At 43.6% G+C, this 144,179-nt stretch overlaps 3 protein-coding genes across 14 annotated transcripts in view; 1 reads left to right on the forward strand and 2 right to left on the reverse strand.

The window, feature by feature from the left end:
* Nucleotides 1-3,648: 3,648 nt before the first annotated feature.
* Nucleotides 3,649-70,093, reverse strand: LOC143288453 (A-kinase anchor protein 10, mitochondrial-like). Its single transcript, XM_076596954.1, has 14 exons — nucleotides 69,936-70,093; nucleotides 64,399-64,503; nucleotides 63,423-63,518; nucleotides 44,974-45,951; nucleotides 44,292-44,390; nucleotides 41,187-41,271; nucleotides 40,417-40,546; nucleotides 23,611-23,747; nucleotides 17,603-17,747; nucleotides 13,705-13,816; nucleotides 13,149-13,377; nucleotides 11,280-11,362; nucleotides 10,275-10,312; nucleotides 3,649-9,288 (listed from the first exon to the last, which is right to left on the reverse strand). Exons 1-14 carry the CDS (start codon nucleotides 69,958-69,960, stop codon nucleotides 9,082-9,084), a joined length of 2,469 nt encoding a protein of 822 aa, XP_076453069.1. The 5' UTR covers nucleotides 69,961-70,093; the 3' UTR covers nucleotides 3,649-9,081.
* A 59-nt stretch (nucleotides 70,094-70,152) lies between these two features.
* LOC143288454 (uncharacterized) lies at nucleotides 70,153-112,421 on the forward strand. Its single transcript, XM_076596955.1, has 2 exons — nucleotides 70,153-70,293; nucleotides 89,912-112,421. The coding sequence occupies exon 2, from the start codon at nucleotides 89,957-89,959 to the stop codon at nucleotides 91,082-91,084; it is 1,128 nt and encodes a 375-aa protein (XP_076453070.1). The 5' UTR covers nucleotides 70,153-70,293; nucleotides 89,912-89,956; the 3' UTR covers nucleotides 91,085-112,421.
* Nucleotides 112,422-127,906: 15,485 nt separating this feature from the next.
* The window catches only part of LOC143288455 (neurofibromin-like), a 278,699-nt gene continuing 262,426 nt past the window's right edge, over nucleotides 127,907-144,179 (reverse strand). For all 12 annotated transcript variants that reach the window (XM_076596958.1, XM_076596964.1, XM_076596968.1 and 9 more), the window contains one exon: nucleotides 127,907-144,179. This exon is cut by the window's right edge and continues 2,120 nt beyond it. The gene's annotated coding sequence lies outside the window, so the exon portion shown is untranslated.

The raw sequence follows: 144,179 nt of genomic DNA on the forward strand, positions 1-144,179 counted from the left end.
CATGTGCCTCCAGGTCACTGAGTCTCATTCTGTGGTGGAATTCCTAATGGAAGAGGGTTTCCATGGGAATATTTTTGCTGAAGGTTCTTTAGTGAGAAAGGGGACCGGATCCATGACAGGCCTCCTGGCTGTGTGTGGTGCGCACTAAGTCTGGGATGGAGCGGGGCGGGGCAGGGAGGAAAGTGGCTCTGGATGTGTTGTACTGGCCATTTACATCAAATCACTGATCTGACATACGTTTTCAGTATGGCCAACAGCAAAATGAGAGCTGTATTATCAGTGGTTTCTGAATTGCAAAGGGAAATCATTTGCAGCTTAGTCTTTCATGAAGGACTATGTCTCTCAGACTAGAAGTCAATTGCACTGGGACTTAGTGCTGTAGCCTTGGGGGCTAACTAGCCTTTGGGATCCGTCCCAATGGTGAGACCTAAGGCCCTCTTGATCAAGGGACTGGGGATGCAACTTGGGCAAAACACTCTCTACTATAAATTGTATAATCATATTCCAGCCCGAATAGTCAGGACAGCAGTTGCCTGCTCTGCTGATCTGATGGTCACTGTCGTACACGACTGATTATCATATACTGGTCCTAGGAGAACACCAGTCAGCATGGGTAAATCAGGAAACAGCTGCTGTGTGCTTGAGGGATGAAGGTGTCCACCATGCAGGTTATGTTGAAATGTAAGGAAGCCGGAGGAAGTTGACGGGGCCTTGTGGTGCAACCGTGTGTCTGAAAGACATGGTGCTTGCTTCCGAAGTGACAACAAAGTCATCCTCTGACAGGCCCTTGACTGAAGGCTGGGGCTCCATGATGGGATAGCCTGCCTATGCTAGAAACCCCTGGAAGTGTCTCACTGGAAAGACAGTGCTTGAGAAGGAATGCCCATCTGTAACCACAGCAGTGGTTGTGTGTTGAGGCTGAAAGGATCGGGCAGAGAAGACCAAGTGCAGAAATTGCTTTCAAACACCAATTGTTTGAGACGTTGATGCCGGATCTCTGTTCAAGCAAGGTGATGGGGCGAACTAATGTGCTTGAATGCAGCATCTGCCATGCTGGTATGAGTGGGCAGAAAGGTATGCCCTTGTGGCTAATGAACGGTTCGTTGTGCTTTGTGAGACGCATCCATCCTCGTCAATATGCCTTTCTGCCGAGTGCAGAGGAAAATTATTACCCAGGCCTTCTGCTACTAGTGAGGAGTGGAAGAGATGGGCTTAGGGTGATTGTCTCCTGCCCAGTAGGCAGCTTTTGGGCCCACTAAAACTTGGAAGACAAAGACAGACACCCCTACATGGGAGGGCCGGCTAGGATGTAGGGCCCGTGTGGAGCTGTTGTCACAACCACAGTGGTGCAAACCAAGGGTTGTTGTAGGCAAGGGGGGGAAGAAGGGATGCCTTACAAACTTGGAAGGAATGAAGGGCATGTGTGTCCGGAGTGGCACCTCGAAGTTGGACTGCATCATCCCTCCTTGTGCCAGGTTAGGGCATCTCTAGCCCTGTGGGTGATTGTTGCAGGCAAATGAGTTGGGTTGCCTTGTCCCTCCTTGTACTAAGAGAGGGCATCCTTAGTCCTGTGGGTGGGAAGGGGGTGTGTGTGGGTCCCTAAGGACCAGCCACTACTGATATGTGAAGGAGCATACATTCAGGTGTGAATGAGGCAGTTTTGTCTGTGAGTGCAGTCGTACTCTGAAAGCAAGGTAGAGATGAATTTATGAAAATGAATACATATATGTGCAAAGGGATTATAAACTTCCATCAACTCAAGTGATGATGTCAGGAATATGCCAATGACAAGAGATCGAGTCACAAGAAATAAGCGGCTGTATAAGCATACGTGTAGCGTGCACAGATATACCCAAGTAAATGGGTAAGTGTGAAAAATCAGTAATGGAAAGGAATCTGTGTATGCACCTATATATAAGAGATGTACATACACATATGAATAAAGTGCCAGTATGTAGACACACAGAGAGACCTGGGCATGTGAACAGAATGACGCAAATGCAAGTGTGCCTATATTGCTATGTAGGGAATCTCAATGAACAGATGTCAATGAATAGAGATAGAAATAAAATTGTACATGTTAATATGAAAGTCGTATGAACCTCTCCCGTAAGCGCACACACATGTGTATACTGAGGGATAAGTATATATCTATAAGTGTAAATAGAAATGTGTATAAATGTAGCAAGATATCATACATATATATATATATATATATATATAATATTTTAATTTTTATTATTATTATTATTATATTTTAAAAAAATTATTATTAATATATATATTTTTTTTATATTATGTTATACATATATATATATATTTTTTTTTTTTTTTAGTTGGTCATTGTTGCTGATTTTGATAATAAATAAAAAGGAATAGAAGGGGAAATATGTGATTTATTTCCTGTTATTGTGTATAACCAGAAGAGAATAGTAACAGGGATGGTTGCCTGCAGAGGACTGTGTGCAAGTGTGGGGGGATGAAGAACCCAAAAGTTCAGTGGCCAATAGCCTGAGAAACAGCAAGAAAGGTGCAGTTGCTATGCAAAGTTGTGTAAAGTCCATGAATGGGCATCAGGGCTCAATGAGAAACTGAAAAAAACATCGTTGGTGACAGCACGGGGGGCAGGAGTGACGTGCTGTGTCGGCGAAAGTAACTACAGCGTCAACCGCCTAGGTTACAAATGTGGAGTTGCCTTCCTTGGCGCCAATAATCAGCGAAAAGGATGGTGTCTTTAAAGCACATATCCCCTGGTGTGACGTGTCCTCGCTGTAGAGGGAGGAGTGTCATGCTGTGTGTGAGAGTCTGTGGTTCGATGCCACCGTAATCGACACAGGCGAATACGGCCACAAGGGGAATAATTATAATGTCCCTTAGTGCCATGGGCATCCCAACCCGAATCGGTTGCCATCAGACGTGAGACAGTCGGGGCATGCGGCATGACGGCGCCATAATCCAGTGTTATGGGCGTCATGACAAGGGGGTGGCAAGTCCGTCGGCCTGCCGTGGGATGTGCATCCCCATGTAGCTGAACGGCGGTCCAACCTCGTGAATAGCTCCTGCGAGAGGACCAACATTCAGTTGTTGTGTGTTGACGGATAACGGGATAGACAAGATCGGCCCGAGCACTGCCGAGTGGCAGGATCGAGTTATCAAGAGGCACTCTGACGTGGAAGTGCCGATATTAGTCTGGATAACAGCAGAGTCAGGCGATGGGGCAGAAGAAACCAGCACTGCCGAAGTTCAATGGGCCATGCACGTACCTGCTCTGTGGGCAAGGGGTGGTGCAGGCGCAAGGTGTGGCACCGGGAAGCAGAGTGGTGCATAACTGCTGCAGCAAGTTAGCAATGAGTTGCTGGTTGTTTGGTTGAGCAGCGTGTTGAGACGCCATTAGTGGATGGGAAACAGCAGCAACCGGCAGTGTGGCAGATAGGGTCATCACAGCATAGCTTGGAGGGACTGTGCATGCACCCGCACTGTAGGTGAGGAGCAGTGCCGGTGCAAGGGAAATAACTGCGGTGGTCACCGGCAAGGGTGCCGAAGCAGGGGTTGCCTCCCTTGGATCAGGCGCTCCGGACAAGGGGGAGGGTGCACGCGTATGGGTGAGCGTGTCCCCTAGTGGTCCACCTTCCTCCCTACGTATGGGGAGGGCATCCCTACTCGCCTCGGTCGCCATTGGATCTGAGACGGTCGAGGCATGCCACATGGGGGGTCACGTGATCCGATGTCACGGCCGCCACCACAGACGCATCGCACATAGGGCCCAGTCTAGCGTGCGGATCCAAAGCAAGCATAATCTGTTGGTTTTTTTTGGTTTTTATTTTTTTAGTGTTATTTCCCCAAAGGGATTGTGGCACATTCCATTGGTGCAACTGTGGGTATGGGCAAAGAGATAGAGGAGGTCGACTCGTGCACTGCTGACTGGCAGGGCCGAGAAAATGCGGATCGCGTTCGCGGATCGATAAAAATGACATTAAAGGCAGCACTGACCTTAGTGTGGGGCAACTAACCTCTAAAAGTCACCAGAGGAGGTGGTGGAGGTGTGGCGGCGGGTTGGCGTTGTTGAGAGGGCCAGGAGTAGAGGGCCCAGAGTGTCAGCGAATCAATTGCGATCGCGCCTTAATTTTAGCGCGATTGCCCAATTGAGCTATATAATTATGTGACCTGGTTGGAGACATAATTAGACAGAAGACAAGAACGCCAGAGAATCGATAGACAGACAGAAAATATGAAAAAACTTAGCCATATGAAGAGCACAGGGACAGGAGTCATGATGGCTGCCGGAAAAAGGGGGCGCTAGCCAGGGGGGCAAAGGGGAGGTTACCTATTTCCAGGAGGTTATCGGCCGTAGCTACTTTCGTTTTCTCCGCATAGGCGGATAGTAGTTTGCACAGGACAGGAATGTCAGACCCCTGTCGGAATCTGCACTAGTGGGTCACGGTTAAGTATGTGTAATTAAATGTGCGTTTTTTATCTCCTGTATGCATACACACAGGAAGGCTTTTCAGGCACTAGCAGGTCTGCACATCTGTTGATCTGGCAGATTGGAAAATTCTCCAAGCACCAGGCTGAGATTAGAACCCGGTACCCTCAGATTGAGAGTCCAATGCTTTAACCACTCAGCCGTTGTGCCTGTCATCACCCCATTCAGATGTGAAAGAAAAAGAGAATATTACAAGACCAGTGAAGAATACAATAAGGTAACAATCCTTTTTAAGTTTAAATGTCTAGAATAAAACAGTACCCACAATTCACTCAAAAGAACATTCTGTCATGGCAAAATGACAGACAGAACAAACTGTTGGTACAGAGAAAGGTGGAGAGGAAACCACAGAAACTCCATCATCTTTGAGGCACCGCAAGTAAAGGCAAAGGAGAAAGCGTAGGAACTAAAATGACTGGGTCACAACAACAACAAAGTTAAAGGGAAGATGTAACAAATTATGTCATTAAGGTGACATAATCATCATGACAAAAACCAGTCTGATTTCATATCAACTGCACTGATGACAGAAGCAGCAACAGCAACTACACTTAAAGCAGCCACACAAAAGAGAATGAGGCGGCAATTATGAAATTTGTTGAAACAACTCAAATAGTCATGCAGACACACACAGTGCAGACAGTCTCTTCCCCCAGTGGTAGTCATCATGGGAAGAAAAGATGGGAGTGTAACTCTGTTACTTCACCTGAAATACATCTTGTAACCTTTTCAGGAGCAGTTTATCCACCTTCACAAGACAGATAATGATTATGTTTGATTCTAGACTATTTTTCTTCTTTTTCCTATGTGGACTGCAATAGTTATTCAGCCACTTCTGCAAGTAGTTCATTTTTATGTGTTGCCCGTTTTCAACCCACTTTTGACAGACACAACCCATTTTTCGGCAAAGTGTGTATTGGCTTCTTTCATGTTTCCACAACCCCCCTAAAACACATCTGAACAACAGATCTTTAACTGGTGTATTTAATCTTCAGCATGCATGAACTTAAACTGAATTATGAAATTAGGGCACTGTCAGATCTGAACATGAGCAGCCCTCAGAGATTTAAAAACAACAACAACAAAAGATCAACTGAATATAAACCAGACATGCTGTCAGGATTCGAACCACAGACCCCATGTGCTACTGGGGTGGGAAACAGCTATACCTCCTGCTAGCTGTCTGCACCATCTGCATCAGTCAGCCTGGTTTCATTCTTTTTGTGTTTGTGTCTGTCTGTTCCTGCTTCATGTTTTTTGTTTTTTTTTGTTTGTTTTTTATCAGCACTATATTCCCACCGTGTCCTGTCTTTGCTGTGAACTGATCAACAGGTGTTTACAGGGGTTCACACGATTCCAACACTCTTTCGTAACCAACAGTAATAAGATCAACATTACACCTTTTCCAACTGTGTTATATACATAAAACCAAGAAAATATTAATAACAAATAAAATCAAAAATGCAGCTTTTCTGAAGTCTGCTGTATATGTTAAATCAACAAAACAGATCTACAAAATAATAAACATAGGGTTATATTTCCGGACTCTGCCAAACAAAAAAAAAAGAAAGTAAACTTGTTTCTTGCACATTCTGTTCCACAAATCCTTAGGGGCTGTCAACTCAAGAGTTTTTTCCATCATCTGAGTACCAAGGAGTGATAATGAAGAAGCAGTGTGAGAGTTTTAGAACTGAACTGAAGTCCAACAGAAGGGAAACAACACTATCTGAGTGACTCCAAATGGTTCTCAGCGACTCTGAACCTCCCTTGGACCTAGAGAGAAGCCGAGCACATTACAACTGTTCAGTGTTTTTCTCTTGTGTCACACTTCCGTTTCACTGCACATAAAACCTTTTCCTGCCACAGAACCTTTTATTTTCATTCATTTCTGCTGTCTGAAAGGTCTCTGAGATGAAGTTGACAGCCGGGGAGACTTTCCAGAACTGACACTGAATGAAACAGTTTATACACTTTCCTGCTGTTTGTGCTACACTTTAAACCAAGCATTTCCCCTTCTTCATAAACACACACACACACACACACACACACACACATACAGCCACACAATTAGTAAACACAAACATGACAAAATCACAAGAATGCTTAAATACAGGATATGAACAGAGTGTATAAATTCAATCTGGCAAAATGTGGCATTTCTTCATTTCAATCACAATAAGCATTGTTATTCAGTTTCAATACATACACATCAGAAAAAATACTAAATCCTCTGAAAGAGCTCAAACTGTTGTACAGATTTGCCTTAGACTGCACATAACAGAATAAACTTTACCTGACCATAAACCGCAGTCCTTTTCTTACATGGCAAAACTAGACTGTGGAATAACTTCATGTTTCACCTCATAGCAACCCATTCTTGACTTATCTATTCAGGTTCGGTTCAGTCTGTTTAGCTTCATATTCAAAATCAGCAACTGAAAGCTTTCCTTCATAAGCTGTGCTAACACATACTATTACAAAAACACTCTGTCACCCTATCAATAACAATAATCAATTTACCTGCAAAAATCAGTGAGTGTTTGCTGTAGGGGCTTTCCATCTCCCCAGAGTCCTTCCCCAGACGACTGATTTTACGATTGTGTGTTCTCTGATGGACAGTCATCAGTGTAAGAACCAGCCCCTGAACCAAGAAACTCAATCCTGGCTAACATTATGCAGCATCCCTTACAGCATTTGATCCCCAACTCAAGTCTTTCCTCTGTTCTAAAACTAACCATGTCTTCAATTACTCCAGCATTGCCTTTTTATCAAACTCAAAGCAAACAGAGTGAAATACTGACGATTCTGCAGGGATGACTATTTTTGTTTAATGATGTGATGTTCCTACCATGAGCTTCCCTTATACACATGCTGCACCCCCAAAATCTGGTGTAGCTGAAGCAAGAAAAAAAATCTGGTGAAGGGAAACACATCTCATGCTGAATTGTAAGGCAGAAGTGGTTCTCTGTGGAAAATGCATTTTTCAGTGTCCATGTAACTGTAAGCCACATAATGGATCCACTGCATGGGAAGTGTCATCCACTGCATGGGAAGTGTCATCCATTGCACGGGAAGTGTCATCCACTGCATGGGAAGTGTCATCCACTGCATGGGAAGTGTCGTTCATTGCAGAGGAAGTGTTATCCATTGTATGGGAAGTGTCGTCCATTGCACAGGATGTGTCCCATGCAGTGTCGTCCATTGCACGGGAAGTGTCATCCATTGCACGGGAAGTGTCATCCACTGCATGAGAAGTGTCGTCCATTGCATGGGAAGTGTCATCCATTGCACAGGAAGTGTCATCCATTGCATGGGAAGTGTCATCTACTACAGGGGAACATCCACTGCATGGGAAGTGTCATCCACTGCATGGGAAGTGTCATCCACTGCATGGGAAGTGTAATCTACGACAGGGGAAGTGTCATCCACTACAGGGGAACATCCACTGCATGGGAAGTGTCATCCACTGCATGGGAAGTGTCATCCACTACAGGGGAACATCCACTGCATGGGAAGTGTCATCCACTGCATGGGAAGTGTCATCCACTACAGGGGAACATCCACTGCATGGGAAGTGTCATCCACTGCATGGGAAGTGTCATCCACTGCATGGGAAGTGTCATCCACTGCATGGGAAGTGTCGTCCACTGCATGGGAAGTGTCATCTACTACAGAGGAACATCCACTGCATGGGAAGTGTCATCCACTGCATGGGAAGTGTCATCTACTACAGGGGAACATCCACTGCATGGGAAGTGTCATCCACTACAGGGGAACATCCACTGCATGGGAAGTGTCATCCACTGCATGGGAAGTGTCATCCACTACAGGGGAACATCCACTGCATGGGAAGTGTCATCCACTGCATGGGAAGTGTCATCCATTGCAGGGGAAGTTTCATTCCCAGCAAACCTGTGGCAAAGATCTGCCTATGGCCAAAGTATTCTAAACCTTCCTTGTGCTTGTTTTAACTTCAGTATCTGTAGCTACATCTGAGACACATTAAACTGGTAAATATGCAGACAATATCCACATGCTCATACATGCACACACACTGTGCAAGTACAAAGGCTACACAACTTGTGACAGAACATGTAAGAAGCTCGCAATATTCATGTTATAAAGCAATTTGCTAAATATCACATTTTCAAAGGTTAGGCCGTAATGTCTGAATGATTTCAATGTTTCATTCTTTTGGATTGCTGTGATGAAACCACCCACCCAATCACTCCCCCCCACCCCACCCCTCCACCCTACACACACCGACCAGATAAATAACCAACTACTGAAACTCACACTCAACAAATTCAATTTAATGCTAGAACCTCTCTTTGTTCCTGAAACCCCCCCCCCAAAGTCACACAAAACCGTATCACATACACCTTAGGTTGATGACAGTCCACACACACACACACACACACACACACACACAAGAAGAGTTCTGTGGGAAGTGAGAACAACACCAAGGCAGAGCGGATGGAAGGATGAAGAAAGGGAGGGAGGAGGAAGGGGTGAGGGCATGGGAAGGGGAGAGAAGGAGGGGCAGGCCAGGGGCTGTATGGAGGGCAGATGAGGTAAAGCACCACCTCCCACTGCCGTCATGACGGGGGAGGCTCAAAGAAGGAAGCAGAATTGAAAGAAGTGGACAGAGACTGTGACGACGACAGGGTGTTGGGTCTGGTGAGGGTGGGGGTGATGGTGGTGGAGGGATCGTCGATCCTGGCACAGGCGTCCCCCATCTGCGTCATGTTGGCCACATCGCTGAGGATCATCTGCGCCACCTGTACTGCCATCTGCTCCTGTTCCTGAAACATCAAAGCCATCTGCAATGATGTGCACTGATGTGTGTGTGTCTCTCTCTAACACACAATGCACCACAAGCGTGAGTTGTTTGTGTGCCTATGCTTGCATGCGTGTGTGTGTGTGTGAATGAGAATCAAAATCAGAATCAAATCTTTTTGTCAATTAAACTATAACAATGTTTATAAGACATATATACACAGTTACACATATCACACACATAAAATCAAGTCAAGTGGGTCATGGTTAAGTATGTGTAATTAAAATCAAGTTTACAACAGATTCAATAAAATTGACTTGATTCTCAGTGCAATGGTGTTTCTGGCAGCAGCAATAATCAAATTTTCCAAACATTTACAAGTTTGTCTTCATGTATGAGCTAACTGGGTTTAACAATACTAGGAAGGCGTTTTTGCTGAATTTTTTTTGTATGAATTCTTCTCTAATTTCTTTGTTCACAATTATCTAAGAAATAATACTCATCTTAATTTGTTTGACAATGTAAGTCTCATTTCTTTTGGGATGTTTATGTATGTACCCTTTTCTCTTACAAGATCATGATAGGATATTCTTAGTTTGCACAGTGACTGTTTTTGATTATAATTGCCTCTCTGTCTTCATCCATTGTACCATACCTTTTGTGGCTGGCCTTTTGGTATCCACTGACTGACTGAAGTAAAGATTCTGACCTTTCTACCACTGGCCATGGCACATACTTTTTTTTCCTTGTTTTTGTTTTTTGTTTTTTTTGGTTCATCGCATGAAATCATGCATCTTTTGTCGTTAGTATACATTGTTTGCTAATTTCTCTGCCACTGAGTAACTGATGTCTGTATTGTCTGCTATTACACAAACTGTGTGTATGGGTGTGTGTCTGTGTGAGCGCCTGTGTGTGCAAGCATGCACATGTGCAAAAGTGTGTGTGTACCTGCAAGCATACACATGTGCTTATATCTTAACCAGAAAAACAAAAGAAAATGTTTCTACCCACCTTTTCCTTGCTCCTGTTTTTCTTGAAGAAACTTCCACCTGCAACACATGTAGCGTTCACATGCCACAGGTGGAGAGTAAGGCAGCAAGCAATCAGTGAACAAACAACAACAAAATGACAAAGAATTAAACAAAGGTTGTCAGGGTAATTGTTAACTGCTTTTTGAATTTAAATAAAAATAAGAAGCCCCAACCCCTCAACCCTCCTTCAAAGACCACATTTCTTGGAATGTGCATGTGTTTGTGTCAAAGTACCTGTGCGTTCACATCTATATTCATTCACAGATTTATGTAATACAAGTAAATTCTAATATCCTTTTATTCATAATTCTTCTTTCTTCCTCTTGCTGTCTCCTTTCTTCACCAGCAGGAAGATGAAGGGCATCTTACCCATATACTCCAAAATCAACAGTAGCAAAGTGATAAAGTCCAGTTCAATTCCACAGAACTTCTTTCCCACTCAGCTGTGCTCCCCCATCCCCACCTCCCACCACCCTTTCCCCCCAAAACAAATCCTGCACAGCCTTTACACTTGCACGATGTCTCATAGCCAAGGAGCACCACATGTTTAAGAAAATAGGAAATATCTCCTTCACAGTCCACTGCACTAATTACCATCCGTTAATAGTTGTGTCTTTCCAACCAGCACAGTTCAAGCAGTGAAAACCATACCACCCCTTCCAAGGGCAAGACCTACAGCAGCAGACTGCACAGGACACTGCTTTCTTTCTGTTCTGGTCTTTGAGCTGTCCACATGCATCCTGCTTTTTTTTCTTTTTCTTTTCTTGCTTTTTTTCTATAAATTGCAGGTTTCTTTCATAAGGATCTTGTACATGCCTTCACAGGATCAGGAACGTCACACAGACAGTTGAATAAGAACAAAATTGGTATTTAAAAACTATTATCAACAGAGTTTTCTTCCCATAAAAGAGAAACAAAAAGCTAAAAAGCATTCCTTGCAAACTGTGCTAGCAGTAGGTCCAACCCAACACCAGTAGCATCTCACCTTTCTTTTTGCTGTTGTCGGGGTCCGGGTCAAATTCAGACACAAACTGACCCAGTGCATTGACTGAGCCCAACCTCAAAGGTCTGCAACACACACACAACACATACATAGGAGAAACACTCATCAATGCTTGTACTTCAAAACCAAATCCCAAACACTGTCTCTCCATCCATTTACTCTCCAATTTCCTCAATAAAATCAGACTCATCTATTCTCTATTCTGTCCTTTACTTTTTTCTGAACAAAATGAACAACAGAAAGTTCTGCCTGCCTGAAAATGACAGCAAAGATGGAGGAAGACCCTACCACTTAAAGACCTGGGACACTATCACTGACCAGTCCTTCTACAGTCCAGTCCAATCATGTTGTTCTGAAGCAAACTTTTTTTTAACCATTTGCGTATAGGATGATGTCATGTAAAAAAAGTTGCGATAGTGCCTATAAGATGTCCACTGACGTCCTGCATGTTCTGATATTTCCTTCATTGGAGTTTGGTTCAATTCACATAAACAGACTCTGAACGGATAGTTTGATATGTCTGGATTATAAAAATACTATCAAAATGAGCATACACTAGGTAGAAGTCCATTTCTTCTCAATAATGATTTGCTAACTGGATAACATGGAACGCTTAAGGAAAGAAAGTTGCATCATATGCAAAAAAGGGCACTGAAAACTTTGTCCAGTAAAGAAAGAGGTCCCAGTCAGCAGATTTACACAATTCTGCAAGCTGTGCTTGATAATGGACAGTTACAACAATGGAGAAGGATCTCTCTCATCTGATGATTGGTTTGAACACAAAGTTGAATGACAATGACAGTGATGAAAGTGACAACTCATCTGATGCTAATTCAGTCTGTCTATCCAATCAGACAGCGTTTTTGAGCAGGTGACTACGACTGACAGAGTACATGCAGTGAGCGTTGGGAGAGGGAGAGGAGAGGGAGAGGAGTAATGTAAGACAACAGGCCGAATTCCAGCCAGAGGGTGTAGAATTGGGTGTGGCAGTTGTCAGTGAACTGTTATTTCAATGCATACTGCCGGAAATAGGCAACCGCCAATGCTCCATGATTTTCATGAGACGCACGGTTGAAAGTGCACTGGATGTGAAACACATGCTTTTAGTTTTAATGCTTTTTGTCACTGAATCAGATGGTTGACTTGTTTGAAGAGGTGGAAGGCCGGATGTACAGCAGACACATGAATCAGCCCAGGTACAACCTGAGGGGAGTGAATGTTATCAAAGAACTTCACCCTCTAACTGGGGAAAGCTCTTTGCTGTCAAAAAGCTTGCCTGCCCAGTTTCTGAGAATATGACTGACTTTCTATATTGACTGTACCATTTGTTTTTGTTAGGACAGTTATTCATTTACATGTCTACATGAGTTGTTATTTATTTTTATAAGCTTATAGCCTGTTTTCATTTATTTCCAGCTGCATTTTGTTTTCTTCTGTATGTAGAGGTGGAAAAAGACTTTTTGTTACACAAAAATTATCATCTTGCCTGAACAGTTATCTACAATCAAACTAATTGGGGGGAAGCCCAGATTCAGAATCTACATTCATTTTCCTTCACAAAAACGTTTACTTTCTTGGCACTGAACTGATTAAAGAGATTGCTATGAATCACTGAAATCCTGAAAAACACATGCTGATAAACCAGAGCACAGACCCTTCAAAATGCTCTAAAACCAATTGTGTGTCAGTGACTGGCTGGCTGAACCAGGACCGCATCTATCGAAGACTGGGGGATAAATGAACAGTTACAGTAGTCACTCACTCACTCTCTCACACACACACAAATACATACACACATTCACACACACACACACACACACACACACACAAACAGTGAACACCCCTTCTCACCCCTTGTTGGGTTGCTTCCAGAGGTTCTCAGGATTGAGGAAGTCACAGTCCATGGTGCCCAGGTGCTCCTCTATCCTGCCGGCCACTGAGGACAGGGAGGAAGAGGAGGAGGGGGAGGGGGCTTTGCGGGTGGCCCGGGAGGCAGCGGCCAGCAGTGTGTTGCGTGTGCTGATACCCTCCCCCCCAACACTCTGACTGCCCACACTGTGCTCAGACGACGCGTCACTCGCTGCCAAGGAAACAAAACAACAACAGACAAATAAAAACAAACCACAAAAGCCATGAAATAAAAATCATTGCTGCAGGTACTGTTTGCTTCAGGTTTGAGTCAACGAACAAAGGCTGGGAGAGCAGAGAAAACAACACTGAGGACAAGAAAAAACAACAGAGAAAACAAGCAAGAGAGCAACTTAGGACACTCACAGTGGCTGGAGAGAGGGGACAGAAACCAAATGATCTAAGCACATAGTTTTACAAAACAGAAAGACAGCTTTCAGAGGCAAATAGTAATGAGGTGAGATGTGTGAGCAGCAAGAGAGCCGCTATCATTTTTTACCTTGTCGGCGATGTCTTTTAACAGGCAAGTCCTGGGCCATCTGCACTGTGCTTATCAAATCAGACAGGTAGCGGTAGTAAATTTCACTGGACATATAACGGCTAAAATACACCTGCACACAGATACACGCAATGCTCAAAATGTATATACACAACCAAGTAACAGAGCAGGGCATTTACTATGATGTAAAGAAAGACAGATCTTTTTGAGTGATCTTTTTTATTGTCATACTGATTGATAACAAGCATCAGACATTTTTCACATTTCTTCAGAAAAGTGGAATCGAAAAAAAATTCCCATAACTGCATTTTTTTTTTCAAAGAAGACAAAAAACATGCATCTTTTCACGATTAACTTTCATTTATTGACAACAATGGCACTGTGTTCTTGGTGTGTAACTGACAAGTAGCATCATAATAAATCTCAAGCAGTCTGTTCCAGAAATTCTCACCACCACAAAAGCTGAGTCATCTGTGTTTGGGTCAAAGGTATCTATGGCTTGAAAACACAACAGTTGGGGGCATCATCCTGTTGATTTAAAGGCATCCAGAAGAAAAAAAAGAAAAAAAAACCCACAAAAAACCACTCTATTATTCAATTCAATGTTGCAATGCTTCACCTGCTGTATGCATGCTTGTACATAGTTTTGTCTGTCTCCATGTGTAAGTGTACTATTACTGTCTAGCAGTGCAACATGCATGCATGTACATCTTACATGCAAAATATAATCTAATTAATGTGTGCTCTTCAGTTATGCAAAACAGGTCATTTCCATCTTTAACCCTTTTGCTGCAAGGAAAATGATTTAAGTGAAATCTATTTGCCAGGGTTTAAAAAAAAAAATTTTTTTTTAAAGGGCATATATTTTAAAAAATTCTGCGCTTTTTGTTATTGGAGAAAGACCCACAAAAGTGTTTTTTCTTTTTTTAAAAGGTAAATGAATAAAGAATGCAAAACACATGATGTTTTCCCATTTCATATATTTTCAATGACATGCTGTTGTTTTGAAATCAGCGTTTTGTTTTTTGTTGTTTTTTGTCACATTTTCAACTTGTTCATTACAAACATTAGTCAGGTAATTTGCACTAAAATATATTTTCTGGACAAATGGATAATACCTGTACACACAAATTATACTTGAACAACCACAAAAAGAGAGAGAGAGAGAGAGAGAGAGAGAGAGAGAGAGAGAGATACACAATGCACTGTGGCCTCTCCAAGTGATTATATGGATGTGGGGCCACACCCCCTCGGTCTCCACCCGTCCCTCTTCACCCCTCTCACACGGTCACTTCATCCAGTTCTCATCAGATCGCGTTGGCTGAGTGCCAAGAAAATCGCTCACGTTGTGTCCTGCTAAAAATTTGGTCACTTTCTGTCAACTGCTACTGCTGTAAAGTTGGCATCACTCACTGACAGTCGTATCTTGGCCAGTCTCTTCATTGCTCCCTTTATTTTCTATCAAATCGTCCTACAAAAGTTCATCACTGTCTTCTCCTTCGAATTTATATTTCAATTCTTTCTGAGCATCAGCTAAAGAAAGCAATCTTGGTTGATTTCATGCAATCACGATCGCATGTCTTTAGCACAGGGTCCAACATTTTGTTGAACAAGCGAGGGGAGGAGCCAGGCAAACACTGCGGCAGTAATCCAACCAAAACATTCAAATAAAGGACTGCCTCATGACACAGATGAGGTTTCTAGCTATGAATAGAATCTAGAAAGATTCCCCAAGCTAAAGCTGCCCGTACTTTTGTCAATGAACTCAATGCAAACCAGGGAAAAGTCAGAATATTTCGATGACGAGTTATCTCGTCATTGTGGCAGCGAAGCGTACATGCTTGCGCTGACGAGTTATCTCATCATATAGGCAGCTTAGGGGTTAATATGTACATTTCAATTCTTTAACTCACTCATGCCAAGAGTTTTTGCCCTTGCGAGGGTTTGTATAGGATGGGAAAAAAATTCTCAAAAAAACAAATAAGCACCCAGACAATTGAAATTTAGTATGTGTATTCAGTGAATGTTGTTCCATATTTGTGCAAAAAATTAAATTATTTACTCACCATCTTATTGTTGATCACTGTATCCATTTTTTGTGTATTTTGTAGCATTTTTGCACCCATCAGAAAGGTATACCAAGTGTCCTTGAACAGCTTACAAATGTTCCACATCACATTCTAACACTATCTGAGGAACTGAAGACCTAGTACATGCAATGAAGTATGAACAGATGGTGGAGAAAGTTGAAATTCACGCACACACAAAATATATTGTCTCTACATAAAAAAAGGAGTTCACTGTACACAAAAACCTGATGTATTATCACTGACAATAGTCTTGTCTGGAGTGAAAAAGCTCATGGCAGATGATGTTGAGTCCTTGGCACAGCTTCACACACAGTGGAAATCCACATTTTGGACACCAGTTGGCAGTTTGGTGTCTTGGTGTGTTGTGGCACTTGAACAGGTCTTCACAGACCTTGCACTTGCAGTAGCTGGTCACTCATATCCACTCCAGCCATGTTGGTGATGTAGTCTTGTACTGCAGCTGGCTTCTGTCTTTCAGGACGATGTCGTGTTATCACACTGACCATGGTAGTTGGCAGCATGACTGTAGTCAGCACATGACCACTTGAGCACAGCAACATGACCTGCAACCATACACACACACACAAATGATCATGCAGGTCTGACTCTTTCTTCTTATTGTTGTTTAAATTATTTGTTTACTTATTCCCTTGTTTATTCCAAATATTTATGTGAATGGAAGCATAATGTGGTAAGTTTTTTACATGTAGTCAAAGAAAACCACCTTAGATTTTTTTTTTTTTTTACAACATTACAAACAATAATGACAGTGTCATCAGTATTAGTACTATTATTGTCATTTCTATAGCACCTTGTTCTACAAATAAACTCCACGTTATTGTAAAACAGAAAATAAGTAAACATATGCATGCAATCACACACACACACACACACACACACACACACACACACACACACACACACACACACACAGAGTTGTATACCTGAGCATGTGACACTGTTTTCTTTCACACACACACACACACACATATATATATATATATTATATATATACACACTCACCATTTTCAGTCCAACCACTGGTAAAAATACCAGCAAAGTCGTCGGTTTCCTCAGTGATTTCATTGTCAGTGTCGGTCAGCTGGCACATGGTCAGGACTCACTTTCCTCTCCACCGTAAACACCCTCTTCAGTGGCCGAATCTATTTCTAGTTCATCGGGATATGGTTCAAAATCACTGTCCGACGAATCAACATTATCTCCTTCAACATCGGAGCCTTCAGTTTGGATCATTTCCAAAGTAGCTTCAACGCTGTGTTGCGTTTGACCTCTCCTACCGTGTCGAACACTTCGACGCGACGCCATCTTGTCAAACAACTTGCAGAGCTGACCGAGGGTATGCTTCGTTGTCGTCTGCTAACGAGCGTGTCACTACATGCACGCAGTGTGTGTGAATGAAAAGTTGGCCGGAGATAACTTAAGAATCAGTTCTGTTTTTAAGTTTCGTATCCGACACGTCACTCCAACAGCGCGACTTTTCAAAATCAAAATCCGCATATGCGGACATTGGCATCCAACGCTTTGTCCGACGACATCCGCATATGCGGACAATGGCAGCGAGTGAGTTAATGCATGCATTACAACATTTCCACTGTGTAACACATACATGTTTTCACATTTTCAAACAGGCTGTTACAGACTTCTTAACGTATGCAACGTATAGATCAAAATGTGTTATTTGCAATGCATGCTTCTGTGTGTTCTGGGTGTGTAATGCATGTTTTTATGTTTCCCCCAACAAAGTACATGTTACCATTCCATGCTGCGCAGAACAGGTGATTTCGCACCTTGTCTAATGTATGCAGAACAATGTCGCGGGGTCTGGAGAAGCAGTCAGGCAGAGGACCTCCCTCACGGCAGATGTTCCCCTCCACCTCAAAGCGAATCTTGTCGTCAAACCCTAGAGGTGTGGTGGCCTGCAGCGAGAAGAACCTGCAACCACCACCACCTACTGCCCTGCATCTCTGTTTCTAAACTGCACTGGCAGTCTGTCTCTTACTGATCACAGCATCCTAGATATACACTGACATGATACAACCATGCTCACATTAATGCATTCTTACACAACTACAAGGGATCTTTGTGCAAGCACATACACATATACATACAAATATCACAATTTTCATATGCATTTCATAAGCATCTGCTTCATAGTAAAGGTCATTTCAAACATTCTGCTTCACAGTAAAGTTAATGCTTTTTCCCCCAATACTGATCTTTGATCCAGTGTGATGCAACCTACCTGTAAATAGTGTTGAAATGAAATGAAATTATGGTGCTTAGAGCCTCGCCAACCACTAAGGCCATCTCAAGGCTATCGCCACGTTAATACCTACTAAATACCTAGACAAACAATAAAAACAAGTCACCACTTTAAGCTTTCCACTCAAAGTTTAAAAAAAACCTTCCATAATTTAAAACCTTCAAATCTGATTAGAAATGTTCACTTCTTTCAAGAAGTCCATCAGCGCCCACGGAGGGACATCACGAAACAAGGTCTTCAAAGAAACCGCCGTGTAATGTCTGTGTCTAACGTCATGCAGATCCCAACAGTCAAGGAGCACGTGTTTCACGGTGAGAGGCTCATCACAGGGAATACATCGAGGGGCCTCTTCCCCCTTAAACAAGTAAGAATGAGTAAAAAAAAGTGTGCCCCGCATGCAGTCTACACAGCACAGACTCCTTTCTGTTCTTCACCCCCGATGGGAGGGTCTCTTTTAGGTCTGGACTGATCTGGAACAGCTTGTTGTCCGTCCGGGTGTTCCACTCCTCTTGCCAAAGATCCTGAACACAAGTGTTCACCTTCTGCTTCATGTCTGTGTATGGTACAAAGGTTCTCGATAATTCTTTCTTCACAGCGTTCTTGGCCAGCTGGTCTGCCCTTTCATTACCATGAATGCCAATATGTCCAGGAACCCAGGCCAACACAACCTCGTATCCTTTCTTTGTTACAAGAGTAAAAGCTTTGTAGAATTCCAGCAGTTTGGGATGAGTGAGATTCCTGCAGGCGATCGCCTCCAGGGCTGACAAGGAGTCGGAAAAGATCATGAATCTCTTTTGTTTCGAAGAGAAAACCATTTTTACCGCCAGATCCAGTGCAGTCAGTTCCACAGTGTACACTGAGCTGTCAGATAGGATGTGTTCCATTGAGGGCTGGTCAGGAAAGGCGGGACAGAACGCAGATGCAGCGACTCCGTCCTGTGACATGGAACCATCAGTGAAGATTTTTTGGAAAGTGGGAAATTTGTGGCAGAGTTCTGAAAAGTAAGTTCTGTAGGCCAGTGAACTGGTGGAATCTTTACGGTACGAGGCCAGATCGAATTGGACTTCAGGTGTTCTAAAGGTCCACAGTGGGCTGTTGGGGAACTTGGAGAAGTCTGAGATGCCACCAACATCCAGATCAGCATTTTCTATGTGCAGCTGAATGCGGAGTCCAAGAGGAGGGATGCAGTTTGGGTTGTCTTTAAATTTCTTGTTGAAGGGGTTGTTGAATACAACGTCGTAAGCAGGGTTTCTGGGTTCAGAAAACAGTTTCAAGTAATAGTTTAGGGTCAGCTTCAATCTGCGGTTGGAGAGAGGCGGTTCCCCCACCTCTGCATACAGGCTGTGCACAGGGGTGGTGCGGAATGCACCTAAGCTTAGACGGAGCCCTTGGTGGTGTATAGGGTCCAGCAGTTTCAGGTAAGACGGTCTGGCTGAGCCGTATACTACACATCCATAATCCAGTTTGGACCAGACCAGGGCTCTGTAGAGGTGCAAGAGAGTTCTCTAATCAGCACCCCAGTCCGTGTGTGCCACAACTCGGATGATGTTCAGGGCTTTTTGACAAAATACTTTCAGCTGTTTGACATGGCTAAGGAAGTTCAGCTTCTGATCAAAATCGACCCCTAAAAATTTGGCTTCCTTGACTGCCAGGATGGTGGATTTTCCCAGACGGATTTCAGGGTCCAGATAGAATTGGCGAATGTTATGAAAATGAATACACTCAGTTTTTGAGGACGAAAAGGTGAAACCGTTCTCCTCTGCCCAACACTGAATTTCGTCCACGCAGAGCTGAAGCCGTCGCTGGATGCCGGCATATGTGCTGCCAGTTGCATACAGGGCGAAATCGTCCACAAACAGCGAGCTGTCCAATCCCTTCTGAACCGACTGGACGATGTCGTTTATTTTGATGCTGAAGAGAGCCAGCAACAGAATGCTCCCTTGCGGAACACCCAGCTCCTGCTCGTGAATGTCGGACAGGGTGGTGCCAACCCTCACCTCGAATTGTCTGTCTTGCAAGAAGTTGTTGATAAACTGGGGCAGGTGTCCTTGGAAGCCGAGCTTGTGCAGGTCTGAGAGGATTCCAGATTTCCATGTAGTATCGTAAGCTTTCTCTAAGTAAAAAAATATGGCCACCACATGCTGTTTGTTGACAAAGGCATTCCTTACTGAGGTTTCCAGATGAACCAGATGGTCAACGGTAGATCGATGCTTGTGGAAACCCCACTGTTCTTTCGCCAGAAGGCTGTCGGTCTCTAGTTTCCACATCAGCCTACTGTTGACCATCTTCTCCATCAGTTTGCAGATGCAGCTGGTCAGTGCTATTGGGTGGTAGTTGGAGGGGTTCGAGGGGTCTTTTCCTGGTTTTGGCACCGGGATTATTGGGACTTTCTGCCAGGAGGGTGGAAAAAAGCCTGTGATCCAGATGTGGTTGTAAACTTTGAGCAGCGTGTCCAGACAGGTTTTGGGAAGATGTTTCAAAAGTTTATAATGAGCCTTATCCATTCCTGGAGAGGAATCCGTGCAGGTCTGAAGGGCAGATTTTAATTCATTCATAGTGAAAAGAAGGTTGTAGCTCTCTGTGTTGCCAGAAGAGAAGTTGCAGGGTGTTTTTTCTTTCAGGTTTTTGGTTTTGAGAAACAGAGCAGATTTGTTGGCAGATCTAGAGTTCAGTTCGTTTGTGGAGGCTAGCAAATTAGCAACTGCTTTCTTCTCAGTGATCAGAGCGTCTGAGAGTGTGTGATGGTGGAAAGTTGGGCAGACGTTTTTGCCCTTAATTTTTTTTAAAACCCTCCACACTTTCTTCTTGGGTGTGTTGGAGGTTAAGAAAGAGCAAAAATCTCTCCATGATTTTTTCTGGCTCTTTTTAAAAACATATCTAGCTTTCGCCCTCAGCTGTTGATGGGTTTGAATGCTATCGGTCTCCGGTCTCCGAAAGACGCACCGTTGCGCTCTCTTCTGAGACTTACGGGCCTCCCGACATTCAGTATTGAACCAGGGCGTTCTTGGCATCTGAGGCTTGGAGGTAGACGATGGGACTGCTGCTTTGGCGCAATCTAAAATGATCTGTGTCAGAGTGTCAGCAGGATCCTTGCTTTGTAAGACTGTTTCTTCCTGCAGCTCCGCTCTTAACTTTGTGGTAAAAATTCCCCAGTCGGCTTTCTCATAGTTCAGGCGGTCAGGCAGAGAGTCACCTTCCCCATCTGTGGAACAGAAGATGACACGAAAGTGGTCACTCCTGTGCAGATCGTCGTGCACTTTCCACTCGTAGTCCAGGACCAACGATGGATCGCAGACCGACAGATCTAAACACAAGAGCTTCCCAGAAGAGAGATGAAGGTAAGTGGGTGACTTGTCGTTAAGACAACACAGGTCCATATCGGAAAGAAGGTTTTCCAAAAGAAGACTTCGGGCTGATGTCACCTCACTTCCCCAGAGCAGGGAGTGGCCACTGAAGTCGCCCAACAGTAAGAACGGTCGTGGGAGCTGGTCGACAAGGTTCATGAGGTCCTGCCTCAGAACACGGACGGAAGGAGGAAGATACAGAGAACAGACAGTGATAGTTTACTTAAGTGTGACTCTGACTGCCATCTCCTGTAAAGGGGTGTTTAAAGGAACTGTACTATATAAAAGGGACTTATGTACAAAAAGAACGACACCACCTGTCAATTCCTCTTGCTTCGGTTGAGCGGGTTTAAAAATGGAGTTAAAACCAGAGAGAGATAAAAACTTGCCATCTCTCTGCAGAGTTTCTTGCAGCGCCAGCACTGAAGGTTTCAAAGAATGACAAAGCAACTGGAGTTCCTGGAGATTGGCATAAAAACCACGGATGTTCCAATGAATGACCACCATTAAAAAGTTTAAAAATGAAACAGCAGCTTAATCCATCGCTACCTCCTGCTCCTCTGCTTGTGGTGGATCAAGGTTGGCCAAGACTGCATATCTGTTTTTTGTATACATCAAAGTCCTGTCCGATTCCGGCCAAGCCAGAATATCCACCACCTCGGCTTTCCCCAACCCCGCCGAGGTCGTAACCCTCCCCTCCTTGGGTTCTGGAGGTGCGGGGGGTTTCTGGGCACTCCCACCAGCCCGAGGGGCAGGCAGACGAGGGGCGGGACGAGGAGAGACGGGACGGGAGGTGGACACCATGCCTCCGCCCGAGGCTTCCCCCCCCCCCCCCCCCTGCCCAGCAGCTCCTGAGGACCGCCGTACAGGATGGGAAGGGGTGGATACAGCGCCTCCACCCAAGGCCAATGGTTTTACCAAGGTCGGTATGTCGTCCGTCTGCGTCCCTGTGGTCGTCGTCTGGATTGCAACATCCACCATCCTGGGTCTGACGACAGAAGCCTATGACAGTCCTGCCTTAGGCAATGTAGCCTCCACTAACTTACGGGCTTCAAAGAATGATATTTTCTTCTCTGTCTTCACCTTCTGGATTTCCTTTTCTTTTTTCCAGGTGGGGCATTCTTTAGACAAAGACGGGTGGCTGCCTCCACAGTTCACACAACGGGCTGGACTGATGCACTCGCCCTGGTGCGCCGTCTTTGAACAGGTGCCACATGCCTATTCCTCCTTGCAGCGGTCCCGCACGTGTCCAAATTTCTGGCACTTGAAGCACCGTAGAGGGGACGGCCCGTACAGACTTACGTTCACCTGCAGGTACCCAACTCTTATGTCCTTGGGGACATTCGGGCAGCAGAAGGTGAGGAAAAATGTGTTGGTCAGGACTCTGTCCGACCCCTTCCTTACTGTCACCCTGTAAACATCCGTCACTCCCTGAGAGGACAGCTCGCACTTAATCTCTGCCTCAGATACTCCTCTCAACTCAGGGCATCTGATGACCCCCTTCGAGCAGTTCAGTCCTTTGTGAGGGGAGACCTTCACCGCCCTATCCACAAAAGTGGTCGCTTTAAGCAGAAGCTGTGTCTTCCTTTTTGATGTCGTCTCCACCAGAAACGTTCCATTCCTCAGCCTCTTGATAGACTTCAATGCGCCTGCCAAACATTGGAAGCCTTTCTGGATGGCGAAGGGGCTGAGAGCCGACAAGGGCTTGTCATCATCAGTGCCCTCCACCACAAGCCACAACAGCCAATATCCAGAGGTCTCTCCGACCTCCAAATCGGAGTCCGAGTCATTATCCGTTCCCTGTCTCCTCCTTTTTGCAAGTTTAGGGGGGTGTGATTGGATGGAAGCCATGGGTTTTTTTTTATCTTTAATTCATCCCTCCCTTACCCACCCACCATGGGGTCCAACTTAGGGGCCAGGGTCAAGGGAACACCAGCTTGACCCTTTCCAGGTTTCGGGAGGGACATGCAACCTGTAAATAGTGTTAATCAAAAAAAAACAAAAAAAAACTGTTTTTCATAGATCACAATGTATAATATAAGAACAGTTTGGTTCATAACTGTCTAACACACACACACACAGACCACACACACACACATACACATACATACACCACACACACACAGACACAGACACACACACACTCACACATACACTTCCATACACACACATCCACAGAAGAGCTCACCGGTCATACAGGATCATGGCATCACTCTGTGCCTGCATGCCATCATAGTGCCCTTCCTGCTGTATCAGCTGTTGCTGGAAGTTGTCGGCTGCCATCCAGAACTGCATCAGGTGCTGTGCTCCCTCCTGCTCCATGAACTGCACACAGCCACTCACCTGTCACACCACGTCACACTCACCTGGACAACCTCTTTCCAGCAACACTGTAGGCTGGAGTCATTCTGTAATGCCTTGTATTGCACTTTGTGACTTAATTTTCATAGCACAGGATAGACACGACAGCCTTGTGATTCGAGCACTGGACTTCCATCCTGACAGTGCATAATGTAGATGGTTCAAATCCTGGCAATGTACTGGTGGGTTCACTGAAGGCTGTGGATTTTTTTTCCAATCATAAGGTGTGCAGAATTGCTGGTGCCATTATCCTCCTTCATGTGTACATAAACACAAACAAGAAATAATATGAAGATGTATTATAGTGAGCCTTTATCTCACATGTGTTGCACAGGCTCTTAGTGCAACTACACATACACACACACTACAGATGACAGGTGAATTAATAGTTGAAAGTAAGACTAAGAAAACTGCATTTGACTAATTCTGTTTTTTGTGTCAGCATTCAGCGTCTTACAGAAACTCCAACAAAATCAGTATACATCCATAATGAAAATGAGAGGATGACTGATAACAGGGTAACGGGCATAAAATCCCACTTTTTGGAATGAGTCAATGTGTCAAACAGAAGAATTCTTCATAACAGATTTCCATGAGGACAGTAAGGGGCACACCCTCCTCACTGCATCCCCAGCTTTCTACTTTTCTCAGTTCTGGTCTGAATACAGTGATGACATCACTGACGCAAGGCCAGTAGTTTTCTTTTATGGTATGGCTACCTTGCACTGTGACTGCAGGCTGCATTGTCCAATGTTCGTTCCTCTGTGGAACAAGGCAAAATCAGCAAGTTGGACCACACTATGATTGCATTTACTATTTCTTTTAAACCCCCCAACCCAATAAATTTTTAACTAATTAATGTTTATTTTCAATTGCTCTTCAATATAATAAATACTTCAGTATTCACACACAAGAGTTATTCACCTACCAAATGTCACAGTTCAGATCAACAACAATGATAGAGCACTAAAAAGAATGTCTCACAGATTCTAGCCATGTCTGTAGAAGCACTGACTGGAGTCCAATATCTATCGCAATTAACACAATCAATGACTGCAAATGTTTCCAGAATCACCAGCTGGAGTTCAGTCTATCAACTCACTTAGTACTGCCAGTTAGTTCCCCTGACTTCCCCCACAGATGACCCATTTGTATGTGTAAGAAATAAAATCACCAAAAAAGAAATGTTAGTTAACTGAAAACTTGAAAACTGATCAGTAAGATAACGAGTCAGTTGGGGCCAAAATATAAAACTTCCTCAGTTCTCATGCTATCATACAGTGGGATGATGAAAGTATCCGTATTTTTGTTCAAAATTTGCACACACTGATGACTTGGAAACAAATCCTGGGAAGCACGATGAGTTTCAAACAGATTAAATTCAGAACGTTGTGTAGGCATGGTCCCCTTCATCTAATTCTGTTGTCTGCCTTGTGGCTGAGAGGAAACTGGGTCAGACGCCATTGTTGACACGCACTGTTCATGTGAACCAGTCACCTCAAAAATAACTCTCCTACTCATGAGCACAGCAACTCACGCTGCATTTATTGGTTGCAGTGGAGAGTGGAAAGGTCAGTTAAGATATTCTTAGCTCATAACATCATAATGGAAATTAGGTGCCACTCCAAAAAATAAAAACTATCTAAGACCCTGATCGGGGGCCCTTCATCTGAAACTGTTGTAAACAGTAGGGCCCTGACTGGGGCCTTTCATCCTGAGAGAGTTAAAATAAACATTGACAATCAATGACATTACAGGATATACTTACACAGGAACTTTTCCATGATTAATATTGATAGTTCTTTCTGTCTTTCACAACACAGAATCCTCGATTTAAGTTCAGTTGAAATATCAAACAATGGATGACTTTACCTCATCTTTAATATGTTGCTTACAAATGTTGTTTGGCACTAGCCCCATCAAATAAACACCATGGAGAAACTAAGGAGTCATATGACTCAACTCATTCACATACACAAAAGTGAATCATAAAGTGTCAGTCTCCTAAATGGGGCCCTTGGTACACCAGTGAAACCAGGTTGTCTTTCTTGCCCAAATGACAACAATGCCTCCTGGGTACTAGATCTGTTAAAAGAAAGACAACTCTCCATAAGAATTATAATGGGCATAACCAATTATTGTGTGGGGTAACTTTAACCTGTTCAGTGCCAAGCATTATTTTGACTTGTGTTTCCTATTTGCCAGGAGGCTTTGGGCTGTGGAGGTTAATAATCAACAAGAAATTCTAGCACATAAACTACTGCAAGAAAGTATACATAACCCTTACTTTTCTAAAAGGAAAATGAACAGACTATCAATCTGATCTGAAGTTCATTTAACAAAATGATTGTATATATATATGTCCTTCAATTGCAACTCCTGCCTGTACCATGCACACTCACTTCATGTTCATTTTCAGACAGCATCAAAAAGGTTAACAATGACTCAGTTGGCCCACAGTGCAGGGGGTGAGGGGGTGAGCACTATTCACAAGCTCGCTTGCTGACAATAGCTGTTTGATCAATGTGAGCATGCTTTTCTATAACCATGCTGTACATGTAATTCATGATTCACACGAAACTACTCACCCCTTCATCACTCTCTCCTTCCCTGCCCTGAATAAGTGGATGGTTTGTATTTGAGGTCAACTCTTGGTCAGCCACAGAACAATACTCTACCTCCTCTTCCACCCTCTCTCCTTTGCTGGCAAGGCAAGGCAAGGCAAGGATTTTATTTGTGTGCCCCCTGAGGGCATTGGCTACTTCTAGCTCTTCAACAACTCCCACCCTACCTCCTCTCTTAGCCTTCCTTACCTTCTTCTTAGCCCATTAACAACCACATCCCCAACTCACCTTGGAACAAGACAAGGGGACAGTGACAGTGTGATCGACATCGCTCTAACATCTCCAAAATTCAGAGCAGAAATGAATGCAGAGACGCTTCCACACCAAGGCAGTGACTACCTCCCGGTAGTGTTCAGTCTACAGAAACTGTCAGATAAACCCTGTATGAAACCGCGTGATCCATTTCAGTATGAAACCAAAGAGACAACGGTCATCAAAAAATTAAGACGCAGAAGAAACAAAAGAACGGCACCGAACAGGATGCAAACTATTCAGCCCCCATGGTGGAATACTGACACAGAGAGAGCCTGGATAGAAAAACATGCAGCTGTCAAACTCTGGCAAAAAGAAAGAACAAAACCATCTCCGGACAAAGATATTGAAACAAAAATGAAAAAAAACAACTAAACAGTTTGAAATCATTGCTCAAGAGGCCAAAAATGACAAGTGGAAACAGTTTTGCGAGGCACTCAGTTATGACTCAACATTGACAGAGTTCTGGCAATTTTATCGTCGCATGGAAGGGAAAATGTGCACAACAACAACCCCAGACATGGTAGACACTGACGGAACCAAGCTTAAGACAAACGAAGAAAAAAGATCCGCCCTGCTCAAACGTTTCATACAACAGAGCGATCAAAGAAACTTAGATGAGAAAAAGAAATATGTTGAGGAGTTAAACCAAACCCTTATGCAGACTGGACCTGATGATGACTTGACAATAGATGATCTAAACGAAGCAATAGCTTAATGCAAGAAAGAATCAGCTCCTGGCCCAGACAAAGTTCGCTACTCGGACATCAAGGAACTATCGGAAGAAGACAGAAGCAACCTTTTCAATCTATATCAAAACAGTTTCCACAATGGACATGTGCCGGAGGACTGGACACACAGTTTCTTAAAACCCATACCAAAACCAGGAAAGGACCATCATCAGGTAAGCGGCTACCGGATCCTAACCATGCAAAACATTGCCGGAAAGCTCATGGAACACATGATAGCCAGGAAACTTGCAAGGGATCTTGAACACAGGCACATTCTCCCTTCAAATCAAGGTGGTTACAGAACAGGCAAGTCCACATGGGAAAACGCAGCTGCTTTTGCATATGAGGTGTATGAAGGATTTCAAAGAAAAGAAGAAACACTAGCAGCAGCAATCGATCTTGAAGATGCCTACAATAAAGTCCAGTTTGCGCACCTCATGGAGCTGCTACTAAGGTATGGAATAAGTTTGACACTGACAAGATGGATAGCAGCAGCACTTCAGGAAAGAACTGTCGTCCTACGCCTCGGAGATTGGATGTCTGCACCTTCTAAACTATCCATGGGACTGCCACAAGGGTCTCCGCTTTCTCCTGTCCTCTACAATGTCTACACGAAGGGCCTTGCAGACTTAAACAACAATGGAATAGCTCGGGTGCTTACTCTTGCGGATGATGGCCTGGTCTTCAAAACTTCGAAAGATGCTCAGGAAAGAACTAAAGCCGTCCAGAAACAACTAAACAATATTGCTCAATGGTGCAAAGACACAGGATCTTCCATCAATCCAGCGAAGGCCCAAACGTTGCTGTGCACCCTCAACAACAGAACCGTGAACAAATCACCACCTTCTGTGTCACTTGATGGGATTCAGATCGAGAAAACTGAATGCCTACGCTACCTAGGAATACACTTCGACAGGATGCTGACCTTCAGAAAACATATGGAAAATACTGTTCTCAAATGCAAAAACGGCCTTTCAGTCTTAAAAGCAATGGTATTGAACAACGCCACCTCTTCCTGCTATACCAATCACTCGTCCTCAGTGTGATCGACTACGGATTTGGGCTAACAACACCATCTCAAAGCAACCTCCTAAAATTAGAAAGAGTTCAAAATGAAGCTATCAGGCTGATCCTTGGAACAACAAAAGACACGCCCACGGAAACCATGCGATACCTGCTTGACCTTCCTTCAGTGCAGGCCAGAAACAAGTTAGAACAGGTCAAGACCTACTTCAAAGCATTAGAAAACCCTCAAAACCCACTGCATGACGCAGTCAAAGAACCAAAAGGCAGCCACCTAGGACGAGGAAGATCATGGATGGGGCAAGCAGAAGACACAATCCAGCTAGTATGCCAACTACAAGACCTGAAAGAAACAAAAGAATGGGAGAAAAACCCCGAAAACCTCAACCATCTATTCAACACAGCCATTTCACCCACTCTAGGAAGACATTGTCGGGAATGGCCAGAGGGCAAAACTAATGCAGAAGTGAAGCTACTCATAGAAGAAAACAGTAAAGAAGAGGACATCATCATATACACAGATGGCTCAGTCACCAAAGACCAATCCGGTTGGGGATTCACTGCGAAACAAAATGGAAAAACAGTTAGGGAAGAGAATGCTGCCTACAAAGTCACAACCTCCAGCCTAACGATGGAAGTTGAAGCTGTGACACATGCCCTCCAGTGGCTATCGTCCATCCATACACCCGGAAACCAACATGCCATGATTCTAACAGACTCAATGAACCTCATACAGAAAATTGAAAACGGAATGGGAAGCCCAGAGTGGCATAAGGCAATGCGCAACTTTCAGATTAAAAAACTCACATGGTCATACTGCCCGGGACAAGCAGGTGTTAAGGGAAATGAGCGAGCTGACAGACCTGCTGGTAACGCAACACCAACGAGTGGCCTACATCTAGGAAAATCGGAAATCCTCAGAAAAGTCAAAGAATATCAAAAAGAACAGGTACAAGGCCATCACACCATTGATCGCCTCAAAGAAATAAAAGCAGAGAGAGGGAGTGGCCGTAAGTCTAACACGAAAGGTAGAGCACGATGCTTTGCAAATCAAACAAATATCGGCATCATTTCCAAACCAACATTGCGCAAATTTCTTCAAAACGGAACAGAGTCTCTGTGGGCTTTTCCAAATACAATAGACTGAGCAACACACTAGACGCCACGTTCTTGGCATCAGAGATCTTTTCCCATCCCTCTTGCGGCCAATCAGTGGCAGCCTCTGTGTGTGTGTATGTGTGTGTTTGTGTGCATGTGTGGGTCTGTATTTTTGAGTGCGTTTGTGCATGCGCGTGAGTGTAAGTGTACACAAGTACAAGTGTCAGTAGAGTTCTGTGCACGTGTGTGCGCGCGCGTGTGTGAGGGGGAGGTGGGGGTGCGGGGGGAGGTGGGGTAGAGGATGAGGTATGTGAGTGTATGCATGCCTACACTGTGGGAGCAACAGGATATTGGAACGTATACATATATATATATCTGTGTGTGGAGATATGGGCATATGTGTGTGTGCTTGTACAAGTAAGTGTTCATCTGTGTGTGTGTGTGTGTGTGTGTGTGTGTGTGCCGTGGAAGCTTCGATACGTAGACTAGAAATGAGTGCGTGGAGGAGGGGGGTAGAGGAGGTGCAGGGTAATGTGTGTGTGTGTGTGTGTTGGAGCTCATGTACGTTTATATGTATTTAACTGTGCTTTCATATCTGTGAAACTGCATGTTCGGTGCATATCTGTTATGCATGTGTGGGTGTATATGTAAATGTGTGTTCATGTTTTACATCTATTTGCTTATTTATCATCATTGTTATCTTATTTATTTATTTATTTATTATTGTTATTAACTTATTATTATTATTATTATTATTACTACTACCTTTTTTCTTTTTTTTTTTTAAACATTATAGTTATTATTTATTTATTTATTTATTTGTGTAAGCTTATCTATTATTTATTCACCTTTTTTTTTCTTTTTTTTTTTTCCTCAAGGCCTGACTAAGCGCGTTGGGTTACGCTGCTGGTCAGGCATCTGCTTGGCAGATGTGGTGTAGCATATATGGATATGTCCGAACGCAGTGACGCCTCCTTGAGCTACTGAAACTGACACCTACCTCCTCTCTGCAAATCATCATTCTAACTTTCAGTCATGTCAAGCAAGGTTTTGCTTCTGACAATGTCATCTGACAAGATTTTGCCACACCTAGTACTCAATTCATTGTCATCAGTGACTTGTACAGCTTCTGCAATATCTTGGATGGCAAAATCTCAATTTTTGTTGTTGTAACACACTGCTGTTTTAAGCCACTAGGGTAAGGTTGTGGTTCATCATCTGCCATTTTGACAGCATCGTGAGAGGGGTACTGACAATAACATCGAGAAATGATCATACAGAGCACAATTGGCTGTTGCTCCTTGTGAATAACTGAAGTAGTCATATCAAGCTTTCGAATGGTGGCTATTGGGACACATAGGAGGAGTTTGTATTATACTCCATGTTTGGTGATACACATACTTACCATGTCAAACTGATGCAAACTAGGCCTATCGGTTTGCTCTGCTTGGCCAAATATCGCGCGGCTAACAGTGAAAAGATGACCCGTCTTGCCCGGTCCGCTCTTAGCCAATCAAACGCCTCTAAAAGCTATAAGCGTTGAATCATTCCGTGGCCATCGAGAAAAATGCCCCATGAGAACCACGGCAGACGCGGGGATGGAAGGGTGGGCATTCGAGTTTGACATGGTAAGTACCGTAAAGTTTGGTCTATAAACCGCGACTTTTTACTCCAGCCTCAATCTCTGCGGCTTATACAATGATGCGGCTTATTTGAGGATTTTAATGATCCCGGGAGTGTCATGTTCTCGTCTATTTTTAGCTGCCTTTCAACTCACCAAAATCATGATTTCTGTCCATGAATTTTTGGATGAGCTTCAGGATAGTGTGCTAACTGTTCATGTTTTAAAAATCAAATCCGCACACATTAAAGCCTTCAGATCAGCATTCAGTTCTACTCTGCTCAAGTATACACCCTCATCATGCCGAAAACATGACATTATGCCTATGATGCAGCCTTCAAATTGAAGGCGATCGACCTAGCAGGTGACAGTGCAAGCGACAAACCAACAGCGACCTCTACCTTCATGTTCATGAAGTGAAAGCGAGGCTGAAGTCAGTGACAAGATGGCGGAGGAAGCTGTGCTGGTTCTCTTCAACTCGGACACTGAAGACGAAGATTTCAGTGGATTCAGTGAGCAGGATGACGTTGAATAAATGTGACTGTCCCTAAATTATGGATCTTATTTTTGTTGTTTTTATTTATTATTTTTTTGTGGCACTATCAGTATTTTCGCTTGCTTTTCTTTGTGTTGTTCCCGCTTTGTTTATTTCATAACCTACAGTATTGACAGCTTTTCTGTAGTGTCAGTATGTGTTCCGGTACTGGAAATAAGTGTGGCTTATAAGCCAGTGCGGCTTATGTATGTATAAAGTTCAATTTTTTCCAAAATTTAGTGGGTGCAGCTTATATACCAGTGCACTCAACAGACCGAACTTTATGGTATATGTATCACCAAACATGGAGTATAATACAAACTCCTCCTTTTGGTGTCATATACTGTACCATGTCAAACTGACGCAGAATTTAAAGCAAATGGAGGAGGGCAACGCCTGCTGGTTCGTATGCGGAGCCCTTGTAACCGAGACAGCAGTGTTAGCCACAACAAAGGAAATCCCCTTGGAACCGGCAGCCCTGGTCATACGGAAATCCCTGAGGTAGAAGTTGCTGAAGGGATTCTCAGACCACCAGAAGGCTGCCTCCATGACATGCTGCAGTGGCAGTGAGTGCTGGAAAGCAGCCGAGTAGTTATGGCCCGCACTTCGTGAGCTCTGGGATTAAGACAACTGATATCCCTGTGAGAATGTGAGTAGGCTCTACGAATGACTTGGGAAACCCAGCGGGAAATGGTGCCTGCAGCGATGTCTTTCTTGTAATTCTCATTGAGGGAGATGAGCAGACTCCTCTGAGGAGAACGCCTATGGCGAGACCTATCCCAATAGTATTTGAGACACCGAACAGGGCAGAGATGCCTATCCTCATCATCTTGGGCAAGAATATCAAAGGTTTGACCCTCACAGAGGGGGAAGGGACCTCGGGGTCTTGGTTCTTAGCCAGAAACTCTGGAAGGAAACAAAGAGTGATGGAACCATCTCTGTGGAAGGCCAGATCTTGTGGCATTCCATTAAGACCATGAGTCTCGCTTCTACGACGGCCTGTGGCAAGCAACAGAAGGAAAGTGGTCTTGAGGGTGAGTAAGTCGAAAGGAATAGTCCCCAATGGCTTGAAGGGTTGTTTTCGAATGAAATCCAGCACCAGGAACAAGTCCCAGAGGGGCACTCTTCTGGGGTTTCTTGCTTCCTTCAGAGAGGTGCCCCTAGCCACCTCTCTGAGCAGGAAATCCGCTTCAAAGGAGGGACCACCTAGCTGTTTGACTGTGGTACAGATGGCAGACCTGTACCCTCGCACAGAACTAGCAGACAGGTTGAGAACCAAGGAGCAGTGAGCCAGAAAGTTGGCCAGCTGCATGCTCGTAGGGTTAATAGGGGAAACGTCCAGAGCCGTACACCACCGCAACCATTTCTTCCAGCGAAAGTCATACAAAGTCTCAGTTCCCTCCCTCCTTGCTTTGGTGACTATGGAGAGGAGGTCAGAGGAGGCATCCCCCTGGGTAAGCGCAGCCGACACAGAGGCCGACCGAGGGGTCGAAGACTTCAATGGTGATGCTCACAGTTCCAACCGCACAGCAGCCACGCATGCAGGTGGAGCAGTTGAGGATTGGAATGAGGAATCCCCGAATGAGGCTGCCTCAGCAGATGAGGTTTGGTTTCGAGTTTCAGGTGTGGAACATGTGTCAGGGACTGAAGGTCCGGAAACCAGGGCTGGGCTGGCCATTTTGGCGCAATGAGAATCAGCTGCGGGCATTCCAATCTGGCTTTCCGTATCACCTTGGACAGAATTGGAAAGGGAGGAAACGTGTAGGCAATCAGACTGCTCCAGTCTAGAGAGAGAGCATCCACTGCCCATGCTTCTGGGTCGGTGACCGGAGAGACATAAGTGGGAAGTCTCATGTTGAACTTTGTGGCAAAGAGGTCCACCATCTGCCAAAACCACCATTCCCACACCCCCTGAAGGGTGTCCTTGTCCAGGATCCACTCTGTCAGGATGACACTCTTGGACCTGCCAAAATGTTGGCTTTTCCTGCTATGTGTCTCGCTGAAAGTGCAATGCCCTTGCTGTGGCACCAACGGAGGAGAGCCTCGGTCCGCAGGGAGAGGTCTGCCGAGTGTGCTCCCCCCACGGCTGTGCCACTTAACTTCCAGCAGAGCTATTTAGTTCCAGAGTTCAGTGAGCGGTCAGGAGCACGGCTGCTGACCTAGATTCCACTGGGATGGGAGGGGGGGGGGGGGGGGGGGGGGGAGCGCGCCGTGCTCTTTGTGCCTATGTTTCCAGCAGAGAAAGGTGTTTTGTTTAAGTGATTTTCATTTCATCATATTCGTGCACACTGGTTTTTGTTTGCTGTCATTTTTGTGTACATGATTCCAGTGAATGTGAACTTTAAGTGTGTTGTGTGATTTACCAGATACTGTCTGCGTTTTTGTGTTACATCCAGTTATTTGACCAAAGTGTGTGTGTGTGAGTGCCGACAAAAATGGAATCTGGTGCGGTAGTGGCAGCATTGCTGACTGGGCAACACACCTTCAGTGAACACTTGAGACGCTTGGATTGTATGTTGTGTGTGTGGTGAGCGGGTTCTCGGAAGAGATAAAGCTAAGGGGTTGAATGCAAGACTTTGTGCCAAGTATTCTTCTGAACTGTTTCGTTTTTTCGGTCTAGATGTTTCGAATGATGAAGAGGGCAAACATCCCACATGCATTTGTATCAAGTGCTACAAAAAAATGATAAAAATGAATCACGGCACAAATCAAAAAGTAAAGAATAAAGAAATTTTCAGCCCTGTTCTTTTCTCCACCCTGAATCCCTCCCTCCCGCACACACACATTGTAAGGAAAAAACAAGAAAAGAAAAAAAATGTTTGAGTTTAGTCAGTGTCACACTTCAACTGAGTGGATTACCAACTGCAAACAAGGAGTTCATACGGATTTATAAGTTCAGGTAGGAATGTATTTTATTATTTAGAACTTACAAACGCATGTCAGTACGTTACATTGTGATTGTTTACTAAAAGCATGGTATCGTCAAGGTGTATCTTTTAGACTGACCAAATGCATGTCGCAAGCAAAGGCACACATACTGACACGCAAAACATCTAGTCGGCGAAAATCTCTCTCCCCCTCTCTGTGTGCGTCTCTCTCTCTCTCTCTCTCTCTCTTTGTGCGTCTCTCTCTCTCCCTCTCTCTCTGTGCCTCTCCCCTTTCTCTCTCCGTACACGTTCCTCTGTTTCTCAGTATGTCTGTCCCTGTATATATGTCTGTCTGTCTGTCTCTCTTCCCGTGATGTTGAGAGAAGTGCGAAACCTACGTGGCTGGCAGCAGTTCTCAGTGGAGCTGACCGTTAAATACTGACACTAATTCCGGGGCGTCCACCACCTCTAGGTAACAGTATCGGCTATATTTTCCTTCCAGTTGTATCGTGGAGACATGCATGTATATTATAAGTTTTATCTCCAAGTAAAACGATCTACACACACAACATGGAGTTGAATTTGAACTACGTTTCGTGTGTGTTCCGCAGTTCGAACAGAATGTTCGTGTGCTCGCTAAGTTTTGTACCGCTTGTACACTGCCTGTAGGAAATTAAACCTACTCATGTTTGGTATCGTTAAATTTGTCAGAGAATCACACATCCATTCACACACATAGCACCCTTCTTGTTGCATTCTGACATAGAGTATTATTTTTTAAAAGCACATAACCCTGTTTCTGACAGTTTATCAGCAGCAGCGAAGCTGTTCACAGCTGTACACACTGCCTGTGTAACATGCGCTCCACTGAGAATAGCGCGAAGTTAGTGGTGCGGCAGAGCGCTGCCCCATATACTGCCTGCCCGTCTGTCCAGGCTATCACCTTTCCAACGTTTTGCGCTTGCTCGCTGTTCATCCCTCTCCCCTCCGCTTCGCACCAAAACTAAAAGGGCTGTCTTGTGCCGCCGTCCCCCCTCCCTCCCCCTTTGTTCACGTAACATGCGACCGTTGTATTGTCCGTGAAAAAGTGGATGGTCTTGCCAGTGGCCTCCCCCATGAAGTGCAGGAGAGCCCTGCGAACTGCCCCCAGTTCCAGAACATTGATGTGGCATAGGCGATCCTCTGGGAACCAAGTCCCTGCTGCATGGAGTGAGTCCAAGTGGGCTCCTCAGCCCAGGGAGGAGGCATCTGTGAAGAGTGCCACCTGAAGAGTAGGTGGGGCTATGGGCACCCTGTGTGTCTGAAGAAGGGTGGTTAGCCACTCTGATGTCACCTTGAGGAACCACTCGCCCAGATATATCTGGGTATCCCACGGCTGAGTGCTCTGGGACCACCATAGCCTCAGTGCCCTCTGAAGAGGGCGCTTGAGAACACTGCCCAGGGGAATGAGAGGTGCCATGGACTCCATCATGCCCAGGAGGGAAGAAAGTGTCCGCGCTGTTGCTTGGGAGGAATGGCGCAAGTGGCTGAGGAGGCCTGCCAGACGGTCCCAGCGATCTGGCGTCGGAGAGACTATCATGGACCGTGTGTCGAATCTCACCCCTAAGAAGTCGAAGGACTGACTTGGGGACAGGTCACATTTCTCCTGGTTTGTGAGGAAGCCCAGTTGGAAGCAAAGGTCTAAAAGTCTGGCCGTATAACTCTGGCACAGGGCCTGCGACTGGGCCAGGATAAGCCAGTCGTCCAGGTACACACAGAGACAAATGGATTCCGACCGGACGATGGACACCAATTCCCGCACCACCTTGGTAAACAGGAAAGGGGCAAGGGACAGACCAAATGGGAGGGCCAAAAACTGGAACACCTTGTCCCTCCACATGAACCTCAGGTACCGACAGGATCCCGGATGGATGAGGATATGAAAATAAGCATCTTTCAGATCGATAGAGGTAGCCCAATCGCCCTGTTGAATGGTCTCCCGAATCTGTGCCTGTGTATCCATCTTGAATTTGATTTTGGGGAGGAATTTGTTGAGGGGGGACAAGTCCAAGACTCCTCTCCAACATCCCGAGACCTTTGGAATCACGAAAAATCGGCCATAAAAACCGGGGCCCGGGTCCAAGATTTCAGATATCGCCCCTATGAGGAGTAGGTGCGATATCTCTTTCTCTAAGACGCTCTCCTGCTCTGGCGAGCTGGGCATATAAGGAGGAGGAGTGGACCTTAGAGGGAAGCGGTCCTACGCCCAAGGCAGCATGTACCCTGACTCTAGCACCAACACAATCCAGTCGTTGAGTCCCAGAGCACGCCACTGATGTGCATGCTGGGACAAGTTTCCTACTTGGAGGGGCTGAATGACTGGCGGTGCTGAATCGGGGCCAAGTCATTGGGGGTGCTGCCTTCTGGCCTTGGGCATGGCTGGTCAGCTTGGACGGACATGAGGTGGTTTATTCCTCTGCCGCTGATTCTGCGCATGCCACTTCGACTTAGGTGGCGTGGTATATGGAGGGGCCCTGGTGGCCGGTCTCTTCAATGGCATAGAACCCTGGCACCCCTGGGAGGTGTGGGCTAAATATGAGGCCACCTCCCTGTTCATCTCTGCCCTGTGGCTGACAAAATGGGGCGCATACTGGCTGGGATGGACCGCAGGGCAGCCCTCTCCTCTACTGGAATGTTAGAGAGGCAGAGAACGGCATCACGCCGAGCTAGCACAGTATTGAAGTGAAGGCTGGTAGCTGTGTCTGCAGCTGCTGTGAGACCAGATGCTACCCTATTGCCAAAAGTGTTTAACCTCTGGTCGGTGAAGAGGCCCAGCAGGACAGAGGAAGGAGACCCCGTGTCCTGATTAACCGGACACTGTTCCCACAGCTCATTGGCCCAGTGGAGGAACGCGTCGAAGAAGGCATAAGCCGTGGAAACCTCAAGGAGTCAGCGGCGGGCCAATCTGTCCCACTCTGCTAACGTTTTAAAAGATAGAGTAGCTGAAGTGGGGAAGGTGGTGCGCTGCAAGACCAACATCCTGTCCTGCATGGAGGGCTCCACTTCCCTGTAGGCAGGGTGGTCCTGTGTGTACAAGGACTACACCCTGCCCTTGGAGGAATCTTTAAGGAACTTGCCTGGGGAAAAAGCGCCCAGGGCAGAGAGGGACTCCCTGCCTGGAGGCGGGATGGAAGCAGCACCCCTGACAGTGCGGGCTGGCTTATTAAGCCATTCTGCGCCATTTCTGGCACTGAGTCATCTGGTGGTTCTGGAGTTAGAGTCACATGGCCTAAGGAGGGTCAAGGGTAACAAAGTAGCCTGAGGGACTGATTCGGCATGAGTGACCCTATTGGGGAGGGTCAGTTCGAACTCAGCTAAGTCCGAGTTTGGTTCAGGCTGGTGGTCCCTAGGGAGACGTGGGCTCAATCTGTCCCCCTGGGATGGGGGCGAAGAGTGCTCATCCGCTTGTTCATCTTCATCCAAAGACAGGGGCTCCCACTCATGTTCACAGTCCATCCCCTGCTGGGTGCCATCCCAAGTGGATGTACCCGCTGGGGTGTCCTGTGAGCAGGGACCATGGCCGCAGCTGTTATGTTCTTGATGCCTGAAGCGGGTGGGGAGCGTGTGGACCGTAGGTCCAACCATGCTTGGGATGGTGGGTGCCACACCTTCTCAGTGAGGGCATCCCTGGATGCAAGAGGGACCCATGAATGCTGTGAGAGGACAAGCACCCACTCATCTCCCTGTAAGACCGAGGGCTGGGTAGGTGGGAACTGCAGGCTCCCCTGGGCCGAGCGGGGCCCCTCGGCAGCCGTCGGTCCTGACAAGGAGGCCGTTGTGACTGTGGAGGTCACCTGTGGGTTGACAGAGGCCCGATTTGTGGACTGAGTGGAATATTGGTCGAGGAGCTCGACCTGACTGACAAGAAGTCAATCCCACTTGTCGGGGCTGTGTGTGTCACCCTGTGAGATGTGCTGGGTTGGGTCCAGTGGGGAGCGGACAAGGGATTGGCCCCTGGTCCTCCTGGCAACCCAGCATGCACCATAGGCGCGCCCCAGTACGGGTAGAATGGGGGTAACCACCCGTGGGCACCAGCCATCCTGTGACCCCAACCCCAAGGGTCACTGGCGCCTTGACCTCCATGAAGAGAAAAACCTGGCCAAGTTGGAGGGAGGTCAGGTCTAACTTCGGTGTCAGTCCCGCCAGAAGACAAGTGGGCTGACTGCCCGGAACCGCCGGCAGGGGAGACCGGCCGGATAGCGGGAAGACCTGCAGAGCAGGTGGCCACGCGCCCCGAATCCCCTCACGTGGGGAGACTGGGGTGGCTTGGCCCGGGGTGGGCAAAGTAGAGGTCCCCCCCCGGAACCAAAATGTTCTCCCCCCCCAGGAGGAGGTGGGGGAGGGGGGTCGGCAGAGGAGGGAGGAGGGGGAACAGCAATGGGGCCCCTGAGGGCCGTCTCCGAGTGGGGACCCAGGTATCGGCCGGGCACGGCCTCCCCTTAGGAGTTCGCGCCTAGCCGCAAGTCCCCACCACCAAGAGAGGACTTGCCACTCCCCCCCTTCCCTGCCTCGCGCTGGGACACCTCGGGAGGCGATGCTCATACTCCTTTCCCCCCGGTCCCCTTTATGATCATTTTACTGATACGAGTGTCGTCTCTGCGATCAGCGTCTAAAGACGCATTGGTCTCTATCGGGAGGAATCATAAGCTCTGAGCCTGGGAGAGTCTCTTGCCAGGTCTCAATCCCAGCATCATGATTCTTGCCGTCGTGGGATGGCATACGAGGCATGGTACCCGCGCTTAGGCAGCCTGCGAAAATCCGATCCCCAACAGAGAAAGGAAAGACAGGATGGACTTAGAGGTAGAGAAAAACGAACGATTCGAGGGGACCCAGTCGAATCAAGTACACAGAATGTGAGAATACAATAAACACAAGACAGAGCGTAAACCTGACAAGATGGCGTGGAGAGCCTTGGCCAAAGGAATGATTCAGCGCTTACAGCTTTTAGAGGCGTTTGATTGGCTAAGAGCGGACTGGGCAAGACGGGTCGTCTTTTCACTGTTAGCCACGCGAAATTTGGCCAAGCAGAGCAAACCGATACGCCTAGTTTGCATCAGTTTGACATGGTACAGTATATGACACCAAACAACTTTAAACCAGAACTGTGAAAAGTCCTGAAATAATGCCGACATGCATATACATTATGGGGCAAATAGCGACGCATTTTTCATGACGGGAACTGAAGAGGTTAAATCATAATGCTGGTTTGTATATTACTATCATTGCTGAGTTAAAAGCACCTACAACAATTTCATAATAATCATAAATTCTTGTAATATGTGTTCTCCTGATTCTCTTCATTCATTCTCATTCACATATCATTTATAAATACAAAATATCTCAATTATTACAAATAGAATAAAAGATGTTATCTCCATAGCTGACAGAAATGACCTGGCTGGTCAAGAAAACAATCATGATTTTTAACACAACCAATTTTTTTTTCCTTTTCAATCTTTATTCTGGAATCAAAATCCTTTTTCTACTTGCTGTGTACAGTGCTACAAAAGTCCATGTGCACCCCATTGCACACAAGAACACAGGGCAATGCAGACTGCAATGGCAGCCAAACCATGAGAAAAAATACTGACACCATGACAGTCATAAACCATACTACACACACATACCGTTGTGATTACTTTCTATGAATACTCCTTCAAAATATTCACATTCAGTTGCTGGATCCAGAGTGCTTATAATTCCTCAAAGTAACAAAAATCCCAATGTCAGCGCTCTTTTTCCAGCCATGGCCCAGAGGCATGGAACAAGCTACTCTGCATCATTATTTTCATTTTTATCATGAAAACATAACAAAACTTCTAAGGGTAGCAGCAATGCCTTACCTCCATGAAGTAGCAGAGGGCATGTTCGTTGTAGAGAATATCAGCCAGGTACACCTGGCCACCAGTCTGAGTCAGGACATTCACCTGGTGTTTGCACTGAAACTCGCTATCCATAAATGGCTTGTGATACCTGTCAACAACAGTTTCACTCATTGGTTTGCTTCACAATGAAATGCTTGAATTCCTCACAATATTTGTTCAATCTTCATTTATTATCCAGTCATTTAAAGCTTATAAGAACTGAAAAATGGGTCATGATAGGGAATCCCTGTCACGCATGTGCGATGGTCTGCAGGAAAAGGAAATCCACCTTTAACATTTGAACAATTAAAGTAAAGAAGAGTATTAGGGAATGTTTCCAACTTGCTGCATAGGAGATTAGAGGTGCATTTTTTTCAGAGACCATGTGGGTAAGTGGGTGAGAGAGAAAAACATCTCAAAATATGCAGAGAAAGCAAACGTTCATCAACACATATTTGAACAAATAATGAGCACCAAAACTGGAATGATTAGTATCCCACTTTCATATTATAACAATTAATAAACATACAAACACATACATTGTATGTACACATGTACATATACACTAATACAGCTAAAAACAAAAACAAAAAACCAAAGGAAAGACCATTTTGTTCTAGATAAAAATCCATCTACATATTTCCACTTGATATTTTACCAGATAATTAGATCAATATATATATATATATATCTCCAAATGATTACAATGCATTGTTCTTAATTCAAACCAACCAACCAACCAAACATACTCTTTTTCCATGTGGGACACAACAAAGTCTTGGCAAGCCACAAAACACTCTGGATCAACCTGCTTGTCCTCTCTACAGATTTTGTCTGAAACACACCATAGCCATCCGTGAGAATAATAGGAGTTGCACAACAGTCATACACTCACCAGATATTTCCATCAAATTCAACACTTATTTCTGATAGTACCCTGTGTGAATGTGCCAAGGCTGAGCGAGACATTCATGCTTACCATTTGTCTTGTGTCTGCAACACACAACTGACATTTCAATATCACACACCAATGTACTGTTTTCTTCAACCACAAATTTGAAAGGAAATGAATGTTCACCCTCAAAACGCTCTGTCTATTACACATCCCTCTGACTGAATGCCTTCTTTCCTCATCTCCATCCAGTAGATGATCTATTCTCACTGTTAGTATCACTCTGTATGTGTTTGTGAGAGTGAGAGACAGACAGACTGAATGTATCCATCTATCAATCCATCCATCCATCAATCAAATCAGTTTTTGATATTCTCATAAAACACAATGAATATTGGCTTGTGGTTGACAAGACAGTGTGAGAGAGTACAACATTAAAATAACGTTTCACATTCATACAAATGGAAATGTATAACACACTCAAAACTAAAAAATACAATATATAAAACCAATAAATTCACATCCATTGACAGCAATTAACTGGACATGCTTCAGACTATTATAATCAGTGCTAGAAATGTCCATTATCATGTTCATCATCTCATCTATCGTTTTTGACTCACTTGTGTAAACAAGGTGAGTCTATGTTTTAACCCGGTGTTCGGTTGTCTGTGTGTGTGTGTGTGTGTGTGTGTGTGTCCGTGGTAAACTTTAACATTGACATTTTCTCTGCAAATACTTTGTTAGTTGACCTCAACCATCTATTCAACACAGCCATTTCACCCACTCTAGGAAGACATTGTCAGGAATGGCCAGAGGGCAAAACTGATGCGGAAGTGAAACTACTCATAGAAGAAAACAGTAAAGAAGAGGACAACATCATATACACAGATGGCTCAGTCACCAAAGACCAATCCGGTTGGGGATTCACTGCGAAACAAAATGGAAAAACTGTTAGGGAAGAGAATGCTGCCTACAAAGTCACAACCTCCAGCCTAACGATGGAAGTTGAAGCTGCGACACATGCCCTCCAGTGGCTATCGTCCATCCATACGCCCGGAAACCAACATGCCATGATTCTAACCGACTCAATGAACCTCATACAGAAAACTGAAAACGGAATGGGAAGCCCAGAGTGGCATAAGGCAATGCACAACTTTCAGATTAAAAAACTCACATGATCATACTGCCCAGGACATGCAAGTGTTAAGGGAAATGAGCAAGCTGACAGACTTGCTGGTAACACAACACCAACGAGCGGCCTACATCTAGGAAAATCGGAAATCCTCAGAAAAGTCAAAGAATATCAAAAAGAACAGGTACAAGGCCATCACACCATCGATCGCCTCAAAGAAATAAAAGCAGAGAGAGGGAGTGGCCGTAAGTCTAACATGAAAGGTAGAGCACGATGCTTTGCTAATCAAACAAATATCGGCATCATTTCCAAACCAACATTGCGCAAATTTCTTCAAAACGGAACAGAGTCTCTGTGGGCTTTTCCAAATACAATAGACTGAGCAACACACTAGACGCCACGTTCTTGGCATCAGAGATCTTTTCCCATCCCTCTTGCGGCCAATCAGTGGCAGCCTCTGTGCGTGTGTGTATGTGTGTGTTTGTGTGCATGTGTGGGTCTGTATTTTTGAGTGCGTTTGTGCATGCGCGAGAGTGTAAGGGTACACAAGTGTCAGTAGAGTTCTGTGCAGGCGCGCGCGCGTGTGTGTGTGTGTGTGTGTGTGTGTGAGGGCGAGGTGGGGGTGCGGGGGGAGGTGGGGGGAGGTGGGGTAGAGGATGAGGTATGTGAGTGTATGCATGCCTACACTGTGGGAGCAACAGGATATTGGAACGTATATATATATATATATCTTTGTACATATGTGTGTGGAGATATGGGCATATGTGTGTGTGCTTGTACAAGTAAGCGTTCATCTGTGTGTGTGTGTGCCGTGGAAGCTGTGATACGTAGACTAGAAATGAGTGTGTGGAGGAGGGGGGTAGAGGAGGTGCAGGGTAATGTGTGTGGTGTGTGTGTGTGTGTGTGTTGGAGCTCATGTACGTTTATATGTATTTGACTGTGCTTTCATATCTGTGAAACTGCATGTTCGGTGCATATCTGTTATGCATGTGTGGGTGTATACGTGAATGTGTGTCTTCATGTTTTACATCTATTTGCTTATTTATCTTCTTTTTTTTTTTCTTTTTTTTTTTACATTATAGTTATTATTTATTTATTTATTTGTGTAAGCTTATCTATCATTTATTCACCTTTTTTTTTTCCCTCAAGGCCTGACTAAGCGCGTTGGGTTACGCTGCTGGTCAGGCATCTGCTTGGCAGATGTGGTGTAGCGTATATGGATTTGTCCGAACGCAGTGACGCCTCCTTGAGCTACTGAAACTGAAACTGACACCAAATTAGGCATAAAAATAGGAAAAATTCAGTTCTTTCCAGTCATCTTGTTTAAAACAATATTGCACCTCTGGGATGGGCACAAAAAAAAAAAAAAAATGACACCTAATTATATGCAAACTGCATTTACTGTTATATTTATATTTTTTGTATTCTCTAAACTTGGCACTTTGATCTGATATTCTGACCCAACAACAAGAGCAGTCATTATTATCATTTTTTGTTCAAACAGGAACTTCTTTTGCTAAGCATGGAAGTTTTATTTATTTTGCAAACGTTTTGGTGCAGATAGTAAAGAGGGGAAATTACTCTGTAATTAATGCTAGGGGACTTAATTTGCTTTAAACTGATCTTTCTCATCTTAAACATTACATCTTGAAATTATACTCAATACATAAAAAGCTTGGATTTTTTTAAAAAGTGTTTCACAAGTGAGTCTTGAAGGCCTTGCCTCTCTTGTTTAATTTTATAATGAAATGCAGAAAAAGATCAGCTTCATCATTTTTCAAGCATCCCAACAGAAGTTGCTGAGGTTGGCAACACATGCTGACTTACGTATAGTTTCCCCTCTCAATGTGTTGTCTACTCCGATGGGCTGTGGTGCATCCTTTGCGATGTACTTGGAAAAAATACTAACAGCATCTCTTTCAATGCCTGCAAGCAAGAAAACCATTACCAGAAAGCCTGCAGTGCTCAAGGGATCACTGTTCTCAACAATATCATTTGATCATTTACAACAACAACAACAAAATAACCATATGGCACAGACTGAAACTTTTTTACACAAAAGATTACATGTATCATAGCAGTCCATTGGGATTCTGTTCTCAAGTTCCAGACCATCCACTGATCCACCACGAAAGTTTGACAGGGCATTGCCAAGGTGGTTTTGAACCCTAAGTTGCACTTTCACAGTTTCACCAATGGTTATATGGTTCTGGTTTTTCTCACAAATCTCAAACTCTACATAAGACTGCAGCAACTGATTCCTTTTCAAACTTGGCTGAATTATGCAAACACCATATGACACTTCTCTGTGTGTGTTTGTGTATGTGTGTGCTTTGTGTGTGTGGTGTGTGTGTGTGGGCTCGTGTGTGTGCATATGTCCATGCATGTGATGTGGGTGTGTGTCCTGGTCTTTCTGAAAACAAAAGAGCAGAATAAAAAAGGCCAATCTTTTAAGTATCTCAACTTTACTATCAATATGTATGGAAGAAATATGTGCAGTCAGCCTTACTTTTCTTGAGTTTTTCTCTCATCTCCTCCACAGACAAGGAGCGGCTTGATTTACTGGCTGTTTCTTGTCGGGCACTCTCTCCTTCCTGACGATCTATCACAGACGTTGCTTGGTGTGGATCAGCACTGGCCAGCATGGCACTGTCAGCAGTGGTGTTCCTGTCTTTGGGGTGTGACCCAGAGTCTGTGGCCACACTCTGGGCCCCCTCAACATCAGCCCCATGACTATCCTCGTCAGTCAGCGTGTCCACTGATTCCGTGTCAGCCAGGCTCTCCGACTGACTGCTGGGAGATATCACAAAGTCCCCCTCACTGGGGGTGGCAATGCCACTGTCCTGTAGAGAGTGGAGGGAATGGTCTGTGCTGCTGGATGAACTGTGATCCTGCTGGTCAGCAGATGAGTCGGACACACCAGCAGGAGTCACTGTCACTGACACAGTGCACAGAGACAAAGTGGAGGGTTTGCTGTCTTTCACAACACTGCCTGTGTCCTGAAGTGGTTTCCGATTCTCTTCGGGGTTAGCTGCACTGTTTGATAGCTGAGCTTCATGGGCACAATCACTTTCTGTCTTCAACACAAGCACAGAACTGGGCCTATCACAGCCTGGACTACCAACTGCCATTTCCTGGTGACCACCTGCCATACTGTCCACTTTCCTCAAACTGATCTCTGATGCTGGTTTCACACAGTCCCCTTCCTGACCCAGACACGCCCTTTCTCCACCCCTTTCTTCTGTGCGACGTTTCAGCAAAGCACTGCTGGCCACTGACTGCAAGGAATGGGTACGCATGCGAGTCAAAGTGGCCACACGGAAACTGTTGGCGTCCAGCCAGAAGCGTATAAATCTTTCTGCCTGGCGGGACTCCATGAACTGGAGGAAGCAGTGCAGGGCATCCTTGTCATGAAGGATTTCCTGCAGCGTCTTGGACAGGCGAGATGACGTCTTGATTGGAGACTCTGGAGACAGCCCGCCTGCCTCTGTGGAGGAAACATAGGATACACTTTACTTCCAGGTGCTTCACAAATTTCATACATCACTGCCTGTACCATCATTAACACCTGCCCTAGTCTTCAGTATTGACAAACACTCTTTGCTAGCACTATCTCTATCTTTTAATCTGAGTGTGTGTGAGTAAGAGTGTGTGTGTGTGGACGGGAGGGGATGTGTGTGGGGGGGCCTGGGGGGGAGTGCGTGTGTGTAAAGAAACTTTGACTTGTGTGTGTAAAAATAATGAGTCAAAGTAATTGTCTGTTCTCAATTATTACTTGAAAGTATGAATACATAAACATGTGTTATTACTTTTCAAACTTTCACTTCACAATTAATAAGAATGATATTGTACATTTGGATTGTGCCCTTTCTCTTTAACAGCTCTGGGCGCTTTATAGGAAAGAAAAAGTTCCAAATTAAACAGCCCACTCATGACTACTCTCTCTCCAATCACTCCCTCCCCCCTCTCTCATTCCTTGTACATGTAAAGTGAATTGGGGGTCCTGGGCAGTGTGCTTACAGATAGTGAGATACATTCTGAAAAAAATAAGTTTTTAATTAAGAGCGAAAGGCAGAGACGGAAACAGATAAATGAATATGATGTGGAAGGTTGTTCCAGATATGAGGAGTAGCAAAAAGGAAACAGCATCCACCATGGGTTCTTGTACTGATTATAAGCAATTTTTAGAAAGTAACAGTCAGAGGAAAAGCAGAGAGTTCTTGAGGGAGTTTAAACACTGGTGATATCAGAAAGATAGGTTGGTCCAGTGAAGTGGAAAGCAGAAAAGCTGAGACACACAATTTTGTAACTGATTCTCCCCTCTACAGGGAGCCAGTGCAGAGTATGGAGGTGAAGAGAAATGTGATCAGTATGTGGGAGAGCGAGACAGGCAGTACTGTCTTGAATTTTTTTAATTTGCTGAAGAAGATTATAAGGATAATCTTTCAGAAACGAACTGCAGTACTCCATTTGTGAGAGCACAAAAACAGAAATAAGTGTTTTTGTAGAAAGGTACTGATGAACAGAATCCATCCAGTAAAGTTCAGAATTGACTATGCATATCAGATTAATTGCCGGGAGCATGCATATTGAGGTTTGAGTCAAGAATAACTTTGAGGTTCCTTGTTGATTTAGAAAACTGAAGTCTGGCATCACCAACCACAAGAGAGTCAGGGAAACAAACCAAAAAAATGATCTCAACAATATCAAAAATCCAAATACAACTTTGTTCTACTGTCATAATAATGATGATGATGATGATGATGATGATATTAAAAACAAAATAATAATAATGTACATTTATATAGCGCCCTTTCTCTCAAAGAGCTCAGGGCACTTTACATGAAAGAAAAATACTACAAATTACATAAATCATTCATGACCACTCTTTCTCAAAACCCAATCCCCCCACCCCCCATACACACTCTCCCTTTCCCACTCTTCATAAATCCAAAGTGAGCTGACATGGGTGGTGTTGGAGAACAAGGAAGCTTAGAATGCTTACTGACAGGTTTTAGAAAGATGAGTTTTTAGTAATGAGCGAAAAGCAGTGACAGAATCAGATGCATGGATATGATGAGGAAGGTTGTTCCAGATTTGAGGAGCAGCAAAGAGGAAAGAATGTTCACCATAGGTTCTTGTACTGACACGAGGAAGTTTCAATAGGTAACAGTCAGAGGAAGAGTGGAGATTTCTTGTGGGAGTGTAAACACTGATAAGCCTTACCTTCTTTTAAACAGTATGTTACCTGCCACACCCGACTGGACAAGACAATCAACTTATGGGAACATTCCTAATGCCTACTGTCACATTGCCACATTCACTCAACTCAAGCTCACATGACAGATCGACTCGCACACAACGTTCATATTCTGACTTCACTCTTACCCAGGGATAAACAACAAAACAACGTAAAGACACCCCTTTCTGATTATTAATAATTCAAAGAAAAATAAACAATTACATTCACATGTTCCCTTCAGAGATAAATCATATGAAAAGTCCAATCCAGGAAAGCACAATACTTTTATATTCTCCCTTACACTTCCCATTAAAGTTTTTAAATGATTATTTTCACTGGTTTCTTTTCACGACTGTGTTGTCAGTTGGTGCTTCCCAAACATCTTTCGGTGGGCGATTTTTCAGCCAAACACCTTCATCCGAAAACAGGCCAGGTGCTGAGGATCCAGTACTTCAAAATCAGCTTCCCTGAACCTCCACAGTTCAACAAGGCTATGTCTCACATTCTCTCTCAGAATGGTAACTGTCTGTTCTATGACTCTCAGACCCCAAGGTCTATTTTTTCCCAAGTCACTCCTGTGACCAGTTTAGCTGTGCGCAGAGAGGGAAGTGGCAAAAATTTTGGTGCACTTCACAACAGTATCAGTATTCACAACAACAGTTCGTGAACACATAATCACCTCAGCGCCTAAAGACACATGCATCACGAGCCTTCCTCCAAATATCAAGTTCAAATTAATACAGTAACATAGCCATACCATACAGGAAATCGGGCCTTTACAATAAGCATATTATGACAACCAATGTTGTTACCTCTAATATTAGTTTCTGTGATGATATAATAATTCCAACAAAAACAATTAAACTTTTCCCCAACAACAAATCATGGATCTCAAAGTCTAACAAAACCTTTTTAAATGAGAAAAGGGTAGCGTTTCAGTCAAGGGAACGAGGAGGATAGAAAACTGGTACAAAGAAGCTTCAAGGGGAATTATGGAGGGGACAGAGGAAATTCAAATCAAAAGCAGAGCAGCAGTTTCAGACAGGAAAAATGGCAGATGCATGGGATGGGATAAAAATGATCACTGGAGAAACGAAAAGGAACACAATCGCTTGTGAAATGAAGAAGGATGAACAGCTTGATTTTTCAAACAAACTTAATAATTTCTACTGTCGCTTTGAAAGGAATGATCTGGGAAGGGAACTGGATAGTGTTATCTCACAGTTGCTGGAAGTGGAAAAGATCAAAGACAGAAAGCACAGCTCAGGACTTTGAGATCGATGCAAAAGTTGTTGAAAGGAAATTTTCTTCCTAAAATTGCGTTTAAGTAACATACTTACCGTGACCCACTAGTGCAGACTCCAACAGGGGTCTGATTGCTGTACTGTGCAAACTATTACCCGCCTATGCGGAGAAAACGAAAGTAGCTACGGCTGATAACCTCCCGAAGTAGGTTACCTCCCCTGTGCATCCCTGACTAACACTCTCTTTTTACGGCAATTCGCGACAACCAGTGCAGTGTGCAGGGAGAACAGAAAGCGGGGAGGAACAGGAGGGTCTTAAATGTGGGTCACGGTAAGTATGTTACTTAAACGTAATTTTAGGAAGAAAATTTCCTTTTAATTACACATACTTAACTGTGACCCACTAGTGCAGAATGGCACGACAAGGTGGAGGGCTCATCTGTTCTATTGTCAGTGCGCTGCTGTGGCCTGTTGTGCGACCACCGCAGAGGCAATGCCTCTTGAGCCATCATCCCTTAAACGATAGACATCCCTCAAGTAGAATTCAATGAAGGTAGCAGGGTTTTTTCCAGCAAGCAGCCTCCATGTCTCGTATCCATGCTGAGTGGGCAAGGACAAGGGAAGAGGACCATGCTCTGACTTCGTGAGCTCTGGCTGAGGTGCATGCGCTAAGGGGTCTGGTTTGAGTGGGTGAGCTGGCGACACCACTCGCCTGGGGCTCAGAGACAGGGTGTACTGTGTCACCTAAGGATATCGGTGCGGGCAAAGAAGACTGAGGCAGCTGTATTGTGGGAGAGGTCTGTGGACCACAGCTGTGCTGATAAATGTAGCGCAAAGAGAATCAGGTCAGTGTGTTGAATCCACACTTTATTGAGAGCCCTTCCAATCAAAGGAAGGAAAGGAAACATATACCCTATATGGTTGTCTCACTTGAGCGTGGTTGAGCGTCAATGCAAGGAGGTGCACATGTGGCTTGATCTGATGATTCCACATTGGTTGTGGGCCAATAGTGAAAGTGATATATATGTTTGAAGGAAACTGTGGCATGAGACAGAGGTAGCCCACCATGTTGGGCTTGCCTTAGGCGTGACAACCAGATCTGTAGAGCTCCTCCATGCGAGCTGACAGGTGATGGACGCTCCCCCCCCCACCCCCCACCCCACCCCCTGCCACTTTTCTGTCATTGCCAACAGCACTGGCATGTTGCCACGGAAGGCTTGGTGGCTTCTCTACCTGAGTGTGGCATGTTGGAGCAACCTTCAGAAAGTTGTTGGCAGTCAATGGCTGGGATGGATCAGGCTGTGGGAGTGCACTTCATGTGCCTCCAGGTCAATGAGTCTCTTTCCGTGGTGGAATTCCTAATGGAAGAGGGTTTCCATGAGGAAAATTTTCACTGAAGGTACTTTAGTGAGAAAGGGGACCAGATCCATGACAGGCCTCTGGCTCTGTGTGGTGCACACTAAGTCTGAGATAGAGCCAGGCGGGGGCAGTGAGAAAAGTGGCTTTAGATGTGTTGTACTGGCCATTTACATCAAATCACTGATCTGACATACGTTTACAGTATGGCCAACAGCAAAGTGAGAGCTGTATTATCAGTGTTTTCTAAACTGCAATGGGAAATCGTTTGCAGCTTAGTCTTTCATGAAGGACTATGTCTCTCACACAAGAAGTCAAGTTGCACTGGGACTTAGTACTGTAGCCTTGGGGCTAACTAGCCTTTGGGATCCGTCCAAATGGTGACAGTCCTAAGGCCCTCTTGATTGAGGGAGTGGGGATGCAACTTGGGCAAAACACTCTCTACTATAAGTTGTACAATCAAATTCCAGCCCAGACAGTCGGGACAGCAGTTGCCTCTTCCGCTGTTCTGATGGTCATTGTCGTACACGACTGATTACCATATACTGGTCCTAAGAGGACACCAATCAGCATGGGTAAATCAGGAAACAGCTGCTGTGTGCTTGAGGGATGAAGGTGTCCACCATGCAGGTTCTGCTGAAATGTTAGGAAGCCGGAAGGATGTGACGGGGTCTTGTGGGGCAACCATGTGTCTGAAAGACATGGCACTTGCTTCCAAAGTGACAACAAAGTCATCCTCTGACAGGCCCTTGACTGAAGACTGGGGCTCCATGATGGGATAGCCTGCCTAGGCTAGAAGCCCCTGGAAGTGTCTCATTGGAAAGACAGTGCTTGAGAAGGAATGCCTATCTGAACCACAGCAGTGGTTGTGTGTTGAGGCTGAAAGGGTCAGGCAGGGAAGACCAAGTGCAGAAAGTGCTTTCCAACGCCAATTGTTTGAGACGTTGATGATGGATCTCTGTTCAAACAAGGTGATGAGCCGAACTAACGCGCTTGAAAGCGGCATCTACCGTGCTGGTATGAGTGGGCGGAAAGGTACCCCCCTGTGGCTAATGAACGGTCGGTTGTGCTTTGTGAGACGCATCCATCCTCATCGATATGCCTTTCTCCCAAGTACAGAGGAAAACAATTATTACCCAGGCCTCCTGCTATTAGGGAGGAGTGGAAGAGATGGACTTAGGGTGATTGTCTCCTGCCCAGTGGGCAGTTTTTGGGCCTACTAAAACTTGGAAGGCAAAGACATACACCCCATCATGGGAGGGCCGGCTAGGATGTAGGGCCCGTGTGGAGCTGTTGTCACAACCACAGTGGTGCAAACCAAGGGTTGTTGTAGGCAAGGGGGGGAAGAAGGGATGCCTTTTAAGCTTGGAAGGAATGAAGGGCATGTGTGTCCAGAGTGGCACCCCAAAGTTGGACTGCCTCATCCCTCCTTGTACCAAGTTAGGGCATTTCTAGCCCTGTGGGTGAGGAGGGAGTGTGTGTAGGTCCCTTGGGGCCAGCTACAGCAGAGATGTGGATGTGGCCAGGAGCATATGTTCAAGCTTGCACAAGACAGATGTGTCTCTGTATGTAGTAGTCCTCCAAAATGGAGTGAGGAAGCTCTATACTAAGAAGTGACCAAATATGTACATAGGATGTTCATCGACTTCATTGAGGGAAGATATCATGGAATGTGACCATGCCTATAGATCAATGCATGAAAAAGAACACATGCACAAGCATATATGTAGCAAACATGGATATGCTCAAGTAAATGGGAATGTGAACTGAAAAAGAATGCAAAATGTCTAACTAACAGATATGTACATACACATGTAAAGATTGTGCCTGTATATAGATGCACAGTCCTGAGCCTCATGTACAAAGTGTTGAAAAAAATATGCGCATATACTGCTGAGATAGAAATTGCCAATGTATAGAGATGTAATGGTACCTGTTGATATGAAGAATGTATGAACATAACGCCGAAATGCACGCACATATGTATATATACCGAGATATGTGCAGGCATGGATTTGTGCATGGGCCCCCTTCTTTTTCTGTCTTTCTTTCTTTTTTTTTTCCTTCTTTTAATATCAATTATGTATTAATTTATTTATATATATATATATTTTTAAACATCATCAATAGTAACAAATGGAAATTTTCTTCCTAAAATTACGTTTAAATAACATACTTACCGTGACCCACCAGTGCAGACTCCAACAGGGGTCTGATTCCTGTCCTGTGCAAACTACTACCTGCCTATGCGGAGAAAACAAAAGTAGCTACGGCCGATAACCTCCCGTAGTAGGTTACCTCCCCATTGCATCCCTGACTAGCGCCCTCTTTTTATGGCAATTCACCGCAGCCAGCGCAACATGCAGGAAGAACAGAAGCGGGAGGAACGGGAGGGTCTTAAATTTGGGTCATGGTAAGTATGTTATTTAAACGTAATTTGGAAGAAAATTTCCTTTTAATTACACATACTTAACCGTGACCCACTAATGCAGAATGGCACCACAAGGTGGAGGGCTCAACTGTTCTATTGTCTGTGTGCTGCGATGGTCTGTTGTGCGACCACCGCAGTGGTGATGCCTCTTGAGCTGTCATCCCTTAGGCGAGAGACATCCCTCAAGTAGGATTTGTTGAATGTAGCAGGGTTTTTCCAGTAAGCAGCATCCATGATGTTTTGTAGCCTTGCTGAGTGGGCGAAGGCAAGGGAACAGGACCAAGCTCTGACTTTGTGAGTTCTGGCTGAGGGGGCTTCAAGTTTCAGCCCTGTGCCTGCAAATGTGCCTTTAATCGTACTGACTATCCATCGGGACAGAGATGTCTTGCTAATGTCATGAGAGTAATCCAGGTTCCAACTGATGAAGAGGCGTCGTTTGGATGACCGGAAGGGACGTGATCTTTTGAGGTAGACCCGCAGGGACCTGACGGGGCAGAGGAACCTGTCTTCATCATCAGGGGCCAGTACGGAGGAGAGCGGTTTGATGAAGAGAATGGGGGAGGGTGTGCCTGGGGTTTGATTTTTGGTGAGAAATTCGGGGAGGAATCTGAGGGAGACAGATCCATCTGACTCAAAGGCTACATCTTGTGTGATGCCGCTAAGGGTGTGTACTTCGCTACATCGTCTGCCTGAGGCAAGAGAAATGAGGAAGAGTGTTTTCATGGAGAGGAGTTTGAAGGGAGCTAGAGCCAAGGGTTCGAAGCGAGCCTTTCAGAGGTTTTGCAGAACAAGGAAAAGGTCCCAGGAAGGAGTCCTATGGGGTGTACACACCTCTTTGAGAAGCACCCCGAACGAGAACTCTGAGCAGAGGGTCATCTGAGAAAAAGGGCTCGCCTAGCTGGCGAAGGCTGGAGCTGATAGCGGCGCGATGGAGATGCACTGCAGAGGCGGAGAGGCCTCTGGTGGAGGCAATGAAGGCAAGAAAGTTCGCAAGATCCATGTCTGACGGGTGCATGGGATTGACTGAGCGGGATGTGCACCAGGAGAGCCAGCGGTTCCAGTGCACCGAGTAAACACTTTGAGTGCCTTTGCGATGGGACATGCAGACAAGTTCAGCCGTTTGGTCAGAGGCACCTAGTGTTGACAGAGATTCCCACACAGTAGCCAGGTTGAGTATGCCTGGGTTCCCGTGAGGCATGCCCGAGCAGGGCTGGACTAGAGACTGTCAGCCTATGTGGAGGTGGAGTGGGGGAACGTGAGAGACATGAAGCAGGTCGGGGAACCACAGCTGAGCTGGCCAGTGTGGTGCAATGAGGATCATTGCGGCGTGCTCTAGCCTTGCCTTTTTGAGGACTTTTCCCATGATGGGGAGTGGAGGGAAAGCGTATCCCAAAAGGTTTGACCAACTGATTGACGATGCGTCCACAGCCCAGGCCTGAGGGTCCGGGACTGGGGAGATGTATGTTGGAATGCGGAAGTTGAATCTCGTGGTGAAGAGATCCACATGTGGTTTGCGCCAATGGTCCCAGACTGGTTGGAGTGTTGACGGTGATAGGGTCCATTCTGTTTGGAGGACAGTGTGGGGTCTGCTGAGGTAGTCTGCAAGAATGTTCAGGTTGCCCGGGACATGTCGTGCAGTCAGATGGATGTTGTGCTCTTGACACCACAGGAGGACTGTCTCCATGTGCTGAGACAGCTGATGTGAGTGTGCCCCCCCCCTTGCTTGAGGTAGCACGCTACCGTCGTGTTGTCTGTGCACAGCATGACTGTCCTGTGTGAGGCATGGGGAAGGAACTGCTGGAGGGCTAGAAAGACTGCCTCTAGTTCCAGCCTGTTGATGTGCCACAACTGCTGTAGTGGTGTCCAGGTTCCCGACGCTGTATGATTGTCCATGTGGGCACCCCAGCCCGTAGTGGAGGCATCTGTGTTCAGTTCCGTGTCCGGGGCTGGACTGACAATCGGAACTCCCTCCGTGAGCCATCGCATGTCCATCCAGCGCTGAGTGGACTGTGCGAACCAAGTGGCTAGAGGTATTTGGCTGTCCCAAGCCTGTGAAGACTGGGACCACCTGGCCCTGAACTGTCGCTGGAATGGGCGTTTGTGTAGTCTCCCTAGGGGGACTAGCGCGGCTAGAGATTCCATGAGACCGAATAGAGAGGCAAGTTCCCTGGCAAAGGCTGAAGTTGCCTGTGATAGACGGGAGAGGAGGCTGTGGAGTCTGTGGAGGCAAGGCATGGCCGGGCATATGGTCATTGTGACCGTGTCGATCGCCATGCCGAGGAATTCAAACTGTTGAGTCGGTTCCAGCTCCGACTTCTCTGTGTTCATGAGAAACCCTTGTGAATGGCATTGTTGCAAGACAAGGCTGAGGTGTTCTTGGCAGAGGGCCTTGCTCTCCACCAGGATCAACTAGTCGTCTAGGTAGACCCTCAGACGTATGCCCTTGCTCCTGAGAGCTAGACATAGTTCCCTGACCACACGGGTGAAGACCCATGGGGCTGGTGCAAGACCGAATGGAAGGGCTCTGAACTGGAAGGACTTGCCTTCCCAGGAGAAGCGGAGCCACTTGCGGTCCCTGGGGTGAATCAGGACGTGGAAGTAGGCGTCCGTGAGATCTATGGAGACTGCCCAGTCTCCTTGCCTGATGGAGTCCCTGATTGATGCTGGGGTTTCCATGCGGAATGGTTTGTGCTGAAGGTATCTGTTTAGAGGGGACAGGTCTAGAACCAGCCTCCATCCACCAGATGCCTTGGGAACCACAAAGATGCGGCCGAAGAAGCCTGGTGAGAGGACAGAGGCTTCTTCTATGGCCTGTTTGCGTAGAAGAGAAAGAATTTCTTCCTGCAGGGCTGAGAGGGCTGCCCTGTCCTGTGGAGGAGGGAAGAGAGGAAGAGAAAGAGTGAGAGGTGCCTTGGAGGAGAGCCAAGACAGGCGGAACCCCGACCCTATCACCCTTAGTACCCACTCGCATGTGGGGAGAGACGACCATGCTGGTATATGCCTGGATAGGCTGCCTGCCAGCTGATGGTGTGCGAGTGGTGGGTGAAGGGCAGGGGTGAGTCACTGTGGGCTGGCTTGGTGTTGGCTGTTGGCCTGTGTTGTGGCTGAAATGTGTAAGGCTGTCGCCTATATGCCTTGGGTTGCGGTCTGACCTTGGATGGAGCTGTTGGATGTGGCCGTGGTCTGGTGGCGGTTGCAGTGCTCCGATGCATGTGCTGATGACGTCGCGGGGTGTACCGCAAGTGTGTGGGAGCATGTGAGGGGCCCACGCCCAAGGCGAGGTCCCTACTCAGTCAGTTCTGCATGGTTTTTAATGATGGCAGTGGGGATACCTTGACCGAAAAGGTATCCTTCAGTGGGGGCCAAGACCCTAAGGGAAGCTTGTTCCGGGAGAGACCGCACATAAGGGGAATGGGCAAGGAGAGCATCCCTTCTGGCCATGATAATGTTTACGTAGGCCTGTGACTGGAGAGTAGCGGAACGGTGAATGTGTTCAGCGATCAGGCGAATAAAAGGTCTAGGAATGGCGATGTCAATGCCGGGTGACTGGTCATTGGGAGGTTGTAGGAAGGACATGGTAAGGCCAGCAAGGAAGCTGTCCATGGCTGAAGTGGATTCCATGGATTTTCGAATGGTTTCTTCCAGATCCAAGAGAAATTTTTCTGGTACATGTAATGTTCTTTGAGTGGGCGCATTGTGAAAAGGAGGCGGAGGTCCTCCTGAGAAACAGGCAGGGAGCCTTGTGGGATAGGGCCCGGGGCTAGGATGGGTTGTTTGGAAGATGGGCGTGGAGTTGTCCCAAGGAATTTCCCTCGAGACAATGCAGAGGGGAAATAGGGAAGGGTGCCAGTGGGGGCATCTTGGGCATGTTTGCCCATAGCTTGCTGTAGAACACGCTGCAGGGCATCAACCACTATGGGTGACTGGGTAAGGGCCTGCTGAGGACCGCTGGGTGGTGGTTGGATGCCTAACAGTTCCATAGCCAGGCTTTTTTGAGATGTGTCAGTGTCATTAAGTAACTGAACCCGGTCAGGCGCATAGGAAGCAAGGAGGTCCACTGCTTCTAGGAAGGACAATGGCTGTAACTGTTGTGAAGTGAGATCTCCCGCATCAAAAATGTCCGCATCCGAGTCTGTATCATCCGTGGGGTAGTATGGATGATGGTCACTGTGGCCTCCATATGAGATGTGTGTGTCCGCAATGGCCGAAGAGTGGGGCTGCTGGGTAGTATCTGTAGGAGACTGAGGTGGGTGTGTGTCTGTAGAAGAGGGGTTGGTAGGAGGTGTGGTACCTGTGAGAAGGGTGAAGTCAGTGGGAGGAGAGGTTGTAGCACCAGGAAGGAGGGTGGTGCAAATTTGTTTCAGCATAGACAGTATAAGATGCTGATTGTCAGCAGGGACTTGTGTCTGAGCCCCCACTTGCTGGGTAAAAGGAGAGTCAAGTGGTGTGGCTGATGGAACAGCCGGCGCTGAGGGTGGAGAGACCATGCCTGGATCCGCGGTGTGGGTGAGGGGCAGTGGCGGTGCAGGGGAGGTAATGGCGGTGCTTACTGGCAGGGGTGCCGAAGCAGGGGTTGCCTCCCTTAAATATGAAATTCAGAGCGAGGGGAAGGGTGCACACGTGTGGGCATGTGTGTCCCCTAGTGGTCCACCTTCCTCCCTACCTAGAGGAAGGGCTTCCCTACCTGCAACAGTCGCTGTTGGACATAAGGTGGTCGGGGCATGCCGCGCGACGGGCGCGCGATCTGTGGCCGCGGCCTCCATCACGGACGTATGACATATCGGGGCCCGAGTGTGCTTAGTGGCTGACACAAGTCCGTGTTGGAATCCGTGAGAGGGAGCACACTCAGATGTTGAAGTTATGGGCATGGGGAAAGGGATAGAGGAGGGCAACTCAAGCACTGCCGACTGGCAGGGTCGAGAAAATGCGGATCGCGTTGAAAACCGAACGCGTATCGAGTGTCTGATAAGAAACGACACCACTGACATGGGAATCGTACCTCGAACCTTGAGATGCCACCGGAGTAGGCAGAGGAGGTGGTGGAGGAACGGAGTCGACCGGAGGGAGCAGAAGCAGTGGAGGAAGTGGAGGGTTCGACTTGGAGACAGGGCCACAGGTGGAGAGCCCAGAGTGACCGCCGGCCGATTGAGATCACGGATTAATTTTAGCTCTATCGCCCAATCAAGCCAAGTAATCTTGTGGCCTGTTATTAACCTCTTGACTGCGCTGTTGACGTATGGCGTACGTCATGAAATGTCGCTCACCTATGCTGTATTGACGTGCGCCATACGTCATGTTACAACGTTCTATGTTTCGAGTCCCGCATTACAGAAAATACAGTCTGCTAACCATTAAATTAGCTCCCCTGAGAGCTCTTTATCTCCTGAGTTCCATAAGCTGAAATTATTCATGGGATTGTCATATTTATGGCGAAAGTTTTGCAAGTTTGTATGAAGCTCAAGTTGTGTTTGCAAAGCCATGGCTGAATGCAGACAAACCCCAACACTTGCATTTGTATTGAAAGAATTCTTTCGCAATGCAAACAGTAGAGATGAAGATTGTGGACTGAATGAGATAGAACTGCATGAAGTTGATGCTGAAGACGCTGATTTTGACAGTGGAGGGGGGTGGGAGGTGGAGTTGCTTGACGAAACTGAATACAGACAAGCTCAGCTGATTCAAGATGCAGGTGGGTGTTTGTCAGTTTATTATTTGCTTTCTGTTTGTTTTAACAATGAATATGACTGCATTGTGTGTGTTTTGAATGTGTTAGTTGTGGTAATTAGCTTCGTCAGTCACTGATCAGTGTGTGTGAGTGAGAGAGAGTCAGTCACGTGGGTACTGTGTGTGACCATCACAGCCCAAGGGGGTGTGGCTTGCTGGCTGGCTCACTGTTGATGACAGCGTGTCGCTCGCCTAGAGCTTTCTGTGTGTTCGTTCCCGAGTGTGTATTGGTTTGTTGTTGTTGTTGTTATTATTGTTGTTGTTTTGTGTTTGTGTGTGTGTATGTGTGAGAGAGAGGGAGAGAGTGAGGGAATGGGGGGGGGGGGGGGGAGGAGATGTTTATAAAACTTAAATCAGAGAATGATATACAGAATTGTATGCCTAAATTACTTTGTAAATGCAACACTTGTAGAAGTGTGTGTGTGTATGTGTGTGTGTGTGTGTGTGTTGTCATTTTGTTTTGTATGAGAAAGAGAGAATGAAGGGGGTGTGGCATACCATGAACTAGTTTCAATGTGTGTGTGTTTTGGGGGTTTGGGCCAGGTGGGGAGGTGGGGTAGGTGTGTGTGTGTTTGTATTTCAGCTTCTGAAAACAATCAGAAATAAAATGGTACCATTTCATGATCTTTTTATATGTAAAAAAACAAAACAAAAAAACAAAAAAAAAAAAACAACACTCCAAAAAACCCAGCAGACTTAGTCTTTTATGCAATGTGTTTCAGGTATGCAGCATGATGATCATCATGATGTTCATCCTGGACCATCTGGAATTGACAACTTGCCACAAACCTACAGCTGAAGACCAGCAGCAGCAAGACCAACGGGCAGTAAACAAGCCTCCAGCAATTCTGGATTACAACAAAAACATGGACCATCATGACCAACAGCTGCAGTCCTACGATGCCACAAGGAAAACCCTGAAGTGGTACAAATAGCTGTGTGTGCATTTTCTACAAGCTGCCATGCTGAATGCACACATCCTCTACAAAAAAGCAGGCAACAGCAGTACACCCCTGGACTTCCAGAAGGATGTAATTAGTGCCATGATTTTTGGTGACCAAGACCAAGACACTGCTAGAGATGACCACACTGTTTGTCTTGTGTGGACGACACTTCATTGATGTCATCCCACATACCCCACAGAAGGCCTGGCCACAAAGGAGGTGCAGAGTCTGCTGGAAGAAAGGACAAAGAAAGGATGTGAGGTTCTACTGTCCAGACTGCCCCAGCAAACCAGCACTGTGTCTTGAAGACTGTTTCTGCAAGTACCACACACAGCATTTTTACTGGCGATAGATCCTGGGTGAGTACACCCTTTTCATTCTTTGTGTGGACTGTGTTGGAGTCTTATGCACCTGGACACTGTTGCTCAGCCTTGACAGTGTGTGTGGTTGATCACAACAGTCACAAGAAAGACTGGTTCATAACCTGGTTGATATTGTAGCACCTACATGATGAAATGACAGTCCCAATTTTTGTATTAATGCATTTTATGGAATGTTTCTGTCAGATTGACTCATTATTTGAACATGTGAGTATTAAAAACAAAATCTTGGTTCATTTTTCTTTCATTTGATATATACTTTTATGCACTTATTTTCAGTAGTTTTTGAAATATAAGCAAATTAAAATAATTGGCGTGTTTTTCTTGTTTTTCTGAAAATTTTCTCAGCATAGGCTATAGCAAAACGTACTAGCAGTGAAGGGGTTAATCATGATCGCATGCAAAAAGACAGCGACAAAGAATCAATTGACAAAGAATCAACAGACAGTAAATTACAAAAAAACTTAGCCGTATGTAGAGCACAGGAGCAGGAGTCATGATGGCTGCCGGAAAAAGAGGGCACTAGTCAGGGATGCAATGGGGAAGTAACCTACAACGGCCGTAGCTACTTTCCTTTTCTCCGCATAGACGGATAGTAGTTTGCACAGGACAGGAATCAGACCCCTGCCGGAATCTGAACTGGTGGGTCACGGTTAAGTATGTGTAATTAAATGTGTTATTGTTTCTGCTTTATTTCATTGTTATTGCGTTTGTCAAGAAAAGAATGGTAAGTGGATTGGTTCCTTGCAGAGCAATATATGTCTGCAATTGCTGGGGGGTGAAGAGCCCAAAAATTTGAGTGGCACATAGCCTGAGAAACAGAGGAAGGAAAATACAGGTTGTCAGTAGCTGATAGCAGCTGCTGCATAAAGCCCTCAGGTGGGCAGCAAGGTCCTATGAGAATGCTAATGAACATCGCTAGTGGTCAGTAAAGGGGGCTGGAGTGACTTGCTGTGAAAGCGCAAGGGAAGTAACTGCGTTGCCTACTGCCAAAGTTTCGGTCACCACTGGACGCGAGACGGTTGAGGGCATGCCACGTGACGGAGCCGCAATCTGTGACCGCGGACGTCATGTAACGTAGACAGTATGAGATGCTGATTGTCAGTTGGGGCTTGTGCCTGAGCCACCACTGGTTGGGCAACAACAGAGTCTAGCAGTGTGGCAGAGGGAACTGCCACCGCCGAGGTTGGAGGGACCGTGCATGCACCCATGGTGTAGGCGAGGGGCAATGTCGGTGCAAGGGAGGTAACCGCGGCGCTCGCTTGCGGGGGTGCTGAAGCAGGGGTTGCTTCCCTTGAATTTGAAAATCAGAGCGAGGGGGAGGGTGTACTCATGTGTGTGTATGTGTCCCCTAGTGGGTCACCTTCCTCCCTTCCTAGAGGGAGGGCTTCCCTACCCGAAACAGTCGCAGTTTGGACTCGAGACGTTCGGGGCATGCTGCGTGAGTGGCACGCGATCTGTGACTGTGGCCTTGCTCACGGATGTATGAGATATATATATGCCGGTCCAAGTGTGCTAAGTGGAGGACGTTAAGTCCGTGTTGGATTACCTGAGAGGGAGCACACTCGTTCCTTGAAATTGTGGGCATGGGGAAAGAGATAGAGGAGGGCAACTCACACACTGCCGACTGGCAAGGGCGAGAAAACGCGATGCACGATGAGACAGATCGCGGATCGATTGAATGAAGAGAAATGACACCACTGACCTGAATATGATGAGAGAAACCCTGAGAAGCCACCAGAGGAGGCGTAGGAGGTGGTGGAGGTATGGAGTCGACCAGAGGAAGCGGAGGCAGCGGAGGAGGTGGAGGGTTAGCGTTGTAGACAGAGCCTGAGGTTGAGGGCCCAGTGTCAGATCATATCGTGTCGATATGAAGGCCCTTAGGCCTGTAAGGCCTTTTGACTATTGGAAATGGGGGGAAGTGAGAGCCCCCATAATTGTATTGAGAGATTTTTATAATCTAATAGTGCGCAAGGCTTATTAATGACACAAGGCTCAATTTCTGCCCCAAATACTGTTCCTGTACCTGTACCTGTAGGTAGAGGGTCCTTGCGATCAAGATTGTGCCATAATTTTAGCTTGACTGGCCAAACGAGCTAAGTAAGTTTGTGACCTGAAACAAGTCTGCATCAGATACAAAACATGAGTGTCAAAGAATCAATACAGATAGTAAATTACAAAAAAACTTAGCCGTATGAAGAGCACAGGATCAGGAGTCAAGATGGCTGCCGGAAAAAGAGGGCACTAGTCAGGGATGCACAGGGGAGGTAACCTACTTCAGGAGGTTATCAGCCGCACCTACTTTCATTTTCTCGCGCGTGCATGCACGTGTTTCTCTATGTGTGTGTCACTGTGTGTGTATGCGTGCATGAGCAGGCGTGCATGCGCACGCGTGTATGTGTGTGTGCGTGCGTGCTTTCATGTGAGTTCATGTGAAAGTACGTGCATGATAGGTTGTACCTAGTCACTGTCTTATTTAGCTTAAAACACATGACAATGGTTGTTATAAATGTGCAGTATGTAGGATGAATGTGCAATATATGAATGTGCAGTATGTAGGATGAATGTGCAATATAAAGGATGAACGTTCAATAATAATAATAATAAAGTGCATTTTAAGATGCTTATCCCTTGCACAGCTCTAAGCGCCATTACAATTTCTTAAGAAGGCAAGAATATTTACACTTATCCACAAAACTATGCTCATCCACACACAAGTATATCTATCTACACTTATCAACAAAAAAGTATGCATATATATATATATATATATATAACACATTAAAAGGTTTCAGTACTTAAAACCTATGGCGTAGGTTACACCTGGTGTTAATTTATTCAGTCAAATGGAGTTTGAAAAGGTGTGTCTTAAGCCCAGCCTTAAAGGCTGACAATGTGGGAGCCTTTCTAAGTGTCTGAGAGAGTGCATTATAATATGCCTGATGTTAACATTCATTTAAATATATTTCTGTTAACAATTACGTGTGATAATCATTAATTACAATTATTTTGAAGCTAATATGTGAAATGCTTTTAATTGAAAACATATGTTTATTACTCCTGTTTAATCAAGTAATGTTTAATCTATGTGTGCGTACTGATTGTCTGGTTGTGTTTTGCCGCACCTAATGAAATTTACCTTGTTAGATAATTAAGTTATTCTTATCTTAATTATAATCAGTGTACAATATAGTATGTTATGCTCACAATCATATTCAAAACATGTTTATTATTTCTTTTCTTTTTTTAAATATTGCCTGCAATGTATGGAACATGTGGAATGAAAGTACAAAACGGTGTATGTGATATCTTTACATCTGTGTCTTTGTTATAATCCTAATAACTGTTGTTGTTTTTACAGTGATAGTCTCCATGTTTTTTTCTTGTCTATGTTGTGATAATGCACCTGACCAAATTTCTTTAATTGGAGATAATAAAGTTATTCTTATCTTATCTTATCTTATGTAGGTCCTGCGGAGTGGAAAGTAGAATAGCAGAGACACGCAACTTTTTATCTAATTCTCGCTTCAATGGGGAACCAATGTAGAGTGCAGAGGTGAGAAGAAATGTCTGCAAGAACAGCAATGTGTGATTCCAACATGTTCCATGTTAAGATTTAATCAGCAAATAATCTAACCTTCACTTTTGTGGAGAATGTTGAGAGTTTCCTCAGACAGGATCAGCTTGGGTGGGTTGCCCAACCCACTGGGATTCAGCATGCTACTGGGTACCCCTGGTCAACATGGACAATAACAATCAACAATGCATGTGTAACAAAAATAAAACCAACAACTAAATCACACACACACACACACACACACACACACACACACACACACACACACACACAAGCACTCTATACAAGGATACCCACACTCACACATGCACACAATAATTTTCTCAAATTCTCACACAGGCATGCACATACACACTCATATATCCACACTTTCAAACATGCATGCACATACACACTCATACGCCCTCACTCTTACATGCACCCACATACATACTCATATTACACCACTATCAGTCTCACACAGGCAAGTGTCTCACACTCAGATCCACATTCTCACACACCAGCCGTTTTTTCTCTCTGTCTTTCTGAAAATCTTACAATCACCAAAACAAAACAAACTCTAACAACAGATATCATAAATATAATGTAACAGTAAACACCAATCAAGTCCACACACAGAATGTGCATGACTGTTTATTATACAGGCACTGGTGTATATTTGCTCTGTGTGTGTGTGTGTGTGTGTGTGTGTGTGTGTACGCATGCACACATGTGAGTGTGAATGTGTGCTTGTGTGTAAGCATCAATGTATAAACACACATAAAAAGGAAACAATTTGAACACAGACTGAACCAACTGCTTTGCACAGAAACTCTATTCATCAAAGGATGACAGGGTTTCAGGGAATGACAGGTTTCAAACAGCCTGGTCAGAAGATGAGGATCAGACATGAGTACTGATTCAATTCTGTCAAAATAAAACAACTTCAAGCTTCAGTATGTTGATCAGTTACCAGTCTGAAGTGACATGGTCAAAAGCAATGAGAACGGGGCCCATCAAAACAATTTTGGCCATGGGTGAAGTTGTGCTGTATTACCAATGTCCCCATTGGCAGAGTCTGGTGACTGTGGGTTGCTGCAGGCAGAGGGAGATCTCTTCAAGGAAGAATCCTTCCCTGATGGACTGACTGCCTTCTGCTTGTCTGACATCAGAAAAGCCAAGATTTAAATATAAATAGATCTGATTGAATATTCCAGTTGACTCGTTCACACAGCTTTTAAATGCACAGTATGCAATACAAAGATGGCAAGCGATAAGTATTAATAACAAACAAAACAAAAAACTCCCTCCACCTTCCCTACCACCCCCATGCCTTCTCAGTTCTCTTCCCAAACAAAAATGTTGATGTCAACAATATCAGTTCTTCTTCTTCTTTGTTTGTGGGCTGCAACTCCCATGTTCACTTGTTTGCACATGAGTCGGCTTTTATGTGCATGACCGTTTTTACCCCACCACATAGGCAGCCATACTCCATTTTCAGGGGGGTGTATGCTGGGTATGTTCTTGTTTCCATAACCCACCAAACGCTGACATAGATTACTGGATCTTTAATGTGCATATCTGATCTGCTTGCGTATACACACGAAAAATCTCCAACCTTACCCACCAGGCACTGTTAACGAGATTCGAACCCGGGACCCTCAGATTGAAAGTCCAGCGCTTTAACCACTCGGCTATAATGCCCGTCAACAATATCAATAAAAACAAGTTCTGCACACAACTTCACTACATTGTCGTGCCTGTGAGAAGAATGAACATGACAAAACAGAAGATTCAACAGCAACAACAATAATGTTAGTAATAAAAGTATTTTTTTAAAAAGGGTGGGGTGAGGGGGGGGGGGGGGGGGGGGGGGGGCGGTAGGCATTCTGTTTCCATACTGCCAGTCAGCTCAAGGTACTTGCAAAATGTGTAAAACGTTTTGCACTTTCAGAGCACAGCAACATGGAAGAAAAAGCGCACAACAGCATGATGAATAGGCACACACTAAGCAGTATTCAAATATATGCTAGCTTATACACACTCATGACCACACACACAAACTAATCACTGTCAGATTACTAACTTGGAGTTGCAACTCATACATGCGCTCTCTCTCTCTCTCTCTCTCACACACAGTCACACACACACACACACACACTCACACAAACACACACACACACACTAATACGGCTTGTTAACAATAAATACAATGAGCCAAACCCATTTTGTGAAGTTTGATCATTCTGCTGCCACTCTTTCCCCGCATCCTCTGGAGAAAGAAAATGGCTGACACAGAAGACCATTTTAGCCATAAGCCTGAATGTCTTGAACTCTTTAACATCTTACATTTTTTAGTTTTCAGTCATCATGTTATGGAGTATATCGCAACAGTTCATGTATAGACTAACACACAGAAGCAGTCACACTACTTTCACACACACACACACACACACACACACTCACATACACACACACACACACACACTGCATTTGCTAAAGACGCTGCAAAGCATTGATTGTAAGGCTTATAAACTCGCTCTAGGGTTGCCCATTCTTACATCAAATTTAGGGACTTACAAAGAAGCAGGTGTTTTACCTCTTAATGAACAAAGGAAAGCTTCAGCTGCAAAATTCGTTATCAAATCTTTCGCATATGAAACATTTTCAAAAGAAGAAGCTAATTTGAGTTCACAAAAAGATTTTGCTAAAAGAGCTAAGACGATACAGTCTGACATCCATTAATACATTTGCATCAGATATCATTAGTGCTACGGAATCAAAAGACAAGCAAATTGCAAAAGTACCTACTTTTTCACCAGTCCCTGAATGGGAGCAGTGTAAAACTACCTTTGACATGGATTATACAGATTTATCCAAGAACCAGTCACCATTTTTGTTAAAACCTGAAGTGCTCTCACATATAGAAAATCAATATTCAAATTATCTAAAAATATACACAGACGGATCTGTTCTAGAAGATGGTAATTCAGGAGCGGCTTTTGTAATTCCTTCATTTAGAATAGAAAAATTATACTATATTGGTAGACAATATCCATTTTCACAGCTGAACTTATAGCCATACTTATGGCCTTAAATTATATTTCAGACATTCCGAAAACTGTAAGTGAAATTTTATTATGTGTAGACTCAAAGTCAGTATTACAAGCTATAGAATCTCCAAATTCAAAGAAGCAAACTGAGATGACAATGGAAATAAAACATATTATTCACCAACTGACAAAACAGGGCATTAAAATAACTTTCTGTTGGGTACCTTCGCACTGTGGAATATCTTCAAATGAGTGGGTAGACCAAGCAGCTAGAAGAGCAGCACGTAATTTCGAAGGCGCAATACAACTTGACATCCAAATAGATCTACATGAATGCATTAGCTGTATAGAAAATTTATCTAGAAATTGATTTAAGAAATTACTTATAGATTCAAATAATCAATATTACCAATGTTGTGTAAACACAAAGAATGCAGCTAATCCCAAACATTTTCTAAATTCGACACCAGCAGCACATTCAAGACAAATTACAAGTCTAATGTATAGACTTCGTTTAAATGCCTTTCGTACAAAATTTTCTAAAAATATAAAATGTATATGCGGTAAGCAAATAACTGTAAGCCATCTACTCATTCATTGTCCGAGCATAAGACAGTTACTTCCAAAAGATGTAGTTGATGACTTTTCTTCCAATATTTCATTAGCCACTGAAAAGATTTTGAATGATTATTCATTGCTTAGAATGTTTTCAGAAATTTTAAACTCCAGTTCAGTTGGTATCCTCCTTTGATGTATTATATTTAATACTGTTATTTATATTTACATTGTTGTAGGTTAATACTTGATATGCATATATACATATTCTCCTTCCCATGACAACTCATTCAATACACACCACAACCTCTTTAGACTTTTTCTTATAATATACTTTTCCTCTGATACATAACATGAACTTTTTTTCTTCTTTTTTTAACACTAATAATCACATGCATTACCTTTCCTTTATACACTACTTTACTCCTTTCCGTCTAAAAACACTTATAATGAATAGACGTTAAACTGAAACACACACACACACACACACACTCAGCATATATGTGCACAAAACACATTATGAAATGTCATGAAACATATTTATTCACTTGTGAAATTAACAAAAATATTAATAATAACAAAAAGAAAAATATTAATAAAAAAAAAAAAAACCTCTCCCAAAAAACACACAAAAATTCAGGTCTACAAGTATCTTTTAAATTTGATCAGTAAAAATGATACATATTTTTTAAGTCAATAACTTGTTTCCCATAATGAGGCTTTTAGGTGCAAACACATAATCCTCCTTGAATTAAGTGGACTTGCAGTAGGGGGAGTGAAGGCCAGTCAGGGTTAGGGCCCCCCACCTGAGGGTTCACTACCACAGTGGGATCACTGAATTAGCTTCACTGACAAAGACATGGATGTGACACAACTTTATACTTGCCCCTAAGTGGGGTCGTCAACAAGGTGTCAACTGTCCTGATTCTTGTACCTCACTAGAGTCATAAGCTGTCCCACCTGAATCTGACGGATGACTGGGACTGAACCCAGACTCATGGAATTGCTGAAGTTGACTTTTGATTGCTGGGGCTTCATAGCGATGGCCACACTGGGAACAGCCAAGCCTGATCCACCCATACCCACCTACCTCCTCAAGGATGCCAAGATGCAGTCCAGAAATTCCCTAGCAGTTCAGCACATGACTGGAAGAGAGGGCCTATGAGCTGACAATCTGCTCTCTGCTGCCTATCTCAGTACTGCGCTGGTTGCCACTGCACGCCTAAGGTGCAGTAGACCAACCATAGAAAAGATTAACTCCAGTCCTACCCAAATAATGGACACACTGGAGTCCCAACTGATTCTGTTTTGTTCATGGACTGCAAATCCCACATTCAACTGTATGTACACAAGTGAGTGTGCTTAGATGTCGATCTTGTTCGCTTTTATGTGTGTAGTGCTGGGCCTGTGTACATTTGTTTGTGCTTTCATATCTGTGAAACTGCATATCTGTTGCATATATATACTTAAATATACATACTGTTGTGCTATCTGTTGTGCATGTGTTTGTTTGAGTGTCTGTGTGTATGTGTATGTGTGAATCACTGCATGTGTGTGTGCATGTGTGTAGATTATGCTGCTGGTCAAGCATCTGCTTGGCAGATGTGGTATAGTATATATGGATTTGTCAGACTCAAAATGCGGTGACGCCTTCTTGAGTAACTGAACTGAACCCATGCCACAAGTGGGCTTTTACATGTATGACAGTTTATACCCTTCTATGTAAACAGTCATACTTCATTTGGGGGGGTAGGCCAATGAATAAGTAGCATGACAACATTCTAATAACTCTTTAATTTTGGATGCCCAGCTGCTTTCTCTCTCACTTGCATTTCAAAGACCTGTATACAGTACCTGAATGCAACCAAAGTATGTAATGGACATCTTGTGAATGGAACACTAATCTGGCTTGTTATCCCTGAGTGCCGAATGTAGATAAAGGCCCTTCTACTATAAATACAAAACTTCATATTAGACAACTTTCAATGACTCAAATGGAAAAGACTAGGCAACTGAATGCTGTCAAGTAGCTGTTTTAGTCTTTCATTTAAGCTGTCTTAGTCTTTCATTTACACTGTCTTTTACATATCAATTTGAGCCAGCTAAAACTGGTAGGAGTCCAAACTGGAGTTTACTACATGCATAAATTAGTGCCACAGTTGCTGTGTTGGGGAGTTCTTCACTAATCTTTGTCCTGTTATTAAATGTCAGCGAAAAGTTGTGTCGTTCTTGTTTTCTGCATTTACTTTGTTATACCATTTCAATTCTCAAGCATTTGGCCTTTCTTTAAAATGTATTGCTTTTTTTTCCTTTTGCCAAAAGAACTTTACAACCATAGAGTACATTGTATTATGATCACTTGCAACTTGGGGGAGCATGAGCCTGAATTAAAGTTGTGCATGTTTGAATGACATATTTAATGTTTAACTATTCTTCCGTAAAATCTTCAGTAGCACCATTCAGGGGTGATGAGGGGGACTGGAAGGTTACATTTCTTTTTTTCATTACTAATTATAAATGAAAATCACCTTTTTTATGAATATTGTTTTTAAAGCTACTTTTTAGTTTTATTGCACTGCGAAAGTGCTAATATTATGAAGAACATAAGAAAAAGTGTATCACATCATATGTCATACTCAACAAATATTGGTACCTTATGTTACAAGAGTGCTTATGTTTAATAATCATAATCAAGTCTGCCAGGAACTGAGATCGGTGAGAACGGGGAATAAAGGGGGTGGGGCTTGAGATGTACCAGTAACTAACGATATCAGGAGTGAAGCTTGACAATGACTTTACCATCATAACGAGAACAATTATGCGTTGTCGCATGTTTTTCATATGCTCAGGGATGTGAGTGTGTGTATAATCTATCGCGCAAATTCACAACAATGATCTTTCACTGGCACTTCCCTATCTAACCTCCAGTCATCGAACTTGAGAGAAACGCCTCCCTATCTTTCAAAGAAAATGACACATCATTCACCTTGTTTTTTCTTGAACAGAGGCATGGTGCACTTCCTACATATATGTTTTATTTGGAACTGCTGAATGAAGCATGCATTGTTTCTTGTCGCAGGCTCTCTGGCGCAAGTGTGGTTTTGTTTTCACTTTTACACTGAGCACAATAACCCGGACGCAGCCATGTTGCTTTCCCATGAACCACTGACAACTTCCGATTTTCCAGCTTCCTCAGTCTCTGGATCTGGTGTGGAGAGAGCACTTGATCGTTGGACGGACTTGGTGCGTGGTTGGACAAGCGGAGTTCAGCCACAGACAGCATGATTGTTGCAAAGGGGCCCTGACACCTTTGTGACGCTTCTCGGAGATTCTTCCTGTTCCAGGTAATCAGTGTGACAAAACTTTTCTTTGGGAGAAATCAAACCAGTGAAAACGAGTGTGTTTTCCGTTTCGGCAAAATGTGTTTGATCAACACGCCAGAGTTGTGTTATGTGTCGTTTGGGTGGACGTAGGAGATGGTGGAGGGTAGAGCGGAAAGGGTGAACTTAACAGCTGAATCGGAACAAAATTATTGCACAATTTCACAATGAAAGGACTAGTGCAAATGCCCATTCAACTGATCCGCCGACCAGTATTAGAATCTGAGGTTTGGAAATTTCTGAAAATGTACGATGTAGAATCAGAAATAGGTGGTCTGACGCTGTTGTTATCAGTACAGTGTTCTAGATTCGACCAGAGAGGAAAGAGAGCACCAATCTCATTATAGCTGTTCGAATTTGGAGATCTTTTTAATTCTTAGGCACAGTGGTGGTGGTGGTTTTCCTGTTGTTGTTTTGTTTTTTTCCAAATCACAATTCACATAGCTGCATTATAAGTACACAGTTTACAAATTAAATCAAGTTATGTTTATACATGCTTCATTCTTCTCTTCCTTTTCTTTGTTGTTGGGCTGCAACTCCCACGTTCACTCCTATACATGTACACGAGTGGGCTTTTACACTAATGGCCATTCGATCCATGTAAGCAGCCATACTCTGTTTTCAGGGGTGTGCATGCTGGGTATGTTCTTTTTTCCATAACCCACCGAATGCTGACATGGATTACAGGATCTTTAACATGAGTATTCGATCTTCTGCTTGTGTATACACATGAAGGGGGTTCAGGCACAGGCAGTTCTGCACATACGTGGAGATTGGAAAAATCTCCACCCTTTACCCACTAGGCACCGTTACCGAGAATTGAACCCGGGACCCTCAGATTGAAAGTCCAATGTTTTAACCACTTGGTTATTTATTTATTACACCCGTCAGGCTTCATTTTAATTAGGCACATACACAAAAAAGAGTTATTGTTATTTTTGCTTGCCATCTCTCTCTGTCAGTCTGTGTCATATAGTATGACATTGTGTGTAACACATACACAGAAATGCACACACGCACACACATATATATGTATGCATTTGTTTTCTTTGGAATTGTAATTGAAATCAGAACAAAAATATGCACTTCTGTAAAATAATTAGATATTTGCCGTTTTATAAATAAAGAATTAGGTGCAAACAGATCACCACTGTTACTCCCTCCACACCCAACCACTCCCCCCTGCATGTGCCAATTTTCCCAACTGCAATCTAGTATTGAATGCATGCGTCTAAAATCTGCTTGGTTTTCTGACAGCAAGTTATTACTGTCAATAAAGATGGACAGTCTGTCATTCAAAATCAATGTAAACAATTTCCCAACACAACAAAGTTATACCTTTGCAGCTGTTGCAATCATTTTTGTCACCCTTCCCTTTATAGAATGGCAAAATTAGCCCGACCACCCACTCTTCTGGCACAGTACCATTATCCACAACTTTGTTGAACAGCTTACAGAGACACTTGGCCAACAAAGGAACAATATTTAATATATATATTCATTCATAATGGAATCACTACTGGCAGCATTACCGTTTTTCAATTTTTTACAGCTTTGTCAGCTTCTTCCTCAGTTATAGGCGAATTTAAGTTTTCTCGACATGAATTCAGTTCAGTAACTTCTTCTTGCATTGAACTGAATTCTGTATTGTCAGTGTCAACATTTAGAGACTGAAAGTGATTGAAAAGCTCATCAAGACTAACTGAACAAAGAGTAGTCTTTCTTCCTTTCACTTTTCTCCATTACTTCCTTGGTTTACTTTTCTTGTGCCATTTATATTTTGCCTCTCTCTCTCTGTGACTTCCTAAATGCGTTCTTATATTCTTTGCTCTTTAAAGCAAATAATTGTCAATTACGTATTAGCATAGATAGTGTCAGACCTTTTTGCTTTAAAGTATTTTGCCCTTTTTTCTTTGCACACACCATTAAACCATGGTTGATGATTGTGCTTTCTGACATTGTTAAGAGTATAATTCCCACGAACTACACCAAACATGCTTTTTGCCATACTGCCCGGGACATGCAGGAGTTAAGGGAAATGAGCGAGCTGACAGACTTGCTGGTAACGCAACACCAACAAGCGGCCTACATCTTGGAAAATCGGAAATCCTCAGAAAAGTCAAAGAATATCATAAAAACAGGTACAAGGCCATCACACCATCGATCGCCTCAAAGAAATAAAAGCAGAGAGAGGGAGCGGCCGTAAGTTTAACATGAAAGGTAGAGCACGATGCTTTTGCAAATCAAACAAATATCGGCATCATTTCCAAACCAACATTGCGCAAATTTCTTCAAAATGGAACAGAGTCTCTGTGGGTTTTTCCAAATACAATAGACTGCGCAACACACTAGACGCCACGTTCTTGGCATCAGAGATCTTTTCCCATCCCTCTTGCGGCCAATCAGTGGCAGCCTCTGTGCATGTGTGTATGTGTGTATGTGTGGGTCTGTGTTTTTGAGTGCGTTTGTGCATGCGTGAGAGTGTAAGTGTACACAAGTGTCAGGAGAGTTCTGTGCATGTGTGTGTGTGAGGGGGAGGTGGGGATGCGGGGAGGTGGGGTAGAGGATGAGGTATGTGAGTGTATGCATGCCTACACTGTGGGAGCAACAGGATATTGGAATGTATATATATATATCTTTGTATATATGTGTGTGGGGTTGGGGGTGGGAGATATGGGCGTGTGTGTGTGTGCTTGTACAAGTAAGCGTTCATCTGTGTGTGTGTGTGTGTGTTTGTGTGTGTGTGTGTGTGTGTGTGTGCCATGGAAGCTGCGATACATAGACTAGAAATGAGTGTGTGGAGGAGGGGGGTAAAGGAGGTGCAGGGTAATGTGTGTGGTGTGTGTGTGTTGGAGCTCATGTACGTTTATATATGTATTTGACTGTGCTTTCATATCTGTGAAAATGTTTGGTGCATATATCATATGTTATGCATGTGTGGGTGTATGTGTGAATGTGTGTCTTCATGTTTTACATTTATTTGTTTATTTATCATCATGGTTGTCTTATTTATTTATTTATTATTATTATTATTATTATTTTATTATTATTATCATTACTACTACCCTTTTTTTTTATATCATAATTTTTTTATTTATTTTTATTTATGTAAGCTTATCTATTATTTATTCACTTTTTTTTTTCTCAAGGCCTGACTAAGCGCGTTGGGTTATGCTGCTGGTCAGGCATCTGCTTGGCAGATGTGGTGTAGCGTATATGGATTTGTCCGAACGCAGTGACGCCTCCTTGAGCTACTGAAACTGAAACTGAAACTGCCGAATCAACAAGGACAGAACAAATATACTTATTTATATTACTTATGGAAATATTGTCTTGATCCAACATATTATTCAAAGCATTAATGTCATATTTTGCTAATTGTTATTGATATAGGGTGCACTTTTCATTATCCCACCTTTGAATTCTTTCAGTGAACACTGAAAGGACTATATACAGGCGATTCTGTACTACACTGTTGATCAATAATATCAACATAACTCCTTTTACTAGATTTTGCTTCATCTGAATGATCAACACACACATTATTCTCACTGTTTCCCTGTCTAATTGATAGACACAAAGGTCAATGGATATCAGATAACATGGTATCAAATATATCAACTTTAAAATCTTGCACTCGATCCATCAGAATTGATGAACCAATCATATAGTAAGTTATGGGTCCTAGAAGCTGCTAGCATGCGGCAGCGCTCAACCCCCGGGCAACGGCTTTGACAGGCTGGCTAAACTAGGTGAGGGTAGCCGACGGGTCTCAAACCCTCGGTGAGTTAGGGCTTGTCTACCCAAGCATGTGAAGACTGGATCCAGCGGACTCTGCAGAAGAAACCTTCATGGTTAAACGGAGAGGAAGGCAGTTGCAGCAGAGCACTGTGGAGTGCTGAGGGCAGGATGAGGCACATAGGACATCCTGGTCATCCACTGCATCTGTTTCCATCTCCAGTCATCTTGACCTCGTCTTGCCACTGGATACAGACGGTCTCGGACAAGAGAGTGAGGTCAACGGTGCGCAACTCCTCCTCACTATAAACAAAGTCATCGCGCAAGTCATCAGTCATCCTTCATCCCATACCATAATTTTCCCCAAGCCCTGTGGCGACAGGTGAGCGACGAAGCGACAGGTGTGGGTACACCGGCAGTCGTAGCCGCGGACCTGCACACAGGTGGCTCAGGCGATAGGGTCGTTTTTCACCGACTAGAGCAGTGGTGGAGATCAGCAGCCCCCTGAGCGACTGAGCAGCCTTCTTCAGGACAGCACTGCTCACCTCCATGGCATGAGGAAGGGGCTAGAAAAGGTGCCCTAAACATTGCCTGCTCCACACAACCCTAGTCAGCATACCGTGGCTGACGGGGACCCTACTCAAGCGGTCGACACACAAAGGAAAGAAAGAAGAAAACAAGGAGCACCCCATTGACCATTGCCACATGGAATGTGCATACGCTTCTGGACAGAGGCGACTCAGACAGACCACAGAGACGTACAACACTCATTGCAAGTGAACTAGCCAGGTACAACATCGACATCGCTGCCTTAAGTGAGACCAGACTGGCAGAAGAAGGTGAACTCTGTGAGCGAGGCGCAGGCTACACCTTCTTTTGGAGTGGTCGCGGACCTGAGGAGAGACGAGAGGCTGGAGTTGGCTTTGCAGTGAAGACAACCCTTGTTGGCAAGCTGGCTGGCCCCCCGAAAGGAGTGAACAATCGCCTGATGACGATGAAACTCCCTTTTTGCAACGGGAAGAAGTTTACCACCATTGTCAGCGCCAACACGCCCACCATGACCAACCCAGATGAGATCAAGGTCAAGTTCTACGAGGACCTGAACGCTGTCATCACCACTGTTCCCAACGCAGACAAGCTCATCATTCTTGGTGACTTTAACGCGAGAGTTGGCTGTGACAGCACCTCCTAGGAAGGCGTGATTGGGAAGCATGGGGTTGGTAACTGTAACAGCAATGGTCAGCTACTTCTCCAGACATGTGCCGAGCACGACCTTCTTATCACAAACACCGTCTTCTGCCTCCCTACCTGTAACAGGATGTCATGGATGCATCCTCGCTCTGGGCATTGGCATCTCATCGACTTTGTCATCATCAGGAAGAGGGACAGGCAGGATGTACGAGTCACGAGGGCCATGTGTGGCGCCGAGTGCTGGACAGACCACCGCCTTATCATCTCCAAACTCAGCCTCTGCATCCAGCCCAAGAGACGGCCTCAGGGCATGAAAGCACCCAAACGCCTGAATGTCAACAAGCCGGAGCTAGGCAACATCAAGCAGAGCTTTACTGACACCCTGGAGGAACGCCTTGAGTCCACCGTGCTGGACAACCAGAATGTGGAGGCAGCATGGGGCGCACTGCATGAGACGGTGTACAACACTGCCATGGAGTGCCTGGGGCCTTCTGCCAGGAAGCACAAAGACTGGTTTGATGAGAACTGCACTGAGATCAAGCAGCTGCGGGAAGACAAACGCCAAGCCTACAGAGCCCACATTGAAGATCCCAAGTCACAGTCAAAGAAAGACATACTGAAGAGCGCACGCAGCACCATCCAGCTGAAGCTGCGGCAGATGCAGGACACCTTTTTGAGCAACAAAGCTGATGAGATCCAGGGCTTTGCAGACAGGAACGACATGAAGAACTTCTATAACGGCCTGAAAGAAGTCTACGGTCCCACCACCTCTGGATCTGCTCCACTCCTCAGTGCTGATGGTTCTACCCTAATCACTGACAAGGATGGGATCCTTGAGAGATGGGCTGAACACTTTGACAGCGTACTGAACCGCCCTTCCATCATCAGTGATGAAGCCATCGACCGACTCCCCCAGGTGCCAGTCAGTGAGTCGTTGGATGCCATTCCAGCTTTGGAGGAGACCCAGAAAGCTATCCGTCTGCTATCCAGTGGCAAAGCCCCTGGCTCAGACTCCATTCCAGCTGAGGTATACAAAGAAGGTGTATGGCGCTGACTGAGAAGCTTCATCAGCTGTTCCAGCTCATCTGGCAGCATGAGGCAGTTCCACAGGACTTCAAAGATGCTTCCATCATACATCTGTACAAGCGCAAAGGAAATCGTCAGGCCTGTGACAACCATCGTGGAATATCCCTGCTGTCCGTCGCAGGCAAGACTCTGGCCAGAGTGCTACTCAACCATCTCATAGCGCACCTTGAGCAAGGTCTCCTACCAGAGAGCCAGTGTGGCTTCCGGAAAGAATGCGGGACTATCGACATGGTGTTTGCTGCCAGGCAGCTCCAGGAGAAGTGTCAGGAACAGAACGCCGACCTTTACTCCACCTATGTCGATCTGACCAAGGCCTTCGATACTGTTAGCAGAGATGGCCTTTGGTGAATCATGGCGAAGTACGGGTGTCCCAGAAAGTTCATCACCATCATACGGCAACTACACGATGAGATGCTGGGCCGAGTCCAAGACAACGGAGAGACTTCAGAACCATTCCCTGTCTCCAACGGAGTCAAGCAAGGGTGTGTTCTTGCCCCCACCCTGTTCAGTCTCATGTTTTCAGCCATGCTGACAGATGCCTTCAGAGACGCTGACGTAGGCATTGGCATCAGGTACTGCACAGATGGCTCACTCTTCAACCTCAGAAGGCTTCAAGCAAAAACCAAGGTGAGGACAGACACTGTCAATGACTTCCTGTTTGCTGATGACTGCACTCTCAACGCTGCCTCTGAAGCTGACATGCAACACAGTGTCGACAAGTTCTCTGCTGCCTGTGACAACTTTGGCCTCACAATCAGCACAAAGAAGACTGAGGTGATGCATCAGCCAGCTCCAGGAAAGCCTTACGTTGAACCAAACATTTTTTTTTTTCTTTTTTCTTTTTTGTGCTGCCCCATTCATCTGCACAGTTTCAGTGGCATTACTCCCACACCACTCATTTAGATTCCCCCATCCACTGCCACACCCGGGTTCGTCCGTCGCAGTCCCAGCGTCGGCAATCCACAGGGAACCATCGATGTTAGGTCGCCAGGAAGTCACACACCAGAGGACACCCTGCACTGCTGCTGAGTCACTTCAGTGGTGTTCAGTGGTGTCTGTTCTGTTTTAACGTACTTAGGACACCACCTACTAAGCCCCCTACTAACGACAATAATGGCTTAGTCGCGGAGCCAGACTGAGTGAGCGTCCCTCCCAGAGTGAAGACCGCCACCATGTCCCTCAAACAACAGCCTCCCATGAATCTGCCGACACTGACGACATTGACAGGACTCACCCCAAGCACGGAAGTGGAGGGGTATCGAAACTGAGGTCACCATGAGAGCAGGGCATGAAAGGCCACAGACTTTGAGACTATTATGTTTATATTGATGACGATGGAGGAGGAGGAGGATGACGATGATGATGACGATGCTATGGAGGTCCATTTTTGGTTTGGGACTGCGTGACAAGGCTGTACTCTATGCTTCCTGTCATAATGATATCCCGGTGTTAACCAGGCCCGAGAGATACAGACACTTACAGTGTTGGTCAGGTAATTAGAGCAACACACCCAAAGACGCATCCTTGAAGTGGATGACACTCGACTGTGTGGTCCCAGTCTCCCCATTTAAGCCCACAGCACACTCAACTCTGGGTAGGAGCCGGCCACGGCCGAAAAACCCACCTCCGCTGGGATTCGAACCCGCGTACTCCCAGCTGTCAGTCCGCGATGCTAACCACTTCGCCACGGCGGCTGGTTTGAACCAAACATCTTCATCAATGGGCAACGACTGAACACGGTGGACAAGTTCACATACCTGGGCAGTACACTCTCTCGCACAGTTGTCATCGACGACGAGGTGAATGCCAGACTCGCCAAAGCTAGCGCTCCCTTCGGCAGACTCCATAAGAACGTTTGGAACAGGAGAGGCATCACCCTGGAGACGAAGCTCAAAGTATACAAGGCCATAGTTCTCACCACACTGCTGTATGGATGTGAATCATGGATGGTCAACAAACGCCACGCCAAAAACCTGAACCACTTCCACACCACCAGCCTCAGAAAACTTCTCGGCGTAAAGTGGCAAGAGAAGATCCCTGACACAGAGGTGCTCACTCGTGCAAACTTGCCCAGCATCTACACCATCTTGATGCAGGCCCAGTTGCACTGGGCAGGCCATGTAGTTTGCATGCCAGACCACCGGCTCCCCAAGAAACTGCTGTATGGCGAACTCCAACATGGCAAGCGCTGCCATGGAGGCTAAAAGAAGCGCTTCAAAGACACTCTGAAAGCTTCTCTGAAGGCCTTCAACATCAGCCACGACACATGGGAGCTGAATGCAATGGACAGACCAAAGTGGCGTTCAGCTGTCCACAAAGGCGCCAAATCCTGTGAGGCCAACAGAATCGCTGCAGCAGAGCAACGCAGACAGGCCAGGAAAAGCAGTGCCAGCAAGTCCCCGACAGCCGGCACCATCCCCTGTCCACACTGCGTCAGAACCTTCTGGGGGCGGATTGGCTTGACCAGTCATCTGCGCACCCACAGAGCACAACCCACCCACCCTCAGGATGACTAGATGGTCCTCGTCGATCCCGACGGACAAACTACACATACACACGTTCCAATATTACTTTAGCATCAGATTCTACCCTGCCATTGAATATGAATAATGATAATGTTTTACACATATCCAGTAGAAGGTAAACGTAATTATTTGGTCTCTGTCTATCTTGAGATCCTCTTTTACATGGTTCAATGTACTCTTCAGAGCATTCTTGAAGCATGTTATCAAAAAACATTGCATTAAAGTTTCTGACATCTGTAAAATCATTCAAACATTCATGAGGCTGCAGGCAGATGCACTCAAAAACCCTCTTACACTTTGGCTTTGAAGCAGGATTCTCTCAGGCTGCTGGCTAAACTAGCATACTTCTCGGTCTTGTAGATGTGGGCTTCCTCCATTCTGCTTTCGCATGGCACAGTGAGCACAATCAGAATCGCTTGGACGACAGTTGGAAAGACAAGTACAGTTAAACAGCTTAATATTTTAAGCCAAATTCTCAAAACAACATGATAAACATGAATTATCCTCGTCAACAGTCTTTGTTTCCAATAACACAATAACATCAAACTGTTGTACGTAATCTACGAACTCCCTGAACTGTAGACGTGACTGTAATCTACACACATTCAGGGATAGAAACGTTAGTCTACTAAGTAGTATGTCATGTCTGTGGATGCGTTGAGGAGATACAACTAACAGAATCATTGTAAACATTATCACCACAAGGTACGTCAGAGTTAGAAACGTCAGAGTTAGTTGACAAGACAGTATCATGAAGATGAGGAAAGGATACATGTTGGGCAACACCAGCATGATCCTTCCTATACCATGATTAGATGACCAAGGCCAAGAGCTTTGAAGTCGATGTTGGTGATGCCGATCTTGAACAGATGGTCTGGCAAATCGATGAAGTCGACCGTTGGTGAATCACCGTGTTGACTGCTGCCTGACCTGGTGCCACCACTGCCTGGGGTCTTCTCCATTTGGCAGGCAGTCTTCCCGTCGTGTGTCGTTGACACCCATTCCACACCCAGGGTCTGCTTACATAGTTTAAGGAGCTTTGATCTGAGCGGGGTTAGGTCATCAGTGAAGTAGATGCTTTTCAGGTCCGTCTTCTTTTTCAGCTCCCTCTTCTTCTGCATCAGTCAACACACACACACACACACACACACACACACACACACACACACACACACACACACACACACACAGAGTAAGCTGCACACATGCACCTATTTCTAAGATACCATATTCCTGCTAGCACACACAAATGTATATTTAGACAAACCATTACAAGATGTGTAATGCACAGCCTATTCTGAATTACAAATACTGCAGGTTGATGTCAGGAAACAGATACAGTGATAAAACATATTGGGCAATAAGTGTTCTGTGGAAATCCGTTGTTGTAATAGATAGTTATGTGTCTCTGTGTGTGTATGTGTGTGACTGAATTGAATTGTTTTTACAGGTCTCTTTGTTGATAAGCATGCAAAGAACACCGACATACATGCTCTGAGCTGGATATTGGCTCTTTTGTCATCTTTCTGTGTGTCACACATGCACACTCACACTCTTAGGCATGCATGCACACCCGTGTGCCCACACAAACATACACACACACTGGTGCTGTGTTCCACTTCAGTTTACAACATGCAAGCAAAGATGCCTCAAGCATCATAGCTGGATTTCTGTGCAAGTTATAAAGTTGTTTTCAATGTTCATCTGCTTGAGGTCGAACTGCAAAGAAACAACAGTAGCCTTTTTTGTGTTTTTTTAGTTTGTTTTTTTCAGAGTTTGAACCTGCTGTCTCAGTTATTTTGCAGGAAATTGAGATTTAAACCTACAAAAGGCCTTTTGGTCTGACTTGCTGATGAATCAGACAGTCAAGTGACCGACTGGTTTCCACGTCGTTGGGTCATTTCAAACTTGTAAACGTGTGTCAGTGACTAATGACAAACTCCAGAGAAGAAAGTCATTGGCATACATGGTGGCTAGGGGAGTCACATTTCTTAGCTTCAGTGATTTTAACTAACCTTTTTTTCCTTCATATTAACAAGAATGATAGGTGACAGATTCCACAGATGAATGAACACTGTGCTTTTGAGTCAAAATCAGTAAATCACTGTTGAATAAACATCTTTTCAACTTTGCAATACTTTCACCAAGGGAAACTGAACTGGTCTATCCACTTAATCCAACTTCCCTTAAGATTTCATATGACATATGTACAACAGGCTGGAATGGTGATTTGAATTTGTCATTTATGATTCATGTCGAAATTAGATATTAACTCAGATTCAGAAGCTTTGGTACCTTACATTCTACTTATTGCTTGTATCTCTGAGGGATATTGTCAAGTTTCTCCACACACCATTCAGGATGTTGTAGTTTTCCTCGGTTCCATTATTATTTTGTAGAAACACAGCTTTAATTTTGATGCTGTGTAATTGTTGGGCAGCAGGTATCACATCCATACAGCACTATGCCTAATATGAGAACAATCATTTAGTCATATTTAACTCTTTGTTGATGTCAAGGGTTAATATGAACTATTTACAGCTTCTTTATGGCTCTTGAGGCTCTCTCATATATTTGCTTCTGCGATGTATTGAATTTGTTATTGTAAAAATATACCTAAGTACTGGTAGCCAAATACTACCTGAACATATTGACCTCTGAATTAGAAACTTGGGATATATATTCCAAATTTTCCTGTTGGATTTACAGTTATTTGGGAAACTCCAATTTTTTCAGTATTCAGACATGACAGAGTCTTGCGCTCTTAAAAATCATTATTTTTCTTTTTAATTTTTTTTTTTTGATTTTTTTTTTTTTTAGATCTTCTGCTGATTCTTCACAAATAGTTGTATCATTTGCATATATTACAAAGAGCATTTTTTCAGTCTTTTTTGTTTTGTTTTTTGTTTTGTTTTTTTGCTTGCCTGTTCTGATTTAACATACTTAGGACACCACCTACTAAGCCCCCTACTGACGACAATAATAGCTTAGTCATAGAACCAGGCAAAGTTAGCGTCTCCCCCAGAGTGAAGACCACCATCACATCCCTCCAACGACGATCACCATGAATCTGCTGATGCTGAAGATCTTGACAGGACTCACCCTTAGCATGAAAGTGGAGGAGGATCGAAACTGAGGTTACCATGAGAGCAGGGCATGAATGATGAAAGGCTACAGAATGTGGAACAATGTTTTTTCAAAAAGGTGATAAAGATGGAGGAGGAGGAGGAGGATAATGCTATGGAGGTCCATTTTAGTTTCGGTATATGTGACAAGGTTTGCTCTGCTGTTGCCTATGCTTCCTTTCATAATGATATATATCCCAGTGTTAACCAGGCCTGACAGATACAGACATTTGCAGTGTTGGTCAGCAAACTTGAGAAACACACCCAAGGATCCATGAAGTGGATGATACTTGTCTGTGTGGTCCAAGTCTTCCCATTTAAGCCCATTGAAAACTCAACTCTGGGTAGGAGCTGGCCGCGTGCCAAAAAAGCCCACCTCCACTGGGAATCGAACTTGCATCCTCTCAGTCTCAGCTGTTAGTCCACAACGCTAACCACTTTGCCACAGCACTCTTGCCTCTTGTCCCAAAGTAGACAACTGAGCAGTTCTATCAGCAGTGTATCATGTATGCTTGCAGACCATTAAGATGGCAAAGAGCAAAGGGATAAATTCTATAGTATAATCCTGTGACCCCTGAATAACTTTACTGTCTCTTCAGTCTTCTTATTCTGCATTTGTGGGCTACAACTCCCATGTTCACTTGTACTTGTATGTATGTATGTATGAGTTTGTTTTCACATGTTTGATATGGGGTGGTTTTGTTGTTTTTCCAAACAAGAATTGAAGAAATCAATATCAGTATTATCACTCTAGTTGTGCATTTCATATGTCACCTCAGATAAGAGAGAGTTATCAGCCCTTGCGCCCACTGGCTGCACTGCGTTGGTCTGTGCATTTTTGTGTGTGTTTATTTGTTTATTGTGCTCTGTTCTGGATATTATTTACATCAGTGTGCACGTCTTGTTTCCAGGACTTCGAAGGTCGGAACAGTTTTGTTTATTTTTATTTGCTCTAAGACTGATTTGATATTTAATATTCATCATATTTGTGTATCAGTTTACAAACTGGCATATATGAATGCTGTTCACTTGACCCTCATTGTCATATCTCAACAGAGTCTCTGTGGGCTTTTCCAAATACAATAGACTGAGCAACACACTAGACGCCACGTTCTTGGCATCAGAGATCTTTTCCCATCCCTCTTGCGGCCAATCAGTGGCAGCCTCTGTGCGTGTGTGTATGTATGTGTTTGTGTGTATATGTGGGTCTGTGTTTTTGAGTGCGTTTGTGCATGCGTGAGAGTGTAAGTGTACACAAGAGTCAGGAGAGTTCTGTGCATGTGTGTGTGTGTGTGTTTGTGTGTGTGTGTGTGTGTGTGAGGGGGAGGTGGGGGTGCAGGGAGGAGGTGAGGTAGAGGATGAGGTATGTGAGTGTATGCATGCCTACACTGTGAGGATATTGGAACGTATATATTGTATATATATCTTTGTATATATGTGTGTGGGGTTGGGGGTGGGAGATATGGGCGTGTGTGTGTGTGCTTGTACAAGTAAGCGTTCATCTGTATGTGTGTGTGCATGTTTGTGTGTGTGTGTGTGTGTTCCGTGGAAGCTGCGATACATAGACTAGAAATGAGTGTGTGGAGGAGGGGGTAGAGGAGATGCAGGGTAATTTGTGGTGTGTGTGTGTGTGTGTGTGTTGGAGCTCATGTACGTTTATATGTATTTGACTGTGCTTTCATATCTGTGAAACTGCGTTTTTGGGGCATATCTGTTATGCATGTGTGGGTGTATGTGTGAATGTGTGTCTTCATGTTTTATATTTATTTGCTTATTTATCATCATTGTTGTCTTATTTATTTAATTATTTATTTATTATTATTATTATTTTATCATTATTTTCATTACTATTACCTTTTTTATATCATAATTATTATTTATTTATTTATTTGTGTAAGCTTATCTCTCTCTCTATATATATATATATATATATTTGTTTTTTGTTGTTGTTTTTTTCTCAAGGCCTGACTAAGCGCGTTGGGTTACGCTGCTGGTCAGGCATCTGCTTGGCAGATGTGGTGTAGCATGTATGGATTTGTCCAAATGCAGTGACGCCTCCTTGAGCTACTGAAACTGAAACTGAAACTGTCATGTCAGCAACCATCTTCGTCCTGCCTATGATACGGTTTTCACGTGCCCAACCCTCTCATACCGTCCAACCTCTGCTCTCGCACTGCCACTGTCACCATGGTGACCAATGACATCAGAGCTTTGCTAAGTATGCCATGGCATAAACACCGCAGACTACACGATGACACGACACAGTGCATCATCAGCCTGGGCATCGGCAAACTGAAAACGAAGAGAGGAACCAGAGCGGGCAGACTTCGCCGTTTGTGGGGCTCTCTCCCCTGCACTGACCATCCTCCTGTCTCTGATGTCAGCTCAGCTGTTGCTGTCACTGTCACTGACAATGTCACATCTGCTGACCTGTCTGGCATATCCTCTGACGTTGTTCCCGCTGTGTGTAACGTCAGCACAACTGACAGTACCCCTGATGTGTTACCTGTGTGTGTTGACACATCCACTTTATGCAACACTGTTTGTGCTGCTTCCAACCTCAACACACGTGTTCATGCTGACATTTTTACTTCCCATGACATTGTCCCCTCTGATGACAATATTCCAAACTGTAATGTATCCCCCATGATAGCCTCTGCTCCGCTTTGTACTCCTGCCACACCTGTCCTGCCCACTGTCTGTCAGCCTGACTCACCTGCTTCACCATTAGATTCCTCTCTCCTTACCTCTGATCTCTTTCATGCCTGTCTCTTCAATGCTCAGTCTGTCTGCCCTGATCAAAAGACTGACTATATTTCTGATTATATTAAAAAAAAAAACTTTGATATTGTATTTCTTACAGAAACCTGGTTAAAGTCACAAGGTCACGAACCCAAACTTAAACAACTGACCCTCCCTGGATACAAAACTATGTCACTTCCTCGACTGTCTCGTGGAGGTGGCATCGCCACTGTCTACAAAGACATCTTGGAGTCTTTCCTTTCCTTCTCCCATAATCACGCCTTCCCACATGATACCTTCGAAATGCTAGAAGTCACTCTCAGTGTTCCCAGTCACTCAAATCATCTTCTGTTGTCTCTGACGTTCTCCTAGTCGTAAAAACAACCTAACATCTTCTCTGTTTCATGATGAGTTCCAAACACTGCTTGATTACTACAACCTTCATTCTGGCAAACTTATCATCCTCGGAGATTTCAATTTTCATTTCGACAAACAAACCTCCACTGGTGTCAGACACCTATGTCTATCTCTGTCCACTCATTCTCTCTCTCAGTTCGTTACAGAACCAACACACATATCTGGCCATACGTTGGACTAGCTCATCGCATGTGACTGATGCCATGATTGCGTCAGTGACTGTAACTGACAAACTTTCTTCTGACCATTCTGCTGTCATATTCTTGCTTAATATTTCTAAACAACACTGTCCTCTCTCAACTGCTGGATGAACATGCACCCCCAACTACCCACATGCTCCCTGATAGGCCTTCCGCCCCATGGTACATACAAGACATTCGACTTGCAAAACACAAATGTTGCCAATTGGAAAGACGATGGCGATCAACAAAACTGCAAGTCCACAATCAGATATTCCGAAAACAAATATATAAAGTCAAACATATGATCTCATCAGCAAAGACAAACTTCTTTTCTTCTCAAGTTCTCGATGCCACATCCATTAAATCTCTTTACTCTATGATGTCAAATCTTCTCGGAACTGCAAAAAAGACTCCTCTTCCTTCTGCCTACACTTTATCTGAACTCCCCAATGTCTTCTCTTTCTTTTTCAACAAAGTCCAAAATATTCATGCCATCTTAGACCAGATGTCTTTCCAACCTGCTCATCCTGATCCTCAATTCAGCGGCACTCTTCTCCATTCCTTTAATCCATTGACTGAAACAGAAGTCCATGAAATCCTGAAAGAAATGACAATAAAATCCTGTGAGTTCGATCCTATACCAGCCTCGGTCTTTTCCCAGTGTGTCTCACAGCTTCTCCCCACAATCACCAATATTGTCAACTCATCCCTTCTCACTGGAACGTTTCCATCCACTTTCAAAACTGCAATTGTCTGGCCTCTTCTGAAGAATCCCAACCTTGACGCAAACATTTTGAAAAACTATTGACCAGTTTCTAATCTTCCATTCAAGTCCAGACTCCTTGAAAAAGCTGTCCTGAAGCAGCTCAACAACCACCTTTCTTACAACAATCTCATCCACCCATTTCAGTCTGCCTGTCACACTGACCACAGCACCGAAACCACTCTACTCCACATCCTGAATAATCTACTGCTAGCGTCTGACTCAGGAAAAATTTCCCTTCTCACTTCTCGACTTGTCAGCTGCCTTTGACACGATAGACCATTCAATCCTTCTTTCCCATCTTCATTTCACTTTTTTTTTTTCTTCTTCTTCTTTTTTTTGCCGCCCCATCATCTGCACCATTTCAGTAGCATTACTCCCACACCGCTCATTTAGATTCCCCCATTCATGGCCAAAACCCAGGTTCGTCCATCACAGTCCCAGCGTCGGCAGTCCGCAGGGAACCATCAAAGTTAGGTCGCCAGGAGGCCACACACCAGAGGAGACCCTGCACTGCTGCTGAGTCACTTCGGTGGTGTTAAGTGGTGCCTGTTCTGATTTAACCTACTTAGGACACCACCTACTAAGCCCCCTACTACCGACAATAGTGGCTTAGTCGCGGAGCCAGACTGAGTGAGCGTCCCTCCCAAAGTGGGACCGCCACCACGTCCCTCAAACAACAGCCCCCAATGAATCTGCTGACACTGAAGACATTGACAGGACTCAACCGAAGCACAGAAGTGGAGGGGTATCGAAACTGAGGTCACCATGAGAGCAGGGTATGAAAGGCTACAGACTTTGAGACTGTTTTGTTTATATTGATGATGATGGAGGAGGAGGAGGAGGATGGTGATGACGATGTTGCTATGGTGGTCCATTTTGGTTTGGGACTGTGTGGCAAGGCTGTACTCTACACTTCCTGTCATAATGATATCCTGGCGTTAACCAGGCCCGAGAGATACAGACACTTGCAGTGTTGGTCAGGTAATTAGAGCAGCACACCCAGAAAGCATCCTTGAAGTGGATAACACTCGACTGTGTGGTCCCAGTGTCCCCATTTAAGCCCACAGCACACTCAACTCTGGGTAGGAGCCGGCCACAGGCCGAAAACCCCACCTCCACTGGGATTCAAACCTGCGTCCTCCCAGCTGTCAGTCCGTAACGCTAACCACTTTGCCACGGCGGCTGGTTCATTTTGCATTTGGTATTAATGGCACTGTTCAAACTGGTTCAAATCTAGCATATCTCACTGATCAATTCCAGTCTGTCATTGTTGATCATTTCCAACCTGAATCCGTTAATATCGAACACTGAGTCCCACAGGGATCTGTTTGAGGCCCAGTGCTCTTCATACTGTACACTGCTCCTCTCGCTGAAATTATCAGTCGCCATAATGTCAGTCATCATTCTTATGCTGATGACACTCAACTCCAGAAGAGTGATACCCCTGAAAAATTGTCGTCACCCTTGCAAAAACCATCCAACTGCTTCCTGGACATACAAAACTGGATGACTCTAAGTAAGTTACAATTGAACGCAGACAAAACTGAAGCAATGATCATAGGACTAAACAAAAACTGTCTTCCATCGCAGTTGACACAACCAAACTTGGCAGTACATCCATCCCTCTTTCCAGGTCAGTCAGGAAACTTGGTGTTGTCCTTGACAACACACTGTCCATGCAAAAATTTACCAGTCAGACATGTCAATCTTGCTACTGTCAGCTGCGGCGCATCAGTTCGTCCGGAAATATCTGTCCACCGACACAACATCTAGACTTGTCGTTCCTCTCATTCTCTCTCGCCTTGACTACTGTAACTTTCTATTGTCTGGTTTGCCTGCTTCATCCATTCAGTCCCTTCAGCGCATACAAAACTCTGCTGCCCGACTCGTCCTCAGAAAGAAAAGACCTGAGCACATCACTCCTCTTTTGCAACATTTCCACTTGCTCCCTGTCTCTCACAGAATAAAGTACAAGATCAGCACTCTATGTTATAAATGTATTCACAGATCTGCCCCTTCCTGTCTCTGTGGCTGCCTTCACCTCTACACTCCATCTCGCTCTCTACAGACACAGGACAAATATGAAGGGTGTGTATTTAAATTGTGTTGAGTCGGAGAGACATTTATGTAATATTTTTTGTTTGTATGGGTGTGTGTTTACGCATACCCAGATTCAAACACACGACTGTTGGCTGCCGTTCTTTCTCTGTCTCTGGACCTTGTAATTGGAATGAACTTCCTTTTTTGCTTCATCAGGTCTCCACACTCAGCTCTTTCAAGTCTGGCCTTAAAACCCACCTCTTCCCCAAATAGCCTCCCTTCCCTGCCTCTTCCTTGTCTTCAGTTTTGTGTTTTGTTGTTGTTTTTTTATTGTTGTTTTTGTTTTTTCCAGTTTTAGTTATGCATGCGTTTGAATGACTGGTGCGAAAGCGCTTTGATTTGTCTCTGCACAAGATACAGCGCTATATAAATATAATAATAATAATAACATTATTATTATTATTATAATCCACTGTCTGTATTCCTGTCTGTCTGCCTGTCTCTGTGTCTCTCTTCCTCTCTGTCTGGCTATCTGTCTCTTTCTCTGTCAGTCTCTGTTTTGGCAGTATGTGTATTTCACATCAAATTCTTTGGTTTTAATTCATTCAACTTACAAGGCAAATTGTTGACTGATGAATACTGAGTAGCATTCTTTCTGCTCACTGATGTGGAAAGAAAGAAAAAACCCTGCAGTCCCAGATCTGTACACAGCCACTCATAGCAGAACCCACAAAAAGAAATTTTTGAAGGGTGAATAACAGGCACAGGACAAATATGAAGGGTGTGTATTTAAATTCTGTACAGTCAGAGACATGTATGTAATTTTTTTTGTTTGTATGTGTGTGTGTTTGCACTTTATAAGCATAATCACACGCGCGCGCGCGCACACACACACACACACACACACACACACACATCTGAGAAAGGCCACATCAATTTATTTTCTAACCGTCTGAAATCTGTCTTATGGTCTATTCACTGGAACAATAAATTTGCTACTTGTGAAAAGACAGGTCTGCAGTTTAAATCTGCCTTTGTTGTGTTTGGTTTCCTGAATATAACACAGCTTGATGAATTAAGCTGAACATTTCCTACCCTTGGTGACACATTCCACAACAGGGGTTAGGTTTCCGTGTTCTCCAACTTTTCTTTTTTGCAAGCAGTTCAGTTAAAATGTCATGTAGCAAGACAGCTTCTGATCAATAATTATACTAAGAGGCTACGTGCATGTAAGTGTCAACCACTCACTGCTGAACAAGCAGCATAAATGAGTGTGATGGGTGACATATTGTCTTTTTCTATTATCTATGGCTGAATGTCTAATATACTGTGCCAACCAGGAAGATGGCCAGTTACTTTGCTTCATACTAGCTGTCTGCCTGTTCATCTGTCTGTCTCTGTTGCTATGGTTAATGGAAAACTGACTTCCAGTTGTTGATTTTTCTGTCTGGATTAAAAATGATAAACTGAGGTGGGATGTAGAGAGAGGCCCATATGAAGTATTTCATCTAGGGCTTTGAGCTGAGAGTTATTTTTGTTATTTGTTTTGCTGAATCTGTAATTAAAGGTTATTGTTGACAAAACATTTTAAAACTTTTAATCACTGGTTTCTGGCCAAAGCATTTGAAGGAGAGAAAGGATACAAGTGGAGGAAGGCTACAGTTTTCAAGTATGTAGAAATTTATAAAATGGGAAATAAACTATTATAAAGCTCTATTTGACCATTCCTTTCTGTGTTGCTGTTTCACCTTGGGTAAAATTCTGTTGCAGGCACTGAGAAAGGCCTTGGCATGTGGCTTTGAAAAGGATTCTACCATGAGACGTAAAGTTGTCCACGTTCTGATTGCATTTGGGCTCATAAACGTTGTTGCTGTTCTTATTTTCTATGGATGGATTGTCAGTCGTCAGCTTTCCAGACAAAATATTAATCATGTGTCTGATGTAATCATTAGAGGAAAATCAGGCATCACAATAACAAGTGAAAACATAGAAGATGTGAGGAAGGAACTGCTAACTGGCCACACTTTGAAGCCGCTCCGTCAACAACAGCAGAACAGACAGGAGAACATCCCGCCTGTCCCAGAGTTCTCCAAATCAGATTATATAGCACCACTGAATGATGAAATCGTTCAGAAATATCAAACCTTTCCTGACAAGAAGCCAGTGGATTCCATTCTTATTCTTACCCCTATCCATGATGTTGCAGGCAAACTTAAAACCTTTTTGCATCTTCTTCAGTCAATAACTTATCCTCATCATCTGATTTCCATTGCTTTTGGTGAGGACAGTAGCCATGACAACACTCTGCACATTGCTGACGACATTGCTGTAGAGCTGCGGAAATCCTTTGTCAGAGTGGACATCTTCCATTTCAACCTCTCTGGTCAGGTCAACGGGTCCTGGAGCAACGTGCACAACAAGAACAACCAGTTTCATCGCCGTAGACATCTTGCTCAAGCACGCAATGCCCTTCTGCGAGCCAGTTTGAAAAATCAGGATTGGGTCCTATGGATTGACAGTGACATCAGTTTTCTACCACCAGACATTGTCCAGAAGTTGTTGTCTGCAGAAAAAGACATTGTGGTTCCTGTCTGCATCTACATGGACAATGGGAAGAAAAGAGTCTTTGATAAGAACACATGGAGAGAAACCAAAGGCTCACTGTCTTATCAGCAGTCTCTCTCATCAAATGATTTGATGTTAGAGGGATACGATAACACCAAAAGGCTGTGGCTTTCCGACTTGAAGGCGGAAGGGCGTGTTGTTCCTATTGATGGTGTAGGGGGGTGTACTCTGCTGATACGATCAGAGTGCCATAAGAACGGACTGATTTTTCCAGAATCTATTTACCAACACCATATTGAAACGGAAGGTCTTGCCAAACTTGCCAAGCAGATGGGGTATGATGTTTATGGAATGCCATTTTTAGAGGTCACTCATTGAGTGAAGAATACCAAAGCGGTGTCTTTTGTTAATGTTATGTTACAGAATTATTTGCCTTATGTTTGTGCTAGTTTTTCACCCAAAGTATTTCCCTGTCTTATGTTTTGTTTGGGGGTGGGGTTGTATCTCGCTGCTTTTTTTCCTTCTGAAATATAACCTTATTTTAGAGAGATAAGATACATGGGTTGGAGTGCTTCCACATCACACATATTTGGGTATTGGCATTTTGGCTTCTTTTCTTCTTTTTATATTAGTGTGGCAAAGTAATATTTGTAAATGTATTTTAAGATAATTATTTTTTTTACCAATCTCGCTTACTTTGGTTGCGTCATCAGCATGGCCTTTAAATCTCTCACAGAGAGCTGGCTGTATGTTGTTGGGATTTTGGGTAGTGAGCTGTTGGAATCTGTATTACTTGGATTTGTAACTCGAAGCAAGTTCTGTCATATGTGGAACGACTTACACCATTGCCCATTTCTTACATTGCATGACACAAAACTATTGCAACTTGCATGTATCAGCTAGCACCCCAATAGGCAGCCCCTGGACTCCAGCTGCAAACGTTTCATATTCTGATTACAAAAACAGTCGCTCCCAGCCCCATCCATGAGGATGCTCATACTTTCAGGCAAATTAATGCTATGTCACTGGATCTCGTTCAGTTTTTCACTGCTTGTCCCTCCCCCAGCCTCTCTTCATAATGTCAACTACAGAAGTGCACTCAAATGTCTGCATCCTCAAGATGGTGAGGATACATAAAGAAGAGAGAAAAACAAATCCTCAAGTATGCCTATGCCCAGAATCCAGTATGTCCACTATTGTCTAGTATTTTGTTTAATTGTTCTTGATCTAGTGTGATATATTTTGGATACATATGTCTCTTGATCTGTTAAGTATAATTGAGGCAGCTCCTCATGTCAACACTGATAACCTTGTAGGTTAACTTTAACCAGGGTGATGATTTGAATGTTCCCTTCTCTCTCCCCTTGTCCCCTTTCCCTTCTGCCAATGTTGACCATTGCCTTGGAATCGAACTTACACTACACCAGTGTGAACAATCGTTAAGCTGATGCATTGATTTGCATTCAGTTTTTATACTGCACATTTTGTTTGATTTTGTTCCATCATTACCAGATTTACTTACATTTTATTGGAGTATACATATAAATATGTGTGTGTGTGTTTGTGAAATATGTTCTTCTTTTTCACATGTTTTGTTTTTTCCTTGTGTGTGAGATGGGGTGGGATGGACTATGGAGAGAGAGATAGATTAATAAATCACTGACATTAAATCACATACATGACAAAACACTTACATTGCATTGGTTCAGTGATTGGCTTCATTTTCAATTTCCTTTTCAGGGTGTATGATAAACAAAGTCAGCTGGGTTTTTGGGTATTGGTCGTTCAATGTGGTATAAATATCCAGGGTCTGAAGCCCTTTTTTCTTAATAACTAACTTCCTATACTACTTTTTACAAGTGTATAGTTGGCACTTGAGGAAAAAAATGTGAACTCTCTGACATGAAATGAATTATGGCATACATCATTTTACTGCTTTTAGTGTATGCTGTCATTTTACCAGCCATTCCATCATAAATCTTTTTTTTTTTTTTTAAATCATGTTTTATGAGTTGAATATGTATCTTTTATGTGCTTACTTTTTGTGTGCTTTGGTTCATGTGTGCAGCCACACTCACATGTTTGAAAATGCATATTTTGTCTGTTTCTCAAACTGTACCCCAGAAAACTACCTGGACTTGCCATATTTTATTATATAATGTGTTATTATTTTGGTGGATGTTTTGAACCAAAACATGCATCAGCATGCCTAATGACATCATCCATGATGAACTGAAGGATGGGACACCTGAAGGTTGTGAATTTTTTTCTTTTTATAAACAACAGATATCAAAAACAACCAAACCGCTCATGTGTTTCCAGTTTGTTTTTGTTTTTATTTCAGCTCCAATATATTCTTTTAAAATGCTAGTTGACGCACTTGTGTAAACAAAGTGAGTCTTTGTTATAACTCGGTGTTCGGTTGTCTTTGTGTCTGTATGTGTGTCTGTGTGTCCATGGTAAACTTGTAACATGGACATTTTCTCTGGAAATACTTTGTCTGTGAATACCAAATTTGGTTTTAAAATAGTAGGGGAAAAAATCTTCACAGTCATACCAAGTCTCCAAAATTAAGCAGTGTTTTCCATATCATTAACAGTTGTTTCGTTGAGGCTATTTCTGGGATTCCAAAAACACCATATTACAGCATCTCAGTGGCAGTAGCAAGGCGATACTTGAAAAGAAGATGGCGTGACCTCATTTTTCTTGTTCACAATTAAAAGGAAAGAAATACAAATTCTGGACAAAACACATACAGTGACACTAAATACGCCGTTGACATGTGGACACTAAATTAACTAGAATGAACATAAAAGAAAAAATTGAATCCACCGTTTCACTGAGTTTCGGTCAGCCTTGTCTAGGCTGGTCTGTGCAGATCTTGTTTTTTCTTGTTTGCAATTAAAAGAAAAGAATTCTGGACAAAACACATACAGTGACACAGACTACATCATCAACGTTTTTACTGCATATGAACATTTTAAAGTGGATACTCAATTAACTAGAATGAACATAAAAGAGACAGTGAATTGACTGTGGTACTTTCTGGATGGTTGTAACTAAACTTGTTGTTCATCTTTCTAGATCCAGAGAAAAGGGCTAAATGTTGCAGTGTGATGGATGTGATGGCAACATCTCCTTTACCATAGACTTTGAAGGTTTCTAAAATGCCATAATAACATGATTTAAACAGTGTTATCACTTTGAATACTGCAGTTGATTTTTCACCCTTAAGATAGCATTGGACATTGGTAGATCCTCGACAATGCAGTGACATAGACAATTTCTTCCCACCTGAACATGCTGGAATCAAATCTGCTGCACTTAAAAGGCTCTTAGGCTTTTTTTTTTTTTTTTTTACCTGAAGCTTTAATAATAAATACAGAACACATTTTAACAATTATATTTTTGTTGGTAGTGTATCACAAGTGAGTGCTGAAGGCCTTGCCTCTCTTGTTTTTTTAAATTTTTTTATATATATATTTTTTTAAAGAGATGTTTGTTGTCAATAACACAATATATATATATATATATATATATATTGGAACACACACACACACACACACACACACACACACACACACACACACACACACACACACACACACACACACACACACACCTTTTTATTCTTTTGTTTTCATTTAAGCAGTAAATTAGATTTTTTTTATCATTGTTCTGCAGGATAGTGGAAGTTGACCACAGACAGTTAATGTGAAGTGAGACTTTATGTGAAAGTGTTTTGTTCTGTACTCAGAATATCTCTGAGTCTACAATTTTGTCATATTTTGTTAACTTTTGCATACAAACAGGGTAATGCTGTATGAAGTTACAAGCTCACACATGAATTGCTGGATCCCTGAAACATTTCCATCCTTTTTTTTTCTTTCTTTTTTTTTTTTTTTTTTTTTTTTTTTGAGAGGAGCAGGTTGTTTTTGTTTGTTTTGTTGTTGTTGTTGTTTTTAATTTGTTAATTGATGATACATTTTGATGTAACTTTTGAGTGTTTATGGGATGTTGATTGAATTGTTCTAATTAGTCCCTTTTGGGTTTTTTGTACATATATTCTCCTTTTACTGATCATGTACACATGAGCATGCAAGCCTGCACACACTCAGATTTCCCATCTAATATCACTCAGTGTGAAAAGATGTTAAATAAAGAAGAGCACACACACACACACACACACACACACACACACACACACACACACACACACACACACACAGAGAGAATCAGTCGGACAAGATGCTGTTTTAAATTAAATTCCAAAAATTTTACCTGATCCTTTTTTCATTTATTTTCATGATTTATTATTCTTAAAAATGTTGGGACAGTGGAAAAATGCCCAAATATTGGAAAGAGACAATTGTGGTTCCATTACTAAAAGAGGGCAAATGCAATACCAATATAAGAAATTATAGGCCTGTTGCATTAACATCACATGTTTGTAAACTAATGGTTAAAATTATCTTAAACAGGTTCCTACATTACTGTGAAAAGAATAATGTAATACCAGTCACAATTGAGTCAGGCAGGATTTTGAAAAGGTTTATCAACAGTATAGCTCTTATAGTCTTAACAAAATTGACAACAAATGTAAAACGGCAATCTGCAAGACGCAGATGTGTTGATATAACCAAAGCATGATTATGACCAAGTTTGCCACTGTCTGCTGTTAGATATTAAAAAAAAAAAAATCATTGGACTGACAGGCCACATTTATGACTGTGTGAAAAAAAAAAAAAAATTGATAACAGAGTATTTCAAAGAAGAACATACTCAACAAAAAGAACTACTGAAATGGGTATTCCCCAAGGGTCAGTTACAGCTCCACTACAGTTTTCAGTGTTAATGTTTGACTTACCAGTTCAAATATCTAAAAATTTAGTTTTGGTACAAAATGTCGATGATATGTGCATGTGATGTAAATCTTAAAAAGAAAACTCTGTACAGTATCCATTATACGAGAAAGATATGTCCTTATCAAGTTGAACTTGATGAAATAAGGCAGTATATGGGAAAACAAGAGAGGCAAGGCCTTCAAGACTCACTTGTGATACACTCAACAAACAAAAAAAAACAAAAAAAATCTAATCGTTAAAATATGTTCTGTATATAGCTTTGGGTTAAAAAAAAAAGAAAGAAAAAAAGTCCTAACCAGATTCGAACCCCGCGTGTTCGGGTGAGAAGAAACTGTCTTACCCATTACACTATCATGGCTCCTTAACTGACATTCTAAAATTTAATATTTGAACATACTTTTTTAAAGAGCAATAAATCAATTGCGGTATTCACAGTGAGAACGCTGTTTAAATCATATTATTCTGGTGTATCTTGGGCATTCAAAAAATCTTTAAGGGCAATAAAAAAATTCTTCTTAAGACCACGGTAAAGGGAGACATGGCTATCGCTGCAATCACACTGCAACATTTAGCCGTTTTCTCTAGATCTAGATAGATGTACAAGTTTAGTTACACCGGCCGGGAATGTAGTACGATACAGTCGATTCAATTTCTCTTTTATGTTCATTCTAGTTTTAAAGTTGATATGAAAGTTGAGTATTTTGTTAAACTAATAACATGTAGAGCCAAATACAAGTACTTCTAAACGTCGTATGAAGTGAAAAGGACTTTATTTTGAGAAAAGTCAAGACTGGATATTTTTACGTTTCATCAGTTCAAGGGTATTAACTCGCATGGTTTACAATTTTTAACTGTGAATTCCAACTGATTCTGTGGATATTTTTATGGCAGTTTGGGGCATAATCCATTAAGTGATGAGGCGTTCACAAATCTTTCTCTGAATAAATATTTAACGGTCTCCTCCAAGTTTCCATCACATGTTATTGTGTATTGTCAATTGAATATAGGATTGAACGGGCAGGTCAACAACTTGAAACAAAATGGCGTCGTTCGCATTCGCGAAGAATATGAGCACACGCTTTGAATGTGTATAAATATGTGTACGCAATTGATTTTTGCCCATGACCTTCAGGGCTCAGCCAATAGATCTATAAAGTCTACTCGACGTATTGATTTTAGTATTTTCTGAAAAAGACCACTTGGGCGAATGAACATAGTGAAAGCCCTGTACACTGAGAGTAAAACACACAAGCTTTTTATGTATTGAGTATAATTTCAAAATGTAATGTTTACGATGAGAAAGATCAGTTTAAAACAAATTAAGTCCCCTAGCATTAATTGCAGATTAATTTCCCTTTTTTAACTATCTGCACCAAAACGTTTGCAAAATAAATAAAACTTCCATGCTTAGCAAAATAAGTTCCTGTTTGAACAAAAAATGATAATAATGACTGCTCTTGTTGTTGTGTCAGAATATCAGATCAAAGTGCCAAGTTTAGAGAATAAAAAAAAATAAATATAACAGTAAATGCAGTTTGCATATAATTTGGCTTTTTTTTCTTTCTTTTTTTTTTGTTTTGTTTTTTGTTTTGGTGCCCATCCCAGAGGTGCAATATTGTTTTAAACAAGATGACCGGGAAGAACTGAATTTTTCCTATTTTTATGCCTAATTTGGTGTCAACTGACTAAAGTATTTGCAGAGAAAATGTCAGTGTTAAAGTTTACCACGGACACACACACACACACACACACACACACACAGACAACCGAACACCGGATTAAAACATAGACTTACTTTGTTTACACAAGTGAGTCAAAAATTGTATGTGTCAGTCATCACAAAGTACACCATGTGAATTTGGATTTCCTTTTTTCCCCTCCTATCTCCTTGCAGTAGATAGTGAATACTATTAGAGAACTTTCCTCTGTTTTATTACTGGATACTCTGAGAGAACTTTCCACTATCTTTCTCACACCTATCATCAGACTGACCATGCAGTTTTTGTGTGGGCTTTCAAGCAATGTATTAATGCTGTGTCAACTTGGTTCACTCCTTTTGAAAGACCAAGTGACTTCTTTGTGCATAGTACCAGTATGTGTTTCCTTGTCCAAAGCTTCTGCTATATACACAGCTATTTTGCCTCCTGACAATACATGCAGCTTTCTGGTGCTCTAAAGATCAGTCCTCTGGTTCACATATGTGTGTATTTCCTTGGTAACCATGGTAACTCTTTTTCTTTTACGAAAGAGATTATGATTCTTTTTTTTATCTGGTTTTGACGTTTGATGCATTGTCTTTTCTTATTTAATTCAAAATTCTGAGTGTGTTAATACATGTTATAACAGGTTAAATTTCAACATTTTTGTTTGGACTTGTTTTGCACCATTGGCAGCCAGATGAATGGTTAACATGAGGACTGACTGACAGAAGTCTTTTTTTTTTTTTTTTTATTATATATTTACATAATCCCTTGACTGCCTGGTCTGTTAAAGCAATGGAGCTCTTGGAGCCTTCTGTGATGACTGTTTCCATTAGATTTATTGAGGTGTTTTATCAAACATCTGTGCCTATGTTAGTAGGTGGAGAACCACTGACCAATGTTGAAAGGCCAATAAAAGAGGTTCTCTTCCCTTTTTCAACTCACTGAGTCATAAAGTTCTTGTGAAATCATTTTTTCGCTCTAGAATTGAAACTGGATTTCTTCAAAATGGCAATGCCATGACTTTCTTGGACTCAAAATCCTTTCATTTTTAAACATGTAAGGAAATTTTGAATGATGCTGATAGTGAAGAAGTAAACTTGTTCAATGAATCAGAAGATAATTCTGATGAAAAAGACACAAAGCTTTCTGCTCCTTTTTTTTATGTTATGTTAAAAGCTTGTGCATCTGTTTGCAGAAATATTCACAAAATATTATAAACATGCAATATAGTTGCAATAAAACTTGACAAATCATATAATGGAGCCCTTTTGCACATCCATCGGGTTGATTTCACCAAAACTGCCACAAATAGAGAAGCCACAAATAGAGTGGTTTAAATGAACTGATGTGGGTTTCTTCCTGGCCATATGGAATACAACCCACCTAAAACAGTGTCAAGGGATTAATAATCTATGCAGTTTTTTGGTTCATGGAATTCATGCATACAGCTTCCTAACTTTTCATCTCTCTCATTGTGTATGAGAGAGGGTGTATGTGTGTGAGCGTTGATGCTTTTGTACATGACCATGTGTATGTATGTGTGTAAAAAAGAGTGTGTGTGCATAAATAGTATGTTCCAAATTTTTTTCTGTATACTATTAGCACAATAGGTCTCTACCTGAATTGAGGTATTTCTCGTTTTCTGCAAGATATACGAATTAAGCAGAAAAGACATGAGTCTTTGTAGAATGTTGAAATCAGTGCAAAATATTTCATGTGGAGAAGATTGAATTATGTGAATGATTATGAAGAAAACATTTTGGGAATTATTAGAAAATATGTTGGAAAACAATCATATGAATTTTGATACTCCTGCGAGGTTTTTAATTCCCAGATATGCTCTTTCTTTTTTCCCCACAAGAAAGCATTTTGTTGAAATTGAGCATGAATTTTAAAAGCATTAATTGTTGTTGATATTTAAAAGAAAAAGGTAATTTCTGTACAAAATGAAATAATACATGTTGTTAGATTTTGCATTTACAAACATCATTGTGTGAAGTACTGTTGTGCCTTAGTCTCTGTGTGCAGCTTTGGATTTCTGTGCCTGGGCTGCAAGAAATATGATGTCCATTTCTTCTGCTTCAGACACTCTGTTGTGATTACCTGCTGCTTCACTTGAATGAGGGCTCATTGTGGTCATGCAGTGTGTTTGACATGTGTTGTGTTGTTTGTGATCCTCAAGCAGTTTGAAACCACTAATTGTTGCTGTTCTCCACCAGACATCCCCACTCTCAGTGATGTCAGAATTGAGAGAGTGAGCCAGGAAATCCATTGTGACAAACCGATCTGTGGTCTGTCTCAGCAGCATGAGGTCATTATGAGGAACAATTAAGGATAGCTGACATCATTCATTACATCTGTATCTGACAAGTGATGACATTTTTAGTTCCACAGATTCACATACACGCACACACCCTTGCTCACGTCCACACACACACACACACACACACAAACACACATTGCTTACATAAGCACGCATACATACACACACATGTGCTCGCTCACTCACTCACCCACCCACGTGGAATTCTGTAAAAGAAATTTTCTCTTTTCAGTCACTCTGTTTCTGGCCATTTCTTTTTTCTTCTCTTTGTTTCTTATCTTCTGCCTTGGTGGTCTGATCACCTTTTTTTTCTAGAAAGTCTTGAACATTTTTTGTCCTTTCCTGGGCTTGATAATTGGGCACTCTTACTATTTTGTATTCTTATTTGCACCTGGGATATGTGAGTTGCCAGATGACATGTTTTGGTATTCTGTGTCTGTTATTATATATGTAATTTGTGTATATGTACCATCATGTTTGTGTCTGCTTTGTTTCTTTAATCCTCTGGTGAAAATTTCTTGGAATGTATGTTGGGCTTTGGGGTGGGGATTAGGAGGTTGGATGTTTTTTTGTTTTTTGGGTTTTTTTAGCCCACTCATTCTATAACTTGATGTGCACAGTTGTGCTTTATGAGAGGTGTGAGCCGGGTAAAAGGATTAAAGTGATGTAACCTGCAGGGTATAAGAAGTTTATAATTATTAAAATGTTGTAACCAGCGTGACTTAAATTATTCTTATGAAATGATGGTATTATATTATTTTAGTATGTGTGGTAATGATGATGATCATGATGAAATATTGTCAAGCTCTCGAGGAACAAATCTTGTTGTTTTTGAGGTACTATTCAATCCATTATTGTTACTTTTGTTGTTCAGTGGTCATTTGGTTGTTTTGACTTGTCTATTCAAATCGTGTTCACCCTCTTACTCTCTCTGTCTTTCTTAGGAAGTTGTATGTGAGTTTTTGCTTTATTCATATATTGTTTCTCCTTTTTTTTTAATGTACGTTTGCACAGTTTTTTTCCTCCTATAATATCTGAAAACCTGTTAGTTGTTTAAGCATGGTGGACATTTTATAATAGAATCCTTGAGAAAGCCAGTGTTGTTTCCCCGTGGGAGGTGGAGGATCTTTTCAGAATAAAAAGCATCCCTGTGCCTTCTGTAAATTCTGTGCCAGAAATTTGTTTTCATTTGTTCTCTTTATTTTTGCCTTTTTTCTTTCCTCACTGTTGTCTGCTTTTTCTGCCTTCCCAGTCCAGTCCTCATTTTTCAAACAAGCCTTGACACTTTTTTCTCTTTTCTGCAGCTTGTGATGTACTATGTGTGCTGTTTTGTTTGGCGATTAGGAGGTGAAATTGTAAACACTTGAATGGGTTCTAGTTGTCTGTTCTGCAGTGTTATTTGCTTATTTGGCCTTTTTTATTTATTTATTATTTTTTTGTTTAGCTTTGAAGTATTTTTTTCCTTTTTTATGATTTTTTTGTAATCTGGGGGTGATAAATTAAGCGGAAGGGCTTATGTCCTCAGTCTTATTTTCCCTATGGAGCTAAATGGTTAGGATAACATGTCATCATCTGTATTTTGTGGTTTTGTCTTGGTGTTTTGTTGTTGTTGTTTTTTAATAGATGTGACAGTTTTGTGTTGATGTGGTTGAGCATTTATATGGTTTGACAGTCCTGATATGGTCCTGTGCAGTCGGCTGGACAATAAGTAACAAACATTAACAGCCACCATTGTGGCAAAACTTGCCACAGCAGGTATGATAAAATCTGCACCATGCTCAAATAATTACTAAGAGGTTTTGAGGTTTCATAGGAGGGAAAAAAACCTCTTCAAAAGTAACTTAAAAAAGAAAAATGTATTAACATAGCAAAAACTCAGGTAAGTCTTACTGATTTTAATTTGATTTACTTTTCACAGTTGATTTTATGTTCCATGTATAAGTTATAATGTTGGTTTTGACTGGGTTTATTTTGATGTTTTTACAAGTGATTTGTATATTACATATTACAATTGAGTATAATAAATAAACTGATAATGTGTGTGATTTTTTCCAGATGTTTTCATTTTCTTTTGTGAAGAAATCACAAGTATTAGACAGTGTGCCTTAATGTTTATACTAGCAATTTTATACTTTATTGACATTAACTTCATTGACATTGTTCATATAATAAACCCCAATCAAGTAGAGTGATGGCCTAGAGGTAACGCGTCCGCCTCGGAAGCGAGAGAATTTGAGTGCGCTGGTTCGAATCACGGCTCAGCTGCCGATATTTTCTCCCCCTCCACTAGACCTTGAGTTGTGGTCTGGACGCTAGTCATTCAGATGAGACGATAAACCAAGGTCCCGTGTGCAGCATGCACTTAGCGCACGTAAAAGAACCTATGGCAACAAAAGGGTTGTTCCTGGCAAAATTCTGTAGAAAAATCCACTGCGATAGGAAAAACAAATAAAACTGCATGCAGGAAAAAAATACAACAAAAAAAGGGTGGCGCTGTGGTGTAGCAACGCGTTCTCCCTGGGGAGAGCAGCCCAAATTTCACACAGAGAAATCTGTTGTGATAAAAAGAAATACAAATACAAATACAAATAATGTTCACATCCATGTGAGTGTAAATTGTCTGTGCATGTCTTACAAACACAGCCAATGTTAACATGTCCACATGTATCCTTCAGAATGGTTGATAGTGTGTTAACATAAATTGTTCAATGGTAGTGTTCGCAGACTTTGTCAGTATCCGTATAATCTGTAAATACAACTAACAGTATATACAATTGATGTGTTCCAATTCATGTACATTATATAAACAGTTTCCATGATTACCCGGAGGAGGAGAGCAGGGGACAAAAGTGAAGTGGCTACAACACTGTTCACTGGCCATCTTTATTGGGTCAGAATTTGTCATTTAATGTCCACAAACAGGACTTATTATCATCCTGTTTTGGGACATTAAATTACAAAAAACAGGATTTATTATAATTGCATATGTAAATGTGCATTATGTGAATAAATGTGTATGACAATGAATGTGCATGTGCAGATGTGCATAAAGTGATAACATGAAACTGACAGTGTATTTGCATATGGAAATGTGCAGTATGTAAATACATGTTTTGGACAGTGTATTTACATGTGTAAATGTGCATAATGTGAATACATGATTTAGACAGTGGAACTACACATGTAAATGTGTATTGTATGAATACAGGAGTTTGACTGTGTAGATGTGCGCTGTTTGAATAGATGATTTAGACAGTGTATTTACACATGTTAATGTGGATTTTGTGGAAAAACAACAACGAAAACATGGGACGCTGCAAGATGGCTGGCTACATGAAAGTTTGGTCAGATATATGTCAATAACAAAGATAAATGAATACAGATCAGACCTGTAGGTATATCATGCAATGGATGATGTACTTGAAAGTTAGGTTAGATATTGATCAATAAGATAGATGAAGAAATAAAATGGATCAGACCAACATGTATTATTTAATGGACAGTCTACATTAAAGGTGGGTCAGACATAGGGTCTGTTACCATGGATGGACTACCTGTAATGTGTTACATATATATACCCGCACAGGGTTTCCTGAAATAAACATATCTTGTTTGGGGAGGGAAAAAAAAACAAAACAAAAACAGTTTCATGATTTTAGATGTTGATCAAAGAGACTGAACAAAAAAAAAGAAAAAAAGGATTTAATTACACATACTTAACCGTGACCCAACTAGTGCAGACTCCGGCAGGGGTCTGACATTCCTGCCTGTGCAAACTACTATCCGCCTATGCGGAGAAAATGAAACTACGGCCGATAACCTCCCGGAAGTAGGTAACCTCCCCTTTGTCCCGCTGGCTAACGCCCTCTTTTTCCGGCAGCCATTATGACTCCTGTCCTGTGCTCTCCATACGGCTAAGTTTTTTTTCTTGTATTTTCTGTCTGTCTGTCGATTCTCGGGCGTTCTTGTTTTTTGTCAAATTTTGTCTCGAACCAGGTCACATAATTATATGGTTCGATTGGGATATCGGGCTAAAATTAAGGCGCGATCGATATCGATTCGCAGACACTCTGGGCCCTCTATTTCTGGCCCTCTCAGCAACGCCAACCCGACGCCTCCCCCACTTCCTTCGTTTCCTCCGGTTGACTCCAGACCTCCACCACCTCCTGCACCCTCTCCGGCGACTTCTAGGGGCACGTTACCCCATACTCAGGTCAGTGGTGCCATTGATGCTTTCCTTTTCAATTCGCGAACGAAGTCGACGCGATCCGCGTTTCTCGGCCCTGCCACTCGGTAGGACACCCGAGTCGATCTCCTCTATCACTTTTCCCATGTCAACAATGGAATTGCCATAACCCCTTTAATTACACATACTGGGAATGTGCCATAACCCCTTTGGAAAACAACACCATACACTGGCTTTGGATCCGCACGCTAGACTGGGCCCTATGTGCAATGCGTCTGTGGCGGCGGCCGTGACATTGGCTCACGCGCCCCCCATGCGGCATGCCTCTTCCGTCTCGGATCCTATGGCGACTGAGGCGCTTAGGGATGCCCTCCCCAGGGGTAGGGAGGAAGGTGGACCACTAGGGGACACGCTTGCCCATGCGTGTGCATCCTCCCCTTGTCCGATTTTCCGATCCAAGGGAGACAACTCTTGCTTCGGCACCCTTGCCGGTGACCGCGGCAGTTACTTCCCTTTACCGGCACGGCTCCTCGCCAACAGTGCAGGTGCATGCTCGGTCCCTTCAAGCTTTGCTGTGATGACCCCATTTGCCACACCGCCGGTTGCTGCTGTTTCCCATCCACTAATGGCGTCTCAGCAAGCTGCTCAACCAAACAACCAGCAACCCATTGGGAACTTGCTGCGGCAATTATGCACTGGTGCCACACCTAGCGCCTGCTCCACCCCTTGCGCACAGAGCAGATGCGTGCACGGCCCATTGAACTTCGGCAGTGACAGTTTTTTCTGCCCCACTGCATATCTCCACTGTTTCCCAGACTAATATCGGCAATTCCACGTCGGAGTGCCTCTTGATAACTCGATTCTGCCACTCGGCAGTGCTCGGGCCGATCTTGTCTGGTTACGGTGCCATCATGCCACATGTCCCCAGTCTCGCGTCCGATGGCGACCGATTCAGTTCAGGATGCCCACGGCACTAAGGGACATTATTATTATCGGTTAAGGTGGCATAGAACCACGGACTCTCGCACGCAGCATGACGCTCCTCCCTCTACAGCGAGGAAACGTCACACCGGGGGATATGTGCTCTAAAGACACCATCCTTTTCACCGAATATCGGCGCCAAGGGAGACAACTCCGCATTTGTAACCGACACAGCACGTCACTCCTGCCCCCCGTGCTGTCCACCTACGATGTTTCTTCGAATTCTCATTGGGTCCTCATGCCCATTCATGGACTTTACACATCATTGCACAGCAACTACACCTTTCTTGCTGTTTCTCAGGCTATTGGCGACTGAACTTTGGGGTTCTTCATCCCCCACACACGCACACAGCCCTCTGCAGGCAACCAGTCCTATAACCATTCTCTTCTTGTGATACACAATAACAGGAAATAAATCACAGTATTTCCCTTAAAAAAAAAAATAATAATTTTTTTTTTAAAAAGCCCATATATGTGTATATATATATATGTGTGTGTGTGTGTGTATGTATATGTGTGTGTGTATATATATACACACACATACACACATATATATCTATGAGATATCTTGCTACATTTATTCACTTATAGATGTATACTTATCCCTCAGAATACACATGCGTGTGCGCTTATGGGATAGGTTCAGACAACTTTCTTATTAACATGTACAATTATATTTCTATCTCTATTCATTGACATCTATTCATTGAGATTCCCTACATCGTAATATAGGCACACTTGCATTTGCGGCCTTCTGTCCACAATGCCCTGAACTCTCTGCGCCTACATACTTGCACTTTATTCATATGTGTATGTAATCTCATATTTAGGTGCATACACAGAGTCCTTTCCATTACTGATTATGCACACTTACCCATTTACTTGGCTATATCTGTGCACGCTACACGTATGCTTATACAGCCGCTTATTTCTTGTCTTTCGATCCCTTGTCATTGGCATATTTCTGACATCAATACTTGAGTTGATGGAAGTTTATATTCCCTTTGCACATGTATGTATTCATTTTCATAAATTCATCCCTACCTCGCTTTCGGAGGACGACTGCACTCACAGACAAAACTGCCTCATTCACGCCTGAATGTATGCTCCTTCACATTTTAGTAGTGGCTGGTCCTTAGGGACCCACACACCCCCTTCCCACCCACAGGGCTAAGAATGCCCTCGCTTGGCGCAAGGAGGGACAAAGCAACCCAACTCATTTGCCTGCAACAATCACCCACAGGGCTGGAGATGCCCTAACCTGGCACAAGGAGGGATGAGGCAGTCCAACTTAGAAGTGCCACTCTGGACACACATGCCCTTCATTCCTCCCCAGTTTGTACGGCATCCCTTCTTCCCCCCCTTGCCAACAACAACCTTTTGTTTGCACCACTGTGGTTGTGACAACAGCTCCACACGGGCCCTACATCCTAGCCAGCCTTCCTGTGAAGGGGTGTCAATCTTTGATTCCCAAAATTTTTGCGGACCCAAAACTGCCCACTGGGCAGAAGACAATCACCCTAAGCCCATCTCTTCCACTCCTCTCTAGTAGCAGAAGGCCTGGGTCATAATTGTTTTCCTCTACATTTGGGAGAAAGGCTTATTGACGAGGATGGATGCGTCTCACAGAGCACAACGAACCGTCCATTAGCCACAGGGGTGTACCTTACTGCCCACTCATACCAGCACGGCAGATGCCGCATTCAAGCACATCAGTTCACCCCATCACCTTGCTTGAACAGAGATCCAGCATCAACGTCTCAAACAGTTGGCGTTTGAAAGCACTTTCTGCACTTGGTCTTCCCTGCCCGATCCTTTCAGCCTCAACACACAACCACTGCTGTGGTTACAGATGGCCACTCCTTCTCAAGCTCTGTCTTTCCAATGAGACACTTCCAGGGGTTTTCTAGCCTGGGCAGGCTATCCCATCATGGAGCCCCAGCCTTCAGTCAAGGGCCTGTCAGAGGATGACTTGGTTGTCACTTCGGAAGCAAGCACCATGCCTTTCAGACACATGGTTGCACCACAAGACCCCGTCAACTCTTTCCGGCTTCCTTACATTGCAATATAACCTGCATGGTGGACACATTCATCCCTCAAGCACACAGCAACTGTTTCCTGATTTACCCATGCTGATTGGTGCCCTCCTAGGAACAATATATGATAATCAGTCGCGTACAACAGTCACCATCGGAACAGCAGAGGAAGCAACTGCTGTCCCAACTATTCGGGCTGGAATTCGATTATACAATTTCCAGTAGAGAGTGTTTTGCCTAAGTTGCATACCCGGTTCCTCGATCAAGAGGGCCTTAGAATGGATCCCAATGGCTAGTTAGGCCCAAGGCTACAGCACTAAGTCCCAGTGCAATTTGACTTCCAGTCTGAGAGACAGTCATTCATGAAAGGCTAAGCTGCAAATGATTTCCCTTTGCAATTCAGAAACCACTGATAATACAGCTCTCACTTTGCAGTTGGCCATATTGGAAACGTATCTCAGATCAGTGCTTTGATGTAAATAGCCAGTACAACACATCTTGAGCCACTTACCTCCCTGCCCCGCCCCGCTCCATCCCAGACTCAGTGCGCACCACACACAGCCAGAGGCCTGTCATGGATCTGGTCCCCTTTCTCACTACAGAACCTTGAGCAAAAAAATTTCCCCATGGAAACCCTCTTCCATTTGGTATTCCACCACAGAATGAGACTGAGTGACATGTGGGCGCATGAAACGCACTTCCACAGCCTGATCCAACCCAGCCATTGACCACCGACAACTATCTGCAGGTGGCTCCAACATGCCACACTCAGGTAGAGAAGCCACCAAGCCTTCCGTAAGCCCCTTCGTGATGATACCTACCTGGGTAATTACACAACCCTGTCTCAGAGGCACCAGGGACATCAAGTCTTTTGTTGCCAAATGTCTGCCATTCTGTGCATAGGCAACATACCAGTGCTGCCATTTTTTGGCAATGACAAAAAAGTGGTGGGGGGAGCGCCCATTGCCTGTCAGGTCGCATGGAGCTCTACAGATCTGGCTGTCATGCCTATGGCAAGCCCAACATGGCAACCTACCTCTGTCTCGTGCCACAGTTTCCCTCAAAACCAAAAATCACTTCCACTATCGGCCCACATCCGATGTGGAATCATCAGATCAAACCACATGTGCATCTCCTTGCATTGACGCTCAGCCGCGCTCAAATGAGACAACCCTATAAGGGTACATGCTTCCTTCCCTTCCTTTGATTCTAAGGGCTCTCAGTAAAGTGTGGATTCAACCCACCGACCCGATTTTCTTTGCCCTACGTTTAAAGAAAAAAAGGACTTATTATGATGGTATGCAATTTTTCTTTTTCTTTTGGTCATAATATCAACATAATTATAAATTATAATAAAGTTGCATAGTACCTGAACATATTTCTGGAACTCTCTCTCTCTCTGTCACATGTATACATGGAGACGGACACCCCATCAGTGAGCCAGTCTTGATGGAATATCTGGAACTGGACACCAGCTAGTCCATAATTCATTGCCATGGTCATCCAGAACTGCTGACACGCTATTGGTGCTGTGTGTGTGCACTGTTTGTATGACCATAATGTTGTGGAAGTTGTCCACTATGTGAACTGGTTGATTAATAAAGAAAAAGGACACCTCTGTCCACCAGTTTTGAGACGCCTGCTGGTCACTGCACTCTTGACAGATAGGCAATCAACTTGTGACCACAGGAATGTGCTACAGTGTTGTTTGAAATTGGCTACAAAAGCATTGTCCCTTGCAAAATTCTGAAGAAAAATCCACTCATATATGTCTGTATGTGTGCACGTGGTTGAAAGCCTAACTGAATGACATGGGAAAACACATGAGCACCTAAAGGCAGCTGTCAGTTGGCTCCACCCAGGCAGGCAGTCTGTTGTGCAAATAATACTGTTTGTAAAGTGCTTAGAGTTTTAATCTCTGATCAAAGATGGGTGCTATATAAGTATCAATGATGATAGATAGTAGGCAAACAAGAGGGGATAAAGTGTGATGGATGGACAGAGTGGGAACATGTGGGGTACATGTGTATGAAGTTTAAAAAATCATAGTGTAGCAGAGTTATATTGCTGTCCAACATCAGGCTTTCAGAAAATATATGCATAACACTAACAGGAAGGGAACAAGTAATAAATTCTGACAGCATATTTTGTGAAGGTCAAAGAAATTCCTGTGAATTTTAACATGATCACTATTCATAATAGCAAGAAATGTGAAGAAACTTACCCGGACAAGAAAGTGGTCAGCCCCTTTGATTTATAAGTGGCTTGTATATCAACCATCTGGCATTAAATTGAGCATGTTCCATTTTCATGACTGACAAGTGCTTTTCTATGTTGATCTGTATGTTATTCTAAAATGTAGGCATTGTGCTATGTTTTGCAACTATAAACAAATCTTGGCAAGTCCAATGATTAAATGAAATGCTTCATCTGATTCACCTTTCTGCGTACAGCAGTGTTTATGTGCATTTTTGAATTTGTGATTTATTTTTCTTTGTAAGGGACACAAAAATAGCACCGTATCACATGCATTGCGAAAGTGCATGAAGTATTGACTTTTCATGTAATTTATAGAATGGAAGTTTTTAGTTAAAGTTCACAGTCATTTTATCTTTTCAACTGTAACAACAATTTAGAATCCAGTTTTGTTGATCAGTTTATCATGGAATGTTTTTTTAACTGAAAGTATGATGTAATGTGCTTTCATGTTTAAGTTACTGTTTAAAAACAACAACAATAAAACATAATTCTAAAGGACTCAATCCATTAATTTAATGATGCATCCATTATGCAGTTTCTTTTTCTCAAGGCTTGACTGAGCACGTTGGGTTGTGCTGCTGGTCAGGCATCTGCTTGGCAGATGTGGTGTAGCTTATATGGATTTGTCTGAACGCAGTGACACCTCTTTGAGTAACTTAACTGAACTAAATGCAGAACTGAATGAGAACTATCTCAATGGCTCAGAATAGGCAGAAGATTGACAAATTGTTAAAAGCATTTGAGATAAATTGACAAACTTTATGGACTAAAACCATAAATATATGTTCCTTAAATCCACCCATCTTTGATAAAGCAGTCAAATAGGCTTCAGTCTCTCTATGGAAAGTCAAGGGGGTTAATTTTCCAGTATTAGATCTTTGGATATACATTGTGCTGTCGTTTAGTGCTATCAGATAACAGGTGACCCTTTCACTGAGCAGCTTTACCAGAAGAACAGCAGCTGAACTTCATGTGGTTCAGCACCAATCTCATTCATGAGTCAACTGAATCACTACATAATGTACATGATCCAGCAGCTTCCAAGCAGTTACAAAGCATCCACACACAGGAAGTCCACGTTTCACTCACTTTTCATGAGTTGAAGTTGTGCTTTTCAGTTTATTTCTTTTTACAAAGGCATGCAGAGATGAGACTGGTGTCAAACTGTTGGCTTTGTGGCCCCATGCTTTGGTGACGTCTCAGACAAGATCACTGATCGCCGTTAAAACCAGTGTGGCTTGCTTTTTTTTTTTTTCTCAATTCAGTCAACAGATTTATGTGTGAAAATATCAAAAGTGGACTACAAAATTTGCCAAGGACAATCTGCATGCCACAGGTTCTTTTTACATTTGCTAATTGCGTGTGACACACAGGACCTCAATTTATTGCCTCTTCTGAAAGACTAACACCCAGACACTGTGTTATAGTGTGCATCTTCATCCAGTCTCCCTACATTTCCCCGTCCCCTTCCACCCACCCTTATATGCCAGTTTGATCTTTGATGTAGATAAGAGATTGAACAGTCACCACCTTCGCGTGTGTCACCACCTTCGCGTGTTCCTGCTCCTCCCGGCCTCCCCCCTGATTGTCCCCTACACCACTATGCTCCCTCAGTCATGTCATCATTTTATTTGAACATCGTTATGTTGGAAAATGATGCATCCCTTCATACAGTCTGTGTAATTGTTCACCTGCCACCCTTTTACACGTACTGCTGCAGTGGGTGGCGGTGCCATGGAATCTGAGCCATGGGTTTCTCTTTGATCGGGCCGGCTATCATACCCACCCCAACCCCCAACCCCCAACCCAGCGCCTCCTTCCTTGCTACGTAAGGCGTTTATTTTGTCATCACGGTGTTCTGAAATGTGCAGTGAATGTCAGTCATTCACTCAGCTTCAGTGTCACAAGACTGGTCATTGGTTCAACCTTTTTTGTACGAAGTATTCACAATGCGTTGGGAGGGAGGAAGGAAAGTGTGCACACCCAACTCTTAGTTGTCTCCCGGAAGAAAATAGAACCAGGCACTGGTTGACTGATGTGAAGGTGCGAGTGTTTCCTTGACTAACCTTTGTGGCAGTGTGCTGCTGGAGTTCGTGCTGCAGGGCTTTGCGCTGTGTGGTGCTTCTTTCTGCTTTCTGTAAACACTTTATTACATTTTTTAACAGCTTTTTTATGGATGCTAATTTTCATTCCTTTTCTAACATTTCCCCTATTGAATACAAAATTTACTCAAAATTATAACGTGAGATTGCTAACTATATATATATATATATATATATGTGTGTGTGTGTGTGTGTGTGTGTGTGTGTGTGTGTGTTGATTTGCTGTGATACACAAGTCCTTTGTATGACTTGGCTGTCATCTTAAATGATTAAATAAAAGTTAAACAACAAAGCTCACGTATTCTCGGGACGACCTGGATGTGCCCACACCCACTCATGTATAGAGCTAAAATTCAATTATCTACAGTCTACATTTTTTAATGTAATTTCTGGAGAGCCCAGAGTGGCATGAGGCATGCAATGCGCAACGTCCATCGCGTACGTGAATGCACTGCCCGATACGTGCAGGTGAGAAGGGAAATAGTGAGTTGACAGATTTGATGGTAGCATAACAAGCGGACTATATCTGGGAAAATCATGGTTAAAAAAAGAATTTAAATGAGTAACTGAAAATCAGGAACAAGGCCATCAGCCTACGATCACCTCAAAGAAAGAAAGAGAGAGGGAGCAGCCTAAAGTCTAACCTGATGGAAGAGCAAGAGGCATTATTGATCAAACGCATAATCTCGAAACCACCTCGCATTTTAAAATGGAGCAGCGTATCCAAATGCATGAGACTGAACAACATGCTGGACGTCATGTTCATGGCCTCGAAGAGGTGAATGGGATTTTTGTTACCACGGTGACAACAAAAACTCGGTGTGGCAATGTGTGTATCTGTGTGCGAATGTGTGTCTTTGCGTGTGTGTCTTTGCGAATGTGCACGTGTGTGTGCATATGTTGTAGGAAATGGTGTGCGTGTGTTTGAATTGTGGGAGCTATGTACGAATGAAGCATGTTCCTTATTGAATTTGTGTGGGATCGACGTAATATGGGGGAGAGAGAGAGAGAGAGTGTATGTGTACGTGTGTTTGTGTGTACGTGTGTGTGTGTGTGTTTGCCTGCTGTGTGTATGCCTAATTCGGCTGAGGCAGTGATACTTTCGTGTCTATGAGACGCACATAACGAATGTGAATTTCTGTGTCACTTGATTCGTTTATCAATACCGCCACGTGTTGCTTGTTTCATGCACGTATGTGTTTGATACTTGTTTGAATTACTGTGTTGTGACAGCATTACAAATGTTATCGATCCACGGAACACCTGTGCCAGTGAGTTTCCTTTTCACCGGTACGTGTGTGCTTTGTCTTACTTCTTCCACGCATATTTGTGTGTGTGTGTGTGTGTATGTGTGTGTGTGTGTGTGTGTGATTTCGAATCTGTATAGATATGAAATCAACTGATTTACAACAAATCATGATTTGAGAGATTTCGACCGTTGATCTCACCGGAGATTAGAAAAGAGAGATAAACCACTCGCGGCAGGCCCCTTCTTACTGTCTATAACAGTGCTGAAGCCGTTTTGGGGCACACACGCAGTGCGGAAGGGTGGGGGTAAATCACCCTCTCCTTCCCCACCTGAAGGAAACTGGTCGGTTCTGACGGTTCAGCTGCAGTAAAGCGAAAGTTAAGTTATGCCTGGAATTTCCCACGTGTAGTAAGATTCGCTGTATACAATGAAAACCGATTCATTTTTGCTTGGTTTTTAGCACGTTTGCATCTGCTTGAATGTAGATAATATAAAAAGAAAATAAAGCAGCTCCCCCCACCACCAACTCCTCTCCCCCCCCCCCCCCCTCAGCACAATGTTGCACATGAGAGAGACGGGAGACAGTTATAAATTATTGAACTGCGTTTTCGTAACGCTTCTTTTTCTTCACACTTTCTGGTTTACATCACCATTTCTTCAACAACAACAACAACAACAACAACAAAAAATATATATATATATATATATATATATATATATATATATATCAAAACATAAAACACATATTCAGCTCTGTCTCTCTTCTAACATCTGTCTATACATACATACATGCATACATGAATACATACATACATAATTTCATATAGATCTATCAGTATGTAAATCTAAATCTATCTATATGTACATAATCATATATATAATTCATACATATACGAACGCTTCATGTTGCCCGAGCAGACCGTTGTATTGTGCTCTATCTCTCTCTCTAAGTCTCTGTCTCTCTCTCTCTCGGGAGTTTTACATGGCTGTTAAAAGCATCTACGATTCTGTACTTGTATGTGTTCGTGACAAAGGTATTTATTCAGACTTTTTTCAGTGTCCAAGAGGGGTTAAACAAGGTTGTATGCTAAGCTCACAGCTGTTTTCCTTTTTCATCGGTGAATTGGCAGTGGAGTTATCAAAGAAGGGGAGACATGGAATACAAATGATACCTGGCGCAACAGATTTGCTCTTAATGCTATTTGCTGATGATGTTGTTCTCTTGTCTGACACACCCATAGGGTTACAAAATCAATTAAATGCCCTTAAGCAAGAAACAGACAGACTACAACAAACAGTGAATCTCGATAAGACCAATATTATAGTTTTCCGCAATGGGGGTCATCTTTCGACTCGTGAAAAATGGTGCTGTGGTGATAGGGAAATAAAAGTAACCAATGCATATAAATATTTAGGAATGTTATTCACAACAAAATTGAGTTTGACATCTGCGTGGGATGAAGCAAACAGAAAAGGGAAAAAAGGTGTAATCCAAATTATAAAATCACTCAGGAGACTACGTTCGACTGACGCTTTCCTTTGGTTTGGGCGGGGCAAAGGCAGCTCATGAATAATGAATACGTGTCGCGGCGCAGGCTGCCTGGCTTCAGCAATTTCTGCAAGTGGTTTATCTCTCTTTTCTAATCTCCGATCTCACGTTCCGCAAGTCATGTATTTATCACCCAAGCGTGGCTGCCTGTACTTTCATGCGTGCGTTCTCTTATTGACACATGCGCGCGCGCGCGCGCGCGCGCACACACACACACACACACACACACTTGCACGGATTCATATTCACATAGAGACATATACACGCATGGAAAGAAAAAAAAGCAATCACAAACTACGAGTGAAAACGATCCGAAATTCGTCTTTGTTGTACTGTTACAGGCACAGATGTGCGAATACTGCATGGATACTTAAGAAAATTATTGTGCAAAAACCATAGGTATGTGGACACCCACGATGAAGGAAGGAAGTTTCTATACGCTGTACGGTGAAGGTAAAGACCATGGCGGACATTGCTCACTGTGAGTTAATCGATCGCAGAACTATGACTTGTTCTTTGGATTTTTTTTTACTGTTTGCAGGAATATGCTGTTGTTGTACACTGTGCACAAGCTGCTCCAATAAAGCACACACAGACTGAATTCATAACTAATGCTTTTTGATTTTACATTTTCTGCGTTCGTTCAATAAATCAATGGCCTTGACGCTGCATTTACTGTACGTAACATTACTTGATCCAGGATCCTGTCTGTTCATATGCCAGAATAAAGACGATATACAGCTCACTAGCACCTTTTGTTATCATGTCAACTTTCGAACACTACCTTCTCTCATTAGTGCCCATTGATTCCTGTGGGGTGCATCAAGCCATAAACGTGAGGTGGTGACCCGTGCCCATGCACTCTGGTAGGGGGCACCTCTGTAATTTTTACAAAACTTTTTCATCAAATCGTCCGATTTTTCACATCATATGGTGCAGTTCCAACCCAGCCCCCTCCCCCTCCAAAAAATCTCCGAAAAATGACGGACTCTGTGAGCTTACATTAACGAGTTAGTACTATGCGGACAGTTTGTCTTCGAGATAAACTATGGGTCAACCACAGAACTATACTCAGCCTCCTGCACCGATTTCTCTCCATCGCTTTCAACATCTTGCTCTACAACTCAACCCACCTCCTCTCCTCTTGTCTGCAAATTGCTCAGTTAACAGGTTTACCGATTTCTCTCTATCGCTTGCAACGTACATCTCGCTTCTTCTGCTTCAGTCCTTCGGTCGTCGCCGACCTTTTTTGACATTTTAGGGAACCGCATAGCACTTGCTGAGTGGAGAGAGGGGATAGAGAGAGAAAGCCTTTAAAAAAACTTGTAATGTTTTTTTAGGGGAATCTCAGTTGGTATACCTTGGATGTGAAGGCACTGAAGGAGGGAGGCAGGATGGTGTCGGTTGGGAGGGAGTTCCATTCGGTGAGGGGAGAAAGAACTTTCTGTAGTCTGTTCAGCAGGAGATTCGTTGGTGCCCCTGAGCTGAATGAGCTTGATGGTTGGTACTGCCTGTGATGAAGGCTTCTGGTGGCCCAGGGTGGCGTCCCCCCCGCACCCCCTCCCCCGCAAATTGTGACCCTCGCCTCCCTTCTAGTCAAACGAACCATATGGCACAGCTAGCACTAAACTTACCGTCGTTAATAATTTGTTAAGCTTCTTCACCATTATAGTAGTGTAATTGTATTTTCAGTAGTATGTTATTTGATATCATACAATATATACTCAGACAATTCCATGAAGGCATGCAGGCTCGAGTCCAGGACAATGGCGAAACATCTGCTCCTTTTGCTGTCACAAATGGTGTCAAGCAAGGCTGCGTCCTGGCTCCAACGCTGTTCAGCCTCATGTTCTCTGCAATGCTTACTGATGCCTTCAGAGATGGTGATGTTGGAATCGGCCTAAAGTACCGAACAGATGGCAAGTTGTTTAACCTCAGAAGGCTTCAAGCAAAAACGAAGGTCATGACAGACATCATCAGAGACTTTTTGTTTGTTGATGATTGTGCCCTCAACGCTGGATCTGAAGCTGACATGCAACTCAGCGTCGACAAGTTTGCCACTGCCAGCAGGAACTTCGGCCTTCATGAGCACGAGGAAAACTGAAGTTCTCCATCAGCCAGCCCCAGGGAAACCCTACGTTGGGCCCAACATCACAGTCAACGGTCAGAGACTCAGTGCGGTGGAGCGGTTCACATACCTTGGCAGCACACTGTCACAAAATGCGACCATCGACGATGAAGTGAACGTCAGGATTGCAAGAGCAAGCACAATTTTTGGTAGACTCAATGCAAATGTCTGGAACAGAAGAGGCATTAGTCTTGAGACCAAGCTAAAGGTCTACAGAGCAGTAGTTCTCCCCACACTACTGTACGCCTGCGAAACTTGGACAGTGTACCAACGACATGCCAAGAAGCTGAACCACTTCCACACAACATGCCTCAGTAAGCTACTGAACATCAAGTGGCAAGACAGGACCCCAGACACAGAGGTGCTCGCAAAAGCCACCCTTCCCAGCATATTCACCATCCTGATGCAGTCCCAGCTTCGCTGGGCTGGACACGTGGCGCGCATGCCAGACCATCGGCTGCCCAAAAGGCTCTTCTATGGCGAGCTGCAACAAGGGAAGAGATCACACGGAGGTCTGAAGAAGCGCTTCAGAGATACTCTGAAAGCGTTTGATATCAACCCTGACTCCTGGGAGGAATCTGCAGTGGACCGTGACAAATGGCGCGCTGCTGTGCACAAAGGCGCCAAGTTGTGCGAGGCCAACAGGGCTGCTGCAGCTGTTCTGAAGAGGCAGGCCAGAAAGTCACGGGCAAACAAGCTCCCTGACAATGATATGCATGTCTTTGTCTGCCCCAACTGTCAGCGAACATTTCGTGCGCAGATTGGACTATTCAGACATCTGCGCATTCACAGATAGATTCATGAGCATCCTCCCCCCCACCCCACCACCACCCTCCCCCCATCCCCCAGCTGGATGACAACGATGGTCATCATCGATCTCGATGGACACACCACCACCACAATATATACATATATGATTGGCCAATTGAAATTTTAAACGCTTGCAAGACGGCATGGACTCTGACAGCAGACCTGCAGAAGAAAATCCAAGCTGTGGAAATGAGATGCTGTCAAAAGATCTTGTGCATGTCCTATCTCGAACACATCACAAAGAAGCAAGTTCGCCAGACCATTACGCAACATATAGGGCCACATGATGACTTACTGACCATTGTGAATAAACGGAAACTGAAAATGGTATGGTCATACCACAAGATCAAACGGCCATGCCAAAGTCATCTTCCAAGGAACGGTAGAGGGGAAGAAAAGAAGAGGCAGACACAGGGGGAAGAAAAGGTCTGACAACATTGAAGAGTGGACAGGGCTGACATCTGCTGAGACACAGTCACTCACACATGATCGTCCAGAATGGAGAAGGCGACAACACGCGGTGCCCCGACGGTTCCCCTCGGAGCTAAGGGACCAAGGCAAGGCCGACACACACACACACACACACACATACATGTATGTATATATATATATATATATAATATATATATATATATATATACATACATGTGTGTGTGTGTGGGGGGGGAGGGTCCATGTTTCACTCGAGTAGAGGATGGTGATTTGAACACAAGTTCTGTTCACCTGCATCTTGCTGTTGGGGTTCACCGTCAAGTTTTTGTTTGACCACACCCTCTTGTTCAAGTTTGGACAGGACCCAGGCGGCCTTCGCAATTGTTGAGTTGATCTCTGGCTTGAGGGAAAGATTCGAAGTTATCGTCGACCCCAGATACTGAAAACGGTCAAGTGAGTTCAGCTGGAGGAGAGCTAGTGCCCTGTCCCATCACTTCCGTTTTCTTCAGGCTGATGATGAGTGCCAAATTCGTTGCACGCGTGCACAATGCGGTCTATGGTTCTCTGAAGGGCCTCCTTTGTGTGTGTCACCAGTGTATTGTCATCGGCGAAGAGAAGAGAATAAACAGTTTCCATCTCCGATGCATCAGACGCGTTTTTGGAACCCGATGGCAGGACAAGATCCCGAACACTGAAGTGCTTGAGCGTGCAGGCTTGCCAGCTGTCTTCCCCCTTCTGAGTTAACGCCGTCTTCGCTGGCTCGGTCATGTTTGCCGATTAAATGGATGAAGGCCGCATCCCTAAAGACGTGCTCTACGGCGAACTATCAAAGGGATCTAGGCCCCAAGGCCGTCCCCCACTAAGATTCAGAGATGCTTGCAAAGTGGACCTGGAAAGTACGGGAACTGATGTGCTGTCCTGGGAAAGCCTTTTGGACTGACGTGGACCCTGGAAATCTGCCATTCAGAGAGGGGTGAAACAAGCAGAGAGAAGCCGCATTGACTCGCTGAGGAGAAAAAGAGCCACACGCAAGTCAAATTATGTATACCAAGCAGCATCTACCTATATCTGTCTCACAAGCAGTAGAGATTGCCACTCCAGCCTTGGTCTACACAGCCACAGTAGGAAGTGCAATGCCTGGCAGTGACTACATTTCTGGTGCAACCATCGTCTCTCGCGACGGAAGGAGGCCGACGACGACGACGACGATGTGTGTGTGTGTGTGTGTGTGTGTGTGTGGAGAGAGAGAGAGAGAGAGAGAGAGAGAGATACAATACAGGTGTGTGTGTGTGTGTGTTTTGATTTTGTTCTTTTTTCTATGTGTTATACAAGCACCATGCTTGTGCCTATATGAGCATGTGCTTTTGCATGTGTGTGTGTGTTTGATTTTTTTCTTATATATTTCTGTTAACACCATGCTTTGATTTTTTATTTAGTATTGTGTAGTGTAGACACTGTTCAGGGCTGGTGTAACAGGCCACTGATCTTACTCTGTCCAGGGTTTACCCCCGTATGAACTGGCCTAGACATAATATACCCCCGTATGAACTGGCCTAGGCCAGAATGTGCCCCCGTTTCAACTAGCCTGGGCTACATTATACCCGGGGTATAGTTTGGCATAGGCCAGTTTATATCCCCTGGGCCATTTTTTTACCCCTCCTCTTTTTCTCTGAAATACATTGATATTATTTTGAAGGGTGCCAAGATTAACAACCTTAGAATGAAGGGTATGTGAACTGCGAGAAATTTATTTTACTCAGTACTTATTAACAATGGGCTTTTATTCAAAACTGGAAATTAATCAATGTACTTGTTGCTTGGATAAAACTGCTGTCTTATTTGCAATTAAAAATTTCGATACGCAACACCTGTTTTAATTGATATTATGTTTGAACATGAACCGGTTCGTTCCCAGAGAGGTTCAATCGTTGCGATGTACATTGATCACTTTTGATGAATTATTATTAATAAACTTGAGTTGGAAATAGAAAGAGGGAGACGTAGTGGCACACCATGAGAGTTGCGGTTATGCAAGGTTTGTAATATGGCTGTGATTGGGGATGAGTTCTATCTTATAATGGAATGCACAAGTATAACGACTTCCGAAACAAGCATGTGCATGAACAATATTTGTCTCCAAGGTCGGATTTTCACTTTTCAGTTTTAATAGTTTTTTTTGTGTTTTTTTTTGTTCATAGGTAGTAGATGGAATTTGTTAGCTATAATTTGCACAAGTGGTTTATTCAAATGCTGATTGTTGTTTGAAACGTATTTGCGTTTTCTTATTTAGTTATAGTGTTGAGTATTTGAATGTCTTCTTTTGGGCGTAGAGGTATCATTTGATAGCAGTCCTCCATGAGCAATTGGAGTGAAAGGATTAATACAACTTTTAAACTATAATATATAGTTAATGAACAGGGAAGAAAGAAGAAACTAAGAAGAGAAAGAAGAAAGAAAAAGAGGGTACTGAAGAAAGGTATCTCCACTAAAAAATCATAGAGCAAGAAAAGAGAAAAAGAACACACACACACACACACACACACACACACACACACACACACACACACACTTTATTGTTGTGTCTGTAAACCTTTCATTTACGGTTTTCATGACATATAAATTTGAATCTGATTCTGATTCACACACACACACACACACACACACACACACTCCATGAAATGATGGTTTAGCGGTTTATTTTGCAGATGATTTGGGGGGTCAGCTCTATGTTCCCCCAGGTCTATGTTCCCCCAAATTTTCCTTCAGCCAGCTACAAGTTCTTACAAGGCTATATTCCCCCATGTCTATGTTCCCACGGGTCCGTGTTCACCTAAATTTACATTTTCTGGGTCTTTGTTCCCCGAGGTCTTTGTTCTCCCAGTCTATATTCCCCCAGGTCTATGCTCCCCCCCAAAAAAAAGTTTTGGGTAGGTGTATGTTCCCCCAGGTCTATATTCCTCCAGGTCTATGTTCCCCCAGGTCTGTATCTCCCTAAGTCTATGTTCCCCTACACATATGTTTGTTTAACCATTGTCTCATGAACAAATTTCCTCATGAGCATGTTCATCTAAACTTTTTTAAACAAATACTGGGTGTCCACAAAAAAGCCACAAATTTAGCAATACTTGGTGAAATAGGTAAATACCCCTTAAGTTTAAAAGTGATTTGTCAAGTAATAAAATTTTGGTTTCACATAACACAGACACGAGAAAATTCGAATATCAAAATTGTGTATGATGACATGCTTACAGAGGAAACAAAACAGCGAACATGGATTAATTTCGTTGAAATTATATTACAGAATCTTGGTTTAGGACACGTTTGGAATAATCAGTCAACATTCAATATTCATAGACTTAGCCACGTTATAATGAATAAACTAGAATATGGATATGTTTTATTCTGGAAGAGAAACAAATCTGAAAATAAATCTAAACTACTATTCTATAATAAATTTACTCGTGAATACAGAACCGAGCCTTATTTGCTTGAAGGATATGTTAATTATAATCAAAAACAATCATTGTGCAAATTAAGAATATCCTGTCATGATTTAGCAATAGAAAAAGGCCGATATTTCAACATTCCAAAAGAAAGGAGACTATGTTTACAATGTCAAACAATAGAGGATGAATTTCATTTCTTAGATGACTGCGAATTATACAAAGAAATTAGAATAGAATTCATACAAAAAATTCAAAATTACATTCCAAATATTATTAAACCCAGTCAGCTAATACTGGAAGACAAACTTGTGGGACTGTTTGGGAAATTTGTCAATAACTGCTGTCAAAAACGCCATAGCGTGCAAGAGTGATTCAATGTCTTGTTCAGCATTTATCTATTTTTGTTTTTCTTTTCCTTTTTTTTTCTTTTTTGTGTGTGCGTGGTTTCATGTAACTTTGCATGCGTGTCTTATAAACCTTGTTCAGGTTTAATTGACATTAAAATTGATTCTGATTCTGATTCTGATACATACACTTTTGGGTGCTTGTCAGTAGTGGTCAGCAGTAGTCAATGGTCAGCACTCAGTAGTGGGCAGCGGTGGTCAGTGGTCCATAGTGGTCGGCGATGATCACAAGTCAGTGGTGGTCTGTAGCGGTCAGTAGTGGTCAGTCATGCTCAGTGGTATGTAGTGGTCAGTGGTCAGTAGTGGTGCGTATATAGTGGTCAGTGGTCAGTAGTGGTGCGTATATAGTGGTCAGTGGTTCTCAGCGGTGGTAAGTGGTGGTGAATGGTGCTCTGTGATTGTTGTCAGCGGTGGTCAGCAGCAGTTAGTGATAGTCAGCGGTCAGCAGTTGTCAGTGATGGGCAACGATGGTTAGTAGTGGACAGTGGTTAGCAGAAGTCAGTGGTGGTCAGCAGTGGTCCGTGCTGGGTAGCAATGATCAGTTGTCAGAAGTGGTCAGTGGTCAACAGTGGTCAATAGTCACAAGTGGTCAGTATATAGTAGTCAGTGGTTGGATCTGGTCGGTCAGTGGTTAGCGGTTGTAAGTGACCAGTAGTGCTGGTGGTCAGCTGTCAGTAGTGGTCAGTGTTGCTCAGCAGTGGTCAGTGGTGATCAGCATTAGTCAGTGGTCATCAGTGGGCAATGGTTGTCATTAGTGGTCAGTGGTCAATTAGTGGTCAGTATATGGTGGTCAGTGGTTAGCGGTGATCAGCAGTAGTCAGCGGTCAGTGGTGGGCAGCAGTAGGTAGCGGTCAGCAGTGGTCAGTGGGCAGTGGTAGTCAGTTGACTGTAAGGTCAGTGGTGGTCAGTAGTGGTCACCGGGTAGTGGTTGTCAGTGATCAGCAGTGGTCAGCAATGGTCAACGGTCAGTAGTGGTCAGTGGTCAGTTGATAAAAACAAAAACAAAAAGCCAGGATGTAATGATAATGCACAAATGTGACAAAACAACGCAATCTGAAGATTTTTACGTAGTAGTCAGCAGTGGCAAGTAATGGTTAGTAATGGCTAACAGTATGGCGAAATCCTGCTAAAACGTTCCAATATTGCATACAAAGTGATGCAAGTTGAACTCTGATAGTGGTCAGTAGTGGTCATGCAGCGGTCAAACATCTTCAAAGACAAAATGCACAAATGCGACAACATAATGCAGTCTGAGCACTCTTGAACTGTGGTCAACAATGGTCAGCAGTGGGAGAACGTAGAACTGGGGAAACATAGACATGCTCCTCTGCACCGCATGCCAACTAGGTCACTGTTAACCTCTCTGATGTTGTCTGAAAGTGATCATGATGTGAGCGGGCATGGCATGGCACGTGAAGGACGTACGTGTGTGACTGTGTGGTGGTGGTGGTGGTGGGTGGGTGTTTGTGTGTGGGTGTGAACATAGAGGTTAAGGTCAAAAACAAAATTGCCAAAGTCAGCGCCGCCTCTGGGAGACTCCGTGAAAACGTCTGGAAGCGGAGACGCCCCTCCCACCCTCCTTTACGCTAGCGAGACCTGGACTGTCTACAGCAGACACGCTAAACAGCCCAACCGCTTCCACCTGAGCTGTATCTGTAGACTACTCCACGCCAAGTGGCAGGACAAAGTCCCCGACACGGAAGTCCTGGAACGAGCTGGCCTCTGCAGCGTCTATACCCTCCTGCAGAAAGACCAAGCCAGGTGGGCTGGACATATGCCAGACAGCCGACTGTCTAAACAGCTGCTATACAGAGGACTGTGTCAGGGCAAGCGTTCAGTTGAAGGGCAGAAAAAAACGCTAAAAAGACTGCCTCAAAGCGTCCCTCAAAGACCTGGGCGTCGACACCAACATGTGGGAGACACTTGCTCTGGAACGTCCAGCTTGGCGCAGCAAGATCACCACAGGAGCACGTGCAGCTGAAACCAGGCGCATCACCGAGGCGCAACGAAAGCATGCTGTGCGCAAGGCCTGAGCAGCTTCCACTGCCACGACAGCACCCACTCACTTGTGTCCCACATGTGGACGAGACTTCAGGGCCCAGATTGGCCTCACCAGTCACCTCCAGACCCACAGCCACCGATCTTCCATCTGACTCTTGAAGCCATGGTCATCTTCGAATCCGAAGGACGAACATCATCACATTACTTTCTTGCACTGATTGTAAAGCGGCTTGAGCGATGGAAAGAGTTACATAAATTCCCATGATGATGATGATGATGATGACGATGATGATGATGATGATGATCATCATCAATATCCTCATTAATATAAATGTGATACAGACTGGTTGGGTGAGCGAAGTGTACACAGGGGGTATATTCCGGCCAGGAGGGGTATGAAATGGCATGGGCTGGTTTGAACCCGGTGTAGTATCCTGGATTGTCCCATACCTGGAAACGTTTCCCGAGGGACAAATTGACCGCTGGAAATGTCTCCCGGGGAATCTCACCGTTCATTGTATCCGTCCCCTGCGGACATTTTTAGCGGCCAAAATGTCCCATTGGGTTCTTCTTCTTCTTCCTTTATACGGCCAACATCATTTTACTGATGATTCTGTCGTAGTTTGGGGAAATTGTCGAAGATTGCGCTGTTGTGAGGATTTAAAAAAAACACAAGGTTTTAGCCTCGTTCTGGAATGTCCCCCTTTCCCTGAAAATGTCCTCCCCATGTATCCCGTAACGTCCCCTTTACCAAAAATGCCCCCCTCACCCCCCACCCCTTTTCTCCTATATAACATTTGCAATACCTGCGAGCGCGTGTTGTGTGTGTGTGTGTGTGTGTGTGTGTGTGTGTGTGTGTGTGTAGTAGTAGTAGTAGTAGTAGTAGTAGTAGTAGTTTTAAGTTTAACGTCTTTCCACTTTAAGTGATATTAGACAACAACAACAAAAAAGAAAAAAAAAAGAAAGAGGTGGTGGGGGGGGATTGAGCGGGGACAGTGAGGGATGGGGGAGTTGGTGGAGAAGTGTGTGTATGATCGTGTGTGTGTGTGTGTGTGTGTTAGTTGTAAGTGTAGGAGGTGGGAGGGATATCTGTGAGTGTTTATATATGTCCGTGTCTGTTCTCTTGTTTAAAACCAGCATATAAACCAGTGTATGAGTGTATCCAGTTGTATGCCGTACAAGCATTGGGTTCATGCTTATGAATATAACAAGTATTTTTACATTCACACGCGCTCACGTGTGTGTGTGTGTGTGTGTGTGTGTGATTGTGTGTGATTGTCGTTCTCTTATGCGTATGTGTGAGCGTGTGTGTGTGGGAGGGGGGCCGAGAAGAGTGCGAATGTGTGTCTGTATGCATACATGCGCGCATGTGTAGGTATATGTGAAAGTTATTTAAGTGATAAAAACCATTTTTTAATGGCAAAATCTTTGTTATATAATCCCTACGTTTTCCCGGTCTTTCTGTCAGCGCGATCATATGCCATTGGGTAAAAATCTCGGAACATGTCTCAGTTGACAAAACTGAACTGAGTGATCTATATGGGAGAGAGAGAGGGGAGAGAGAGAGATAGAGATAGACAGACAGACAGACAGACGTGTATATGTGTTAGTGGCTTGAAAATACTGAAATAACAGTTTAAAAACAAACAAATGACATACCGGGGAAATAAACTTTTAAAAGAGAAACAAACGTGTGGTGTAACATTTTCATATCTCTATAAAACAACGAACATTCCAATTATTGCCACGTCAGACCACAACATAAAATAACAATGACAATTTAAAAACAACAACAACACCCAAAACAACAACAACAGAACAATAAAAACAAAAAACAAAACAACATACAACAACTAAAAAATATGAATTGCCTCTGTGGTTCAAAATATCTCTAAGCGTTGTGTAGAGGCCAGCTGTTCTGCGAAATACTCTTTTCTCTAATTTTTTCTTTGTTCTGCACCAAGTATGAAACCACACAGGCACAGTTTCTATGACCCACGCTGAATTCGATACATCCAGCTTTTAACACTCTTGCAAAGAAAAACCAAACTGTCATCGCTAAAACCAAACACACACACACACACCCACAATGTCATTTCTCCTTGGAATGGAAGGCACTAGCAGACCAACCAACACCTCTCCTGCACCACGCCAAACTTGGTCTATCTATTGACCTGTAGACTTCACTCGGAGGCACAATATGTGGGATGATCCTACGATCTTGAGAAAAGATGGGCAAACCACAAAAGCGACTGCAAACTGAGGAAAGGCATCAATTAAGTGTTCGGTCGCTGCCCATGTTTCTTCCACCCCTCACCCTTCTGACGACAACCTCAGCTTTTTACAGGTGACAGCGGTGGAGCAGGTCAACAAAGTGGAGGAGCTGAAAAGAAAAGAACTGTTCTGGATATGTAACCTTGGGACAGTTTTTGTTGGACTGAACTTGAGAAGCAACATCCATGGGTTTTCATTGTGAACTCTAATTCGTGGAGTTTCCAGTCTGGTTTGTCGTGGTGGTGGTTACACACGATCACTGAGATAGAGAGAGTGAGAGTGAGAAAGAGTGATGTATACCTAGACAATTGAAGGAATATTTAGAACATATCTTTACGTAGTAGAAAACGTCACGTAAGGTCAGAACGATGACGTAAAAATTAGCATTACGTCACCTGTTACAAGTGTAGTCTGTGACCAAGCTGCCGAGTGGCAGCGAAAATTCAGATTTATATTTTTTGGTTTTCAACTTTGTTTTATTATATATATATTGACCTGTAGACTTCACCCGGAGGCACAATATGTGGGATGCTCCTACGATCTTAAGAAAAGATGGACAAACCACAAAAGCAACTGCCAACTGAGGAAAGGTACCAATTAATAGGTAATGTTCAACTTTAGAATACTAAACTCTGGGGGGCTGTTTAGACGAAAAACAAAGGGTGTCTTAGGCTCACCTCGATGCGCTAAGTTGAATGGAACCCTCAGCTAAGCTGTACGACCACTACTTTCCCATGAAAGTGCAACAATTTTATACACAGTAAGCCGTCAGCTGATCACAGCCAGAGCAACCACCTGCAAGCCATTTTGACTGCTGATCACGCGGGTGGTCGCGTCATCAATCTCTGTGTGGGTAGTCTTCAGCTTACTGTGTATAAAATTGTCGCAGTTTCATGGGAAAGTAGTGGCCGTACAGCTTAGCTGAGGGTTCCATTCAACTTAGCGCATCGAGGTGAGCCTAAGACACCCTTTGTTTTTCGTCTAAACAGCCCCCCTGAGTTTAGTATTCTAAAGTTGAACATTACCCAATTAATATATATATATATATATTCAGAGAGAGAGAGAGGTTCCGCTGTTCTTTATGTGACGGTTGGTAAACTTCAGAGGACCGTGTTTTGACTGCTGAGACAACCTACACCAATAGAGTTACACACACACACACACACACACACACACACACACTTTCAGCGGAGGGGGCGTCACAGGATACAAGGGGGTAATATTTTCAGTATAAGGGGGACATTTCAAAACGAGGCTAACACGCAAAAATGGGGACATTTTTGCCGCTGAAAGTGAGAAAGTCCCCGGGAGACATTTCCAGCGATCAAATTGTTCCCCAGTGACGTTTCCGGGTAGGGGACAGTCTGGGATGCTACACCGGGGTAGAAAGTAACCAAGCCAGGGATAGAGTTCGGCCTGTTACACTGGGACTGGATGTAAAGAAGCACACCAGAGCTTAGCTATTAATTAGTAATAATAATAATTGTATTTATATAGCGCTGAATCTTGTGCAGAGACAAATCAAAGCACTTTCGTACAAGTCATTCACATACATGCATAACTCTAAAACTGGAAAAACTGAAGACAAGGAAGAGGCAGGGAAGGGAGGCTATTTTGGGAAGAGGTGGGTTTTAAGGCAAGACTTGAAAGAGCTGAGTGTGGGGATCTGACGTAGCGAAAGAGGAAGTTCATTACAACTGCAAGGTCCAGAGACAGAGAAAGAACGGTGGCCAACAGTCCAGTGTTTGAATCTGGGTATGCATAAATAAAGAATTTTGTCTTGTCTTGCGTGTCTGTTCTTCTGTGCTAATATCAAACCATATTGCACTTGTTGATATATAATTAGGACTCCAAGCGCTAGTCGAACAAAGGTTTCCTTCCCGTCACAATGGATGTGACAGTCTAATATCATCATCTTAGAAGAACAGACTATAAATGAATAAACGAACGAACAATGGACGTCGAGGTGATGGGAGAGCACCTGTGATGTTGATAATGGTTGGGATCAGAGTTCCACCTTGACATCAAGAGTGAAGGACAATGTTAATGACACGAATAAAAAATATTTAATATCAGTGTGTTAATGGTTGATGCATACTCAACTGGCCGATTAATTGGGAATAGGGTGGTGCTGCACTGTGGCGACACACTCTCCCCAGGGAGAGCATACTGAACTTCACACACAGATAATCTGTTGACAAAAAAGTAATACAACAGGAAGTGGTTGTGGAAGGAAATTTCACACTTTGTGACAACCTGTGCTTGATCATGTTTAAATTAGGTTAATGAGAATGTCCTTACATTTCTCAGATCAATTTTGAGTGAATAAGGAAGAAATGGAGATCAATTATTTGTGTTACGTTTCCATTGCTCTTTCTCAGAAATGCATGTGCATATTTCACTGACCCACACACACAGATACACACTAAGTGAAAACAAGCTCACTAGAAGGTAATTTCATGGTCACCAATTTATTGGACAAACAGTGAACATATGTGGTTGTGACAAAGCACAACCTGACAATACATAGAAGCAGTCAGAAGAACAGACAACAGTTTTTACAGCACAGATCAAAAATGAACGCCAACATTTAGCGTGACAACAGCATCTTTCACCTCCAACTTACTTCTTCATCGTTCTCACTCACTGGGTTCCATTTAAAGTCTGCATACAAAACACACACGATTCGGTTCTTGCCTCTGTGAGAGAGAGAGAGAGAGAGAGAGAAAGCGTATTTTTCCATCTACTCACAAATGATCCAGGTCTGACTGATGCAGTAACTACCATATAAATTGTAATGTTTGAAATTTATACAAATACATGTAAAATATCACATTTAATTGTACTCATGATGTAATACTTCCTTTAGATGAAGTGTTCTTTCTGTGTTGCTGTGTAGAGAGCTAGTTACTAGGTCCCATTTACCAGCTGAAGGCAAGTACTGTTCATGCAAAAACAGCTAGCTTTACCTGCATATTGAGGGTTTTTTAATGACTGGAGTAAACGCCCATTTAAGGAGATACAAATTCAATAAAACTTAAAAAAAAAAATATGGCTAAAAACTAATGATAATAAAAAACTTCAAACACAAAATATGTGATTTAATAAGCAGTTATTTTTGGCACTGCATCAAACACAAAACATCTGACTTATTAAGAATTTATTTTTGGCACTGCATTTTAAGTCACCTTTCCTCCTTCCCCACATTCCCTCCTTGACAAGTGCTAAGTTGACTGTGGACAAGTGCTTTTGTGTTTGGGAAGATTTCTCACAGTTGGCAGAGCAGTCAGGATGTCTTTGCAAACCTGCTATCTCCACTGCCCATGAAGGATGGATTCAACTGAAGACCCCCTGACCTAGTTTTCTGAGAAAAAACAGGATTTTGCACTACTCACTCGGTCAGTTTTTGATCATAAATGATAAACTGGAGTTATGTGGCAGACAATGATAGTAAAACTAATCATGTGGCAGACAATGATAGTAAAACCCTTTCTTCCACAAAGTGAAGGTACCAGGACCTGGATTATTGTCCCAAAGTCTGCATCTTCCCGTAAGGCCTGGTTTGCGAAGCATCCAGTTGATATTTCTGGAATTCATCTTAAACTGTATGCTCTGCTAGCCCTCACAGACTGGCTGGGTGGTCCACTTCACATCAATGAACTTTTAAAACTGATTATTTACTTACTTTGCAGTTACAGGACCTTATGCTTCCTAACAAACAATAACAGTACTGTATTTCAGAATGACGTCTTTAACAGGTCAAGCCAATTTCAATCGTGAGCTGAAAATATCTCTTTGCTCAGACCTGAACCGTACATCTGATAAATATTCTCCATACACAGTGGAAAATCCATGCCGAATAAGTTTTACCTACACACACATGGAAGTACCAACACACTTCAATGCATGTACATATACACATCTGCACACATTTGCATCACTCTGTCACACAAGAAAAAAAAAATGTACTGCACTAAACATTGAAAAACCAGAACGTTTTTGTAAATCTGTAAAAATGATGAGCTGTATCATATTCATTGTGTGTAGCCGTGGGTGGAGGAAATGGGGCAATACTATATATATATATATCATTAAAAAAAAAGACTATATATATCATTAAAAAAAAAGACTAACAGCTAGCAATGAAATAGAAGCATCTGAAAATCAGTAATTTCCTGGCTACCTTTGATGTGTACATCTGGTGTACTGATACACCGAGCAATGTCAGACTCATACTATTCTTAAATCAGAAAAGTGGTCTTCATTAATTCAACTTACCATGATCAATGAGTAGTTGAATAGTCAATTTACTGCACTGAGTCAAATGGAATATAAGCTTTCTAATTTTGTTGAACAAGATTATTCCACATACACTCACACACACATGCACACACAACAAATCCACAATCTGATAAAATTTAGTATGTACTGTATGTAGAGTTTGTTCAGTATTTGAATAATAAGAGTTTGATAATTTATTGCCTTCGCCACAGTACTACAGAAATGGCTACTGTGTGATTTGGGGCTGTATACAACATATTTAACAATCACAAGACAGCATTTCAAACAATCACCAAATATATATGAACACAGCTGCTCTAAAATATGACTTTCAAGACATTAAAAAATATTAGCTTAATAAGCATAACTAAAACTAATGTCAAATTGAACAGATTACAGTTACCAAACATATTTCCTTTCTGTCATTCTTAAATCAGCAACATCTTTTTCACCCAGAAACACTCGTGCAAAATAATGCCATTCTCATAGCATATCTCTTATTTATCATTGAATTGTCTGCTTGAACCACAACAAAGAAACATTGGTATAAGAACACGGGGTAAAATTCAGTCTGTATAGATCACATTGTGAAAAGCTTTCATTCAACAAGCCAATTCCGCTCTCTTTCAGTAACAAACATTAACACAGCTTTCCCCAGCAGTAGACGACAGTCCCATTTCCACACTAACACAATGGTCTGGAAACAGACGTGTACATGCTGAATGCTTTGGAAAACACATTGCAATCATTCAGCTCAAACCTGGCATGCCTAAAGCGCACATGTATCCTTTATATCTTTCTTCAATTTACAATTTTTGGTTTTATTGAAAAAATCAACAAGCAATGAAATGTTTTTTTGTTGTTTTTTTTTACTGGTTCAATGTACAACAAAGCATCCTCTTTCACAGAATGAAGTACAATAATGCTTCTGAAATGGGGTGATGGTAGGGGGTGAACTGTAGGGAGGGTGGGTGGTTAGGGATGCTGTCAAAGAAAATGAATACAGTACAACTGACCATGACACATTAATTTATTCCTGAGATTTTGTTTTTATAACTTTCACAAGCGCCATAACCTTTACCCTTTCACATTCATTTGCACTCCCATATCAGCAGAAGCAATTCTATTAAAAATATAATTCACATGCATGTTTCTAACATTAGACAATAATAATGGCCAAAATAAGCTCAACAACAACAAACACAACATAGTCATTACAAAAAAACCCAAAACAATTAACATCAATAGTAGCAAAGATAAAGGAGAGGTGTGAAAAGGAGCAGAAGTGAGGAAAAAGAAATCTTGATGTACAGACTACTATCACACAGACTTCCACATCACAATTCAAGCTTTTTTTGGCATGAAAGAAACTGTTCCTCAATGAAGATAAAAGGTCCCACTGTTTTTAACATGTAAATTGTGGATACATTTCACAGTACTAGTTTTAATGTAAGCAAACAATAGGAATAGGAAAGTATTTGTAAAGTAAAAAAACAAAAAAGAAAACAAAAAGCTTCTGCGATAAGGTGGAAAAAACACACATTTAAAATGCCAAGAAAGCACCTGCCACAATCAAACCAAGCAGAAAGAGGGACATAAAACATGGGTGTTTTGAACCACCAACTTGCACTGAAACCAACCAACTGAAAGAGAGTGGGAGAAATAAACAGAGAACTGAGAGAGAGAGAGATAGGGATGAAGGAGAAGAAGAAGGGATTTGAAATTGAGACTACTGAGAGCAAATATGGCTGACTCCTTATTTGTATTGTATTTCGTTTTATCACAACAGATTTCTCTGTGTGAAATTCGGGCTGCTCTCCCCAGGGAGAGTGCGTCGCTATTCTACAGCACCACCCATTTTTTTGTATTTTTTCCTGTGGGTAGTTTTATTTGTTTTTCCTATCAAAGTGGATTTTTCTTCAGAATTTTGCCAGGAACAACCCTTTTGTTGCCGTGGGTTCTTTTACGTGCACTAAGTGCATGCTGCACACGGGACCTTGGTTTATCGTCTTATCCAAATGACTAGCAACCAGACCACCACTCAAGGTCTAGTGAAGGGGGAGAAAATATCTGCGGCTGAGCCGTGATTCGAACCAGTGCGCTCAGATTCTCTCGCTTCCTAGGTGGACGCATTACCTCTAGGCCATCACTCCACTTATTTCTGCCTTGAGCACAATTTCTATTCAATATGAACTCTAGTTCAACAAAGATGCACATTATACCTGCGTGTGTTTTCTCTCTTTATAATCTAGCATAATTAAATAGCATTTTTGTAAAAAGTGATCTTACACTTTCTTAACCCCTAGGCTGCCTATATGATGAGATAACTTGTCATCGCAAGCATGTACGCTTCGCTGCCACAATGATGAGATAACTCGTCATCGAAATATTCTGACTTTTCCCTGCTTTGCATTCAGTTCGTTGACAAAAATGCTGGTAGCTTTAGCTTGGGGAATCTTTCCAGATCCTATTCATAGCTAGAAACACCATCAACGTCATGAGGCAGTCCTTTATTTGAAAGGTTTTGGTTGGGTTACTGGCCGCAGTGTTTGCTTGACTCCTCTCCTCACTCGCTCAACAAAATGTCGGACTGACGCCGTGCTCAAGACATGCGATCGTGGTGAACTAAATCAACCAAGACTGCTTTTTTTAGCTGATGCTCAGAAAGAACTGAAGCATAAATTCAAAGAAGACAGTGATGAACATTTATAGGACGATGTGATACAAAATAAAGGGAGCAATCAAGAGAGTGGCCAAGATATGACTATCACTGAGTGATGCCAGCTGTGCAAACCTTAGCAGACGACAGAAAGTGACTGAATTATAAGCAGGACACAGTGTGAGCGATTTTTTTGGCACTTAGCCAACGCGGTCTGATGAGAACTGGATAAAGTGACTGTGTGAGAGGGGTGAGGAGGAGGGGGTAGAGACTGAGGGGGCATGGCCTCACACCCATATTATCACTTGGAGAAGTCACAATGCATTGTGTATCTATCTCTTTTTTTTATTTTTTTATCTTTTTTAAAAATTTTATTGTGGTTGTTCTAGTATGATTTTTGTGTGTGCAGATATCCATTTGTCCAGAAAATATATTTTAGTGCAAATTTCCTGACTAATGTTTGTAATGAACAAGTTGAAAATGTGACAAAAAACAACACTGATTTCAAAACAGCAGCATGTCACTAAAAATATATAAAATGGGAAAACATCATTTGTTTTGTGTTCTTTATTCATTTACCTTTCAGAAAATATATACTTTTATGGGTTTTTCTACAATAACAAAGAGCACAGATTTTTTTTGAAAATTTATACCCGTTTTTTGTGGAAAAAACCCTGGCAAATAGATTTAACTTAAATCTTATTTTCCTGGCAGCGAAAGGGTTAAAATCATAGTGTAAGACTGGAGATTTCAGGACTCCTTGCTGGACACACTGTGACAACTTGGCTTGCAGCCTGAAAACACTGTTCCTGATATGGAGCTCACAACCACACCACCAGTACCCATCAGGGGTGCTATCACAACTTCTCATGTCAAATTAATAACACAACAATTCAGTCCACATACACACAGACTATAAGGAATCCTCACACATTTTGTTCAGAGACCAGACATAGTGTGTTAACACTAACAGTATTTGAGAAGACCAGTCACTTTTAATCTTGCTTCACTGTAATATTAATCAAATTCAAATTCAATCAACTTGACTTTCACATATTTTGTCTTTTCTAACTGCAAGGTCTCAACAACTGCTTCAGTGGCAACAACAAGAGAGCAAACTTTGATGGCATGTAATTGAATCTGTACCCCCAGTTTAATGCTGTTTTACTGCAACTATTCTGAATGTGTGTATGTGTGTGTGACTGTGTCTGTGAAAGTATGCGAATCACATACCAGCATGTATGTGTGCCTATTCACAACCATCCCTTAAACTTCAACCGTTGCATTTATATAATAATCAAAAAAGTCTTCATGCAACAATTACATTCAGAACACAATTCATGGAAACATGACCGGCACACTATCTACTGGTGTCGAGTTCCTCATGACAGGGTGTGTTCAGTGGTGCAAGCATCACACTGACAATGTCCCTGACTCTGTCACACTGCCTTCAGTCTACCACACATTTGATGCCAGTCTCTGCCAGCTTCAGCCTAAAGGCCTCTGCTGTGAAGTGCTTTGCCACAGACATACACTACATTACCCCACTGCATTTCAACCACAAACCTGAGACCGAGTTATACATTTAGCATGAAGGCAAGAACTTGACCCTAACCATGGCCATCTTTCGTACTATGACCCCAAGTCCAGCGTCCTCCCTACATCCAGTCTATGCCAAACATGTCTGAATATGTCAAGCTTTAAGGTCATCTTATTCATTATGATCACTTTAATCTAAACTCAAGTAAAATCAATGACAAGTAATAAATGAATTACTCATAATTAAGTCCGGTTTGTTTCTTTTATTGATACTGTATAATTACAGATAACCTGAACCTGGTGAAATGCCATGTCTTACGTCTTCACATGATCCTTTTGGCTCCTTGGGGAGCATAGGACCTCCAGTCATCTTCAACCTGTGGCCTCTGGCAGTCTTCATGCTGTCTCCCTGTCAGGTCTGAGGTACCTTAACCATGTGCAATCACCATGCCACACATCTCACCAGCATTCAACCAACTCTAGCCACAATGGGTTGAGGGCAATGCAGATGGAGCAATAGACTTGTAACTGTCCACATGATGGCTGTCTCATTGAGAAAACAAGCAACACCAGTTTGAACTTAGGCTGGAGTGACAGCATGACCGTGCAGGTGCAAAGCTTAACTGAATATCATAAACAGGTGTGATCACAATCTGATTAACCTCTTCAGTGCCCCATGATGTATACATACGTCCGCAAAACTGCTTTGGTATTTGCCCCAGCATGTACAAATATATATCAGCATAATTTCAGGATTTTTCATTGTTCTATTTTAAAGTTGATATCTACTTTCATTATCCATGAGAAGCAACAATGAGTCATAATTTGTAGGTTAATTTCTTGATGTTATTGTCAATACCCCTCTCTTGATGCTGTCAAAATGGTGGATGAGGAACCACAACCTTACCCTCGTGGCTTGAAACAGCAGTGTGTTACAACAACAAAACTGAATTTCGCCATCCAAGATATTGCAGAAGCTGTACAAGTCAATGATGACAATGATTTAGTGCAAGCTGTGGCAAAATCTTGTTGGGTGGTTCATTTAATGTAACTGAAAGTTAGAATGCTGATTTGCAGAGAGGAGGCGGTGGGGGCAGTTGAAGAGCTAGATATAGCCAGCAAAGGAGAAAACATGGAGCAGGAGGTAAGTATTGCTCTGTGGCTGACCTAGAGTTGACATTAAATACAAACCATCCACTTATTCTGGGCAGCAAGGGAGAGAGAGAGTGATGAAGGAGGTGAACACTTTCCTGGAGTTGTGAATCATGTGTACAGCATGGTTTTAGAAAAACATTGATCAAACATCTATCATCTGCAGGCAAACTTATGAACAGTGCTCATCCTCCTCTTCCCCTGCACTGTGGGCAAACCGGGTCACAGTTAACCTCTTTGATACTATCTGAAAGTGAACATAAAGCTAGTGTCAGTGAGCGTGACACAGGCAGGCATTGCAATTGCGGGAAGTGTAGAAGTATAATCAGTGTGTTGAATGAACTTATGACAATAAGAATTTGAGAGACTGTTCATTCTCCTTTCAGATAAAGTATGGGTTATGAAAAGGAAATTTTCTATCTAAAATTACGTTTAAATAACATACTTACCATGACCCAACTAGTGCAGACTCCAGCAGGGGTCTGACATTCCTGTCCTGTGCAAACTACTATCCGCCTATGCGGAGAAAACGAAAGCAACTACGGCCGATAACCTCCCGGAAGTAGGTAACCTCCCCTTTGTCCCCCTGGCTAGCGCCCTCTTTTGACGGCAATAGGCCATCACCAGTGCAGTGAGCAGGGAGAACAGGAAGCGGGGAGGACGGGAGGGTCTTAAATTTGGGTCACGGTAAGTATGTTATTTAAACGTAATTTTAGACAGAAAATTTCCTTTTAATTACACATACTTAACCGTGACCCAACTAGTGCAGAATAGTGCGACAAGGTGGAGGGTTCGCCTGTTCTACTGTCTGTGTGCTGCGATGGCCCGTTGTGCAACTACCACAGAAGCGATGCCTCTTGAGCCATCATCCCACAAGCATGCGACGTCTCTCAGGTAGAAGTCAATGAAGGTAGCAGGGTTTTTCCAGTATGCAGCATCCATGATGTCTTGCAGCCGTGCTGAGTGCGCTAAGGCAAGAGAAGAGGACCATGCTCTGACTTCATGTGCTCTGGCTGAGGAGGCATCAAGTCTCAATCCTTCTGTTCTATCGCCAGTGCGCTGCGATGGCCTGTTGTGTGACCACTGCAGAGGCAACACCTCTTGAGCCATCATCCCTAAAGCAATAGACGTCCCTCAAGTAGAATTCCATGAAGGTAGAGTGTACTGTGTCACCTAAGGATATTGGTGCGGGCAAAGAAGACTGAGGTCCGCAGCTGTATTGTGGGAGAGGTCTGTGGACCACATCGCTCCTGGTGGAGCATAGGCCATCGACGACCCCTCGCCATCGCACTCTGTTCTGGGCTGTTCTGGCCATTCCAGTCCAGTTGGTCCCTTGCTGCTTCAGCTCTGCCTCGGTATCTCGCCTCCAGCTGTTTCGAGGCCGGCCTCTCTTCCTCTTTCCCTGCGGGTTCCAGGTCAGGGCTTGGCGTGTGATGCTGGACGCTGGCTTCCTGAGGGTGTGTCCGATCCAGCCCCACTTCCTCCGCAATATCTGCTTGGCCACTGGTTCCTGTCCTGCTTGCTCCCACAGATCTTCGTTTCGGATCTTCTCCTGCCATCGGATCTTGTAGATGCGCCTCAGACAGGTGTTGAAGAATGTCTGAATTTCTGCTGCATCGTCTGTGTTGTCCGCCATGTCTGTGGACCACAGCTGTGCTGATAAATGTAGCGCAAAGAAAATCGGGTCGGTGTCTTGAATCCACACTTTACTGAGAGCCCTTCGAATCAAAGGAAGGGAAGGAAACACATACCCTATAGGGTTGTCTTACATGAGCACGGTTGAGCGTCAATGCAAGGAGGTGGTTTGGTCTGATGATTCCACATCGGTTGTGGGCCGATAGTGGAAGTGGTATATGTGTTTAGAGGAAACTGTGGCACGAGACAGAGGTAGGCCACCATGTTGGGCTTGCCTTAGGTGTGACAGCCATATCTGTAGAGCTCCTCCATGAGAGCTGACAGGCGATAGGTGCCCCCCCCCCCCCCCCACCCCCCCCCCACACACACACTTTTCTGTCGTTGCCAAAAAAGACAGCACTGGCATGTTGCCTATGCATAGAAGGGCAGAGATTTGGCAATAAGAGACTTGAGGTCCCTGGTGTCTCTGGAACAGGGCTGTGTAATTGCCCAGGTAGATACCATCGCGAAGGGGCATACAGAAGACTTGGTAGCTTCTCTATCTGAGTGTCGCATGTTGGAGCAACCTGCAGAAAGTTGTCGGCAGTCAATGGCTGGGATGGATCAGGCTGTGGGAGTGCACTTCATGTGCCTCCAGGTCACTGAGTCTCATTCTGTGGTGGAATTCCTAATGGAAGAGGGTTTCCATGGGGAAAATTTTTGCTGAAGGTTCTTTAGTGAGAAAGGGGACCAGATCCATGACAGGCCTCTGGCTGTGTGTGGTGTGCACTCAGTCTGGGATGGAGCAGGGCGGGGGCAGGGAGGAAAGTGGCTGTGGATTTGTTGTACTGGCCATTTACATCAAATCACTGATCTGACATGTGTTTTCAGTATGGCCAACAGTAAAGTGAGTGCTGTATTATCAGCGGTTTCTGAATTGCAAAGTGAAATCATTAGCAGCTTAGTCTTTCATGAAGGACTGTCTCTCTCAGACCAGAAGGCAAATTGCACTGGGACTTAGTGCTGTAGCCTTGAGGGCTAACTAGCCTTTGGGATCCGTGCCAATGGTGAGTCCAAAGGCCCTCTTGATCGAGGGACTGGGGATGCAACTTGGGCAAAACACTCTCTACTATAAATTGTATAATCATATTCCAGCCCGAATAGTCAGGACAGCAGTTGCCTGCTCTGCTGATCTGATGGTCACTGTCGTACACGACTGATTATCATATACTGGTCCTAGGGGGACACCAGTCAGCATGGGTAAATCAGGAAACAGCTGCTGTGTGCTTGAGGGATGAAGGTGTCCACCATGCAGGTTATGTTGAAATGTAAGGAAGCCGGAGGAAGTTGACGGGGTCTTGTGGTGCAACCATGTGTCTGAAAGACATGATGCTTGCTTCCGAAGTGACAACAAAGTCATCCTCTGACAGGCCCTTGACTGAAGGCTGGGGCTCCATGATGGGATAGCCTGCCTAGGCTAGAAACCCCTGGAAGTGTCTCACTGGAAAGACAGTGCTTGAGAAGGAATGCCCATCTGTAACCACAACAGTGGTTGTGTGTTGAGGCTGAAAGGATCAGGCAGGGAAGACCAAGTGCAGAAAGTGCTTTCAAACGCCAATTGTTTGAGACGTTGATGCTGGATTTCTGTTCAAGCAAGGTGATGGGGTGAACTAATGTGCTTGAATGCAGCATCTGCCGTGTTGGTATGAGTGGGCAGAAAGGTATGCCCCTGTGGGTAATGAACGGTTCGTTGTGCTTTGTGAGACGCATCCGTCCTCGTCAATATGCCATTCTCCTGAGTGTAGAGGAAAACAATTATTACCCAGGCCTTCTGCTACTAGTGAGGAGTGGAAGAGATGGACTTAGGGTGATTGTCTCCTGCCCAGTAGGCAGTTTTTGGGCCTGCTAAAACTTGGAAAGAATGAAGGGCATGTGTGTCCGGAGTGGCACCTCTAAATGGGACTGCCTTATCCCTCCTTGTACCAGGTTAGGGCATCTCTAGCCCTGTGGGTGATTGTTGATGGCAAATGAGTTGGGTTGCCTTGTCCCTCCATGCACCAAGAGAGGGCATCCTTAGCCCTGTGGGTGGGAAGGGAGTGTGTGTGGGTCTCTAAGGACCAGCCACTACTGATATGTGAAGGAGCATACATTCAGGTGTGAATGAGGCAGTTTTGTCTGTGAGTGCAGACGTCCTCCGAAAGCAAGGTTGGGATGAATTTATGAAAATGAATACATATATGCGCAATGGGATCTTCCATCAACTCAAGTGATGGGGTCAGGGATATGCTAATGACATGACAAGAGATCAAGTCACGAGAAATAAGTGGCTGTACAAGCAAACGTGTAACATGCACAGATATACCCAAGTAAATGGGTAAGTGTGCATAATCCGTAATGGGAAGGAATCTGTGTATGCACCTATATATAAGAGATACATATGCATATGAATAAAGTGCCAGTATGTAGACACAGAGAGATCTGGGCATGTGAACAGAATGACGCAATTGCAAGTGTGCCTATATTGCTATGTAGGGAATCTCAATGAATAGATGTCAATGAATAGAGTAAGCGCACACACATATATACCGAGGGATAAGTATATATGTATAAGTGTAAATAGAAATGTGTATAAATGTAGCAAGATATGGTATATATATATATATATATATATACAATTTTTTTTTTTTTTAAATTTAAATTTAAATTTTTTTTTTTTATAAGAAATCAAAAAGAATAGAAGGGGAAATATTGTGATTTATTTCCTGTTATTGTGTATAACCAGAAAAGAATAGTAACAGGGATGGTTGCCTGCAGAGGACTGTGTGCAAGTGTGGGGGGATGAAGAACCCCAAAGTTCAGTGGCCAATAGCCTGAGAAACAGCAAGAAAGGTGCAGTTGCTATGCAAAGTTGTGTAAAGTCCATGAATGGGCATCAGGACCCAATGAGAAACCAAAAAAAAAACATCGTTGGTGGACAGCACTTGTGGAGTGACGTGCTGTGTCGGCGAAAGTAACTACAGCGTCAACCGCCTAGGTTACAAATGTGGAGTTGCCTCCCTTGGCGCCAATAATCGTTGAAAAGGATGGTGTCTTTAGAGCACATATCCCCTGGTGCAATGTGTCCTCGCTGTAGAGGAAGAAGTGTCATGCTGCGTGTGAGAGTCCATGGTTCAATGCCACCGTAACTGACACAGGTGAATACGGTCACAAGGGGAATAATTATGATGTCCCTTAGTGCTGTGGGCATCCCAACCCGAATCGGTCGCCATTGGATGTGAGACGGTTGGGGCATGTGGCATGACGGCGCCGTAATCCAGTGTTATGGGCGTCGTGGAGGAGGGGGTGACAAGTCCGTCGGCTTGCCGTGGGATGTGCATCCCCCTGTAGCTGAACGGCGGTCCAACCTCGCGAATAGTTCCTGCGAGAGGACCGACGTTCAGCTGTTGTGTGTTGACAGATAAAGGGATAGACAAGATTGGCCCGAGCACTGCCGAGAAGCAGGATTGAGTTATTAAGAGACACTCCAACGTGGAAGTGCCGATATTAGTCTGGGTAACAGCAGAGTTAGGCAATGGGGCAGAAGAATCCAGCACTGCCTAAGTTCAAATAGGCCGTGCACATACCTGCTCTGTGGGCGAGGGGTGGTGCAGGCGCAAGGTGTGGTACAGGGAAGCAGAGTGGTGCATAATTGCTGCAGCAAGTTAGCGATGAGTTGCTGATTGTTTGGTTGAGCAGCTTGCTGAGACGCCATTAGTGGATGGGAAACAGCAGCAACTGGCGGTGTGGCAGATGGGGTCATCACCGCATAGCTTGGTGGGACCGTGCACGCACCCACACTGTAGGCGAGGACAGTGTTGGTGCAAGGGAAATAACTGCGGAAGTCATCGGCAAGGGTGCCAAAGCAGGGGTTGCCTCCCTTGGATCGGGCGCTCCGGACAAGGAGGGGGTGCACACATATGGGCGAGCGTGTCCCCTAGTGGTCCACCTTCCTCCCTACACCAGGGGAGGGCATCCCTACGCGCCTCGGTCGCCATTGGATCCGAGACGGTCGAAGCATGCCGCGTGGGGGGGTCGCGTGATCCGATGTCACGGCTGCCACCACGGACGCATCGCACATAGGGCCCAGTCTAACGTGCGAATCCAAAACAAGCTTTTTTTTTCTTTTTTTTTTGGTGTTGTTTCCCCAAAGGGATTGTGGTACATTCCATTGGTGCAACTGTGGTTATGGGTAAAGAGACAGAGGAGATCGACTCGTACACTGCCGACTGGCAGGGCCGAGAAAACGCGGATCGCGTCGAGTGCGTTCACGTATTGATAAAAATGACATTAAAGGCAACACTGACCCGAGTGTGTGGCAACAAACCTCTAGAAGTCACCAGAGGAGGTGTAGGAGGTGGTGGAGGTCTGGAGTTGACCGGAGGGAGCGGAGAAGGCGGCGGATTGGCGTTGCTAAGAGGGCCAGGAGTAGAGGGCCCAGAGTGTCAGTGAATCGATTGCGATCGCGCCTTAATTTTAGCGCGATCGCCCAATCGAGCTACATAATTAATGTGACCTGGTTGGAGACATAGTTTGACAAAAAACAAGAATGCCAGAGAATTGACAGACAGAAAATACGAAAAAAAAACTTAGCCGTATGAAGAGCACAGGAACAGGAGTCATAATAGCTGCCGGAAAAAGAGGGCGCTAGCCAGGGGGACAAATGGGAGGTGACCCAAATTTAAGACCCTCCCGTCCTCCCCGCTTCCTGTTCTCCCTGCAGGCTGCACTGGTGATGGCATATTACCGTCAAAAGAGGGCGCTAGCCAGGGGGACAAAGGGGAGCTTACCTACTTCCGGGAAGTTATCGGCTGTAGTTGCTTTCGTTTTCTCCGCATAGGCGGATAGTAGTTTGCACAGGACAGAATGTAATGTCAGACCCCTGCCGGAGTCTGCACTAAGCACACTGGCTCCAATCCATCACCTGTTGACCTGAAATCCTGGCACAGTCTGATGGTTTCAGTGGAAACTTGTTTTGTCCATCCTGTCAACATGTGTTCTGACACCTCCATCAAATGATTGTCAGTGACCAGACGGGCCAAATCACACCTCACACCTGTCTCTTCTTCCTGCCGGCAACAGGCCACCACAGCACTACAGGCAAGTCCGTCAACAGTGTACACAATCTGACCACAACTTTACTTTAATCAATGAAAATAAATAAAGCCGAGTTCTACAATAATGCCATATGTTTTTTCTTGTTGCAAGCCACAATACTGGCCAACCAAACAGTTGTAAAACAAAACCACCACCACAATCAAGGAAAAATGTGGCATCTCCTTTGATAAACAAGACCCAAATCATCAGCAACAGAAACAAAGATGGTTGGTGCAAAGTGGTTACAGAATGGTATCAACAACAGGTACATGTATAACATCCAGAACAGTTGTGTCACAACACCTTGGAAGCAACAGTCGGTAACAGTTGTCAACAGTACTAAAACATCTGTTGAGTGGTTCAGTGTAACAGGGAACAAGTACTGTAAGCTTTGCCTCATTACATGGCTTTTCAGCTCCAAACAGTTAACACAGTCACATGAAAGCCTGGTGCTTTCCTTTGCTTACCAATAAAACTGCACATTCACACACACACACACAATGTCCGTGTTGGAAGGTGTGTCAGTGTGCTGTATCCCTAACCTCAGAGGTGTACAGACAGGGATTCAGCAGCTGTAGTGTGCTTACAACATTCTTTCCCATGATGGATGCAATCTAGTCTAAACTATCAGTATTTGAGTAAATTTTCTCCTTTTTCTTCTGCTTATGGCAGTCTTATGTCCCTTTAACACTCAAAGTGCTGGATATAATAAAACATACATACAGAAATCATGCTTAAAACAAAGGGATAGTTTGCCTCCGCTACCTGTGCTCTGATTTGGGGCATTTGTATGCTTATCAGTAAGAATAAATAGGTAAACCTATACATTTTTGGAAAGTAGAGTGAATGAAGAATCAGATAAAAGTAAGAAAAAGGCTGTACCTTGTAAGTAGTTGGAGATATTCCACAGGATATAAACAACAAATTTTGCACACTTGTTTTCAAAAAACGTCAACCACAATATTTATAGGTATTTTCACATCTTTTACAGAGTCAAAATCTCAAAATTGGCATTAAACTGTGCAGAAAATGTTCTGGCTGCAGAATCATGATATGAATATAACTGAAACAATGAAATTATAAGCATTGTATTATTTGTTTGAGATACGCCCACCGATGCCACGCACGCGCACATCTACAATACTTTATGCAATCAAAGGCAAAAACAGAAATAAATGTTTTCTTTTAGCTCATGTTGCTTTCAAAAGCAGCAAGAATGCTTTAAATCAAAATAATTTCCAGTTTTCTAGCTTGATTTGGTCAAGAAATCGCAATAGATCCATGCCTAACACACTTTACCACCCCTCCCCACCCCCATCACCCACCCCCCCGTTTTTGTGGCTGGAGACACAAAACTGAATGAACAACAAGCAAGCCAGCATGCCCAAGTGTCAAAATAACAAAGCCGTTTTCACCAGAATCCCTGTCAGCAAACGAATCATCACTAGTGACAAGGTCACTCATTTCCTGAGCTTTGTCAACTTCAGTGTTACTCATTGTTTACAAAAAAGACGAAGATCTGGACTTATAAACTCGGTCAAAGTTTGTGCAAACACAAGCAGGGAGGCAGTAACACCAGAACGAGGCAGTTTTACGAAGGCTGCCGAGTATAGCTGTACGATGTCGGACCTTACGTAAACAGAGCCACGATCGTGGCCCATCGCACTTTACTGGGAAAGCCACGATCGTGGCTCATCGCGCTCTCCGGGTTAATTAGACTATATTCACTTTGATGTGCATATGTGATGCCAAGCTGGAGTACAAGAAAACAATACCAAGTATATGTGAAGGTGATATGTATCAAACAGTCCAGGAGCAGTACTGTTTAAAAAAACAAGATACTAAGTACACAGGTATACTGAGGGGGTAGTTCGTTAACCAAAAAGATCAGTTTTAATTCTGATTAGGGGTACTATCAGGGTAAATAACCAGTCTAAAGTTATCTGCATTCCTTTTTTTTTTTCTTCTGTCAAGTCAATTTTGCAAGCTTATTTCAGCCACAAAACTAAGTCTATAATTCATATGAAGCAAATGAATTTATTTCAATAGCAGTGGTCTTACTCTATTGCCCTTAACACAAGAGCTTCTCTTAATTCTAGCAACTTGTACCCTCAATACATAATTTGTCTTGGTTATTCTTTCTTCAATAGAATAGAAAAGAAAACAAGCACAACAAAAAACAAAAACAAACAAACAAAAAAAGCCAATACACCATACTAACATTGAAGTCAAAACCAAGAACACAGCTCTTTAAACACATCAGTGAACACACTTCCATGTGTTGAAAAATGCACTAACTCTGAATTAAAATCCATGAAAATGAAAACTAACTTCCCACATACTCACA

Source organism: Babylonia areolata, chromosome 12 (genome assembly GCF_041734735.1).
Source record: "Babylonia areolata isolate BAREFJ2019XMU chromosome 12, ASM4173473v1, whole genome shotgun sequence".
In the NCBI taxonomy this organism is placed as follows: Eukaryota; Metazoa; Mollusca; class Gastropoda; order Neogastropoda; family Buccinidae; genus Babylonia; species Babylonia areolata.

Excerpts from the sequence above, each read along its gene's own strand:
- LOC143288453 (XM_076596954.1), bottom strand. The coding sequence starts at position 69,960 with ATGCCTCTGTTCAAGAAAAAACAAG. Across the intron at positions 41,272-44,291 it reads ATTGAGAGGGGAAACTATAC|ACAAAATCTGTAGAGAGGAC; the intron begins GTAAGTCAGCAT and ends GGTGTGTTTCAG. Across the intron at positions 17,748-23,610 it reads GCCATGATCCTGTATGACCG|GTTCTTCTCGCTGCAGGCCA; the intron begins GTGAGCTCTTCT and ends TGGTGGTTGCAG.
- LOC143288454 (XM_076596955.1), top strand. The coding sequence starts at position 89,957 with ATGAGACGTAAAGTTGTCCACGTTCTGATTGCATTTGGGCTCATAAAC.